The following is a 129,067-nucleotide window of genomic DNA, read 5'->3' on the forward strand; positions in this document are numbered from 1 at the left end:
TATTTTGTTAGGGAAATGAGTCCGTATATCCTCTGTATATGTAGAATATACGGTTCCGTATATCCTCTGTATACGTAGAAAATACGAGTCCGTATATCCTCTGTATATGTAGAAAATACGGTCCGTATATCCTTGGTATATTTATAGTATACTAGAGATAACAACCTTGATATAGTTCGTATACGGGATTTTATTCTCCGTATACTTCAAAAGTACGAACAAATATACGTATATGTATATGGGGCAAATACGGAATTCCGTATATGCCTGATGCATATACGGACTTCCCGTATACCCGGTGTTCCCTATACGGACTCGTATACTTGGTCCGTATATTCGACGAATACATCCCGTACACGCCCGTATATGTCAAAAATACGGGACCGTATATTCCCGTATATCAGTATAATTTTCGCAGTGTTAACAGATGAAACGTCTAAGTTTGGAACAAAATTCATGGGCTATGAGGCTAGTGACTCGGAAGGAAATTTATGGGTACTTGGGCTCAGAGAAATCGAAACAAAGTCTTCTAGTGACACATTGAATGTCTTTAAACAAATTATGGCAGACTTAGATGAATGTAAGGGTGATAACAGTCCATCAAAGGACATCATTAGTCATATATCAGCAACTATGTCCGACCGAGCCGCCACAGAGCTTAAGTTTAATGATCTCCTCCAACAATATCGTAAGGAAGTTTTACCTTTAGCTATACAGAACTATGACAGATTTACTCAAGAAGAGAAGACTGCTGTTGAAAGTCTAAACAACTATTTTTGTGGGTTACATGCCCTCGTTAATTATGCTGAAACAACACAAAAGTCTATTGGGGAACTTGAAAATAAAATTTTTGATGGTAAAGTGCCATTGTATGACAAAACTTTCAAAACAAATGAACCAGGGACATGTAGATTAATCAGAACAGCAGCTAAATGCATGGGGGATGGTAGTGGTGGTGATGAAAAGTCTGGCTGTCAAGGTGCTTTCAGGACATACATACACAACTTATTCAATTTTTGCAACATTTTCAATTTTGCCGTGTTGGGCTTTCTTTAGGGATTCTATATTTATCTATTTTATCATCACATCCGTGTTATTTGTGCCGTGTGGCGGCTGTTAAAAGTCTCCCCGTACATTTAATCAATGATGTTATATTTTCGATCCTTGAAGATCGTTCAGCACGACATTATTGTTGTGCTTGTAGTATTTTTAGTTTCAACGTTTCGGCATTTTCCACTTGGGTGGTTCCAATATTCCTACTTGAATAATGTTGAATCACCCTTAGGATATGTTGCCTGCTTTTTAAATTTGTCTTTTGACGTCTTATCTGTGATACGCAGGCTTCATAACCTCTGATCCCCTTTCAAAATTCCATTTTATTTAGTTCCGCCCATTGTTTTCTCGTTTAGGGCACACGCTTTTTATTACTTGGGGACCATACGCCGCTTTTCATGGAATGGCACGGAAGTGTCACATTGAAGGTTCCATGATAACCGCCGTATGAACACATCTGCGGATGTTTCTAAATTCAAAATTTTACTATATTACGTTTAAATGTTGAATTCTGCTTAAAATAGATTAATACAGAATCCCTAAAGAGCCGGTGCTAGGGGGCGTGGACGGTAACTTGCACTTTCCAGTACCGTCCATGAACAGGCTCAATCAAACCGAGCCTGCAACATTTTCAATTTTGCCGTGTTGGGCTTTCTTAAGGGATTCTATATTTATCTATTTTATTGGTAGAAAAAGGACTAAAGTCAGTTCCTTTGAAATCATATAAAGGGTCACGATTCAACATATTATTCTCTAATGCTAGTTCTGTGTTCTTTTTGCATGAACATATGAAAAGTTTCTTTGAATGTGTAGGCACTAACAATAACCTCCAACGTAGTATTCTCTTTGACCTCAAGGTCCCAGAATTTATCGCAGGAACAAAGGCTCTTAGTTATATCAGCAAGTTTATAACATGTCCTTTGTGGTCAGTTTTAGAAGACAAAACAGTATCCATCACTGATATGAACAGTAAGTACCTACAGGTTGTGACATTCCTAGAGGATGCAATTGAAAATATTGATCAGTTTATGGCTGGTGAACTTTGTCTGTTTGGACAGGTACATGTAGAAAGAGACTACATAGTAGAACATTTGTTACAGCCAAGGGAATATGACAATATTGTACAAAGTCACCTAGAAGTAACACTTCTTGCTATTTGTGGATTAGCACGGCGCTTGTATAAAGACCACTTACCAGGGGGCAAAGTAGTAGGAGTGGATCCTAAGAAAGTTAGAAGTGTACCCAAAACTTCAAGTTTTGCAGAAAGTGTATTCGGCCAACTGGATCAAATCATGAGAACAAAACCGAGCATCAGTACACTTGCAGCAGAATCATGTATTATGTTCTTAAATAACAAAACCTCTGAATGGCTAAAATCTAAGAAAGAGCACGAAAGGAAAGAGTTGATTGAAAATGCTTCAAAAAATGTGAAAAATGTAAAGGCTGCGTATAAGAACAGACTGTGTGAAATAAAGCAAAATAGAAGACTTAAACAGCAGGAACTAATGATGAAGAAACAACACTTGGAGCGTGAAAGGGTTGAAAGACAAACAAAGTATACAGAAAATATGATCAGACATGGCTTATGGCAATCAACAGAAGAAGTTGAAAATATGTTAGCGTCATACCAAAGTGAAATTGAAAAAGTGGAAGCATTGAAAGCTCAGTTAAAGTTTAGAAAGGAGGTTTTGAACCAAGTGGCAGAGACAAAGTCACAATTTAATCTGACAAAAGGTATGAAGGGTAGTAAGAAGAGAAAGAAGTTGACTGTAGATGAGCTGAAGGAAAACCTTATAAACATTGTAAAGCAAGCATTGGTGAAAGATAGGGAGAATGATGAAGAGATACACATACTTGTTGGTAAGAGGGTGAGGCACAGGTTTGAGGAAGTGACTGATGGAAAGAAAATGTACAAATGGTACAACGGTAGGATTATCTCACAGGTAATTTAGATAAATGTCCAACATCATACTTCTTGCTTTCACTTGTGCTTTCCTACCTAACCATATTACTGCATGTTTTTCCTTCATATATGTATACAATGTTGTTTATAACCAATGGTAGTGTATTTATTTATAATCACAAATGTACATATTTTGTAGATCTATGTAGTAGCAGCCTATTTAAACACATACTTTGATAAGCATGTCATGCCACTTTTTCAATTCATCCTATATACAATATAGTTGTCCACATAATAACAGTAACATTTTGTGTAACATGTGTTTTAATTCTTTGATGCATTAGTTATTGTCAAACTGCATCATTTGGCATAAACTTGTATTAAAACTGGTCTATCATTTACAGGTGCCAGGATTCAGGGAATGGTTCAATATCATCTACGACAGTGACGATTCTATATATACATATCATCGTTTGGATAGTGACGTTGAAACAGCTGATCTTCAAATAATTGTTTAAAAGTATGTGTTTTTGCAGTAACATATATTTCACCTAACTTATACTAAAGTCAGGACTAAAACCAGATGTCGTAGTATATTAAAAGACATTGTAGTCAGTGTATAGTCAGTGGTTGGATCATTTCCCTGCCCAATGTACTTTGTTTCAACTTTCAAAGCCAACTTCTCTTGATTCAGTTCAATTGGTTTTGCTGACTTGGTTTACATGGTTCAAAATATTTATTTCATAAGTCAGAATGGGTATTATTATTAACTTGGGCGACATGATAACATAAATTTCATAAAATTATCAAATATTGTCAAAATAAAAAATACACATATATATTTTTGGGTGAAGATAATTATTTAATTATTTTAAACAAAAAGCATTACATCTCTTTCAATTAGATCAATCCATTTAACAACTTAAAATGGTATATAATATATAATCTGCAAAATTACAGGAGTGTCAGAAAGTCGACAAAATTCGTAAACTTTGAACTTTAATAACTTTCTTATTTGGAAAGATAATAATTTGAAACAAAGAGCATTGTATTTCTTACACTTAGACCTTTAAAATGACATATAACAATCCATATTTTGATTAAAATGTAAAAATGGTCCGACCACCCTAAATTATGATCCCGAAGACATTTGTGTAGTTTCAAATGAATACCTTCAGTACTCATGATCATTAATCTTCATTTATATTACATGAGTAAAATTAAGCAAGATTAAAATGGTCCAAAATTCTGTCAAACACAATGCTACAGTTATTGGCTGTGCATCTCCTATTACGGAGGATCTCAAAAGTATTTGTGAAGTTACAAGCAAAATATATTTTAGTGGCTCAACGTTGCCTCCAATTATTTAACAAAAGTGGTTTGCCAACGTGGACACTGACATCAAGATGAGAAGGATAGTACCACTATTCTTCGAATAGTTGAGTCAGGATCCAGTCCTTTTTTCGCACAAGTGATATGAAACCTTGCAATATTCTAAATTTCATTTGTTCCATTTTTGGTCAAACATAAATTATTTTATTTGGAAATAGAGAAAATAAGAATCCCTAAAGAAAGCCCAACACTGCAAAATTGAAAATGTTGCAGGCTCGGTTTGATTGAGCCTGTTCATGGACGGTACTGTCAAGTGCACACTACCGTCCACGCCCTCTAGCACCGGCTAAAGCAGAATTCAACAGTTAACATGAACCTGGTACAATTTTGAATTTTGAAAAATCCGCAGATATGTTCATATGGGGGTTGTCATGGAACCTTCAATGCGACACGTAATTGGCATTCCATGAAAAGAGGCATATGATCCCCAGGTAGAAAAACATGTGTGTGCCCTAAACGAAAAAACAATGGGCGAAACTAAATAAAATGGAATTTCGAATGGGGATCAGCGGTTTTGAAGCCTGCATATCACAGATAAGACGTCAAAAGACAAAGTAAAAAGCAGGTAATATATCCTAAACCACAAGCACAACAAAAATGTCGTGCTGAACGATCTTTAAGGATCGGAAATATAACATCTCTTATTAATGTACGGGGCGACTCCACACGACACAAACAACGCTGATGTGGCGATAAAATAAAGAAAATAAGAATCCTTAAAGAAAGCCCAACACGGCAAAATTGAAAATGTTGCAGGTTCGGTTTGATGAGCCTGTTCAGGGACGGTACTGTCACTTGCAAACTACCGTCCACGCCCCCTAGCACCGGCTTAAGCAGAATTCAACATTTAACATGAACTGGTACAATTTTGAATTTAGAGACATCAGATGATGTGTTCATATTGTGGTTGTCATGGAACCTTCAAAGTGACACGGAAGTGCCATTTCATGAAAAGTGGCATATGGTTCCCAGGTAAAAGTAAAAATATGTGTGTGCCCTAATCGGGCAACAATGGGCGAAACTAAATAAAATGGAATTTTGAATGGGGACCAGAGGTTATGAAGCTTGCATATCACAGATAAGGCGTCAAACGACAAAATTAAAAAGCAGGCAATATATCCTTAGGAAATAGGATATTAGAAAAGTAATATTTTCCTCAACAAACAGGGGCATTTAAAATACATGTGGAGGAACAGTGCACGCATATTGTGCAGACTATAAGATAAGTCAAGATTTGATAAGGGAGGGAATTTCATTCGAATACACTTACAGACTTACTCTGTTATTACATAGCCGAACCATAAAATTTCGTCGGGTGGTTCATTGTGTCGCCTCTACGGAGTAGTAGCGACACATAGGGATTATTTCTCCGCCGTCTGTCTGTCCGTCTGTCTGTCCGGACGTACAAACCAGAGTTACATTATGGAGTTTGGTCTATTGTTCTCATAACAATAGATGTCTTTGATGTCATTCATTCCGTTTCTCTTGTGGGGTTATTTTCTGCATTGTGGGGTTAAAACGAACAAAAGTAATAACAAAAGAAAACCCCATAAAGTAGCTCAAGTAAGAATGTCCGTCTGTCCGTCCGTCACAAAACTTGTCCGGACTACACCTCATAAACTACTGGTGCAATTTTATCCAAAATTAACAGGAATGATCAATACCAAGGCTAGTTGTGCATATTGTCAGAATTTTCCGGTTCAATGATTTTTGTCAGAGTTTTCGCCCTTTTATAATTTTTATTTTTAAAGTTTGTCCGGACTACTTCTCTTATACCACTAATGCAATTTCAATGAAACTTTACAGGATGGATCTGTAGCTCAAGTCCTTGCGCATATTGCACGGGTTGTCTGGTTGAATAAATTTTGGCCGAGTTATAGCCCTTTGATAAAAAGGTTTTTTTCTGTGTGTTGCCCGATACACAAAAGCTTGTCCGGACTACTCCTCATAAACTACTGGTTCAATTTCATCCAAACTTTACAGGAATGATCAGTACCAAGACTTGTTTTGCATATTGTCAGCATTTTTCGGTTCAATGGTTTTTGTCAGAGTTATGGCCCTTTAATATATTTTATTTTTAAAGTTTGTCCGGACTACTTCTCTTATACCACTTATGCAATTTCAATGAAACTTTACAGGATTGATATGTAGCTCAAGTCCTTGCGCATAATGCACCGGTTTTCCGGTTGAATGATTTTTGGCCGAGTTATAGGCTTATAGCCCTATGATAAAAAGGTTTTTTTTTTCTGTGTGTTGCCAGATAAAAGTTTGTCCGGACTTCTCCTCATAAACTACTGGTGCAATTTTATCCAAACTTTACAGGAATGATCAGTACCAAGTCTAGTTGTGCACTGTCCGTCTGTCTGTCCGTCTGTCACAAAACTTGTCCCAAAATGAAACTGGCCATCATTAGACAACACATGTGATCACTGATCGCTCTTGTTGTCACATCCGTGTTATTTGTGCCGTGTGGCGGCTGTATAAAATCTCCCTGTACATTTAATGAATGATATTATATTTTCGATTTTTGGAGATCATTCAGCACAACATAATTGTAGTGTAAACATGTTATGTGGTACTTTGAGTTTTTTCTTTTTGGCCATTTTCAACTTGGGTGGTTCCAGTATTCCTATAATCACCCTTAGGATATGTTGCCTGCTTTTTAAATTTGTATTTTGACGTCTATCTGTGATATGCAGGCTTCATAACCTCAGATCCCCTTTCAAAATTCCATTTTATTTAGTTCCGCCTATTATTTTTCTCGTTTAGGGCAAAATCATTCTTTTACTTGGGGACCATATGCCGCTTTGCATGGAATGGCATTACTGTGTCACATTGAAGGTTCCATGATAACCGCCGTATGAGCACATCTGCGGATGTCTCTAAATTCAAAATTGCACCATTTTCGTGTTAAATGTTGAATTCTGCTTAAGCCGGTGCTAGGGGCGTGGACAGTAACTTGAAATTTCCAGAACCGTCCATGATCAGGCTCAATCAAACCGAGCCTGCAACATTTTCAATTGTGTTGTGTTGTATTTTCTTTAGGGATTCTACTTTTCTCTATTTGATAGGGCTGTGCATTGCCATTTTTTCTGTCATGATACATATCACGATATTTGTTTTTCAAAACGATGCGATTCACGATATGTATTATAAGTATACATCGAGGACAGGGCAGATTGCCATGCATCGATGAATCGTTACACCTCTACTATTTGATTTGTCTGTTCACAAGAGATAATGTAATCTGCAACAACTCTCACTACGGGTAAAGTGGTATTCAATCTTCAACTATAACGTGCTGGAATCAAACACACCGACTCTGATATTTAATATTCATACTTTGAATATTAATCTTATCAATATATACCAATTCTTCAATATATTGTACCAAAGTAGCCATGTATGGAACCAGATAGCCTTATATTGAATGGAATTATCAATATATTAATTCATTTTACAATATATGAAACCATTATTTTATCAATGTATGGATCAATATATAAAATAGATAAATACAGAATCCCTAAAGAAAGCCCAACACGGCAAAATTGAAAATGTTGCAGGCTCGGTTTGATTGAGCCTGTTCATGGACGGTACTGGAAAGTGCAAGTTACCGTCCACGCCCCCTAGCACCGGCTTAAGCAGAATTCAACATTTAAACATGAAATAGTAAAAATTTTGAATTTAGAAACATCCGTAGATGTGTTCATACGGCGGTTATCATGGAACCTTCAATGTGACACTTCCGTGCCATTCCATGAAAAGCGGCGTATGGTCCCCAAGTAATAAAAAGCGTGTACCCTAAACGAGAAAACAATGGGCGGAACTAAATAAAATGGAATTTGGAAAGGGGATCAGAGGTTATGAAGCCTGCGTATCACAGATAAGACGTCAAAAGACAAATTTAAAAAGCAGGCAACATATCCTAAGGGTGATTCAACATTATTCAAGTAGGAATATTGGAACCACCCAACTAGAAAATGCCGAAAAGTTGAAACTAAAAATACTACAAGCACAACAAGAATAATGTTGTGCTTGTAATAATAATAAGTTGATTATCACATTATATGATACCAGATTTTCAATAAATGGTACCAAAATAGCAATGTATGGAACCAGATGTCCTTATATGACACCAATTTATCAATATATTAATTTTTTTTTTACAATATATGAAACCAGTCAATCATTGTATGGAACTTATCAGTTGATAATCACGTTATATGATAGCAATTTTTCACTTTATGGAACCGAAGTAGCCATGTATGGAACCAGGTGTCCTTATATGAAACCGAACTATCAATATATTTATTCATTTTTACAATAAATGATTCCATTTTATCAATGTGTTAAACCAAAGTATCAATATATAAGTTGATTATCACATTATATGATACCAGATCTTCAATATATGGATCCAAGTAAGTCATGTATGGAACCAGATGCACTTATATGAAACCAAATTATCAGTATATTTATACAATTTTACAATATATGAAACCAGTTTGTCAATGTATGGAACTTATCAGTTGATAATCACGTTATATAATAGCAATTTTTTCACTCTATGGTACCAAGTAGCAATATATGGAACCAGATGTTCTTATATGAAACCGATTTATTAATATATTAATTTATTTTTACAATATATGAAACCCGTTTATCAATGTATGTAACCGAAGTAGCAATATATAAGTTGATTATCACATTATATGATACCAGTTCTTCATTATATGATACCAAAGTAGCAATATGGCTGCAGTTTTGATTCAAATATTCTGGAAAGTAGTCAGGAAGGTTGTTTTGATTTCTAGGTCAAGTTCGAAGATAGGTTATCTCCGGTCAAAAACTAGGTCACAGGAGCTAAAAATAGAAAAAGCTTGTAAACACTCTAGTGGCTGCAGTTTTGATTCAAATATTCTGGAAATTTGTCAGGAAGGTTGTTTTGATGATTTCTAGGTCAACTTTGAAGATGGGTCATGTTCGCTCAAAAACTAGGTCACAGGAGCTAAAAATAGAAAAGTTTGTTAACACTCTAGTGGCTTCAGTTTTGATTCAAATATTCTGGAAAGTTGTCAGGAAGGTTGTTTTGATGATATCTAAGTCAAGTTCAAAGATGGGTCATGTCCGGTCAAAAACAAGGTCACAGGAGCTGAAAATAGAAAATGCTTGTTAACACTCTAGTGGCTGCAGTTTTCATCCAAATATTCTGGAAATTTATCAGAAAGGTTATTTTGATGATTTCTTGTTCAAGTTCGAAGATGGGTCATCTCCGGTCAACAACTGCAGTTGATGGGTCAGGGAGCGATCCTGGGCCATCATGGCCCTCTTGTTAACCTAAAGTAAAGGGATCACTTTGTTTTATATTTCACTACAGCAGGTTCAAGTGCTGTGTGGCAGCTGTAAAAAGTTGCCCCGTACTTCACTTCAGTATTGTTATATTTTTCTGGTCCTTCGGGATCATTGATGCCAGCACTTTTAAGTGTTGAGAACTGAGTACCGCTCAAACCGGTGCTTGGGACGTGAGGGATGTTGCACCTATTCATTATCCCTCATGTACAGACTCAATCAAACCGAGTCTGCAATTCTTATGTAATTTTGTTGTGATTAATGCTTCCGAAGGATCACTTTGTTTCAAGATTTTTTTGACACTGGCTCTTATAATGTCGACTGCAAACTATGCGCTTCGCAATGCATTTGAAATAATGAAGAACAGGTTAAGAGGTTAAAAACCGATTATATTGCTTTAAGAGCTTATTGAAATAAGTTTGAAAATTTTGAAATAACACAGTTTTCTCATTATCAGTCTTATACTGAACCATAAAAGAAACTTTCGCAAAGTATGTGCCAGTTGTTCAAGGGTACCACTTAGTTGTACACACTTATATACATGTAGTAGATTGTAAAACTCGTTTTGTTTGCAAAATCGGTCAGCTAATCCCCGTATAAAAGCCCGATATGTTTATTCAACGTAAAAATTGAGTTTCAAAAGGATTGAAAAACTGTACTAACATATCTACATTCAAACTTGGAGAAAGTTTCATTTTTTTTTCAGTATATGTTAAATTGTTCAGTCGGGTATCACAGAGTCCGATTTGCAGCTTGATTTGCTAAATATCTTAAGATTATGTTAAGAATGGAACATAGATTTAAGTATTCAGTGGGGTCCTTGCAAGCACAATCAGGTAGCAGAAAATGTTTGTAAAATACTAAGTTCGGATGAGTTGGAGGTTTTCTACCCAATATTTCACTTTCATTGATCAATTGTGGGTAAGTAGGTTCGACAGTTTCAAAACTTTCATCAATACGTTTAATTCTCTTGGTTTTTTTATACATGTCTGAGACAATCGGAGCTTTTACATAGTCTTGGTCAGATATGGCTTGTACCATCTATATATATATGTTTCAAGAACCCTCTTAAAATCTGCTGGAATGTACAGAGAAAGACATTTTGATGGTATCGCACTATCCCAGTTCCTTATTTTGGACAATTTTGTTTTAAAGGTTTACATCTATACCGTATGAAATATTTTCGTAAAATGTATCAAATGTAACAGTAAAATTATGTTAGTTCCATTATTATATGGTTGATTCCCGAAAAAGTTTTAACATAGAATGTCTCAGTTATTCATTACACATGGATACTGTACATAAACAGAATAAAATATTGCGAAATAAAATATCATTATGCTATTTTTAGTAGGGTTTTATCCGTTTAGCAATGATTTGTGCATGCGCCATTCGTTTTTAAGGTAATCAAGTACTATGTTATTTTATACAAGCATTTTGGAAGTATTTTTTTTTAATTCAAACAATGATTTTTGCTGCAGATATATAGCTTTATACACTTTAAAAAACAAAAGGCGTAAAGCAAGATGATATCATAGATGTCTCTGAGTTCAGTGCTGGTTAAAATACTATTATGAACATGAAGATTTAATAGTAAAGTTGTTTTAATTCTTGGTAAAGTTAGAGCAGAAGGCTTTGTTAGTTGTTAGTCTCTTTGTATATAAAGCTGTATCAAATTAAGTTTAAATGAAGATTTGTTTTAATAAAGTAGAATTACTTATTGATCCGATTAAAAGCATCTCATTTTTTTTGTTTAATTTTCCTTTTCAAGTAGACAAAGTATTAGCTTAAAGTGGAATAAAGCTTTTTTCATTGTCAAAGTAAGCTGAATTGACAACAGGTTGAAAAAAATTGAATGTTTTAATGGCAATTGACCAACATTTGATATTGGAAAACGTTTAGAATAAAATATAAATCTGCCTAAAATGTAAAAAGACTGCCCCACTCTTTTTATTACTTGAATCCCATAGGTATGATTATAAAATTGAAAGGAATTATGGCAAAATGTAAACTTATTTTGACTTTCATCTGTTCACTCACTATATACCCTTGAATGGGCATAATGTCACTTTATTGATCCGAGTTCTGTTGTTGTTTCTGTTTTGTTTTAATGCTGGTGTATCAAGTATCAGTTTAAGTGAATTACAATTCTGCATTGGCATCCGATGCTGACGTACTATTAATCTGGTCGATAAAGATAGTAATTTACGAGGATTGATCAAAAAGTTCTCGGCCCGATGTATTTCAGAGAACCCAACTAATGGTCTTACTTTTCAATATAATTTCCCTCTACATCAATTCACTTTGCCCACCTGTGCCATAACTTGTTCAACCCTTCAAATTAAAACTATATTTTGGTCCTCAAAGAACTCATTGACCGCCTCCATGAAACCATCAATGCTTCACAAACGTCTACCACGAAGCTAGGTTTTCAGTAGTAGGTTCTCCCCGGCAGTATTTATGCTGCTGACCGTTCCAAGGCGGCGCCCGTCTGTGTTCCTCAGATATATGTCTTTGTTGTTTCATACTGTTTTGGTGACACTTTTTTGTCCCTTATTGTTTTCTCGTCTAAGGTAAGTATCTCCCCTTTGCCCCTAGTTTTTATTTCCTTTTTTTACCCCCCCCCCTTCCTCGGGTCGCCTGTGCCCTTTGAATTTAGGGGCCTATTATTCAATCATTTATTTGTTTTCTTTGAGTTCCTTATCAGTTACTTATCATTTTTTCTTATGTACGATTTTAGTAATTAACGTGCCCATGCTCTGCCTTGTGCCATGTCCTGTTTTTGTTTGGGGTCCTCCTCGGCTCCTTGCCACTTGCTATTGATGCTGGATCATGTGGGGGTTATGTTCATTGAACGCTGCCTTTCCTTGTTGATCTTGTTTATCACATTTCACTTTCGGAAAAAGGTAGAAGTCAGAGAGAGCTAAGTCCGGTAAATATGGGAGATGGGGAAGAATTTCAAAGCAGCAGCAATTTGCAGCAGCCATCGCAACTTGCGTTCATTGAACGCCGCCTATCCTTGTTGATCTTGTTTATCAAATTTTTGGTGTGTGTGAGCTGGTGCATTGTCGTGCAGTAGCATTAGGCCTTGAATCAGTTTGCCCTTCCTTATACGCGCGATTTTCGTCTCAATTCGTTTGCATAGTATGTACCGTTTATGGTACGACCTTGCTCAAGATAGTCAATCATGATTATCCGCTGACTATTTCAAAAGATTGATGGGGACCCATCTAGCGGAAACCTTTGACATGCCAATGACATCAGTCAGAATTGCCTGAACTGAATCAAAGCTTTTACTCACTTCCCAAGCAATGCTTCGCAGGTCTCGCCTTCTGTCGCACATGACCAGATCGTGCACACTTTCGGCAGTTTCATCGTTGATGGCCTCTTTTGGCTGCCCAGGCCGCCCATCATCTTCAATGCTCTCTCTGCCCATCTTAAATTCAGCAGCCCATTTTTTAACAGTGTTATAGGAAGGGGACTCCTTCTTAAGTGTATGCATGAAGTCTTCATGAATTTCCTTGGAGGACATCCCTTTGTTACTTAATGACGGCTCTGATTTCAACTTTCTCCATTTGGTCTAAATGACACACACCTCTACTGATCAAAGTGTGTTTTATGTTATGTAATATGTGTAAAAGTTCGAGTTACTCGGTCAGTAATCTTCAATAAGATATCGTTTTCGACGTATTGTTTGTAAATGTCAGTGTAGTGGCTAGAAGTATATCGGGCCGAGAACTTTTTGTTGTCCTGGACAATGTTCAAAGTGTAAAAATAATCAAAGGGTAATAACTCCAAAACCAAGCAAAACAAAGATAAGGTTCTTTTGCACTGCACTTCTATTTAATAAGATCAATCTACCTACAAAGTTTCATGTTGATACCTCTTCTGATTTCAGAGATATGTCCCGGACAAAGTTCAAAGTGTAACAGTGAACAAAGGGCAATAACTCCAAAATTATGTCAAGGCAGGGTTATGGTTTATTTGCATTGCACTTTTTCTCAATGAGATCTATCTACCTACAGTGTTTCATGTTGATATCTCTTATAGTTTAAGAGTTATGCTCCGAACAAAGTTCAAAGTGTAAAAATGAACAAAGGGCAAAAACTCCAAAATCAAGCAAGGCAGAGTTACGGTTCTTTTGCACTGCACTTTTTTCAATGAGATCTATCTACCTACAAAGTTTCATGTTGATATCTTTTATAATTTAACAGTTATGCCCCGGAAAAAGTTCAAAGTGTAAAAATGAAGAAAGGGCAAGAACTTCAAAAGTAGGCAAGACAGAGTTATGGTCCTTTTGCATTGCACTTCTACTGAATGGGATCTATCTATCTACAAAGTTTCATGTTGATATCACTTATTCTTTAAGAGTTATGTCCCGGACAAAGATCTAGGTTTAAAATGAACGGAAGGAAAAACCTCCAAACTTAAGCAAGGCAGAGTTACTGTTGTTTTGCACTGCACTTTAACATAATGAGATCTATCTTTCTACAAAGTTTCATGTTGATATCTCTTATAGTTTTAGAGTAATGCGTCGGACAAAGTTCAAAGTGTAAAAATGAACAAAGGGCAAAAACTCCAAAATCAAACAAGGCAGAGTAACGGCTCTTTTGCACTGCACTTTTTCTCAATGAGATCTATCTATCTACAAAGTTTCATGTTGATATCCTTTATAATTTAACAGTTATACCCCGGACAAAGTTCAAAGTGTAAAAATGAAGAAAGGGCAAGAGCTTCAAAAGAAGGCAAGACATAGTTATGGTCCTTTTGCCTTGCACTTCTACTAAATGAGATTTATCTATCTACAAAGTTTCATGTTGATATCACTTATTCTTTAAGAGTTATGTCCCGGACAAAGATCAAGGTGTAAAATGAACAGAAGGAAAAACCTCCAAACTTAAGCAAAGCAGAGTTACGGTTGTTTTGCACTGCACTTTAACTTAATGAGATATATCTATCTACAAAGTTTCATGTTGATATCTCTTATAGTTTTAGAGTTATGAGCCGGACAAAGTTCAAAGTGTAAAAAAGAACAAAGGGCAAGAAGTTCAAAATTAACCGAGACAGGTTTACGGTTCTTTCGCACTGAACTTCTACTCAATGAGATCTATCTACCTACAATGTTTCATGTTGATACCTCTTGTTGTTTCAAAGTTATGTTCGGACAAGAATTGCGGACGTTCTCACAGGACAGTAATTATGTGGCTACTCTATTGTTCTCTCTATTGTTCTTTTTAGCCACACAAAAGAAAAAAAAGCCACATAAAAGCATTACGGAATGAATGAACTCAAAGAGAAAGAACAGTTACCTATTTTCCCTCTAGCCACATAATTACTGTCCTGTGAGTGCGGACAGACGGGCGGACGGACGGAAAAAGCGGCGACTTTATGCTCATCCTTAGGGGAGCATAAAAAGTTTAACTGTCCAGTAACTGCTTTGGAAAGTTATTTAGCAATGAGAAAAATCAATACAGATGTGTGGGGATACTAATTCATGAAAGTTAGATTTTGCAAGAAAATGGTGAATATGTTAAGAGATGGGATTCTTACGCGTGTAAGGGAAATTCCTTTTTAAGAATACCCCAAAAATCGGGCTACATTCATTTATATCCGGAGGAGCTACATCAGCTAGTAATAAAAGAGTTTGTCACTATATGTCTTGACATATAACCTATATGTGTACTGTAAAAATTGAAATTGCAAAAAAAAAAACGAAATGTCAAAATTGAACCAAAAAGAGGCTGGAATTTTTAAAGTGCATCAAAATGAGAAAATGGCCAGAATATATCAAGGTTGTAATCATTGTATTTTCTGGAAATTCCAAAGTACCAGGAAATAGCAATTTGTCATGACTCTTAAATAGTACTATGTAAATACATAAACGTTTATGCTTGTTTAGTGTAAATTCCTTTAAATTCCAAGGGGGAATATTCATAGAATTATTATGACTGAGTTTTATAGTTTTACTGCTTTTTGTAATATGCTTCGGCTAGTAATCAAGGAGTTGGTTAAAGAATGTAAAAGCCCAGAAATGTTATTTTCTTCTGTATATTGCATTATATCATAAATTAGTCTTATATTTTCTCATATTAATCTTCCCTTTATAAATCCTGTTTGGTCACTGTAAATAAGTTTATCTAAATATACTTGTATTTTAGTTTTATTTGCTATGCATCCAGAACCAATTTTATAAATTGTATTTAGCAATGTTATCAGTCGCAATTTTTTTTTTAAATTGTTTAGTCTTATCACCTTTAGGAATTCATGATATTATACCCTGTATTTGTGTTACAGATAAGTTTCAAGATATCAAAGCATGGTTCAGAGCCCTGCAAACTAGTACGCCAATTCTGTTCCAAAAACATTTATAAAGTTTTGCTGAAAAACCAGATGAGCCTTGACTTTTATTATTATTTTCATATTCTTTAAAACGGTAGATGCTTCTTCTAGTCTGATTTTACCCTCAATCGATTTTGACTCTGTATTTGATAATGTTGGAATGTTTATATCTTAAACAAACTTTAAAATTTAACTTATTATCTTCTATTTCATGTGAGGTACATGTATACGTATATAATGATTCATAAAAATAATAGGTTTCGTTTAAGATTTCTTCTTGTTTTGTTATTAAGTACTATCGTTTTGCATGATTTTGTGATACATTTATTAACATTATTGCCTTTTTCAAGATTACTAAACAATGTACTTTGTTTCTCCTTATCAATTACCCAGTCAAATTTTGATTTAAAATGTAACCTTTAAACTTATTTTCTTGTATAATATTCAATTCGTTAAACAGCTGTTTGAGTTTTTCATTATTTTGAATAGTTTCTGATTTTTCCAGCATTTCAATATCTTTTTTTATCTGCGTTTCCTTTTCATTACTTGCTTTATCTTAAAAGAACCATAGGATACGGAATTATCTCTTTATTATCATAAATAAAGTTTCTAAAAATAACTGATCGTTTATTACAAATTGTATATCCTCGTTCGGAAAACTTTCAAGTGTTTCGAAATATAAACAGGTATGAAATATTGTTTTTAAACGTCTTCAATTGTTTTTATTTATTTCATTAACATATTGAATATCTAAGAGTAGCTCCAGACCCTTAACCTTGCTCAGAATCACTAAATTTTAATTGCAATATAATGATTGAATGGTCACACTGAAAACTGCGTTTTATAAAAATATTTTTACAGTTTTGTAACATAAAAGAAGATAAAAGAAAGAAATCAAGTCTAGCTTGTTGCAGTGGGTTTGCCTTTCGACAAGTATATTGCTTTTCATCAGGTTGGAGCTCCCTAAAAGATCTGTTAAACTTTTTAATTAATGTCTTTCAAAAAAGTTGATCTTGCATTTTTATTATGTTAATTTTTGTAGTTATAATCAAAATCAGGATTTTGCACCAAATTAAAATCACCACAAATGCAATACGAGTCATTTCTTATATTCTCAACGACATTGAAAATGTTCTCATAAAAGGACGGATTGTCTGAGTTCGGTCCATAAAACGATACTAAAGTAAATATTATTTCTCCAACAGATAAGTCCAGTATGACATGATTTCCAAACTAATCAACTTCATCTTTATGTATATTGTAATCTAGTGACTTTGAGAAACATATTGCAACTCCCCTAGAATTTAAAGATGAACAACTTAAAAAAAAACATTCCGCATTCCACTGAGTATGACTGGTCTTAAATTGACTGTGTAGAAAACGTGTGTCTTGAAGACAGTAAATATCTCATTTTGTATCTTCTATGTATTGAAATATATGCAGCTTTTTCTTTATACCTTGTAGGCCACTGCAATTAAGAAATAACATTTTTAATTCACTCATATATTTTCAGTAAGACAAATCGTTTGATTGCAGAACTAAAACAAGGAGGTAATGAATACAAAAAAAAAACATTTTCAAAGGCAAACTAAAACAACAAAAACATTTTAAATGTACATGTACACAAAAATTCAACTTAACACGATTTTCAGAACGAATTAACTAAAACAAACTGTTTTTACATTTAGGATATGGTATACATATTTTCAGTTATTTAGGCGCCTTATCCTAGCTTACATAGCACTAGACAGGATAAAAAAGTTAATTTTAGTAATTTCAGTTCAAGCTCAATATTTTCATTGTCCGAAATTACTTCTCAATGAAAAATAAAAAAGGAGCGAAAAGACTGAGAAACAATTTGTAAGACTTTTTTTTCAACGTTCATGGGAAAAACTGAAATTAAAAAGACATTGAAAATCAAAATGTGACGCCTTGTATTTTACTGAGTTGTCTGCAAAAATTTGCTTCTTGGTGTATTGGAAAACAAAAAGTCTAAGAAGAAAATTATAGGACTTTTAAATCAATATTTGAATTGACACTTGTATTAAATATAAAGCATTACATAGAGCATGTAGAGAGTGATTTCTACATAAAGAATCATATTATGTTGTTTTTTTTTATATTAATTTATGGTATTTCTAATTTCTCATGAAAAAAGCAAAATATTTGTTAATGAGTAAATATTTTTTTTTAGTTTATATATTATAATACCTTGTATACTAAAGGTTTTAGTTTGTGATTATTTTTGCAAGTTTACAATAATATTTCCGAAACAAATACAACTATTAACAAAATCAACGCTGTCAAGTTACAGCTTTTTTAAAAATGTGAAAAAGATAGTATTTACTTACAATAATTCAAACAATAAGATGTCACAATAGCTATCTTTTAAAAATCTATTCGACGATATGTGATTTCCATCCTTTAAAAAGCTACATGTGACACCATGATTATATGTATAAACAATATTGATGGTCGTTTAAAAAGCTACTTGATAGGTGTCACAATGTTTTTATGTATAAACAAAATTGATGGTCGTTTAAAAAGCTTTTCGACTTGTGACACAATGATAATATGTATAAACAACACTGATAGTCAAAGATAATCGACCGCTAGGTGAAAATGTATTGATGTATAGTTTCAATCTATTTACAAGTTACTCAACAGGTGTAAAAAATGGTTATATGTATAAACAACATTGTAGTTATAAATTTGGTAATGAATGACAAGCATTCCTCTGTTTCAATACCCTTTATAATAATGTATTAGTCACAGGTAAAATTCTTGGAAATATGAGCTCTAACTCACCCAGATTAGACCATATATTCATATTTTGTAGTCTAACGTTATACATACATGTACATTGATACATATTGGTCGATGAACAAACAAAAAATTTAGCGTTGTGTTTCAACGATCTATTCTATAATTAAAACGGTCTGTTTCTTAGGCTTACTCTGGGATTTTTTCTAATGACCGTTCTGTCATGATAATATACTAGGATATAAAAAGTAAAGCAAAGAATGCACGTATTTTAAACACCTTAATTTTATAAAATTATTAATCACGTAAAACACGACTTACATAGGGTTTACAAAAAAGTAGTCATGAAGTCTTTCAATAGTTGAATAATTAATATTGTAACTTAATATAAATAAAATAATAATTGTTTATAATATCAATCAAATAAGACAAGTTATGATAAGTTGAATCATAACAAAAACTTTTGGATCATTCCAAACATGTACATGTACTAGTATATCAAACAATGAAATCGAGATTTAGATAATAAAAATCACAAAAAGAACAAAACAAAAAGTCATAAATAATTTACGTAAATAAATGTACTTGAATCATTTCATTGAAAAGCGTTCTTGTATCTGTAACAAAAGTAAAATCTACAGTATTTGTGTCATAGCACATAATTGTATATTGTTATTAGCCTTAACTAATCAGAGTCAACATCCGTAGAATTGCCGTATAAGCACGTGTAAGTTGATAACACAAAGAACTTTCCGAATAACATATTGAAACTATATCAAGAAGTCTATTCGCTTGACATTCACACAAATACGCATTATGTGTAAAGTATAAATTACACACGTAACCAACAAAAAACTTTGTTTGTAGTGGTAGAGGTTCATTATTACTCTTTGTTCAGTTTCACATGTTCAAAAATCGTCCGTAGAATTGCCGTATAAGCACGTGTAAGTTTATAACAAAAAGAACCTTTCCGAATAACATATCATTTAAAATACATCAAGATGTCTATTCGCTTGACATTTGAGACACAAATGCGTATTATGTGTAAAGTATAAATCACACAAGTAACCAACAAAAAAACTTTGTTTGTAGTGGTAGAGGTTCATTATTACTCTTTGTTCAGTTTCACATGTTCAAAAATCGTCCGTAGAATTGCCGTATAAGCACGTGTAAGTTTATAACACAAAGAACCTTTCCGAATAACATATCATTTAAAAAACATTAAGAAGTCTATTCGCTTGACATTTTAGACACACAAATGCGTATTATGTGTAAAGTATAAATCACACAAGTAACCAACAAAAAAACTTTATGTTCAGAGGTTCAGTATTACTCTTTGTTCAATTTCACATGGTTCAATGGACAATAAATGATAATTTGTTTTTACTTTAATCCGGGGCACTTTATTATTTATAGAGCTGGGTTGTTGTTGAAAACGCTTTTTTACTGCTTCACCTTTATTGCATGAAGAACCCGTCCAATATGTTGTTGACTTTATCCCAATCCACTGAGAGTGCCTCACATTCTTTCATTGTATTTATCAAATCGCCCATGGTATTTTGATCAGGGCATTGCATATTCCATTTGTGCAACATGTAAAAAATAGCTGTCTCTGTACAATGCTTATGGTCCATTTTTATTCGTTCAACATCTACTTTGCTGACACCTAACATGGGTCCTAATAGCTCCCAATTCTGACCGATGGTTTGGGCAACTTTCGTCAAGTCCTTTTCCGTGACTATCTTTTGAAGGCCTTTTTCGTTATTAATAATAGTTCCATCTTGAAACCATTCTGCTAATGCATTCTTCGTAATTATTGCATGGTTTGAATTATCTGGGCAGCATACACGATATTTCTTTTTGATGTTCTCTAATCCATAATGAACATTTTTACTTCCTTGACATTTATGAGCGGCATGGTTGCACTTCAGGTAATAAGTAAAAGGAATATCGTTTCTGCTGCAGTTGTGACGCCGGAACTCGTTTGAAACGACAGTTTCTACGAATCTACGGAAACGGTCACAAACCGCACTTTCAACATTTGCTGGAGGGCATTGATTGACTACTGCTAACTCAATTCCCCTTTCAGTAGAATATGCAATGATACCTGCATGTTGAAGATCAAGTAGGTAGAAAGAAGTACTCTGAAATACCAACGATATGCCATCTATCTCTATTGGCGGCCATCTCTCGAGAGCTGCTGCAATAGTTCTTTCAAATACAGTTTTGATAATCGTTGTATCCTCCAATGAAAGACCAAGTATGACTAATGAATAATTTTTCCCTTCTACACATTTCTTCAGAATTGATTGATCACCCTGACTTTTCAAAAGACTTGGTACAATGTATTTCCCCGTGCCTCTTGCATCACAAGTAATCTCATCAATTACCTGCATCTCAGCCAATATTCGATGTCTTTGCAAAAAAGCCAACAGAATATCTCTATGTTCCATAAAACGGTTTTTGTCATCATGCTCCCAAATGCTGTTCAACAGATATTTGTCTAGAACTGCTGTTTCTATCAACTTTTCCCATAACTCATGTATATCTGATCTCCACTTACAAAATCGTTTAGATGTAATGATACATTTAAAAGCATCCACCAAAAATTGCGGATCAATAACGACAAATTCCCGAAGATTTTCCTCATCAAAGTACACAATTGTTCCTTTTGCATGGTGATATTTTAGGAAAAGCTTTAACTGACCCTCATCATTGATAGGCAAATCTGTAGACTTGTCTATGTTTTGAACATCCTCATATTTCAAAATCTTTCTATTTTCTTTGTTTCCTTTTAATGCCTCTTCTAATTGAATCCATTTTGCAGGAACCTTGCTGGCTTTAGCTTTTTCTGATCCTATTTCGAATAGTGCTGTCTTTAATTCAGTAATACCGGGGTCGTTTGGATCTGTGTTTTCGATAGCAAATGGCATCCTGTAGATGTGATTTCTAGCTTTTGATTTTATAAAGAGATCATATACATCGTCAAACTTCTTTTCAATATCACTTTTGCTGATGCAATCAGCCTTGTGTGTCCCTACAAGTATTATTTTTGGTTCCTTGCCGTCCTTTGTTCCGACAAAAGCGTGCACTGACATGATCCAAAATTTCAAGCATGTCTTCATATTAAACTTTCTGTCTGGAAAGTCTTCATCCTCTACTATGCTATCAAGGTCCTTCGTTAGGTCAAAAACTAAAAGATATATTGCGTCTCTTGAATGAAAAATCTGGTGAGTGGCATAATATATGAACTGTCCTCCAAAGTCCCAAATATTGAAGTTAATACTATTGTCGTTTATGTTTGATGCATAATAGTTTTCATCTTTTAGTTTTTCTGTAAATTCTGAAAGCAAATCTACTGCTTTTATGTGTACGTCTGGCTCGTTTGTGATTGCTTTGTCTTCAGATACGTCTGAACCGGATGTGAAACATTCCTCTATTTCACTGTTGTCCTCCGAGGATGTCTCTGAAAAAGATGTTTCAGAAAAGTCTTTGTCTGAACCTGCTTCTAGAATACCGCATTGATTTACTATTTCGTCAAGAGAATTACATGTATCATCATTTTCAAATGATTCAGCATCTTTATCATCAGCATCATTGCATTCTCCTCGTAGCATCATACTGTCTTCCTGTTCATTGACATCGTCCAGTGTTTCAGTATTATTATTTGTTTTTATGCTTTGTATTATAATGTTTGCTAATCGACGTGCACCTTTTATCTCAGCAGCATGGGAGCCAGTGGTTTTCCATGTAACATTGTCTTCACAATTTGCTGCATGAATATCTATACCATCTGTACTCTCAATGTTTTCCATCGGAAGCTCTAAAAGCCTTCTTGTTAGGCTTGTTTTACCCTGGTTAAAATTTCCAACAATCATAACCCTGATGAAGTTATCTGATTCGTTTCCTTCTTTCAATGCATGCATAAAAAGTTGTTTGTCTACGGGATCAAATCCTAATTCAGCAAGTTGTTGGGAGTCCTGTAATGAAAAGGTAAGGATATATATCGTTTCTTTTTTATTTATCGCATTAACCTTTTTTTATGGTTTTACGTCACACCAACACAGCATTGTATATGTCATATGACCTCTTCCTAGCTTCATAGACCTTTCCAGTGGCGATCAATAATCTAGCTAGATAGTTTCATCATATGAAGGAAGTTCCTGTTGGGATTCGAAAAAAGCAGCCATGAGGGAAAGTTGTTTGAAGTCAAACGACTTTTACCTTTTGGCTACATTTACCTCGCAAAATATCTTTAATGGACTTCTCGATCTTATTATCTGGACAAAAGCTTTCATCATTTAAATGGAAAAGATATTGACGTAGAAGCAAACAGTGCAGTCAGTGGTCAGACGATACAGATGTACCAACTAATTTTAGTCTGCACTGGTAGCATGAGCAGATGTTGTTGCCGAAGGCAAGCTAAAAACTATAGCGTTTTCCGTACCTGGTCAATGGTAACATTTATAGATACATTAAAAATTTAAAACTCATTATTTGTGTATTAGCAAAATATTCAGAGTATATCTAAAACAAATATGGAATATTGCATTTGCGTTTTATATTGATGTACCACAAAATCTTTAATGAAATCAGTTTTGTTTATTTTGTTTACGTTCTCATTAAGGCGGATATTCTATTCTGGTTAGTATTTCAAACGTTTCATATTCAGATGGCACAACATGATCATGTGATTAAGGAAAAATTTTCTTGTTGGTTCGATCGACTTTTACTTACTGAAACGTCTTCATCATCCTGTATCTTCAAGTAACATTCTGGAAAAATATATGGATTGATATAGAATTGCGGCATACAAAAAAGAAAGAAAAAAAAGAATAATAAATAAACACCGTCTTATAAGTCAATCAAAATATTACAAATTTAATATAATTTACATGTACGATATGTGTAAGTATACGGAAGTTGATTAGAAAATATGATTTGTTTTCTTTTTACATGGCAATGACACATTATAAGTAAGTTTTCTGTTTTTTATTTCGGAAAAGATTTCTATTTAATGAAAATATGCGCAAACCTTCAAGATGAGTCTTCAAATCCTTGAATGTAGGTCTTTTAGAAGGTTCCTAACAAAAATGACAACAAAAGTTTGGATAGCAAAAATAAATTTAACAAGCAAGATAAATTAATTATCAAATAGAACTCGCATAGAATGCTGAACGCCATATAATTGCATTAAGTCAGTCTGACTAAGGTTTAGATCTACTTATGTTTACACGCAAAACATTATTTATGTGCTGATTATAATCAAATGAAGATAATTCAAAACATAACTTATTTTGATGCTGATTTGCAAATTGAGTAAAAATCTCGAAAACATACAACCAATTTTTCACGATGTTTATCCTTCACATACTCAACGTTAATTAACATGTACGATAGTCAATATTATTAAACATACCGATTCCCAGCACCGCAACATTAACATGTCTATGTCATTAGGACATGAAGTCGGTTTTGGAGGTCGGAAAATCTTTACACTTTTGTACTTTCTGTTAGCATGGTTACATTCATATATGAAAGGCACATCACCACACGCAAATATTTCCCACATTAAAACACCTGAAAAATTGATTTCAAAGACACAAATGTGTATATTTTATTGCCTTATGTAAAACATATACCATTTACAAAAGCCAGTACAGTTAAAATACGTTTATTTCATCTTAAAGGCTCATAGTCCCGAAGATATGATTTTGTTTTTATTTCACAACAGCTTTCAGTTTTTGTGTCCTCGTTTAGTTTCCAAAGTAACTCGGGCAGTTATAGCTTTTACGTATATTGGAAGGAAGTCAAAATACTCTTTTATTTATAGATTGCCACATTGATGACTAACAATTTCAGATTTGACGCTAAGCATCTTACATGCTCTAAAGCCATTATATTTATCTTAATAACTTCATGTTTGCTCTTTCTGAAGATGGAACATATCCATTTCTGAGGAATAATGTGCCTGCCAGTTTTTTTATTGAAATGTATAAAACAAATTTTTGTCTATGTTTAACTTAAATGTCACTTTGCGTAAAGGAAATATTGCCTCATTTTGTTTTTCTATTTTGAAGGGTTCTATTGCTAAGCTCCTGTTGCTTTTGTTTGATTTGTATTCAAACTAGCATTTCAATTCACAAGAACAACATTTATTCACGTTTTCTTAAATCAAGTTTAGCATTTGTAAAGAAAACATATCGAGTAATTATATATGAATTAAAAAAGAAAGAATAAAATATTATAACACAGTCCTGACGGAAACAAAGTATTTAATACAGTCAGGGTGTGTTGTAACAGATAATATGATTTCATCGTATATGATGAGATTAATTATAATATATTCAGACGGACAATAATTTACTGACTGCAAATGTATTATTTATCACTACTTTCTGAAAAACATGTTATTACAACATAGACTAATTACCAAAAGACCAGATATCTGACTTGATATCTCCTTTTCTAGACAGATAAACTTCGGGTGGTGCCCATGGAACCTGTATGGCATTAAAGGTTATAGTTTCTCCTTTTCCTAAAAACCTGGTAAGGCAAATACAAACTTAAATATTTAAATCAAATATAAAGGTACTTTTTTCTTTTAGTTACCGTATATAAATAAATTCACTAAGAAATCTGACAGTGTTCTCATTTCAATTTATTTTATATAATTTTATGAGGTTAGTATGACAATGATTTGCAAGGAAATAGTAATAATGCATGTACTTTTCTTTCCTGTAATGTTACAAGTAAAAAGGTTTACTGCCTTTTTAAGTTAAAGGATGTCAAATTTATAGGTATCATCTTTCTATTTTTTTTCTTACAAGTTCACTTCCTGTATTAAACAGATTCGTCAAATTATCACCCTTTTCACAAAATAAAGGATAAAATCTAAAGCGGGGAATATAATAAGATTTTGTTGAAATCAAGTTTGCTACAATAGCTTGAATTGGATAATATGGACTTTTGGTCATCAACAATTTCAGTTACAAACCTAGAAAATCTATTATTAGCGATCTTACCGCTTGCCCGACGGCCTGTCCATTTCTTTATTTATAAAAGCCATAGTATTTATGCGAAGGTATAATGTAGTGTTAGGAGAGATAGTTAAAATAAATTCCGATAATCAAAATATGTGACATTCTTTTAATTATCCGTTTTATTACATAACATTGTTACATTTTAAAGATAATATCCATGCATTTCGTACTTGCAAACAATGAACCTTCATGCTTGAGTACAAAAACAATTAAAAATACAGTAGACATACTAACCTCGCCCTAGCAAAATCTGAAACTTTTACGATCCCATTCTTGCCTACCGAGCAATTTTTTGCTGATAAGTTACGAAGAATATATCCTTGGTTATGTAAATATTCCATCCCTCGACAAACCTGACGACACATATCTGTTAAGACTTCACAATCAAGTAAAAGACCGAGTCTATTTGCTTTAAGAAAACTGTATAAGTTTCCTGAAGTTATATGATTGGGATGTATTATTTCAAATAATAACATATAGAGATTAAATGAAATTAAAATAATTGAAGAATAATTTAAAATAAAATACTAACAACATATCGATCAGGAAATACAGTCATCAAAACGCAAATACCAGAGCTTTCTTGAGATATTAAAGATTCTTACAGAATAATCTTGTAACATTGACTTTTTTGGACAAGAAAATAACCAAAAAAAAAAGGAAATGAAACACACACAAAAAATGAAATGATTTCTTTTTCATTTGCGTTTATTCATGTGCAATGCACAACTATTTCACAAAAGTACGCACCAAGCTTTTTAGTCTGGGGTTCATATTCCGGTGCAGACAAGAAAATAATAAACACAAATTGTTATTTATGTTAAAGTGACGTTATGCTCAAATTTTTATAGTCAAGTTGAGCTGAATTGACTTTATATTTCAAAAGATTGACTGTCAAAAGGGTGTTTGACCAACAATTGATATTGGAAAATGTTTAGGATAAAATCATAAATCTGCCTTAGATTAAAAAAGACTGCCTCACTCTAATTAGAAACTAAGCGTTGCAGTTGAATTCTAATGGATATTTACAGAAATTTCGTTTGAATCTGTGTGTTATTTATTGTTTATGCAAACTAAATTATTAAATTGAAACAAATTATGGCAAAATGAAAACTTATTTTGATCTTCATCCGTTCACTCACTATATACCCTTGTATGGGCATAATGTTACTTTAAAGGTGTTTTATATTTTTACAGCTTGACAATATTTATCTGTAGATGTTTTATAAGAATGTTATAAGATTTCCTACACATAGTCGATGTTTTAAGTTGCTGGAAAACTTGCTGAACTTGTCAAAGGAAAGTATACGCCCCACGCGCATGCATTTGTTCAAGATGAAAAAAATCTTAAAATCAATGACCACTTTTTACTTTAAGTCATTTTGTAAATTGTAAAGGAACAAAATGAATACAAAACCATAAATAATGTTTGGGACTGCGGCATTAAACATATCTTTTTTATTATATATTTATACTGTATGGTTTAATTGAAATCTTTCTAGTGCTTAAAAAGGAAGAGTCTTTTAAAGGTTTATTTCTAATTTTCGCTGTTGCTGCATTGGCCAAGCGGGAAGTAAAAATTAGAAAAACCAGTGCCAGACACGGGGTGATATGAATGTAAATAGTTCACATTGAGCACTTTGTGTTCTGGTGACTTAAAATAATGAGATATAGATATCAAATACACAATTGATGATACACTATTTTCTTTCTTAAAGCCAACATATGTGATGCAACGACAATTTTATGTTTATCTTGTCCGAGGAAAAATGTAATTTATTGATTACAACAAATTCTATTCAAAAACGATAAAACAAAACTTAAGCACAAACCATTCTGCATGAACTCTGTTATTTTCATAAACGGTAAAGATTTGGAAACTATGCCATATAACTGTACCAAATTTGGATGATTTAAATGACTGAAAAAAAAATCAAGGAAAAACGTAAAACAAGAATATCCAACATCCCACTGTCTATCTATTATCAAAACTTTTTTAAAAATGTTTTAAGAAATGTTTGAAAAGACACATCTGATGCCATGCATTCTAGTACTTGACGATATAAAAATTAATTTTAGATGATAAAGAATGAATTTGTACAAATAATTAAGTTAAGTAACTTACGACATAATCCTGGCCTCCATCAACATATCTTCAGGAAAACTATGAATGTTATCAACAATTTCAACTGCTATTTCTCTCCTTCCAAATTTACATCTATGTATAACCTGAGAATTGAGAAATAACATTTTAACGCATAGAATTTACTTTTTTCTACCTGAATTTCAAATGAATGTAAAATATAACAATATTGTTTTATAGTTTAGAGACCTTTCTATTGAAAATGTGTCAAGGATCAGGGAAAGGGTTTTATTTTGCCTATAATACAAAAGATTTGGCAGTCTGATTTATACTTGACGCTACTCTTCTTACGTACAAATCAGATATCCCCTTGTTTTGATGCTCCTGTTACATAGCCGATTGTGTAATTAAAGATAATTCGTTGATAACGAAATTCAAAGTAACACTCAAGAAAAGTAAATTATCTTCTTTTTTTAATTCAAAAGAAAATTCAATGTATAAATTTAAAAATTATATACAAGAAAAATGTTAATATTTTAAATGCCTTCTAATTGAAATATTAAATTAAATGTAAATTCAACTCACACCAAATCTTCCTGGACCAATTTTTAAAAAAACCTCCAAGTCATTTTGCTCGACCTCCAGTTTATCTGAAACTATTAATATCAAGTGTATCGTTATTGTTACTTAGACAGAACCGTAAACGTACAGTAGTAACATGACTCAGGTTGTTTCAACTATACGCAAGGTAGAAAAAGAACATGGTTAAAACGGTCATTACCTTTTGTCCTACCTTTACATCAGATGAGAACACCTAAGTTTGAAAATGACTATTTCTCATAAACTGTCCTCAGAACCGTTTATATGTAACCATTTCTCTTAACATTGCGTTTAATTTTAAACTCATTTAATAAACACAACGGGTGCCTACGAAAAAAAAAAGATTTTCCGAGTTGTTTTGAGACTGCGTAAATAAAAATTAAACTGCTTATGCATACATTTAAAAAGCATCGGTAACAAGTTTTAATTTTTTTAGCAAAACATGATTATATTTCGACTTTCTCCCTTTTTTTGGTCAACTTGCAACACTGTACGGGGTAAAAGACACGTTGACTCTCCCCAATGAGCCTGTCACTCTGTTACACATCTTCATGTCTATCACAATTAACATATATGTCAGCGAAATATCAGTGCCTTGGAACATATTGATCCCTATTCTTTCCTTTTTAAATATGAAACTGGTCTGTAAGAGGATTTCTGATTACTGTTATGACGTTAACATTGGTGTTTTAGAATAGATTAAATTAAGTAGATTGTGTCTACTTTGAATATTTTAAACTTGTCTAAGTTAAATGACGTCAAAGTTTTACATAAAATAGTAGTAGACATAGCTTTTATGGTATGCGCTATAATCACACCGTAAAATCTTCTATTGCTCGGCCGTGCATAATTTTTAACATAACGTCTTTTGCGCTGTAAAAATATAGTGTAAAAACTGGATAAATAGATATCCCTAAAAAGCATAAATCACTACAAAATAAAATAAAAAATGTAGACTCGGTTAAAACGTGCTAAATGTAAACGTTACACTATATGAGTAATTTATGGGATGATTTAGCGTCACTTACTGCGCATGCACGCCGTTCATTTTGGATTATTAATGCCATTACGTAATAAATTGTCGGTTTGATTTTATGGTATTGAAGTGAATACGTAATCAAGTAGTGTGTATTATATTCTTGATCATATATAACATGCGCATTATGATACATGGGGATGGAATATTATGAAAAAGCTGGACATAGGTGAATTGTTTGTAAGATTATTTATATCGGGCTCGCATTATGACAAATGACAAAAATATTCAAATAAGATTCAAGATTAAGTTTGAAAAAACCAGTGTATCAGTCATAATAATCATAAACCATTGTGACAGTATCGTGTAAAGTATGTAAATCACAATGTGAATAAACATGCTTTTGCTTTGTTAATAAGATTAAGAAATATCTTTTTTTTATTTATTTTGCCTATTTTTTTTTTATTATTTTTTTTTTGCATTTCCGTTTTCAATATTGTCTCATTACCTAATTAAAATCTTTTTCTTAATTCGAAAATATTAATTTACATATAAAATATGATAAACAAAATCGATTAGGAAAGGCGGCGTTCTCATTTTAAGGCGTTCTTCATTTATTCATTCATTCATTCATTCATTCATTATTTATTCATTCATTCATTCAATCGAAACTATTTCTTATATACGCAATCAAAGTCTCCGCTGAATGGCAATTCCTGCTAGAATTTTATTTTGTTTGATCAAATTCATAAATCGAAAGAGTAAATGTATTGTTTATTTTCAAGCGTCAACGCCCTGTAATTTTTTTCTTTTCTTTGTTTCATTAAAGTAAGCGAAATATCCGGTAGGGTCGGAAATAGAACAGCAAAATACGGAATTCCGCAGCAGGGTCAGAAGATGATTTTTTTTCCATTTTCACTTCTAGAGGCCTTGTTTTATGAAACGTCATATTTTACGTTTTGCACAATAACTTATCTTCATCGAGCAAATTGTCATTCAGTGTTCAACATTATTTGCCAACTACAATTGCTCCTATTTTCAAAAAAAATACCTTCTTATGCGTATAAACCCAAATTTTGTTGATTATTTTTCAAGTCGAAAACTTAGTAATAAAAAGTTCAGAGGTAAATTGGATGTTGTATCCCTGTCTTATCAGGACGACGTGCCAATGGTGAAACTATAAGAAGAGAACTATGTCAACATTTCTCCATACAACCAATCAACTACCGCTTTTATGGCGGAGTCATTTTGTTTATAATTTGATGGAGTAAATATTCACTAACCCAAATATTTTGGACATTTTGAACTAACATATATATAATGCACAAATTTAGGTACATTTTTGGAGGCTTATTTCAGTATATTTCACAGGGAAATGTCCTTAAACCCTCAGTGACAAAACTATACAGAGAAGGGCTAATGTTGATATTTCAAAAATCATGCACTTCCAATAATTTACAGAAAATTGCAACATTGAGGAAATTCTACGGTGGTAATATTGAACAATCGTGAATTTTCATTTCGTCCACTCTAGCGTTGAACGATGGTACAAACGAGATAGTACGATGACACGATGATGATGACACGATGGTACGATTGCAACGTGCACGGGATAGATGCTATACATGTAAATATATTTTTTCTTACGTCTTCTTTGCCAGTTGATTGGTCACAAATGATTAGAAAATTATTTGTTTCAATCAAATTTAAATTAATAGTGTTTATAACAGTAACGTGCCTTCACATAATATGTTTTACTTGATACTCTGTATAATTTTCAGGGTTTTGAAAATACAAAAAAACGCTTGGTTAACTAGTTTCATTACATTAGTACTAACAATTACACTTAACGCAATGATAAAGTGATGCTTTTGATCGACTTCGTAAATAGTGCAAGAATCCAAGCAACAAATCTGAAATTTTAATTAATTTCTTATCAGCTGTTTTCACTTGCTGCTGGGCAGAGACTGACTGTCCGCAGCATTGAGCTCTATTTATACCCAAAAAAGTAGTTATATTTAATGATCGTTTACTGAAGTTGATGAAATCAAGCATCCAAGATATATTGGATCGAAATGTTTGTATGAATGACACTGAGTTCGAATGATTTTAAGGACGAATTGTCCTGATATTTTACAAATTGTGAAATATGTTTATTTCATTAAATGATGGTTAAAAACTTGTTAAATTTAAACAATTCTTTATGTTTTGTTCACTAGTTTATAAAATATTAAACTTTTTGTCTAAACACAAAATTACATTTTTGTTACCAATTAATATATTGGCAATATAGGTTTAAAAACACTAAATATCATAATAATATGATGATTTTAGATATAAGCCGAAGAGAACACTCTTCACAGTACCCCTTTCTCTCAAAAATCATAAGTACTGCAGCGTATAAACGCTCATTTTCATTCCAACCATCAAAGTTGCACAAGCGTCAAAGTGTGCTTTGTAGTTTGCCATGTAACAAGTTTTTGTCACATTGAAAATATCTTGAATTTTCAGACATTCGTTAATTTCAGAATGCTGAAGAAATTGTTTAATTTTTTTATATCAAACTATGAGTTTGACCATATATTAAGAATACTTTTCCGAAAAATAAATGCGTCAATGTCTACATTAGTACTGGGTATAAATCGAGGTTGATTTACCGTCGTCTGCAAATTCCGACTGCTGTGTCGGCGATAAACGTTCAGATTCAAGTTCTACCTCAAAATCGACATTTTTTCATTTTAACAATATTAAGGTAGTGTACACCTCTAATGGGCTCTATAAACTTGACAACATTAATATGCCTTAAATGTCACCTTACTTTACCGTGTGGTTTTTGAGTTATGGACATTTTTCTAAACTAAAATTTTGCCATCAGAAGGGATTTTTTAAGAAATGAGGTATTTTTAAATAATCTATAATATCATCATTATGAATAATGTTTTCCTATTGCTCATTGTTAAACAAATAATGGCATTCAGGTAACAAATTAATCGAGCAAAATGGTTGTTTCTAAACGAAATCTTTTAAATATGTATAAAAATGTAACCCTTCCCCACCCACTTTAAACAATTATTTGACCATTTCCCTATGTAAAAAGCTTTATTCAAAATATCCCTAAAATTTACCACAATAAGGGGCTATTTTCAAAAATTGCCTAAATTTTCTTAAATGTATATTGGTTGGTCCTGCAAAATAAAATAATACTTTTACCGTGTAGTTTTTTTTTATTAAATTTTGAAAATATCTGGTATCATATTTTTTATTAAATTTTGGCATTATTTAGCAAATAAAAACCAAATAATATTGTAAAATTAAATCAAAACATTTTTTTTCTTCTATAAGGGATCTCATAGATACATAAAAATCGTAAAAAGAAAGAAAGAAAAAGTTGCCCTTCTTGGGCTTGAACCCACGCCCCTCAGTTTCAATGCACTTGACAGTGATTTTAGCCTATTTGAATACTCTTCAAAGTGGAGATAATACATTAGAGGTGTAGTATCTTAATCAACTTTTTGCAGGACGGTTGCCTCCCTTTCCGTCAATTTGTACGATCGACACATTACACAAGACAGCCATTTTGATTAGTTGACAAACAGCTTAGAAATACATTTCGAGCCTCAAAAGCGGCTTAGGTATATTAATACTATTATATGTGGCTTTGCCCTCAAACAAACAATCGGTCACGTGAAACTTGTAACCAGATAAAATCATGGTTTAATTTGTTACTAGTTTTCGTAACAAGAAAATTATCTTTAATAATAACAAGTATAACAATAATAGAAAGATATAAAGAAAATGATGTTGTCCGGCAAAAAAATCCTTGTACCTGTTTCACAGGTACAATGTATTTAATTGCAAAAAAATGTGAAAGATTAAACATGTACTTACGAGGAAAGTCCTGGGTTACCTTATACTTCAATGATGGTGGACATTTCAAAAATGTACGTAAACAGCCGGCTCGTTTATAATGGTAGCGTATGAGATCAGGAATTGACACAAACAGTGTTTGTGGATTCAAAAAAAAGTATTTATTTTTCAGGTTGATAGGGTACCGATACACTTGTCCACCAGTGCTAGAAAATAAATAGAGGAAAAAACATGTTTCATGGTTGTTAAGAATTCCATTTAAAGATTAAACTTATCATAGTGTGTGTTCGACAAATTTGACTTTTTAACAAGTTATGTTTAAAATCTTTAAATCGCATGATTAAACGTCTTAAACACTACTTAAAGGTACATTTATACCATAGTTCAAATGTGTCAAATAAATTTCTGCAAACTCAATATCTGTATAAAGAATACAGCAATGTTTTTTTTTAAACTGGAGTGTTGCTTAAAAGTCATTAAACATGAACGTTCTATTCTAATTTTGCCTCTGAGCTAAACAACATTATAAAATATAGAGCAAAACATAATAGAGCATTTGAAAACTATTAATACTATTATAAAAGACCATCGATCAATGAAATGTGTTAACTTAAAAGATACATTAGTATATTTCTGACACATTCCACTGTACTTGTACATTTTCAACAAGATTAATCAATGTATTAATACAAATATCGCTGTATTTTCATTAATTAAACCTGCTCACAAAATATATTAACAAGTATGCAATCAAAGGAACCAACACCGTTTTTAATGGTAAAATGATAAAAAAAATGAAATGAAACTTTAAGTCTAATTCAAGTCTAATGTTGTTGAATAAAAAGGAAGAAAGTTGACAAGAATCGTCAGTAAAACGTGTTTTCTTTCAATAAGTTACTTAAGCAGTAGCCGATATAAAATGAAAATATATTTTATTCAACACGATAACGTGTCACAGCAATAGCTGGACGTGATCCGGGATCGTCTTCTAAAGTAATTTAAGGTGTAGGCTGTAGCTTTAACTCAAGTCCTGTCATTTTTTTATATATGATGTAACTACTTAAATTTAAAGCCACAAAAACCAAAAACAAATCAAAACTTTTGCAGTTGACGTTCGTTCCCCAATTACATCTGACACAATCACGGATCGGTCCTTTGTGTCCCGGATCACGGATCTCGATAATGTCTTCTATAATTACGTGATATTATATGACTGTACGAATTACGAAGTTTTGAAAATGAAGTTGAATCCCGGTGGTAGAAAATCTGTTTTTAAATAAAAAATGATGGAAAAATTGAAATTTTATTCAATTTTTATATGTATTTGAGAAGAATTTTTTCAAATATTGGTACAAAGTTATTCTCTGGAGGTATTCTGCATTAATACGACGTTAAAAAATAAGAAATAATCATGAAATAACTACCTATCTTCGCTGAATAACAATAACACGTAAGGTGAATAATCTGCTTTATGTACAATAAAGCATCCATCTATTCCCACCTCGCTGAGAATGTATTCACAATGCTGTGATGTAACATCCTTATAAAACCAACTGTAAATAAAAAAACATATTGTTATATTTAAAGACTGATAATTCCTTGAATTACTGACATAGTACATACTTTTGAGAATCTTAAATATTAGTGGAAATAAAAATGTTTTACGGGTATGACTTACATTTAGATACATCCATATTACAATCGAAGAAAGTAGTTTTTGCTGTTATAATATTAACTGCAGATCAAAATGCGTACCAACTTTTAATTATTACGTAAGTTCGGAATAAATTTGGATGAAAAAGACACTTTTACTACTTATGCCTAAGCCAAATAAATTCACCTATGTTGCACATAAATATTACTTATTGATAAAATATCATTGATATTGTCAATTTCTGATTCTGTCTATACATAAACGGTACGAGTTTTTTATGTATCCCTCGCCCCCTCCCAGATAACGAAGATAGACATCTGAATCATATTCTTCCGAATACTAATGTGGATACATAATTGACATCAAAAATGCAGGCTATATGATTACCATATATTTCTCCAGGGTACAAATCAGAGAGATTTGCAGTGCACAGTAATTCAGATTTGTAAAAAAGAATAATTTGTACAAAAATATTAAAAAATGGTTAACGAATTATACTTACGGATTCATGTCAAGCTCTGGTTTACTACTGACAAACCTCGAAGGAATCTGACCTATTTTTCTTAAATAGAAAATAAAAAAGGTTACATATCATTTTCGACAAAAATGTTAATAAAAAATTAAAACAAAAGCACTGTTTGGAAGAGCAGTATTCGCCCGTACGAAAACTTGTTTGCGTAATCAAAAATAATATTTAAATAAGGCAAGAGTCTCATATACGAAAAAAAATATGTTAAATCTTAATAATCCTTATAAAAATGTTGGACTTTCCTTAGGGGTTCTGTTTTTCTCTATTTTATAATACTTAACGGCCCCTTGATTGGAAAATATTTGACCCTAGAGCAAGATTCATAAAACTCTTATAGAAGTCTACTAAGCAATGCAAAGTGCTAAATATATACGCACGGGGCATTGTAATTAGATGTGACCAAGGTTAACATACTTTTTTAATAAAAACTTCCAATTGATTCTACATGCTGAATTTCTATGTTCTACACTTTTATTGTTTAGGATTACAAACTCAAAACACGCTCTTTATATAAATCTATATAAACAAAGAAAACCGCATGGTTGGACAATTTTTTACTTAGGGTCATGAATACAGGTAAACGAAGCAATACTACATGCAAATTTAAATTTTCTTGGCAATGTAGTTTCACAAAATAGGACATAAAGTGAACACATCTGCAAATGTTCCTAAATTCAAACTGTCAAAATTGTCATGTACAAATGTTGAGGATTGTTTAAGCCAGTTCTTAAGGACATGGGCGATAGCTTGCACTTTCCAATACCGTCCATGAACTGCTTGACTAATCTAAGTTTTTCCATTTTGGACGTTCTGAAGAAATTCTGTTTTACTCTATTTTAAATCAACCTATTGATAGGGGGTGCGAGGTCAATGATGAACGAAAGGGTATGATAAATATCAGTTATTTTGGGGACCACAGGGCTATGCTACATGCCAAATAGCTAAGCTCTTGGCATTGTAGTTTCATATGATATGATTTAAACGTGCTTTTATATTTTAAGTCAAAATTCGAGGGTTGATCAAAAAGTTCTTGGCCCATGTACTTTCGGTAGTCAAAGAACCCGACTAATGGTCTTACTTTTCAATATCGCCCGCTACATCAATGCACTTTGCCCACCTGCGCTCTAACTTGTTGAACCCTTCAAAATCGAACTCTCTATTTTGGTACTGAAAGAAATCATTAACCGCCTCCATGACACCTTCATTGCTTCCAAAACGTCTACCACAAAGCTTGGTTTTCAGTTTCATAAATAGGTAGAAGTAAGAGGGGACCAAGTCAGTTTGCCCCTCCTTTTACGCCCAATTTCTTGACGCAGACGTCATAATTCGTCTGCATAGTACGTACTGTTAATGGTACGACCATGCTCAAGATAGTAAATTATGATTATCTCCTGACTAACCCAAATAATTGAAGCAACATCTTCCCTGCTGATGGCACCCTCTTGCATTTCTTCGGATGGGGGAGCCAGTGTGCTTCGTCTGCATGCTCTGGTTTTTGGATTCTGGATCGGAGTGATTGACCAATGTTTCATCCCGAGTTACGACCCAGTAGATAAAATCAGGTTCATCCTCGTAACGAGACAAAATATATCTTGAAGTGTCAAGCCTGGTCCGTTTCTGGTCGTCAATCAACTGTCTGGGGACCCATCTAGCGGAAACCTCTGGCATGCCATAGACATCAGTCAGAATTGCCTGAACTGAAGCTTATACCCACTACCCTAGCAATGCTTCGCAGGTCTTGCCTTCTGTCGAACATTAACAGATCGTGCACAGCTTCGGCAGTTTCATCGTTGTTGGCTTCTTTTGGACGCACAGGCCGCTCATCATCTCGAATGCTTCCCCTGCCCCTCTTAAATTCAGCAGCCCATTGTTTTCACACTGCTATAGGAAGAGGACTCCTTCCCAAGTGTATCCATGAAGTCTTCATGGATTTCCTTGGGGGACATCCCTTTCTTACAGAGGTACTTAATGACGGCTTTGATTTTAACTTTCTCCTTTTGGTCTAAATGACACACCCCTCTACTAATCGCGTTTTAGTGTGTTTTATTTCTTATGTAACATTTTAGGGATAAGCCTGTCCATGCTCTCCCTTGGCCCTGTCCTGTTTTTGTTTGGGGTCCTCCTTGGATCCTTGCCGCTGGTTCTTGGTGCTGGGTCGTGTGATGTTTGCGTTTATTGAACGCCGCCTTTTCCTTGTTTATCTTGTTTATCATATTTTATGTTACTTTATCTGTGTAAAACCACGTGTGACTCGGTCATTAATCTTCAATGAGATATCGGTATCGACGCATCGTGTGTAAATGTCAGTGAAGTGGCTTGAAGTATATCGGGCCGACGAGAACTTTTTGATTATACCTCGTAAGTCAAGTAACTTTCGGACAGAGCCAATTTGATGTGAGAAACCCCGAACATGCAATTTTTTTACATCGTCTGATTTTAAGTATCATTTCTGCAAAGAAGAGTATGAAATATTACATAGGCTAAAATAACACAATACCTAATGGCTGTTACATTTACTCAATGAAACTCCTATATTGAATTTATTTGTATAATCATTCTTTACCGCTTGTTGACAAAGATGCCATGCTTGATAGAAGCTGTCTAAACATCTGAGAAAAAAATTGATCCATTCCGTGGAAAAAGTGATTCCTCGGAAGCATTAAATTACATGAAAATTGCAGACTCGTTTTGATGGAGTCATGTACAGGAGGGTAAGGAAAAAGTGCAAAATCCCTAACGCTCCCTAAGCACCGGCTTGAGCGGTACTCAATCTTCAACACTCAATCTTCAACACTTGTGCTCTTCAACACTTGTGCTTGAATCAATGATCCAGAAAGGCCAGAAAAATATAACAACACTGAAGTGAAGTATGGGGCAATTTTCACGGCTGCCAAACTCCACTTGACACCTGATTTTTTGATATGTTGAAAAAGTGATCCCTTGGTAGCATTAAAATCAGCAAAATTACATAAAATTACCGACTCGGTTAGCCATTATGCTTTTATCATTATTCGAATTGACAGAATGATAATACACTGTATAACAATTATATCTTAAACATGTTGGGGCTCAACGGTGTCACTCAACATACGATAAAAATAATTAGGATGCGACAACAAAGTATGAAAGATTCAATTAGGCAGTAAGTAATGTTGACGTCACATTTTGATGCAATAGATAGATTTATCAAAAATGGGATGGTAGGTTACAGGATAACCATAATGTCTGTAAAGACTTCATAATGTAATTAATCCTTAACCCTCTGTCCTGTGTTTATATTATTTATTTTTCTCTTGAACCCTTCTCTATATTTTAGCAATTTTACTGCACGTGTACCTGAGTCCCGTTTTTGCACACACTTATATACCCAACGGAGATTCAGTTTAAGAGCGCAACCCTTTTTGTGCACACCTTTTTATCCAAAATAGATTCTATATATAAGAGTGCAAACCGTTGTTGTACACACCTATATAGCCTAAATACATTCAGTTTAAGATGCAACCCGTTTTTGTACACAACTTTATAAAAAAAAAATAGATTCTATATAAGAGTGCAACCCGTTTTTGCACACACCTATATACCTTAAAGAGATTCAATTTATGCTTGAAAAAAATAATTGCGTTCTGATAGTGTATCTATCAAGTGTATGTACATCTGTAAAGAAACAGTTGCACTCTTACATTTAATTTCTAAACGGTATTAAGGTGTGTTCCAAAACGGGTATGCATAACAGGTGTGTGCAAAAACGGGCTGTACTCTTATCTTCTACTTTAGGTATATAGGTGTGTACAAACATGGGTGGAACTCATGGGTGTGTACAAAACGGGACTTTTAAACTGAATCTATTTAGGCTATACGGGTGCTCGCAAAAACGTGTTGCACTCTTCAATTGAATCTCCCCCCGAGGGTATATAGATGTGTACAAAAACAGATTGCACTCTTCAATTAATTTTTGTGGGTAAATAGGTGTGTACAAAAACGAGTTGCACTAATATACTGAAACTATTTAGTGTACATTTATGTGTACAAATACGGTTTGCGCTCTTAAACTAAATCTTTTAGGGTGTATGGGTATGTGCAAAAACGGGTTACCCTAGCTGTTATATAGAATCTTTTTTGGGTATATACGTGTTCACAAAAACGGGCTGCACTCTTAAATTGATTCCATTTAAGGTATATATGTAAACTATGTGCAAATACAACCTCATTGTTGGAAATCCTATTGTTTTACTATTAAAGAACTTTGTATTACCATTAGAGATCTAAATGTTCAAAAATCAAGTTCAATGTAAAACTGAACATAATCTACCAGCGATTTAAGGTATGACCTCCCTGACGGGCACTACAGGGGTCCTTTTTCAGAAATGACGAATCTTTACATAATTAACAATATCAACCTCATGAACAATTTTTTCCAATTAATTATAAATAAGAGCAAATAACATTCAGCTAACAATCCATACAAGAAAAATGAATGTAACTACTCACAATTTATGAAAAATGTATAAACATGTTACCCTACCCCACTAATTTTAAACACGTGTTTGGCCATTTTCCTACTTAGAGAGCCTAATTAAAAAAATCTTTAAAACTAACCAAATGTGAATGAGGGGCTATTTTCAAAGTTTCCTTTTTTCAAATGTATATTGGGTGATCTGGTAGAATATTAAATACCTTTACCGTGTAGTTTTGTTTTTATTAGACTTTAGAAATATGAGATACCATATTTGCTATAAGATTTAGAATTATTTAGCCAATAAATACCTATACATTTTTTGTATTAATTATATAATCAAAGTTAAACACTTTTTTCTTTCGAAGAAAGATATAAGAGAGATACATACATAATGTTTAAAGAAAAAGAAAGTTGACACTTCTAAGGCTTGAACACGGCCCTACGTTTGCAGTTAACTACATAGCGGAGGTAATACACCTTAAATACCAAAGAGATCTTGTCCGAAAATAGTTCGCAAATTTATGGTTTTAAAGAATCCAAAATTGCAAACAAAATTCTAATTTATTTAAATATTTTCAAGTTTCAAGTTTCTAAATTTATAGGACTAATAATTTGCTTTGATTTTTTACACTGTGAGAACAAATTTTATTCTATCATTTTCTTCCGCGCTTCATTGCCGTTTGGGCGGAGCTTGCAAAAACGCTCTACACTGTATCGAGCAAAAACGGGTTGCAAAACGGCTCTTCCAAATTCAATCAGCCCTTATTAAATCAAAGTCGGAACAACTCGGATTGTAAGTAGTTCAACCACGTGACATCAGATGTAAACAAAAACAGAGGTAGTAATCTTTGTATTGTCAGTAACAAATGTATTTAATATATTACATCCAAAGGAAAATACATTCAAATACATAATTAATGTGGACTGAAATAAGATATAATGAATTTTAACTTTCTCAGCAAATACAAGCATTTACATATTATTAATTTACTTGTTTAATATTTTAGCGAAGGTTCAACCCTTGTATGTTGTTATACTATTGTATTGTATTCGAGTGTTTTTTCCTGTTGTCACAATGTGATTTGCAAATAACTAGATTAAATGTCTTCTATATTGGTTGATCACTTCGTGTATTTTGTTCTTGGGTGCTTTATAAATGAGCCACGATAGCCATGACATGATGAAATACTAATACGCTTATACTACACTGCCACTCAACTACATGAAAATATGATATAGACATCATAGCCTTAATACAAGTATGACTAATGTGCCGGCACGAACATTGATTTAACCAGTAGCACACTAGCAGTTTTATTGAGTTATATGTAACAGTCATCAGGCATTATTAAATTTTCACCACAATAACATCCCATCATAGAGCGAACACGTAACGTTGGAGTTCATACATAATGACTATGTAAGTGTGACCTTGACCAGAATAGGTTAAACCTGCCCTCTTCACAACGTCTCATTATGATTATTATTTCAGTCTCATATTTTTTCAATCTGTGCAAAATATACAGACGGCCGGACTACCAGGTGCATACCAATTTATGCCAATCTTTTTGTCGGACATATAAAAACAGACAATAAAATTTGTATTTTGTCCTCAATTTAAATGCTAAATTGCTGAGAAGTACAAGAATGTGAATAAATGCCTACCCATCACCTTTTCTCGCAACCCAAAATTCCTTTTTTCTGTCGTCTAAAATTTCGCAGATTTCACCCTGTGAATATATTGATATGTATTAAGTATTTGTAAATAAAATATTGAGAAATATTGACGACATAAAAAGTGGGCGTTTTTTCCCATATTTTCACTGTAAATTGTATTTTTTTACTGCAGTAAAGTATATATCTGTATTTTCACTGGTGTGTTGTCGGACTACTTTCTTTTAAATTCAGCCAAAACACAAACTAGGGAAAGTCTTTCAAAATGAAATGCTAGGGGAAAAAATGTTAATTATAACAGAAAATACAAGTTTTCTTCCTTAAACACATGATTAATATGTTAAATTATCGTATTTCACTTGTGGGTTTCGCCACTCATGTATTTTTTATTTTCATTACACTCGAAGAAAACATATCTTGTATTTTTACGGAAAAAAAACAACTTTAATTTCTTCTATGTACATTTTTATGAAAAACAAAACTACCTAGATGCACCATAAGCAGTATTTTGTGTATTTTGTACGTCAATCATGAAACAATTATCAAATAAAAAAATATAGAAATGTTACCCGCGTTCTATTAATGTAAGCAATATGAAATATCGGTATCGTTACCTGACTTGCAGTCCAGTCTGTAATCTGTTCTGACACAATTGATCCAAGCACCGGTTTTGAAGGTCCTGGTACACTTTCGTTTTTCTTAGCATCTTCCTGTAAATTGGTGAAGTTTGCTTCATCATCTTTACTATCAGTTTTAAGCTTAAGTGTTGGTTTTGGTGGTACTGATGGGCGTTTTTTAACACTTCCATCTGTTGCTGGTGAGTGTAAACATTTGGAGCCAGTGACGGCAGTTGTTTTATCCAATGTACATTTCAATACTGGTTTTGGAGGTACTTTTGGACGTTTTTTCAGGACATTACTGTCGGCATTTTGTTTTATCAAAGAGTTTTCTTGTATAGACTTTGTAGCCTTGTTTAATATTTCTTTAGGCTTTGGTGGAATTACTGGTTTGGATCTGTCTACACTTGTCGACATGATTTGTGATTTGAAAATATTCTGCAAAGAAATCATAGATCATTGATGGCATTTTTTCATTTGCATTAAAAAACAAGAGGACCATGCGATCACAAAAGCTCACCATACACTTACAAACTTGCTTGCTAAATTTCAGTCGGCCATATTCCCTTGCCATGAAAGATAACTCCCTGTTTCCCTGTCTAAAATTCCACCAAATTATTCCCCTTTCAATTGAACTCGAAGAAGGGACCTTTTAAAAAGACTTTGTATTTATTTATTCGATTTTTTGTTAAGAAGCAGACAATTTTTTCTTTACCTTTGTATAATTTGCTTTCTATCTATATATGGTTCCTATGGTAAACATATGAGTTTTGATGGTAAACAAATGAATTTTCTGAACCGAAAGTAATCTAACACACAGCGTTGCTGTCATCACATGTAAACAATACATTAAATCGGTAAGAATATTGAGATATTTGTTTGTCTATCAAATTCAAATGCAAAATATTAATATGGAAAACAACTATGTGTAGTTTATATGTATTGTTTTAATGTGTTTGTCTGATATTTTAGTTGTAAAAGCCACGTACACTTACTGTCGCTTCATGGCAACCGAGTTTAAAACGTGAGCGGTAACTGAACGAGATATGGCAAAGCGCATGCTCGCGCACTGACTTCCGCTCTATCGAAATACTGCATAAACATATAGCGAAAGTTCGTAAGTGCCATATGACTTTGTGACAGGTGAGCTAAAAACATATGAAAAGTTGTTTTTATCATGTCATATTGTTAAGAAATTCTACTGTCTACAGGTGTTAAATTACAAAATTAAAAAATAAATGTATATGATGTTAAATATGATGTTCCAGAACTTTGGAAAGAATTTACCTTACGAGTACAAATATTGTTTGCGTACTTTATTCTTGTACAATAAAAATTCATGTTTGTTTGTAGGCTTTGTTTGTTTTGCCGGAGACACAGAATATGCCATATGGCCATATTCCTGCTTCGCTGTTTGAGAAATACACACTGTGCCTCTCCATGCATAATTTCAGGCGAGATTATAAAAGTAAGGTAATATTAAGATGCGTTTTACTGATGACTCTTTGCAAGCCTATGTTAAATGTAAGAAAACATGGTAAGTTAATAGAAAATTTTCAAAAGTTTAGTTCAAAATAAGCACATTTTGTTCACACATGTCTTTTTCTCACAAGTCTTTTTAGTGAAGTATTTACGTTAATCAAACCTCTTTATGCAAAAAAAAAAAATATTTTCCATAATATTTTAGGTACAACCTTTATTTGTTAGTTTAATTTTAAATTTTATCCCATTAGATTTGATATTCTAGGTTTTTTTAATGATATAGAGTTTATTTTATTTGAAGTTGAATAGTTTTGTAGTTGAAGATTTTCTTGTATCAGAATGAATATTTTCATTTTAAATTAGATGATATTTTTGCAAAAGACGAGACCAACGCCTTATATCGTCTTGTCAACAACTCGACCTGAATGAAAAATGTTTTATCAATTTTCGAATATTTCCTAAAGTAAAATAACAACAAACACCATTTTAGCATGAGCAGACGGCGTATGTAGATAACTCTAAAAAGAACGGTCCGTATGTCGAAAGAACAACGGTTTGTTTCTTGTGCACATGTCTAGAAAATGTACGTTTACAGTGTCCAACTATGTTTTTCACAAAATGATCCCGAAGGTTTTTTTCGTTCAAATGAACAGTTGAAAATATCACGTGGTTAGAACAACCTTAAATGGACAACTGGGTCAAATATCCATTGCATACATAATAACTGTTCCCTCTTACCCATCCTCCGGTACTCTCAAAACATCCTGTTCTATATTCCAGAGGTAACTTTACCGTGTTAAACAAGAACACTGAAAAGTAACTTATGTCCCCGAAAGGAAGCTTTGACATAAGATCCGAACTGTGAAAAAATTCAAGTGGTAAATAAAGATACTATGCAAACAAGACATTATGACAAACAATCCTGTGAAGTTTCACTAAAATTCTCCAAGCAGTTTTGGAGATGAAGCTTGGACAAGCTTATTTTACTAAAACAATGATCATTAGGGGCCATAACTGTGCCAAAATAATTAAGCGGAAAATCAAGATGCTATGCAAAACTAGGCATGGTGACGAACAACCCTATTAAGTTTCACTGAAATCCCCCAGCGGTTTTAAAGCGCGAACAAGCTTATTTCACTGAAAACAACATTAAGGGACCATAACTGGGCCAATAAATACAAAGCGGAGAATTAAGAAACCATGCACAACTGGGCATGGTGACAAACAATCCTGAAAAGTTTCACTGAAATTCTCATCCCCCATCCCCGTTTAGGTTTTGGAGATGAAACGCTGAATAGCTTATTTAGGTAAAAACAAAATGACCATTAAGGGGCCATAACTGTGCAAAAAAATCCAAGCGGAAAATCATATATTATATATATAATATTATAGGACGGATGGGCGGACGGACGGACGGACGTGCGATCGACTTTGGATATATGGCCATTAATTTTATTATATCCTTTGTTAAATATAGGTCCATTGGACCCTCCCTCTATTGTTTCAGTTCTCTTTTGTTCTGTTTACAGTTAGATGGTCCTCTAACCGTATTCGGTAGTGCGAAAGGATGGACGGAAAGAAGGACGAACAGTGCGATTACTATATGCCGCCCTTTGGGGGCAAAAAAGTTAAAAAAGGCTGGCGATTGCATTTTCTCCGGCTATCAAGAACACAAACTGTTTTGAAGGCCGTCATATCAAATAATCAAGCTACGCCAATTTTCCACAACCTTTCTGACCAATTTCCAGGATATGTGGGCTAAAAATTTAACCTCTAAGGTGATAACAAAGTTTTTCCATGTTTTCTCTGTGTGAACTAGATTTTGACCATGGATGAGCCATTATTAACCCATTAACAGATATATACGCCTTTCTACGCCTTTTTTACCCCCCCCCTTTTTGCTTTCTCAAATGGTGAAAAAATGCCTTATTTAGGCCCCCAAACACTTGTTTTCGTTTGAGAAATGTCGTTTAAAAAATTGACCACTTTTTCTGCGCGGCCCCCCATCCAAAAGATACATCAGGGGGTTGCCAGAAGGGGGATGTGCCCCCTTCTGTTTGGGTGGTTTGAAGGGGGGCGGAGTCCCCCTCATCGCCAAGAAAATTTTGGACTTGTGGGAGGCTAAAAATGGCCCCAGATCGATCATAAGGTAACGTGTAACCAATGCTGAAAAGCCTTTGACTCTATCTCAATCCATTGAGAAGTGGCAGCACTTTGAAATCAATTTTGATGGAAAAAATCAACGCAAAATAGTGATTTTTGGCAATTTTGAGATGTCCCCTAGTTGCCATGGTAACAGGAAATTTCAGACTGAGCATGTTGTTACAAAGGCAATGGTCCAGTCAACAATTGTGCCAAGTTTGATTAGTATTGAAGCAGTTTTTATAGTTTTATAGCAACTTGAACTTGTAACGGAAGACTTTTCAATGAAAACAGCCATTTTTCACAAAATGCTCATGGGGTAATGGGTTAATGAAAAAAATAAAAAAATATACAAAACAGCAATTTTTCTTCAAAATAATATGTTAGGTCATGTTTTAACATGGAAAAACGCGTTTTTAGGTAATTTCAGGTATTTTCATCATTTTCCTTTAACCCATTACCAGATATATACGCCTTTCTACGCCTTTTTTACCCCCCCCCCTTTTTGCTTTCTCAAATGGTGAAAAAATGCCTTATTTAGGCCCCCAAACACTTGTTTTCGTTTGAGAAATGTCGTTTAAAAAATTGACCACTTTTTCGGCGCGGCCCCCCATCCAAAAAATACATCAGGGGGTTGCCAGAAGGGGGATGTGCCCCTTCTGTTTGGGTGGTTTGAAGGGGGCGGAGTCCCCCTCATCGCTAAGAAAATTTTGGACTTGTGGGAGGCTAAAAATGGCCCCAGATCGATCATAAGGTAACGTGTAACCAATGCTGAAAAGCCTTTGACTCTATCTCAATCCATTGAGAAGTGGCAGCACTTTGAAATCAATTTTGATGGAAAAAATCAACGCAAAATAGTGATTTTTGGCAATTTTGAGATGTCCCCTAGTTGCCATGGTAACAGGAAATTTCAGACTGAGCATGTTGTTACAAAGGCAATGGTCCAGTCAACAATTGTGCCAAGTTTGATTAGTATTGAAGCAGTTTTTATAGTTTTATAGCAACTTGAACTTGTAACGGAAGACTTTTCAATGAAAACAGCCATTTTTCACAAAATGCTAATGGGGTAATAGGTTAAAGCTAAGCTAGAAATCATCAAAATAACCTTTCTGACAATTTTCAAGATATTTTGGATGAAAATATTGCCTTTAGAATAAAAAAAATATTTTTCCATAAGTTGGGTCGTGTGACCTAGTATCTTTTATGCCAGCTAACCAATATTCAAACATGACCTAGAAACTTCATGTATCTAAACAAAAGTTTTGACTTCCAAAAAGCATTATTTATAAAGATATTACCGTATTTAACATTTCATGTAAATAAAGGGAGGTTATTAGAAATTTATTTTCTATAAAGTCTTAGTCAAATTTTTCAATAAGAAATGATTGCATATATTTTAATGATTACATATAATGTGCACAAATATTAGCAGTACATAGTTAACACATTCTTCGCTACCAGGCGAAATATATGTTAGTGTTTCATGTTTTTTGTAGTAAAAGGGCGACTAGTAAGTGAGCAGAGATTTATAATTATAATACATGTCAAGTAACACGGGTCATGATTTGATCTTTCTTTGCAAAATGCTTCACAGCGAATGCTTTTTGGTTCGGGAGAAGAATGATTTATATTGCCTTTTTTTTAAATCTGTATTTTTGGTTTTCGTATCCCAGATTGCAACCGAAACCATTTAAACAACTTTTGTAGTAATTCATGTGCATTTCATCAAATCTGGCCAAGTATGTCATTGGACACACATGTGTACGGCAGACGGACGAAAAGTCATCGGACCAATAAGCTTAGATTTAAAAGTCTATAATATCATTTATACATTTTACCTAGTATATAAAGAAAATATCAAGGTCTAAACTGTAACTGCAATCTGGGTATAAACTGTAACAAAATCAGATAAAAATCGCTAGGTCTATGCTGTAAGCCTGCACAATTCACCTCGCTCTTTACTGTTACATTGTTTATTTTTTCAAACGCATTTGACGAACAAGGAAAAAGGTTCAACTGGTCATTTACTTTTATAAACGTTTCTTAACACAAATACTAACGTTTTGTAGGTTTACTTTTTGAAGACATGCTTAAATAATGTCGGAATTGGAGAAAAATGCGTTGGTCTCTCGATTCAAATTTTCAATCTGTCGAATCGGCACATTTATGAGACAATATAGAGATAAAACTGCGTTGCAGGGTCTGAAGAAATATATGACTAGATTCCTGATCCAGTTCCTTATAAGCAAATTACAAAAACATCTTAAAGAAAATGAACTACTTGTAGTATGGACCGGAATAAAATCATCTACCTGTCTTCGCCACAAATAACCCTCCATCTTGAAAATTCTATACTGTAACCGGAAAGCGCGATACTGTACCACGTTTCCTACGGTGGTAACTATGCTCTTTTCATATAATGCTCAAATCAAAAGAATTAAAGTAAAAATGTGATTTGCTTTCGATAAAATACATAAACAATAAGGAAACCCCTCGAAACTCTGCTTCCCCTTTTAAAGAATAAGTACAAAAGTTGAATGTGCATTTTTTTAGAAAGGATTTCTATTGTTCAACAATATATAGTCATGTTAGAAAAGGAAGAGGAGATGAATATGGTTGCCGGTTGTGGCCATTTCAAACCCGCGAGAAATTTTATCTTTTTTTTCATAAAATGTCGCGGGCAACTTACAAATCCGCGAAATCATTTTGACTTCGGTGGCCGGTAGGGTCCATGGTGTGACTCTACATTTTATTCCTCGCTTGTTATAAAAAACGAGGAACAGAAAGAAATCCGCGACAAGTTTTGTAGTAATTCTACAAAAAGTCGAGGGGAAAAATTATAGGCCGCAACTTTTTGTTCCTCAACAACGACTTTTCCATAAAAAGTCGAGGAAAAAAGTCGCGGATTTTTTACCCGCGACTTTTTTGTAAGAAATCCGCGACTCTTTAGCCGCAAGTTTTTGCGCAAATACATTACCAGACTCAAAAATTCGAGGCTGAATGCTCAAAAACGATTTTGTCATAATATAATAGTCGCAATCGGCTACCTAAAGTAAGCTATGGAAGCTTATGTTTGTGTGGCTTAGTCTACTGTGTGGACAGAAAATGTCGCAGTTTCCTTCGTAAAACTTGACTTTTTATGGCAGAAGTGTGACTTGAGAGTTTCTATAAGCCGTGATATTTTATACACGTGACTTCCGTTATGGTGAAAGACGTATATTTTTTGGCTCTCGTTGTTTTTTGGATTTTATGCTAAAATGTGACATATATAGGAGTTAAGTGTTTGTGGGACTATTTGCCAATGTAATTTATGTTCAAAAACATCATGAAACATGGAAATTTATGCAAGAAATTGTACGATATAGTCAGAAAATGAATCGTTCTTTGTTTCTTATATTGGATAAAGTGTAATGTCAACTTTTACGCACAGTACAGGATTTTGAATGTAACGGTAAAGTAGATATTCTTGATAAACGACTGCAAATATAACTGTAAGCTATAACAGCAATACCCTATACAGTTTTGTTACATAAACAGTTATTCCGTTCTGATTAAAGATCACTGTGTTCATGATTTTATCAGTCGGCATTTGAGCTTGTCATCACGTCAATATAATGAGCATAAATACCCCAGTTTCGTCGCAATCCAACAAACGAGAAAAACGAGAACTTAGCTCACCAATTAATGAAATTGATTTAAAGAGGAATAAAACAACATTAATCAAAGAGATGAGTCTTTGTCTTCCCAGTACCACCGAAGAAACTGAATTTTCAAATGAGAAAAATCCTGTCCCTTGTATAACTATACCTCAAGAAGAAATGGAAAAACTTTCAAATCTTCTTGTCAAAACATTTGAATGTCAGATCGAATCTTTAGTTCACAAAATTGTTTCTGGTGTAACTGAAAAGCTGACATCTAGAATTGTAGCTCTAGAAGTTGAAAATAGTGAATTGGTCAAGGACAACAATAATTTGCGTGAACAAGTTCAATCATTCCAACAGTCATTTGAGCTTACTCTTGATGACCATGAACAATACTCGCGTCGCAACAATATCAGAATCTCAGGCGTGAAAGAAGCGTGAAAGAAACAAAAGATGAAAATACTGACGAAATTGTGGCTAAATTTGCTCAGCAACAAACACAAATATTTCAATAAATGAGATCGACCGTTCGCATCGGGTTGGGAAGCCTTTATCTGGTAGACCTCGTGACATTATTGTCAAATTTACATCTTATCGCTTCCGTCAACAATTATATACACATCGCTCCATTTTAAAAGATTGCGGATACGCCGGCACATATCTGAATGAAGATCTCACCAAACGGCGCAATTATTTACTGTTTCGGGCCAGACAACTAGTTCGTTCTAGACATTTGATGGGTGCTTGGTCATCAGATGGAAATATTCTCGTAAAAGACAATAAATTGAAAGTTCACCGTATCCAAGAAGAGCAACAACTTGATCCATTCCTTCTTAACCCACCAAGAAATGAAGGTTCAGCCTAAAAGGTTTAACAATTTGATATGATAAAAATATTCCTCTATGACATTGAATATGCTAAAGTTCAAAGGTAGAACTTGAACATACATTCTGAACTAACTTATATACAACATAAGTGAACCAATGCATATTGTCTAAATTCTGTACTACATATTTTATGTTGTAAACCAGTGTATTTAGCGTCTTATTGGCAATAAGCTATTCATAATTAACTTAATGAACCATGTAGTTAATTGATCTACTCGTTACAATGTTTTGTATGATAAGTGATAGTAGTTCAATTCTTCTTTAAGACATGTATCTTTTGAATCGTATAGTTCTTAATATACACACTAGTGATACATTTGTAATGTCATTTGCAGTCTATGTTGTTTTTTTTGTGTTTCATTATGTGCTGATACCGAATCATTTATGTTTATAATCTGTTATACTATCTTAATGTACACACATAAATTACATGTACATGTACCTAATGTAGATATACATCAGTTTGGACATAATTATTACAATTTATTTTTATTAAGACGTAATGGTCTATTAATGCTGAAAGTCTTTTCATATTATAGCATTTTACACTTATAAATAATGGTCTGATCTAATATTTGCCTTAATTAATGTTTTTTTTTATTTTGAATATGTCCACGTTTTGATTTTTTTGATTGTCATATATACCAAGTTACAACACTATTACAAGTAACATGTCTTATATAAATATAGACGGTTGTTTGTTTCAAACAATGAATATCACTTCTTTCTATAGTGTGTGTTCTAAAGCACTTTTATGAACAGTAATATTTACTAAAATATGTGTATTCAAAGTTAGTTTAAGATTTCAGAGTTGTCTATTTAATATTGATTGCGCTATTTAAATTGCAATTTGTTTTTTCATTTTCAAGATACGTATGGGTGAGAATACGAATGTCGACTTATCTATTTTAGTGTTTATTCTGCGGAAAATGTATTTTATGTGTTTATAAACCGAATAAGCAGTTAAGATCAAAGCAAAAAAAAATCAATAATGTAGAAAGTAAACATGTACAAGTATGTCGTATATCTGCGGCTTCTTTTTGTAATCGGTCATGCATGCAATCTTATATACATGTATAAGTAACAGTTAACAGTGTGATTTACTAATTTGCATTAGTATATGATTGTCCGATAGGTATTTTAGTTTGAATTAGTCATGAAATGATCTTCCATTATAACACCTAACGTGTTAGTATGTTGACATCAAACTGAAGACCAAATGCAGATTAAATAATATCTTATGCCACATTTTTTACTACCGATATTCATCTGGACTATAGCGTAACATTTTTTTCTTTTTTTTCAACATTCCATTTATATTGTTCCCCAAACACATGCTCTATATTTTTTCATTTAAATATTATGTTTCTTTTTTTTCTTCCGTATTTGTTTTCTGTTTGTTTAGTTATACTTTTTCATATTGTACTGTTTTTAAGTTCGATGCTTCTTTTTTTTTCTTGTCTTGTCTATTGTAGACTATTATATTATATATGTTTGTGCTGTTACTTGTAGTCCATGGTCGCATGTTCAAAACCTATGCTTAGTTTTACTACCTAATGGGTAACGATTTAGCTTCATACAGAGCGAGCATTGGACTTTTTAACTGTAGAAATAAGAATTCAAAAGCTTCATAAGAATGAATTATATTTATCTCAATTATTCCCTGATATTTCGACTGAAAATATTTTTGCTTTACTTATTACTCTCAAGTTATATTTCAGTATGTTTTTACGGAAAATTTTAACATGCGTCTTAAATCTAGAATTTGTATTTTTATTAATGATATTATTGATAAATTCAGGAGACGTTGAAACGAATCCGGGTCCTCTAGTTCAAACTTCTGATGAATCAAGCATATCAATTTTACATCTTAACATTAGGTCTATTAGAAACAAACTTGATTTTATAAAGGAAAACTTGTTAGACTACGATATTCTTTGTTTTACTGAAACACACCTTACAGACAGTATAGGAACCAATGAGTTATTACTAGAGAGTTCACACACTTGTGTTTATCGTAGAGATGTAACTGCTCATTCTAGTGGAATTTTGATTTATGTATCTGAAAATTTACTTTCATGTAGAAAAGTAGAGTATGAAATGCATTCTGTGGACGCAATATGTTTAGAAATTAAGTTTCGTGCAATTTCCTTTTTACTTTGTTGTGTATATAGAGCTCCCAGCAAACCCGTAGCTTTCTGGAATGATTTTGGAATAATGATTGACAATGCTTTAGATAAATATGAAAAACATAGCAATTGTAGGTGACATAAATGAGAACCAACTAATAGACAATACCTATCTTAAACAAATCATGCTTTTATACAATCTTACAAATGTTATTTCGTCACCAACTAGAGTAACAAATTCAACATCTACACTTATAGACCCTATACTCATATCTGATGGTTTAATATGTTTACACAGTGACGTGTTACCAGTTCCTTCTAACATTAGCGACCATAAAGCAACAAATATATTTTTAAAATCTCCTTTAAGATGTCATAAAACAATAAAAAGAAAAGTCTGGTTATACAATAAAGCTGATTTTAATAGTTTAAATAACTGTATATCAAATACAAATTGGAATTTTATTAATAATATGAATATTGACGATGGTGCTGTTCTATTTACAGAAAAGTTAATCGAAATTACGGAGAAATCTATTCCACATACAGAAGTAACAATTCGGCCGTATGATAAACCATGGTACGACTCTAAAATTAGATTATATTCAAGAAAAGGGATAGACAAAAATCAATAGCAATTTCTACAAAAAATACTAACCATTGGACAATGTATAAACATTTAAGGAACAAAGTAAACAATCTAAAGAAAAATGCCAAAGAAAAGTTTTATTCTAATTTAGAGAACACTTTAATAGAAACAAATGCAAATAATCCTAAACAATATTGGAAGTTATATGGCAGTTCATAAAAACAGAAAGATGTTCAGAAATTATTCCGCCTTTGAAGACTACAAATAACGATGGAACAGAATCATTATATTTCTCAGACTTAGAGAAGGCCAATTGCTTAAACCAATATTTTGCGTCCATTTCTCATTTAAACGATACGGACAAGACCCTTCCCACTTTAGATGATTACACGCATTCTATTATTTCTGAAATAGCTATAACCGAAAATGAAGTAATGGATATTATAAGGAATTTAGATGTTAATAAGGCAGTCGGTGAAGATCTTATTAGTCATAAATTGCTCAAAAATATATGTAGTACTGTGTGTAAACCCCTATGTTTATTACTAAATAGGTCACTAGCAGAGTGTATATTTCCTTCCATATGGAAATCCGCTATTGTAATGCCTCTTTTTAAGAAAGGTGATACAAATTTAACTTCAAATTATCGTCCGATTTCTTTATTAAGTTGTATAGGAAAGTTAATGGAGAGAATTGTTTATAAACATATATACAATCATTTAATAGCCAATAATTTGATTTATTCAAAACAGTCAGGGTTCCTTCAAGGTCATTCAACGATTTTTCAATTATTAGATATATATCACCAAATAGTTAAATCTTTAGATGATAGAACATTTACTTGTGTAGTGTTTTGTGACATATCTAAAGCGTTTGACAGAGTATGGCACAAGGGTTTACTTCTGAAACTTCAGAAAAATGGTATCAAAGGTAACTTTTTGAAATGGATTGAAAGTTACCTAATTAATAGAAGTCAAAAGGTCTTTGTAGGGTCTTCTTTATCACAACCACTGACTGTAAACGCAGGGGTCCCCCAAGGCTCGGTGCTTGGGCCATTATTCTTCCTTGTGTACGTTAATGATATTGTAGAAAATTTGCTATGTATAACTCGTTTATTTGCAGACGACACCTCTTTGTCTTGTACAACATCATCAATATTCGATCTAGAAGGAATTATTAATCATGATTTAGCTTTGATAAAAAATGTGTTGTAGATTTTAATCCTAACAAAACAGAAGCGATTATTTTTACTTTACAATCCAACGTTAACAATCCAAAATTACAATTTGATGGCATACCGGTAAAATTTGTTGAAAGTCATAAACATTTAGGCTTAACTTTTAGTTCTAATGGAAAATGGCACGATCATATTAAAAGTATAACATTATAGGCTTCTAAATTACTAGGTACAATGAGAAAACTGAAATATTCCCTTAACAGGGAAACCCTAAACCAAATTTACACTTCATTTCTTAGACTTTTTTTAGAATATGCTTCTGTAGTCTGGGATGGGTGTACAAATTACGAAAAGGATACGTTAGATAAAATACAGCATGAGGCAGCCAGAATCGTAAGCGGCCTAACCCGTTCAGTTTCTCTCCAAATTTATATAAAGAAATTAATTGGCTCTCACTATCTGATAGAAGAACGTACCAAAAACTTATTTTAACATATAGAATTCATAATGGAGACGTTCCTGATTATTTAAGTAATATTTTTCCAGAAAGAGTTCATAATACAACACCATACAATCTTAGAAACTCAGATGACTTTGCAACTTTAAACAGACGGACTCATATATTTTCTTCTTCTTTTGTGCCTTCGTCCGTAATGCTATGGAACAACTTGCAACCTGAAACAAGATCTGTAGAAACTCTGTCACATTTTAAATCTCTATTAAAGAAATCAACCTTTCGATCTACAGACACTCCAAAATGGTACCTTACAGGTGAAAGAAAACTCTCAGTTTTACACTGCAGACTGAGAAATGCATGCAGTAACTTAAATTTCCACTTATTCTGCAATCATTTGTTACAGGATGCAAATTGTTCGTGCGGTTATGAGATAGAAGATGTTAACCATTTTTTGTTTACTTGTCCGAAATATCGAAATGAGAGAATTGATCTTTTTAACGAATTAAGGCAATTTCACCCTTTAAATGTCCAATTACTTTTAGTTGGTAACAAAGAGTTGTCTTTAGAAAATAATAATAAAATATTTTTGACTGTTCAGCATTTCATAAAAGTAAGCAAACGCTTTTGATTTTGAAAACAAACCAGCACAATCCGAATAAATATTAATGTATTTTTCTTTCATTTTTGCAAAACAATAGACAAGATTCTTTTCTTTCTTCTTCTATTTTTTTTTTCTTCTATATTTCATTTTCTCAAAATCTATTTTTGATTTTGGTATATTCGGCAAATGTACATGTTTTCTAAGTCATTGTAACGCAAATATATATAAATCAGTTAACATCGTTAAAAACTATTCAAGCTAGAGAACATGTACACCCAATCATTTTTATTGTTCTTTCTTACCTAAAATCATTTTTAAAGCCAAGTACTATATATGTGTGAGTTTTGTTACTTCTATCTAACTGATAGTCATTCTTGTAAAATAAGTTATTGTAATTTATTGCATCAGGGAAGACCCGTTGCTAATGTTGAGAGAACTTGTGGGTCAACCCTTTTGCCAAATATGTCATGTCATTGTATTGTAACTGTCTACATATATGTATATGTCTTATTTTTGGCAATAAAATATGTTTAAATCAAAATATTTTATACAATTTAGACATAAAATCTCGCGGATTTGAAAGTTGCCCTCGACATTTTATAAACCGACAGTAAAATTTCTCGCAGCTTTAAAATGGTCGTTATCGGCCACCATAGGTGTAGATCAGGATTAAACCCAGAATTATTATGTCAAGTATTTGATTCTTATGTAGGCTCAATTATATCGTATACATATGAAGTATGTGATTAAAGCTAATCAAAAGATATTGAACGCATCCGTTTGTAAAGAATTTCAAATGTTAAAAGTAATTCCAGTATATACGGTTAACTCGACCGTTATCCATTGTATATATAAAAAATTATTGGTGCAAATTAATAAATACTTCTGAATCAATATAATTTTTACAGAAAATATATGAATTAAGTTTATGTGATTGCTTTAAAGTAAAAAATAACTGGGTGTCAAATGCTAAAGAAATGCTTGATAAATATGGTTTATCTGAATACTTTTTTGAACACCAGACAGATTGTAATTTATTTCCAAGAGTTTTTAAACAAGGAGTTATAAATGATAATATACAAACGTGTCACTCGTCAGTAGCAAACAGTTCTGTTTTACACCTTTATAAAAATGTAAAGAATTATATTTATACGCGCACTATCTTAAGGCCCTGTCACACTAGACTGTGCTTTTACTGCGTTTGCACGGCGTTGTTAAATTGAATAAAGCGCCGCGAGATCGCAAGAAAAAATCTGATATTTTTGATGACATTGAGTTTTCACGGCGTCCTCACGGCAATAATGGCGTTGCTACGGAGCTTTCACGGCGTTGCAATGCGTTTTTACGGTGTTTAATTCGCGATTGTCTGTGTTCGGACTGCGCTTGACCTGCGTTCTTTGCGCTTCCACAGTGCTCACACGGCGTTCTTGCGGCGCTCACACTGCGCTGAACTTTGTTTCATATTCCAGTGATTACTCATTCTGAATGGTCGTGTACCTGCTGCACCTGCATGCAATCAAGCAATATTCCAGCTTGCTGTCGTTCATCATCCATGGTTAAAAGGATATTTACTTGCAAACACCTTCTATTATATACAGTGAAAACCCTCTTTTTAGACCATCAAAGGGACTTGATTAAAGTGGTCTTAATTGCGGGTGGTCTTAATTGTGGATATAATTATGAAGGCACATATATTTCATAACCATTCTATTTGAATTACCATGTATTAGTATAAATATGTTTATACAATTTTATCTTAACCTTACACTATATCTGTAAACTAATGTTATTATATTTAATCCTAAATGTAATATAAGTCTTAAGATATTCAAAATATTGATTAAACCTTCATTATTCTTGTTTCATGTACATATTTCACCTATTAATTAAGAAATTAATTCTTTACAAAACAAATATGCAGAAAGTACATGTGTAACATTTAACCAATCTGAAGTTTTTCTCGCCTTTATACAATTTTCCAATCACACATTGTTTTATCAAGTGTCATGCTTTAGAATTCAAGTAGATGAATAACAACAAACTTGTTATCATAGTGGGGACTGAATTTGGACTGAAACTGGCAGTCTTAAAAGTAGATAAGTGGGATGGTCTTAATTGTGAATCATGTTACCATTAACATAACGAACAGAAAATTCCGTTTTTTAAAAATTGGTCTAAATGGAGGCTTGTCCTCAATTCCGGGATGGCCTAAAGTAGAGGTAATTTTAGATGGACGCTGTAAAATCGCCTCGGGTGCGCAATGGTCTCCGTGACAGTACCGTAAAATTGCAGTAAGAGCGTTTTAGAAAAATAAAGATCCGTAAAAGCGCCGTATACACGCAGTATAAGCGCGGAAGAGACGCTGCACAATCTCCGTACAAGCGCTGTGGCTAACCACTGCGTTCATTCGGCGCTCCTTCTGCGCTTTCACGGCGCTCCTGTTGCGTTGTAGGAGATGCTCCTGAGTTGCTACGGCATCCTTACTGTGATCTCACTGTGCTCTTATCAGAACGCCGAGTGACGGCGTTTGCTTTGAGCATGCTCAAAATGTGCGCCGTCGGTCGGCGTTCTATGCGATGCCACTGCGATGCTGGGGCAATGCTGCGGCGATGTTTGCGATCCTCCTGCGCTCACTTCGGCGTTCTGAATTTTCTTTGGACGCCGTGAGAACGCCGCCCTAGTGTGACAGGGGTTTTAGTATATTACCTTTTATATTTAACATCACACGATATATGCACACACATCAGTAAAGGGCAGAAAAGGATTGCATCTGCGCAGTCTTATCAGGATCCATGCTGTTCGCGATCAGTTACTCTACTTGTAATATGGTCTGGATCCATGCTGGTCGCAAACCCATTATGTTGGTTTTGTCATGCCGCGGCTCAAATTCTTTTCTGCTGTAATGATATCAAACACGATAAATGAGTTAATTCTTTTTACCATGTTTATAAATTTGATTTGAAGATTTTATTTAACTTTTACGTGTATTGTAAATAGACATGATAGGAAACTGAAATTAATGTGCGTCGATATTAAACCATGTGACTTCAGTCCGAATCTATGCTTTTATATAAAAAAAACATTGCTTATTATGTTACAATAATGCACTGTCTGTAGCTGATATTCAGGGCATGACAACATTAAGATTATTATTTATGCGTGCATATATTTTTATCAAGATATCTATTATGTTACAAAATAATCACAAAAGTTATCAGCCACACAAACATAATTGTATACCATACAGACCATCATGTAAGTATAAAGTTTACCTTCAAATATCAGCACTGAATTCAAAACATGTTGTATATAATAAATAATGCCATACAATTTTACGTAACTGAAAATTAATCCAAGTTAAAGTACAATTACAAGACGAACCGTGTTATTTTTTTTCAAATGTCCATTATTATATAAGTTTTAAACACTTACCATGGATCAGTATACATAATGTCGCCAACATATGTGTGCACAGTTCAGCGTCCAAATATAATTGTTGTATAATGATCTAAGGAAGACTTATATTATTCGCACTTGAGACATACTTGAATGAAGCGTCTCTTTCCTGTTCACCCTGCCACAATTAAAGATCCTGTAACTCAATTTCTTTATGGTTTAATGTCATTAATATGATGCTCAAATGAAGATTTATCACTGTTGTAAATTCCAAAAAGCATTGTTTGTAAAGAAATTACCGAATTTACATTTCATGTAAATAAAGGGAGGTAATTAGAAATTTATACATGCCAATGATAAAGGTGGCCTATAGATGTAAACCACTAGAAATGGTTTCTGTTTGTCAACCATATAGACTCAACATCTTCCAATTCTAAGTCAGGTCTTAATTCACATGGTATTGTAGACTTAACATATAACCTAACTCCACCACCATTTGATATCATATCACGCCGAAACAGTTGTGTTTTTTTAAACATATCTCCGAATCAGAAAAAAACAGCAAACAGAAAAGTTTATCTTAGTCCCAGAATGTCTATATCTTGATACTTGTCTACCATGTGTTTTAACTATTCTATATTTGGATAAAGATAATGAATATTAAAGTGCATAAAGATAATTCCTTTTTTTGTCAAATGTATTTCATCTAAAATGTGACATGTATTTACTTTATCATTGTCTTCTGTCAGAAAAAGGTCATGTGATGATGTTCTATCGGTGACATTTTTCACTGTCTGTTCGGTACGGTATTGGTTATAGCAGAATTATCCAGTTCAGTGTTTTTTACCAGTGTGGCATCATCCAAAGGTGCTGGGCCAGGGATTCCAGGTATCGCGATACGGGTTTCTGCGAAAATGTATCTGCATGCCGTGGACGTTGTGAAAATTTCCTTGCTTTCTGGATATGGGTACTTGATCTATTTCTCTGTAAAATTTCTCGGTTGGTGTTGCCGAGGATATCTCTAATTCTTGCATTTAGCTGGTTTCCCAGCATGACTGAGCCTTCTTTATTTAGATGTACGTTATTGTAGAGGAGACCTTGGTTGAATCTCCAGTATATTCAATGGATCAAAACAGTAGCCACTAGTCTAAGAGTGTCAACAAGATTTCTCTATTTTTTAGCTCGTGTGACCTAGTTTTTTTTATCCCAGATTACCTATATTCGAACTCATTCGAGCAATTACCTCGGCAAGCATCCTGACAATTTAGTGGAAATTATGAACACTAGACTTGTGATCTAGTTTTTCATTCGAGATGACAAATGTTCGATTTCATCCGAGTAATTACTTAGACAAGCATACTGACAAAGTTTGATGATGATTGAGGCAAAAATGTATCCACTAGAGTGTTAACAAACTAATCTGGACGGACGACGGACATTCAACGAATCTTAAAATTGACCCTTCAGATCAAGGTAAATCATAGGTTAAGTTCAAGCATAGTCACGTATACTTGAAAGTTCTGTAAACAGATTCTTGTGCGGCGTATGAAGGCAATCCATTAAGAAATAAATGAAATAAACTGAACTATGTTCAACATTAAAACTTTCGGAATGGCAATATCAACACAAGCATGACTGCTACAATAGCTCCATTTTATGTTTTAACAGTCAAGGTTAAAATCTCCTGTATAAAGGAAGAGAAACTTCTAAGAGAACTTTATTTCAAATAAACACATTGTATCTCTTCTTAATAATGTTTTCCCTTATTTTATTTTTCTTGCCTATTGTCACTGTTTGCCAGAGTAATTGGAAATGACCTGTATTCTGACAGATGGAGTGGAATAAAACAAGACGGCCAAAGATCACAACAAGAATCATTATTATTGTACTACTGTACAATTTAATACTAAAAAGCAAAACAACTTCGTATAAGTCTACAAGTAACACATAAAATGTCTGGTTATAATCAATTTTTGTTTTTTATTTTCGATGTTTTAGCATAGAGCTTATTTTAGAGCATACATAATTGACACATAATTTCTTATACACAGACATTAAGAGTGTTAAATTTCTAAGATGACCTATCGAAATATGAGAACACCTTGATTTATAAACATGTATTATCATAATATTTAAATTAAAAACAGTAACTGGTTTAGGCTAAATTTCCATTTCACATGATCAAATACATTTTGTTTTATGTACATTATCAAGCATGTCATAGAAGTAAACTCAAATTCACTTTGTTATAAAAAAATGGCACATTAGGTTAAACAAGGGCAACATTGTCGAAAAATACGCCCGTTATAAAGGCTTTTGACGGCCATGTGGGCATTATAGATATGCATTGCAATTAGGCCTATGTGTGACCTTGACCTTTGAACTGGATCATGTATGAAGCAATACATTAAATAATGGTGAACATTTCTACAAAATATCTTAAAAGCAAAACATCTAATGGCGGTGAACATTTTTAATAAGTATCATAAAATTGTTTCCATGCATGAAGGAGATATGCTCCAGACTAATCCAGATACTGTATAAGTGGGTATTTATGCGTCACAAAACTTTTGCGAATGTCAGAAAGTGAACCTGTTTGCATGCGGAAATATTTGCGAAAATATGATTTCTTGAATTTAAAAATGGCATATTTTCATGTGACCAGTGTTAAAATGGTCTGAATTGACGTATTTTATTCATACACCTAAACAACAAAGTTTTTGTGCAAAATATTTTAAATTTCTAGATTTTTTACGTAAAACAGAACATTTTACAATCTTCTGCAAAAAGCAACAATAGTCCGTTTAATTTGTGCATACGTCTCAAACAATCATCATTTTCTAAATGTTCTTGTTTGTTGAAAAAATAAATATTGAGTTACAATGTATAGAAACTTTAAATATTTAAAATTATGCAAAATAACATGTAGAAATTTCAACTGAAACATGAAAAAACTGAAATAAAACACCATTACCGCGATTTAAATGATGACATAGCGTTTTCAAAATGGCCGACATATGGTCTACGTCTGGCTCATTTAAACTTATTTTGACTAAATATATTGTTGTTTCCTTGTGTCATACAGCAGAAAATACCTATATGTTACAGCTTATGACAATTACCATAAGTTTCATGTTTTGTTTTCTTTCTTGCTTCAAAGAATTAAGTACCGTGAACTAAGAGGAGCACAGTATATATATTAAAAATATGCCGTTATTGTAATCGTTCTATTCAGTTGTTTAATTCCTTTATCATTTATATAATTGTTTGAAATTACATTGTTAGTTTGATAAAGAACCTAATCACACAATTTTTGTCATATTTTGAAGCATTATTTTGTTATATGAAAAACCTTTTGTGTTTTTATCACATATATTGTTTCATTTAAACATTTGTGATTTGTTAAGACAAAACTTAACAAGCAATGAGACAAAATAATTTCAGGTCCTGAACAGTCAGACTTATTAATGTAAGATGCTGTATGAAAACGTGTTTTCCAATGAAAGAAGAAAGTTTGCCTTAAAAGAAATAATTTGCATATAATTTCAATTCGCCAAAATCACATATATTTCCACGTCGCAAAATTAACCACTTTTACAGTATTTCATCATCTTTAGTGACCTTCACCTTGCGTAAAATTACCTAAAATACAAGTGCCATTGCGAAAGTCGTAAAAAATAACGTTACAATCCCTCAATAAATGATTAACTAAATGGTACCTATACACACTTCTTCATTTTTTATCTGAACTTTGACCCATATGTGTAACCTTGACCTTAGTCGCAATGCCTTTCATTTTGCGCGCGACACTCCACCTCACAATGGTGAACATCTATGCCAAGTTAATTTGAAATCCCTCTTAACATGTAAAAGTTTTGCTTCAGACAAGCATTTGAAATGGCCTCTTAGTGTGACCTTGACCTAGAGACTTGGGTCATGAACTCGACACAGCTTCTGATAGTAGTGAACGTTTCTATGAGGTGTCATAAAAATCCCTCCATGCATGTAGAAATATGCTCTGGACAAAAACTGGTTATTTCATCATCTTCACTAATCATGACCTTGCATATATTGACCTAAATTACATATGTCACAGTTGATGTCATGATAATGACAATTTGTGTTACAATCCCTCAATAAATGATGACTAAATGGTCCCTATACACATCTTCATATCTTTATTTAAACTTTGATTCCTATGTGTGACCTTCACCTTAGCTGCAATTACTTGAATTTTGCTCACGACACCTCACAATGGTGAACATCTGTGCCAAGTTAAATTGTAATCTCTCAATGCATATAGAGAGTTTGCTACAAGGGTTTTAATGACCTCTTAGTGTGAACTTGACGATTGACCTAGATACCTGGTTCATGCCCGCAACACGGCTTCTCATGGTTTTGAACATTTCTATGAAGTTTCATTAACATCCCTCCATGCTTGCAAAAGATATGCTTCGGACAAAAGTGGACACCGCCCGCCAGCATGTCCGCAAGGGGCGTAACGTGACCGCTTTTTAAAAATGTTCATAAAGCAACATTCGATATAATAAATATTCAATAAGAAATTAAGAACTAATAAATTATATCAAACTTAAAGCTGTTCTGATTATTTATTGAAGTCTAAGTAGGATAAAAATGATAAATATCACATTTTCTATAAAAGTGCAAAAAAACAATTAAAAGCAAATGCAACAACAGAACACAATATCAAAGAAAGAGCAATCAACTTTTGGTTCCAAATAACATTAAAATGCACAACATACACACAAAATTAAAATATTTTCAAAAGGATTTCACAACAGAATCACACAGTAGCTGTCTGTAGGTCATTGCGCTCGACTATTCTTAGTGCTTGAAAGTAAAAGAGCCTTGATTATGTGAGATTATTATAAGATCACAAAAGGGCCATTTTTTCAAATCCATGTAACAGTTATAGGCCTCGGAAAGAGCTCTTTCAAAGAGTTCTTTCAAAGCAAGATGTCGATGAAATATGAAAATATCTGAGGTGGTATGAAACTTTAACGTAAATACTGATACGCAAACTTTAACGTAAATTCTACGTCGAAAGAGGCATGAGTCTGTCAAAATGCTTGACAGAGTTACATCCTCCTGTCTACAGGTTAGGGGCATGTTGGTAAACAAGTGTGCAAAGTTTCAAAGCCATATGTCATTTTACTTTTAAAGTATTTGAGGTGGTACAAAAACTGAAACGTAAGTGGTTACGCCGACGCACGGGTGACTTGGATAGCTCTTCTTATTCTTAACGAATAGTCGAGCTAAAATTATTAAAATCTGCCTTGCAATAAAGGAAATACATAACAAGAGCATCACACGCACTGTTAATTCTCGTCTGTTAAGCACAACAACTATCACAAACCATTTTATAAATATTTTAAGTTAAAATTGGACATAACTCTAAATTATGCTTTAAGTCGACAACAGACACTTACCGTGGTACTACCTTTAATGTCATTTAAACCACTTTTTGAGTAACAATTGTTACTTATTTAATGTTTATGCATTAAATGTCTTTGATCTTCATAAAAATAACATATTTGAAAAAAATGCCTTTGTAAATAATTGATTTTGGACAAAGATTTTTAAATCATTTTAAATCGTCATATCAAAGTCATTTTTTTCATCAAACTCTTGGTATATAAACATAATAATAATACCTTGGGAACGGTGTCTTAGACTTTTCTCAAGAAGAGAATTACGTAACGTCATATATTTTATGCAATTTTTTCACCTTACATATTATGTAATTAAAGATAATTCAGTTGCTGATTGGGCAAAAAAAATCACTTACACGTTTCCATCCGAAAATGAATTTCCTTTAATGTGCAATATCTGCATATAAATTGCTCGATTATTAAAAAAGTTATGCCAATTCAAAGTTAGTCGGACCAGCATCAAACGAAATGTCATGAATCGGTTGTGCTTTCTCAGACGCTAAATTATAGCATAACACGCAAATATCACACAAAGGGTCACCTACTCTAACAACTTTTTATGACCTAGTGACATCTGACCAATTAAAACGCTGCTGATTAATTTCATTTTTAGCAGATATTTCTTCATATCTAAACGTGATTTTCTGTCCGTCTGGCATCTGTCGCAGATGTCACGTGACTATTGGTAAAATATGAGGCATTCAGTGGGGGGGAGATCGAATGCATTTAATGTGCGTACTGCTTATGGGGAAATTTAATTGTTTCACTTTTGAAGTTTAATATTATTATTATTATCATCAATATTATTATATTCAGCTCACTCTGCCATTGTATTCGTGTATGAAATTCCGTTAAAATATAAATTGAAATCACGAAAAACTGAGCTCCTGACAGACTTTTTAAGTCCGTGGTACGATGTACAAATAAGAACGGAATATTATAGAATGTGTGTCCGATCAATTCATTTAAATGCTTGGCATATGTTAATAAAAATAAAAGTTAACACTCGATCAATATGATCTGACCTTCCTGACTTCTATTATCATGAATATTCATCTATGCACGTTATAGAGATTCAGTTCCGTCTTGGGCATACAATAATATTCATAATTTGTCCTAGGTTTATTAGTACATTGTACTTTGTTCGTTTTACTGGCAAAAACATATATTTGAAACCTTTCACGGAAATATATTTTCATAATATGTCTTACTTTTTTATTGATTCATAACGAAATAATCTTCTGCAGACTATCGTAAGAATATTGTAGAAATTTCTCCGGGACACCTGACTACTATAGTCTCACAAAAAAGTTGTCTATTTCTTAAATATTGGTTGTCATTCCGTACAAAAGTTTATGTAGTGCGCAATAACCGTAACTCTGCTTTGCCTTATTCTGGAGTTAATGCCCTTTGTAAATTTTTACACTTTGAACTTTGTCCGGGACAATACTCTTAAACTATAAAGGATATCAACATGAAACTTTGTAGGTAGATATATCTCATTGGGTAGATATGTAGTGCACAAGAAACGTGACTTTGTATTACCAAATTTTGGAGTCATTGGCTTTTGTTCATTTTTACACTTTAAACTTTGTTCGGGACGCAACTCTAAAGCTTTATGAGATATCAACCTTAAACTTTGTAAGTAGATAACTCTAATTAGATAGATGTGCAGTGTAATTCTAAATGGCCTAATTTTGGAATTATTGTCCTTTGTTCATTTTAACACTTTGAACTTTGTCCGAGACATAACTCTAATCTAAAAGTATAAGAGATATCAACGGGAAACTTTGTAGGTAGATAGCTCTCATTGGGTAAAAGTTCAGTAAAAAAACATAACTCTGCCTTGCCTAATTTTGGAGTTATTGTCCTTTATTCAATTTAACACTTTGAATTTTGTCTGGAACATTACTGTGAAACTACAAAAAATATCAACAAGAAACTAAGTCTGTAAGACGGTAGATAGAGCTCATTCAGTAGAAGTGCAGTGCAAAGAACAGCATCTCTGCCTTGCCTCAGTTTGGAATTATCGCACTTTGAACTTTGTCCGGGACATAACTCAAAACTACAAACGTATACTTTTCTGTCTTTAAGACCTATTTTGGGAGCATCATTCGGTTCAACCGGCATTTATTTCAATTATACGACAGTTGTACGTAAGCAACCAAAAATTGTTATTGCAATAAATAATAAAGATGTTCACCACAATGATGACGGTTTTCCGCCGTACCAAGATAGAAAAATTTAAGGAAAATATGAGTTGACATATTGTCCTTGCAACTGAAAACGCTTTCAGAGCTTACTTACTTACTTAGAATAATTAAACACTAATTATATGTTTTCTTTAGATTGTTATTTTATTTCCTGTGTCAATATGTTTTTCCAAGTATTTCTCTTTATTGTAACATAGTATGGAGACCTTTATGTTGAAAATATTTCATGTTAAATCGTATTAATATACATGCACAGTGCGTTAACAGGATATCCGCCCATTGATAGGCTCAATTAAGCTGGAACATAAACGCTTACAACATATTTCGACATTATAGTTGTGCTTTATATGATTTAATCTTGTACTATTTGTTAAGCTATTTTTTCAGTTGATTGTAGATGTCGAAATCCCATGTGTTGATGGCATCGCTCTGTACGCGCCTTAGAGCGCGTCCGTCGGGGTATTCAAAAATAATTACTAAATTAATGCTAAAATTACATGTATCATGTTTATAAAGTCAAGTTTAATATGAACGTACATGTTACAAAGTATTCTTAAATACAAAATGACTAAATCCTTCGGTTTGTTTGATGAACAATTAAGAGTTCCGGCAAAGACGCAGGGAAAGACATACGATTTTGGAGAATGTACAAAGTCTTTTTTTGCACATCTAACGCCTCAGTTGGTTTCGAAACACCGTATCCGTATAAACATTGCGTTTTCAGAAATGAATACAAAGACCATTCTTTTTCAAAGTAATTCGGTGGTTTCCTCCGCCTTATCAAGCCTTACAGTATGTTAGAAGTTTATGCTACGTTGATATTTGTACATACATTTCATAATTTGTGGCTAAATCGAGTCTGGTTTGCAAATTTTTAACTTTACTTTATTTCAGGTTTGTAGCATATTGTTGTTTATTATCTTAATACCAGTTTTGACATCAAGGGAATCTAGCGAACCCATCTCTTTAGACTTTTAGAATTTACTGACACTTTGCTTGATATATCCAATTATATATCCTTTTAACGCATAGTGGATATTTTTATAACAGTAGGCTATCATACTTTGGGTACATTAGATTAAAAAAATATTAACAAAACAGAACAATATCATACGCAGCGAAAATTCTTCTTTAAAAATATCATTGTTTTACACTTATTATTTATTGTACTAACATCAAACGCAAAACAATTAAACAACTAGATGAAAAATCTTGAAACAAAGTGATCCTTCGGAAGCGTTAAAACAGTAACACATGTACAACATAAAATTGCAGATTCGGTTTGATCATGTATGTTCATAAGAGATAATTTAATCTGCAACAACTCTCACTCCGGCTTAAATTGTATTCAATTTTCCACTCTAACGTGCTGAAATCAAACAATCCGACTCTGATATTTAATATTCATGCTTCGAATGAGGTATTTGTTATGAAATCTTATTGTAGTTATTAGTCATACATGTAGAATATTTCGATACCTTTTTGGAGATTTAATAACTTCAGCAAAACACGGTACTAGTATTGGACATATCACGACTTTCCAGTTTTACTACAGACATTCCATAAGGTATTTGGATAGCTTCCTCACATGAAAGAATCCGAAGTCCATGGTGGGATTCGTCAACTACCTTCACAATTCGGCCACTTACGCCTCCTGCAAAATAATATATATTGTGTATATTATTTTGCAGGGGGCGTCTGTTACCGCATGTGTTGCATCTTAAGTTTTCATTTGAGTGTACAATAATAAATAAAACAGTGGTTTGATGTTCAGTTACAGGATAAAAGTGATTTTTCTAGACGAGCTAAGTCCCCAGGGATGGGAACAAATTTTGAAGCTTTTAATTTATTGAGGAGCTACTTGACTCCCGTGTATCCAAAACATAGAACGATATATCTTCACAATGTCTGAAGTCTAAGGTTAAGAAAGTAACTTTAGACAAAGATCGAGTCATGTAAAAAATTCAGTACAAATTTAACATTGACATTTTAGAAGGTCTGGAATCAATTTTAAAAGAGCAGTCCAAATCAGATTTGCAGGCTGACGTTTATGGTTTGATAAGAATTTAATTCACACATATAGCAGACATTTCCCTGGGGTTGGAGTACTATCGGAGACTGTCGCTAGCAACAGCGATGATGAACGGACACTCATAAAAGCCGAATCCAGAGCAATGAAAAAGGTAGGACAGGAAAATTAAGTTTGAAGTATGAAGTCTAAGGTTAAGAAAGTAACTTTTAACAAAGTGTCATATCATAAAATTCAGGTTAGAGTATTTTATACAAGATGCATATATGTGTAAAAGCTATCAATAAGACATTTTTTCCAGCTTATCAAACTTAAGAGTTTTAATGTTTTAAGAGTTTCTATAAATCAGTAGCACCCACTTACTTTTTACCTAACGTATTGACACTGGTTCTAATATGGTCGACTGCAAAACATGCGCTCCGCATAGCATTTGGAATAATGAACAACAGGTTAAGAGGTTAAATCCCGATTATCTTACTTTACGAGCTTATGGTAATAAGTTTAAATTTTGAAGTAACATGGTTTTTCTGATTATCAGTCTTATGTTAAATTGTTTAGTCGGGTATAACAGAGTTAGATCTGCAGCTTGAATCGCGAAATATCTATAGATTATGTTAAGAATGGAACATAGATTTAAGTATTCAGTGGGGTCCTCGCAAGCAAAATCAGGTAGCAGACAATATTTGTAAAATACTTAGTACAGATAAGTGGGGAGGTTTTCTACCCAATTTTTCACTTTTATTGAACAATTGTGGGTAAATAGGTTAGCCAGTTTCAAAACTCACATCAATACGTTTAATTCTTTTGTTTCTTTTTATACATGTATGAGATAACCGGTGCTTTTACACAGTCTTGGTCAGATACGGCTTGTTCCATCTATATATATATATTTTGTTTCCAGAACCATATTTAATCTGTACAGAAAAATACATTTTGATAGTATCGCAATATCCCAGGTCGTTATTATGAACTATTGTGATTAAAAAAACAAAGGCGTAAAGCAAGATGATATCAATGATGTCTTACAGTTACTATCATGAACAAAGATTGTAACAATTGTATTTTTGACTTCTGTATATAATATGCACGTCTCGATGCTGACGTAGTAATGATCTGATCGATACTAATTGTAATTTACGAGGATTGATCAAAAAGTTCTCGGTCCGATGTACTTAGGTAATCAGAGAACCCAACTAATGGTCTTACTTTCCAATAAAATCGCCCTCTACATCAATGCACTGTACCCACCTGTGCTCCAACTTGTTTAACCCTTCAAAATTGAACTCTATTTTGTCTTCAAAGAACACATTTACCGCCTTCATTGCTTCCAAAACGTCTATTACGAAGCTAAGTTTTTCAGTTTCGGAAACAGGTTGAAGCCAGAGGGGGGGGGGGGGCAATTCCGGAGAATATGGGGGATGGGGAAGCATTTCAAACCGCAGTCAGTTTCTTTGGAGGGGTGAGCCGGGGTACTTATAATGCATGCTCTGTTTTTTGGACTCACATTCGAAGTGATGGACCCATGTTTCATCCTGAATTACGATCCGGTAGATAAAATCTGGTTCATTCTCATAGCGAAACAAAAGATTTCTTGATAATGTCAAGTTTGGTCCGTTTCTGGTCGTCATTCAACTGTCTGGGGACCAATCTAGAGGAAACTTTTGACATGCCATAGAAATAAGTCAGAATTGCCTGAACTGAACAAAAGCTTATACACACTTCCCAAGAAATACTTTGCAGGTTTCGCCTTCTGTCGCACATAACCAGATCGTGCACAGCTTCGGCATTTTCATCGTTGGTGACCCCTTTTGGCTGCCCAGGCCGCTCATCATCTCCAATGCTCTCCCTGTCCCTCTTAAATTCAGCAGCCCATTTTTTCACAGTGCTATAAGAAGGTGACTCCTTCCCAAGTGTATCCATGAAGTCTTCCTATTTAGATTTTCTTGCGGGGCACTCCTTTCTTACAAAGGTCCTTAATGACGGCTCTGATATCAACTTTCTCCATTTGGTCTAACTGACACCCCTCTACTGATCAAAGTGTGTTTTATGTTACATAATCTGTGTAAACCTGCGTGTAACTCGGTCAGTAATATTCAGTAAGATATGGGTATCGACTTTATGTGTATATGTCAGTGTAGTGGCTAGAAGTATATCGTGCCGAGAACTTCATACCTCGTATGTCCATTTATATATTTGTAAATAAGAGGGTTAAGGTTAAGATTGTTGTCGGGGTTTCATAAACAGATCAATTAAGGAATCGGGCTACGGTAGTAATAGCAAGAACAATCAAGAGCCTGTTGAACCGGGTGATGCTCCCCGAATAGGTTTTGAACACAGGAAAGTATACCTCTTGTAGTGTCAGAGTTATGTCACAGACAAAGTTCAAAGTGTACAAATGAACAAAGGGCAATAACTCCAAAATAAGGCAAGGCAGAGTTACAATGGTTCTTTTGCAATGCACATCTACCTAATAAAATCTATCTACCTACAAAGTGTCTTATACATATCTATTATACTTGAAGAACTATGTCCTGGACAATGTTCAAAGTGTAAAAATAATCAAAGGGAAAATAACTCCTAAATCAAGCAAGGCAGAGTTAAGGTTCTTTTGCCCTGCACTTCTATTTAATGAGATTAATCTACCTACAAAGTTTCATGTTGATAACGCTTATGGTTTATGGCACTGTTATGATTCTTTTTCATCGCACTTCTATTCAATGAGATCTATCTACCTACAAATTTTCATGTTGATATCTCTTATAGTTTTAGAGTTATGCCCCGACAAAGTTCAAAGTGTACCAATGAGGGGATTCTTTTAGTTCTTATACGCGTGTAAGGGAAATTCTTTTTTAAGATTGATCACCTATCTGTGAATACCCCCAAAAATTGGCCTACATTCATTTCTGTCAGGAGGAGCTACATCGGCTAGTAATCAAGAGTTTGTCACTATGTGTCTTGACCGATACCCTCTATGTGTACCTTAAATATTGAAATCGCAAAAAAACGAAATGTCAAAGTTGAACCATTAGAGACTGGAATTTTAAAGTGCATCAAAATGAGAAAAATACTTATCTGACAAGAACATCTTTAGAAAATGTCCAGGTTGTAGCATTGTATTTTCTGGAAATTGAAAAGTAAAAGGAAATAAGAATTTGTCATGTCTCTTTAATAGTACTATGTAAATACATAAACGTTTATGCTTGTTTAGTGTGAGTTCCTTAAAATTCCTCTTGGGATATTTATAGAATTATTATGATTTATTTTTATAGTTTTACTGCTTTTTGTAATATGCTTCGGCTAGTAATCAAGGAGTTTGTAAAAGAATGTAAAAGCCCAAAAATTTTATTCTCCTCTGTATATTGCATTATATCATAAATTAGTCTTACATGTTCTCCTATAAAATTTCCTTTTATAAATCCTGTTTGGTCATTGGTAATAAAAATCTGGAAACAAAGTGATCCCTCGGAAGCATTAATCACAACAAAATTACATAAGAATTGCAGACTCGGTTTGATTGAGTCTGTACATGAGTTATAATGAATAAGTGCAACATCCCTCACGCCCCCTAGCACAGGCTTGAGCGGTACCCAATTCTCAACACTTAATAGTGCTGGCATCAATGATCCCGAAGGACCAGAAAAATAAAACAGTACGGGGCAACTTTTTACAGCTGCCACACAGCACTTGACACCTGCTGTTGTAAAGTATAAAAATCTGGAAACAAAGTGATCCCTCGGAAGCATTAATCACAACAAAACTACATAAGAATTGCAGACTCGGTTTGATTGAGAGTTTATCTAAATATCATTTAATTCAATTTACTACCCATCCAAAACCAATCTTATAAATTGAATTTAGCAATGTTATCGGTCGCCAATTTTTTAAAAATTGTATAGGCTTATCAAATTTAGGGATACATGTTACTATACCCTGTGTTTGTGTTACAGATAAGTTTCCAGATATAAGAGCATAGTTTAGAGCCCTGCAAATTAATACGCCAATTCTGCTCCAAAACCTTTTATCCAGATCTCCTGAAAAAAACAGATGAGCCTGGACTTTTATTATTTTCATATTCTTTGAAACGGTAGATGCTTCTTCACGTCTGATTTTACCCTCAAGCGATTTTGACTCTGTATTTGATAATGTTGGAATGTTTATATCTTTAACAAACTTTAAAAACTAAATATCTTCTAATTCATGGGAGGTATACGTATATAATGATTCATAAAAATGAGAGGTTTCGTTTAAGATTTCTTCTTGTTTTGTTATTGAAGTACCATAGTTTTCCATGATTTTTGTGATACATTTATTAACATAATGGCTTTTTTTTTCAAGATTACTAAATAATTTACTTGGTTTCTCTCTATCGATTACCCAGTCCACTTACAAATGTAACTTTGAAACTTATTTTCTTGTATAATATTCCATTCGTTATAAAGCTGTTTGAGTTTTACATTATTTTGAATAGTTTCTGATTTTCCTAGCATTTCAATATCTTTTTTGATCTGTATTTCCTTTTCATTACTTGCTTTATCTTATAAGGACAGTATGATATGGAATTACCTCTTCTTACCATTAATAAAGTTTCTAAAAATTACTGATCATTTCTTACAAATTGTATATCCTCGTTCGGAACATTTTCAAGTGTTTCGAAATTATAAACAGGTATGACATATTGTTTTTTAACGTTTTCAATTTTTTTTTTATTTATTTCATTAACATATTGAATATCTCTAAGTAGAAAAAAATTTGTGTTTCCAGACCCCTTTATCATACTGAAAATCATTAAATTTTAATTGTATAATACTGATTGAATGGTCACACTGAAAACTGCATTTCATAAAAACGTTTTTAAAGTATGGTAACATAAAAGAAGATAAAAGAAAGAAATCGAGTCTAGCTTGTTGCAGTGGGTTTACCTTTCACCAAGTATATCGATTTTCATCAGTAGGGAGCTCCTTCCATGTGTCTCAAAGAGTTGATCTTGCATTTTTATTATTAATATTTTTTGTAGTTACAATAATCTAGATCAGGATTTTGCACCAAATTAAAATCACCAAAAATCAATACGAGCCATTTCATATATTCCTTACAACTTTGAAAATATTCTCATAAAAAGACGGATTATCGGAGTTCGGTCCATATAAATATACTAAGGTAAATCTTATTTCTCCAACAGATAAGTCCAATATGAAATAAATTCCAAAATCATCAACTACATCTTTATGTATTTTGTAATCTAGTGACATTGATAAAAATATTGCAACTCCCCTAGAATTTGAAGATGAACAACTTATAAAACATTCCGCATTCCACTGAGAATGAATGGTGTTAAAAGTGACTGTGTAAGAAATGTGTGTCTTGAAGACAGTAAATATCACACAACTAATATTGCAACTTAATATAATTAAAATAATAGTTGTTTATAGTTTCAATCAAATAAGACAAGTTATGTAAAGTTGAATCATAACAAAACTCGTGGATCATTTTAAACATGTACATGTATTAGTATATCAAACAATGAAATTGAGATTTAGATAATAAGTTCACAAAAAGAACAAAAAAATAAGTCAAAGACAATTTACGTAAATAAATGTACTTGAATCATTTCATTGAATAACGTTCTTTTAACTGTTACAAAAGTAAAATCTACAGTATTTGTGTCATAGCACATACTTGTATAGTGTTATTAACCTCAACTAATCAGTGTCAACATCCGTAGAATTGCCATATAAGAACGTGTACGTTTATAACACAAAGAACCTTTCCGAATAACATATCATTTAAAATACACCAAGAAGTCTATTCGCTTGACATTTTAGACACACAGCGTATTATGTGTAAAGTATAAATCACAGAAGTAACCAACAAAAAACTTTGTGTGTAGTGGTAGAGTTCATTATAATTACTCTTTGTTCAATTTCACATGGTTCAATGGACAATGAATGATAATTTGTTTTTACTTTAATCCGGGGCAATTAATTATTCATGGAGCTGGGTTGTTGTTGTTGTTGTTGTTGTTGTTGAAAACGCCTTTTTTCTGCTTCACCTTTATTGCACGAAGAACCCGTCCAATAGGTTGTTGACTTTATCCCAATCCACTGAGAGTGCCTCACATTCTTTCATTGTATTTATCAAATCGCCCATGGTATTTTTATCAGGACATTGCATATTCCATTTGTGCAACATGTAAAAAATAGATGTCTCTGTACAATGCTTATGGTCCATTTTTATTCGTTCAACATCTACTTTGCTGACACCTAACATGGGTCCTAATAGCTCCCAATTCTGACCGATAGTTAAGGCAACTTTCGTCAAGTCCTTTTCCGTGACTATCTTTTGAAGGCCTTTTTCGTTATTAATAATAGTTCCATCTTGAAACCATTCTGCTAATGCTTTCTTCGTAATTATTGCATGGTTTGAATTATCTGGGCAGCATACACGATATTTCTTTTTGATGTTCTCTAATCCATAATGAACATTTTTACTTCCTTGACATTTATGAGCGGCATGGTTGCACTTCAGGTAATAAGTAAAAGGAATATCGTTTCTACTGCAGTTGTGACGCCGGAACTCGTTTGAAACGACAGTTTCTACGAATCTACGGAAACGGTCACAAACCGCACTTTCAACATTTGCTGGAGGGCATTGATTGACTACTGCTAACTCAATTCCCCTTTCAGTAGAATATGCAATGATACCTGCATGTTGAAGATCAAGAAGGTAGAAAGAAGTACTCTGAAATACCAACGATATGCCATCTATCTCTATTGGCGGCCATCTCTCGAGAGCTGCTGCAGTAGTTCTTTCAAATACAGTTTTGATAATCGTTGTATCTTCCAATGAAAGACCAAGTATGACTAACGAATAATTCTTTCCTTCTACACATTTCTTTAGAATTGATTGATCACCCTCACTTTTTAAAAGACTTGGTACAATGTATTTCCCCGTGCCTCTTGCATCACTAGTAATCTCATCAATTACCTGCATCTCAGCCAATATTCGATGTCTCTGCAAAAAAGCCAACAGAATATCTCTATGTTCCATAAAATGGTTTTTGTCATCATGCTCCCAAATGCTGTTCAACAAATATTTGTCTAGAACTGCGGTTTCTATCAACTTTTCCCATAACTCATGTATGTCTGATCTCCACTTACAAAATCGTTTAGATGTAATGATACATTTAAAAGCATCCACCAAAAATTGCGGATCAATAACGACAAATTCCCGAAGATTTTCCTCATCAAAGTACACAATTGTTCCTTTTGCATGGTGATATTTTAGGAAAAGCTTTAACTGACCCTCATCATTGATAGGCAAATCTGTAGACTTGTCTATGTTTTGAACATCCTCATATTTTAAAATCTTTCTATTTTCTTTGTTTCCTTTTAATGCCTCTTCTAATTGAATCCATTTTGCTGGAACCTTGCTGGCTTTAGCTTTTTCTGATCCTATTTCAAATATTGCTGTCTTTAATTCAGTAATACCGGTGTCGTTTGGATCTGTGTTTTCGATAGCAAATGGCATCCTGTAGATGTGATTTCTGGCTTTCGATTTTATTAAGAGATCATATACGTCGTCAAACTTCTTTTCAATATCACTTTTGCTGATGCAATCAGCCTTGTGTGTCCCTACAAGTATTATTTTTGGTTCCTTGCCGTCCTTTGTTCCGACAAAAGCATGCACTGACATGATCCAAAATTTCAAGCATGTCCTCATATCAAACTTTCTGTCTGGAAAATCTTCATCCTCTACTATGCTATCAAGGTCCTTCGTTAGGTCAAAAACTAAAAGATATATTGCGTCTCTTGAATGAAAAATCTGGTGAGTGGCATAATAAATGAACTGTCCTCCAAAGTCCCAAATATTGACGTTAATACTATTGTCATTTTTGTTTGATGCATAATAGTTTTCATCTTTCAATTTTTCTGTAAATTCTGAAAGCATATCTACTGCTTTTATGTGTAGGTCTGGCTCGTTTGTGATTGCTTTATCTTCAGATACGTCTGAACCGGATGTGAAACATTCCTCTATTTCACTGTTGTCCTCCGAGGATGTCTCTGAAAATGATGTTTCAGAAAAGTCTTTGTCTGTGACTGCTTCTAGAATATCGCCTTGATTTACTTTTTCGTCAAGAGAATTACATGTATTATCATTTTCAAATGATTCAGCATTTTTATCATCAACATCATTGCATTCTCCCGGTAGCATCATACTGTCTTCCTGTCCATTGTCATCGTCCAGTGTTTCAGTATTATTAATTGTTTTAATGCTTTGTATTATAATGTTTGCTAATCGACGTGCACCTTTTATCTCAGCAGCATGGGAAACAGTTGTTTTCCATATAACATTGTCCTCACAATTTGCTGCATGAATATCTATACCATCTGTACTTTCAATGTTTTCCATCGGAAGCTCTAAAAGCCTTCTTGTTAGACTTGTTTTACCCTGGTTAAAATTTCCAACAACCATAACCCTGATGAAGTTATCTGATTCGTTTCCTTCTTTCAATGCATGCATAAAAAGTTGTTTGTCTACGTTATCAAATCCTAATTCAGCAAGTTGTTGGGAGTCCTGTAATGAAAAGGTAAGGTTATATCGTTTCTTTTTTTATTTATCGCATTAACCTTTTAATGGTTTTATGTCACACTAACACAGCATAGTATATGTCATATGACCTCTTTCTAGCTTTAAAGGCGGAGGAAGACTCCCAGATGCCTTTCCACTGGCGTTCAATAAGCTAGCTGGATAGTTTCATCACATGAAAACAGCAATGAGGGAAAGTTGTTTGAAGTCAAACGACTTTAACCTTTCGGCTACTTTGACCTCACAAAATATCTTTAATGGACTTATCGATCTTATAATCTGGACAAAAGCTTTCATGATTTAAATGGAAAATATAGTGACGTAAAAGCAAACAGTGCAGTCAGTGGTCAGACGACACAGATGTACCAACTTATTTTAGTCTGCACTGGTCGCATGGGTAGATTTTGTTGCCGAAGGCAGGCTAAAAACTATAGCGTTTTCCGTACCTGGTCAATGTTAACATTTATAGATACATTAAAAGTTTAACTTATTTACTGTGTATTAGCGAAAAGTTCAGAGTATATCTAAATCAAATATGGAATATTGCATTTGTGTTTTATACAGCTTTAATTAAATCAGTTTTATTTATTTTGTTTACGATCATCTCAATAAAGGCGGCAGTTCTATTCTGGTAAGTATTTCAAACGTTTCATATTCAGATGGCACAAAATGATCATGTGATTAAGTAAAATATTTTTTGCTGGTTCGATCGTTTTGAATATAGACATTTACTTACTGAATCGTCTTCATCATCCTGTATCTTCAAGTAACATTCTGTAAAAATATATGAATTGATATAGAATTGCAGGATACAAAAACGAAAGAAAAAAGTATAAAATAAAACGTATTATAAGTCAACCAAAAATATTACAAATTTAATATAATATACATGTACGATATGTAAGTATACGGAAGTTGATTAGAAAATATGATTTTTTTTCATTTTACATGGCAATGACAAATTATAAGTAAGTTTTCTGGGTTTTCTTATTTCGGAAAAGATTTCTATTTCATGAAAATATGCGCAAACCTTCAAGATGAGTCTTCAAATCCTTGAATGTAGGTCTTTTAGAAGGTTCCTAACAAAAATTACAACAAAAGTTTGGATAGCAAAAAATAAATTTAACAAGCAAGATAAATTAATTATCAAATACAACTCGAAAAGAATGCTGAACGCCATATAATTGCATTAAGTCAGTCTGACTAAGGTTTACACGCATAGCATTATTTAGGAGCCGATTGTAATCAGATGAAGCTAATTTGAAAACAACTTAATTTGATACTGATTTGCAAATTGAGTAAAAATCTCGAAAACTTATAATAAGTTTCCCGATATTTATCCTACACATGCTCAACATACGATAGTCAATATTATTTAACATACATATTCCCAGCACCGCAACATTAACATGTCTATGTCTTTAGGACATGAAGTCGGTTTTGGAGGTGGGTAAATCTTTATTCTTTTGACATTTCTGTCACGTTCATATATGAAAGGCACATCACCACACGTAAATATTTCCCACATTAAAACACCTGAAAAAAAATGATTTAAAAGACACGATTGTGTATATTTAATTGCCTTATGTTTAAAAAATATACCATTTACAAAAGCCAGTACAGTTATAATACGTTTATTTCATCTTTAATACTCCTTTATTAACAGATTGCCACATTGATGACTTACAATTTCAGATTTGACGCTCAGCATCTTACATGCTCTAAAGCCATTATATTAATCTTATTAACTTCATGTTTGTTCTTTCTGAAGAAGGAACATATTCATCTCTGAGGAATAAGGTGCCTTCAAGTTTCTTTATTGAAATGTGTAAAACAAATATTTGTTTATGTTTAACTTAAATTTCACTTTGCGTAAAGGAAATCTTGCATTATTTTGTCTTTCTATTTTGGAGAGTTCTACTGTTACGCTTCTGTTGCTTTTGTTAGATTTGTATTCAAATTAGCATTTTTATTTACACGAACAACAATTACAGCGTTTTCTTAAATCAAGTTTAGCATTTGTGAAGAAAACATATCGAGTTATTATATATGAATTAAAAAAGTAAGAATAAAATATCATAACACAATCCTGACGGAAAAAAGTGTTTAATACCATCAGGGTGTGTTGTAACAGACAATAATGATATGATTATTTATGATATATTCAGACGGACAATAATTTACTGACTGCAATGAATTCTTTATCACTACTTTCTGAAAAAAATGTTATTACAACATAGACTAATTACCAAAAGACCAGATATCTGACTTGATGTCTCCTTTTCTAGACAGATAAACTTCGGGTGGTGCCCATGGAACCCGTATGGCATTAAAGGTTACAGTTTCTCCTTTTCTTAAATACCTGGTAAGACAAATACAAACTTAAATATTTAAATCAAATATAAAAAGGTACTTCATTTTTTCTTTAAGTTACTGTATATAAATATATTCGCTTAGAAGTCTGACAGTGTTCTTATTTCAATTTATTTTATATAATTTTAAGAGGTTAGTATGACTTTTCAATGACCTGCAAGGAAATAGTAATATTGCATGCACTTTTCTTTCCTGTAATTTACAAGTTAAAAGGTCTACTGCTTTTTTAAAGCTGAAGGATGTCAAATTTAAGGGTATCATCTTTTTATTTTTATTTTTCTACAAAGTTCACTTCCGGTATTAAACAGTTACAATGGAATCATGCCGTCAAATTATCTCCTCTTTTCGCAGAATAAAGGATAACATCTGAAGCGGGGAATATAATAAGATTTTTCTGAAATCAACGTTACTTCAATCACTTGAATTGGATAATATGGAGTTTTGTTTATCAACAATATCAGTATCGAACCTAGAAAATCTTTTTTTAGCGATCTTACCGCTTGACCTACGGCCTGTCCATTTCTTTATTTATAAAAGCCATAGTATTTATGCAAAATTATAATGTAGTGTTGGGGGAGATAATTAAAATAAATTCCGATAATCAAAATTTGTGACATCTTTCAATTATTCTTTTTATTATATAACTATGTTACATTTTAAAGATACTATCCATGCATTTCGTACTTGCAAACAATGAACCTTCATGCTTGAGTACAAGAACAATTAAAGAATACAGTAGACATACAAACCTCGCCCTAGCAAAATCAGAAACTTTTACGATCCCATTATTGCCTACCAAACAATTCTTTGCTGATAAGTTACGTAGAATATATCCTTGATTATGTAAATATTCCATCCCTCGACAAACTTGACGACACATATCTGTTAAGACTTCACAATCAAGTAACAGACCTAGTCTATTTGCTTTAAGAAAACGGTATAAGTTTCCTGAAGTAATATAATTGGGAGGAATTATTTCAAATAATAACAATAAGATGTAGAGATTAAATGAAATTAAAATAATCGAAAAATTATTTAAAATAAAATACAAACAACATATCGATCAGGAAATACAGTCATCAAAAATGCAAATATCAGAGCGTACTTGAGATATTAATGATTCTTACAGAATAATCTTGTCAAATTGGTTATTTTGGACAAGAAAAAAAGGGAATGAAACACTCAGAACAAATGAAATGCGATTTTTTTTCATTTGCATTTATTCATGTGCGATGCACAACTATTTCACAAAGGTGCGCACCAAGCTTTTAAAATGGATAAGTCAGGGGTTCATACCCCGTTGCAGACAAGCAACTTCAAACACAAATTGTTTTTTATGTTAAAAGTGTTTTATAATTTTACAGCTTGATAATATTTATCTGTAGATGTTTTATTAAAATGTTACAAGATAAACACCTAGTCGCTGTTTTACAAAACCATAGATAATTTTTGGACTGCGGCACTAAACATAAAATAGTTTTTATATTATATGTTATATATATTTTCTTATATTCAAAGAGTTAATGTGCCCGTTAGGGAATGTATCCTTAAACCTATTTTATTTTTTTTTAGATTTGTCGGCCATCTTGTATAACAGATCGGAACCATATGCATATATTTATTTTCTTTTGCAAAGGACTTCCCACTGTATGGTTTAATTGAAATCTACCAAGTTCTTAAGAAGGATTGTGTCGTTTAAAGTTTTTGTGCTTAAAGTGGGGGGCATTTAGATTTACCCTTGTACGTCCGTCCGTCCATCCGGGCGAACATACAATGGTCTATGAGCTTCATTCCGTCCATGATTTTAGTTAAAAACAGAAGGAAATCCCATAAACCGACTGGTTTAAGTGTTAATTTTACTGGTTTATGGGGAAAAGTGCCACATAAAGATCAAAGAAAAAGCACATAAACCCCAATAATTCTCATCTTGTGGCGCACATAGCTCAAAAAGTATCCGACCTAGGGCCATGAAACAGGAATGTTGATCAGTATGTGAAGTTGTGCACCTGGGGTTTCGCTTGTGGATTTTTTCTGTTTTGTCAGAGTTATTGCCCTTGACTAAGTAAATATTTGCAATTATCAACTTGTGTCACACGTAGCTCAAAAAGTATTTGAACTAGGGTCATGAAACTTTACAGGAATGTTGATCATCATCTGAAGATGTGCACCTGGGTATTTTCGTGTGGATTTATTTAGTATTTGTAGAGAAATTGCCCTTCACTTAATAAAAATTTGCAATTTTCAACTTGTGTCGCACATAGCTCAAAAGTATTTGACCTAGAGTCATGAAACTTCACAGGAATGTTGCGCAGCATATGAAGTTGTGCACCTGGGATTAAGCTTGTGAATTTATTCTGTTTTGTCAGAGTTATTGCTCTTGACTTAGTAATTATTTGCAATTTTGAACTTGTGTCGCATGTAACTCAAAAACTATTCAACCTTGAGTCATGAAACTTAACAGGAATGTTGGTCAGCATGTGAAGTTGTGCACCTGGGGGGTTTGGATTGTAGATGTTTCCTGTGTTTCTAGAGTTATTTCCCTTGACTTAGTAAAAAGCTGTTCCATTATGTTGTATTATTTGTTCCTTGAGTGTTTGAGTTAGAACCAACCAACTTTACAGGAATAATGGTCAACATCACTGCGAAGCTATGCACATGGATTTTTGCATGTGGATTTTTTTTAAATTTTGTTAGAGTAATTACCCTTGACCTTGTATAGATTTGCAATTTTCAACTTGTTCATTCATAGCTCAAAAAATATTTGATCTGTAGGCATAAAAAAACAAGAATGTTGGTCAGCATGTGAAGTTGTGCACCTGGGGTTTCGCTTGTGGATTTTTTCTGTTTTGTCAGATTTATTGCCCTTGACCTAGTAAAAATTTGCAATTATCAACTTGTGTCGCACGTAGCTCAAAAACCTAGGGTCACGAAACTTTACAGGAATATTGATCAGTGTGTGAAGTTGCGCACTATGGGGTTTGTTTGTGGACTTATTCAGTATTTGTAAAGTTCATGCCCTTTACTTAGTGAAAAAATTTTAGTTTTCAACTTGTGGCACATGTATTCCAGTACATATTTCACCAAGAGTCATAAATTGACGAACAGTGAAGTGTGGGGGCACCCATGTCCTATGGATACATTTCTAGTTTTTTTCTGTTTTCCCTGTTGCTGCATCGGCCAAGCGGGGAGTAAAAATGAAAATGACCGATGCTGGACGCAAGGTGATGTTAATAGTTCACATTGAGCACGTTGTGATTTGGTGAGCTAAATGATGCAAATATATGAGACAAAGATATATAGTACACAATATTGTATCCACTATTTTCTTCCTTAACTCCAACATTTGTAATGCAATGACACATATATGTTAATCTAGTCAAAGGAAAATGTAATTTCATTGATTACAAAAAATTCTATCTTAATACGATAAAACAAAACTTAAGTACAAACCGTTCCGCATAAACTCTGTTATTTTCATCAACGGTAAAGATTTGGAAACTATGCCATATAACTGCACCAAATTTGGATGATTTAAATTACTGAAAAAATCAAGGAAAAAATGTAAAACAAGAATATCCCACATCCTACTGACTATCCATTATCAAGACCTTTTAAATAATTAAAGAAATGTTTAAAAAGACACATCTGGATGCCATGCATTTTAGTACTTGACGATATAAAAATAAATTTTAGATGAAAAAGAATGAATTTGTACAAATAATTAAGTTAAGAAACTTACGACATAATTCTGGCCTCCATCAACATATGTTCATGAAAACTATGAATGTTTTTAATGATTTCAACTGCTATTTCTGTCCTTCCAAATTTACCTCTATGTATAACCTGGTAATTGAAAAAAAAACATTTTAACGCATAGAATTCCATTTTTTCTACCTGAATTTGAAATGAATGTAAAATATACATGGTTTAGAGACCTTTCTATTGAAAATGGGCCAAAGATCAATGAAAGGGTTTTTATTTTATCTATAATATAAAAGATTCGGCAAGAGATATCCTCTTCTTTCGATGCGCTTTCTGTTACATAGCCGATTGTGGAGTGTAAAGTTTATTCGTTGCTATCAAAATTCAAAGTAACACTTAAGAAAAGTAAATTATCTTTCTTTTAATTCAAAATAAAATTTATATCATACCAGAAAAATGTTAATGTTTTAAATGCCTACTAATGGAAATATTGAATAAAATGTAAATTCAACTCACACCAAATCTTCCTGATCCAATTTGCCGAAAATTTTCTATGTCATTTTTCTCGATCTCTAGTTTATCTGAAACTATTGTATCCTGATTGTTATTTCACATTATCTTTAGACAGAACCGTATACGTACAGTAGTAACATGACTCAAGATGTTTTTACAATAGGCAAGGAAGAAAAAGAACAGGGATTAAACTGACATTACTTTTTGTCCTATCTTTACATCAAATCAGAACACCTAAGTTTGAAAATGTCTATTTCGCACAAACTTACCTCAGAACCGTTTACATGTAATCATTTCTCTTTAAGTTGCGTTTCATTTTATAACTTAATTTGATAAACACTCCGGGTGCCTACGAAAAAGGGTTGTTCGAATTATTTTGAGACTGCGTCAATAAAAATCAAACTGCTTATGGATACATTTAAAAACATCGGTAATTTAAATTGTTTAAGCAAAACATAATTATATTTCCTAGTTCTCCCTTTTTATCAACTTGCAACACTGCACGGGGTAAAAGACACGTTGACTCTCCCCAATGAGCCTGCCACTCTGCTATAAAAATCATTCACATCTTCATGTCTATCACAATCAACATATATGTAAGCGAAATATCAGTGCCTTGGAACATATTGATCCCCATTCTTTCCTTTTTATGCCCCTCTTCAAAGAAGAGGGGGTATATTGTTTTGCTAATGTCGGTCTGTCTGTCGGTCTGTCCGTCGGTCTGTCGGTCCGTCGGTCTTTCCGTCGGTAGACCACATGGTTTCCGCTGATTATCTTGAAAACTATTTATCACAAAGTCTTCATATTTCACATAGTGATTGGTCATAACTAGTAGATGACCTCTATTGATTTTGAGGTCACTAGGTCAAGGTCACAGGGGCCTTAAATGTGCAAATGGTTTCCGCTGATTATCTTGAAAAGTATTCATCAAAAAGTTGTCATACTTCACATAGTGATTGGTCATAACTAGTAGATGACCCCTATTGATTTTGAAGTCACAAGGTCAAAGGTCAAGTTCACAGGGGCCTTAAATGTCAAAATGGTTTCTGCTGATTAGCTTGAAAAGAATTGATCACAAAGTCGTCATATTTCCCATAGTGATTGGTCACAACAAGTAGATGACCCCTTTTGATTTTGGGGTCACTAGGTCAAAGGTCAAGGTCACAGGGGCCTTAAATGTCAGAATGGTTTCCACTGATTATCTTGAAAAGTATTCATCACAAAGTCTTCATATTTCACATATTGATTGGTCACATATAGTAGATGACCCCTATTGATTTTGCTGTCACTAGGTCACAGTTCAAGGTCACAGGGGCCTTAAATGTCAAAATGGTTTCTGCTGATTATCTTAAAAAGTATTGATCACAAAGTCGTCATATTTCACATAGTAATTGGTCACAACTAGTAGATGACCCTTATTGATTTTTGGGTCATTAGGTCAAAGGTCACAGGGCCCTTAAATGACAGATTGGTTTCCACTGATTATCTTCAAAAGTATTGATCCCAAAGTCTTCATATTTCACATATTGATTGGTTATAACTAGTAGGTGACCTCTTTTGATTTTGGGGTCACTAGGTCAAAAGTCAAGGTCACAGGGGCTTTAAATGTCAAAATGGTTTCTGCTGATTATCTTGAAAAGTATTGATCACAAAGTCTTCATCTTTCACATATAGATTGGTTATAACCAGGATATGATCCCTTTTGATTTTGGGGTCACTAGGTCAAAGGTCAAGGTGGCATGGGCCTTGAATGGTAATATGATTTCCGCTTATTATCATGATTACTATTTATCACAAAGTCCTTATACTTCACATATAGATTGGTCATAACTATTAAATGACCCCTCTTGATTTTTGGGTCACTAGGTCAAAGGTCAATGTCACAGAGGCCTTAAATGTCTGAATTGATTCCGCTGATTTATCATAAAAAGTATTCATCACAAAGTTTACATATTTCACATATTGATTGGTCATATCTAGCACATGACCCCTTTTGATTTTGGGTCACTAGGTTAAAGGTCAAGGTCACAGGGGCCTTAAATGTTAGAATGGTTTCCGCTCATTATCTTAATCACAATTCATTACAAAGCCTTCATATTTCACATATTGATTGGTCATAACTAGTAGATGACTCTTATTGATTTTGAGGTCACTAGGCCAAAGGTCAATGTCACGGAGGCCTTGAATGTAAATATGATTTCCGCTTATTATCTTGGTTACTATTTCTCATAAAGTCTTCATATTTCACATATTGATTGGTCATATCTAGTAGATGACCCCTTTTGATTTTGGAGTCACTAAGTCAAAGGTCAAGGTCACAGGGGCCTTAAATCTCAGAATGGTTTCCACTGATTATCTTGAGAAGTTATCATCACAAAGTCTTCATATTTCACATATTGATTGGTCACATCTAGTAGATGACCCCTATTGATTTTGGGGTCATTAGGTCAAAGTTCAAGGTCACAGGGGCTTTTAAATGTCAAAATGGTTTCTGCTGATTATCTTAAAAAGTATTGATCACAAAGTCGTCATATTTCACATAGTAAATGGTCACAACTAGTAGATGACTCTTATTGATTTTGGGTCACTAGGTCAAAGGTCACAGGGCCCTTAAATGACAGATTGGTTTCCACTGATTATCTTGAAAAGTATTGAACCCAAAGTCTTCATATTTCACATATTGATTGGTTATAACTAGTAGGTGACCTCTTTTGATTTTAGGGTCACTAGGTCAAAAGTCAAGGTCACAGGGGCCTTAAATGTCAAAATGGTTTCTGCTGATTATCTTGAAAAGTATTGATCACAAAGTCTTCATCTTTCACATATAGATTGGTCATAACTAGGATATGATCTCTTTTGATTTTGGGGTCACTAGGTCAAAGGTCAAGGTGACATGGGCCTTGAATGGTAATATGATTTCCGCTTATTATCATGATTACTATTTATCACAAAGTCCTTATACTTCACATATAGATTGGTCATAACTATTAAATGACCTCTGTTGATTTTTGGGTCACTAGGTCAAAGGTCAATGTCACAGAGGCCTTAAATGTCTGAATTGATTCCGCTGATTTATCATGAAAAGTATTCATCACAAAGTCTACATATTTCACATATTGATTGGTCATATCTAGCACATGACCCCTTTTGATTTTGGGTCACTAGGTTAAAGGTCAAGGTCACAGGGGCCTTAAATGTTAGAATGGTTTCCGCTCATTATCTTAATCACAATTCATCACAAAGCCTTCATATTTCACATATTGATTGGTCATAACTAGTAGATGACTCTTATTGATTTTGGGGTCACTAGGCCAAAGGTCAAGGTCACGGAGGCCTTGAATGTAAATATGATTTCCGCTTATTTTCTTGGTTACTATTTCTCATAAAGTCTTCATATTTCACATATTGATTGGTCATATCTAGTAGATGACCCCTTTTGATTTCGGGGTCTCCAGGTCAAAGGTCAAGATCACAAGGTCCTTGAATGGTATAGGATTTCAACTCGTTATCTTGGAAGATAAATAAACAAAGTCTTCATATTTCACACAGTGATTGGTCATAACCAACAGACGATCCGTATTGCTTTTGGGGTCACTAGATCACAGGGGCCTTAAATTTTAGAATAGTTTCCACTTATTATCTTGAAAACTATTCATCACAAAGTCTTCATATTGCTAATATTGATTGGTCATAACTAGTAAGTGACCCCTATTTATTTTGTGGCCACTAGGTCAAAGGTCAAGGTCATAGGGGCATTAAATGTCTCATTATCTTGAAAAGTATTCATCGCAAAGTCTTCATTATTTTTCTTTTTTCCATTATTGAATACTTCAATGTACCCATTTATTGCAAGTTTCTCTAACAATATTACCAATAATTTGAGTCAAGGGCTAGAAAGGGGGGCATATGTGTCGTTCGACATTTCTTGTTAAATATGAAACTGGTCTGTAAGAAGATTTTCGACCCGAACCCAATGTCTGATAACTATTATGACCTTAACATTGTTGTTTCACAATATATTAAATTAAGTAGGTTGTGTCTTCTTTGAATATTTCAAATTTGTTTTCAGTTAAATGACTTCAAAGTAATACAAAAAATAGAAGTAGACATAGTTATTATTGTATGCGCTATAATCACTACGTAAAATATTGTATTGAACGGCCGTCCATATTTTTTGACATAACGTCTTTTGCGCTATAAAAAGATATAGTGTAAAAACTGGATAATTTGTGATCCTTTAAAAGCATTAATCACAACAAAATAATATGAAAAATGTAGACTCGGTTAAGACGAGCTAAATGTAAGCGTTATACTATATGAGTAGTATATGGGATGATTAAGCGTCACTTACTGCGCATGCACGCCGGCCATTTTGGATGATTAATGCCATTACGTAATTTATTGTTGGTTTGATTTTATAGTATTTAAGTGAATAAGAAACTATTTGAACAAGCGACACATAGATCTTACGGTTATTGGTAGAAGACCATAAATCGAGTACTAAGGAAAAATATCGTTACGGTGTGACATTTCTTAGGTTAACTGTCAAGAAATTATGCTAAGACATCTAATGAATATGGATGAATTTCTGGAGAACCAATTTGCAGGAGGACCCTACTCAGCAACAATGTGTCCAATCAGCAAAAGAATTAAAACATCAACACGACCTGAGTATTACAATGTCTATTCAACAAGCGATTAAACTTATAAAAGACGTTTAAGAATTGATGAATTAAGTGAACATCAGAAATCGGATAAGGAATAAAACAACATATGAAAGACGATGAAACATATCATTTCAAAACACAAAATGGGACCAATAGAAGTCTACGGTCTTAAGCAGCAAAATTGGGTGCCTTATATACCGGACGTAGAGAAATAGTATCAAAATTTAGGAGGCATAAGAGATGGTTACGTAAAACACGATCATAGGAATCATATCCTTGTCGGAAGCGGTCACGCGTGTAAACGACTCGGTATTAAAAAACAAAGCCCACCCAAAGGATCGGAGGAAAAACTCAAAGAAACACAATGCGCACAACGTCCTATGGTCAATATGGTTGGCAACTTAAATTGCAAAGTCGGAGGTTGAAATGAATTCAATAAAATTCCAATACACAGGTCCCGATCCGTAAAATGTGTAAGATTGACTGGAATCACCTGCTATTCTAAATATGAACATTAATTATTTAGAATAAATATTGCAAAAATACCCTGTGACAGTGCACGCTGCAGACTAATTCCGTGTAAAAAGGGTCAATTCGTGATTTCAAACACAGATACGTGTGATAGACATGGAAAACATGTTCCTCTCTTTATTTCATTAAATTTAACAATATATCAAGAAGGCTGGGGGTAAGAAAAGCCAAATACGATATTCGGCAGTAGCTTTGAAATAGCGTTAGTATACTCCCTTGTTTTTGTCTGAAATAATTAAAATAACATTGGTCTGCGCTGTGTTTTAGTCTATCTTACACACGTATCGCTTGCCGCAATTTAAAGTGATGTTATTGATAAACTTCGTAAATAGTGCAAGAATCCAAGCAATAAATCTGGAGTTTTAATTAATTTCTTCTCAGACGTTATCACTTGCTACTGGGCAGAGACTGTCCGCAGCTTTGAGCTTTATTTATACCCAATAAAATAGTTATATTTAATGATCGCTTACAAACATTGATGACATCAAGCATATATATCATATATTGGATCAAAATGTTGGTATGAATGGCACCGAATTCAAATGATTTTGAGGACAGATTGCCTTGATATTTTACAAATGGCAAAAATATGTTTATGTTATCAAATAATATTTTATAAATAATTTGTTAAATTAAATCTATTCTTTATTTATTAATCATTTTTTTTATAAAAGATTAAATTATTTCTTCAAACACAAAATTACATATTTGTTTACAATTAACGGCAATATATGTGTAAAACCAGTAAATATCATTTTAAATCCAGGGCGAAAGGAACAATCGCCACATTATCCCTGTCTCTCAAACAGCATGCGTCCTGCAGCGATAAAAGTCACATTTTCATTTCAGCCATTAAAGTTTTGTAGTTTGCGTCACAGTAAAAAACAATACCTTGAAAGAATGGTCGAGAGTTCAGCAGGAGAAATATTTTGAATTCCTTAATTTCAGAATGCTGAAGAAGTTGTTTTATTTTTTTCATATCAAACAGTCTCTTTGACCATATATTTAGAATATCTTTTCCAAGAATAAATGTGTCAATGTCTACATTGGTACTGGGAATAAATCTGATTTACCGTTTTCTGCAAATGCTCAGTCGCAAATTCCGACTACCGTGTCAGATTCCATTTCTACCTGAAAGTCGAGGTTTTTCATTTTAACAATATTAAATGTTCCGAAGTCACGATGAACTTTTTGCAGGACGGTTGCTTCCATTTTCGTCAATTTGTACGATCGACACATTACACAGGACAGCAATCTTGACAAAAAGCTTAGGAATGCATTTAAAGTCAAGCTGTTCATTAGCAGAATATATACACGGCCTTTTAACACCGAGTCTCAAAAGCGGCATGAGTATGTGATTATATGTGGCCCCGCCCTCATACTAAAAATTGGTCACGTTACACTCGTTACCGGATGAAATTATGGTTTAATTTGTTACTAGTTTTCGTAACAAGAATTTTTTTCAATAAAAACATGTATGACAATGATTTAAAGTTATGAGGAATATGATGATGCATGGCAAAAAAATGCCCTCGTATCTACATCACAAGTACTAGTATTTAATTGCAAAAAAAGTGAAAGAATAAGCATGTACTTACGAGAAAATTCCTGGGTTTCCTTATACTTCAAAGGTGGTGAACACTTCAAAAATGTACGTAAACAGCCGGATCGTTTATAATGGTAGCGTATGAGATCAGGAATTGACACAAACAGTGTTTGTGGATTCAAAAAAAAGTATTTATTTTTCAGGTTGATAGGGTACCGATACACTTGGCCACCAGTGCTAGAGAATAAATAGAAGGAAAAAAACATGTTTCAGGGATGTTAAGAATTCCTTTTAAAGATTAAACTGATCATAGCGTGTGTACAAATATTTGTTTTTGAAATCCTTGAATCGCATGATTCAACGTCTTAAACACTATTTTAAGGTACATTTATACCATAGTTACAATCTATAAAATAAATTTCTGTAAAATCAATATCTGTAAGAATACAGCAATGTTATTTTTTAACTGAACTGTTGTTTTTAAGTAATGAAACATGCATGTACTATTCTGATTTTGCCGTCTGAGCTTAACATATAATAAAATATAGAGCAAAACATTATAGAGCAACTATCAATACTATTATAAAAGATCATCATCGATCAATGAAATGTGTTAACTAAAAAGATGAATTTGTATAGTTCTGAACAGTCCATTGTGCTTGTACATTTTCCACAAGTTTAATCAATGTATTAATACAAATATTGCTGTATTTTCATTAATCAAACCTGCTTGCAAAATATATTAACAAGTACATGTATGCAATCAAAGGAACCAACACCATTCTTGATGGTATTTAATGAAAAACGAAATTAAAATTTTAAGTTCAATTCAAGTCTAATGTTGTTTAATAAAATAAGAAAGAAAGTTGACAAAAATTCGTCAGTAAAACGTATTTTTCTTTGCAAAAGTTACTTTAGCAGAAGCCCATATAAAATGAAAATATATTTTCATCAGCACGATCAGGTGCCATAACAATGGTTGGACGTGATCCTGGATCGTCTTCTAAAATAATGTAAGCTGTAGGGTGTAGCTTTACCTCTAGTCATTTTTCAGGTTGAATTCTATCACTCCACGTGATTTTGTCACTATAGACAAAGAAGGAAAAAACCGGTGTTTAACTGCCAATAAACACTGGTTAGGGACTACTTGTATATGCGGCTTTAATGTTTTCACCCTAGAGTTATATAGTTTAAAAAGCCTTTAAAGCAACAATAAAAAGCATTTTTATTTATATTTTCAGTTCTTAAAATGTTTTCTTTTCATACAATACCGAAATAATATCTCACATACACTAACGCCACATATTTGATCCATATCAGTTAATAAATATTTTGACAAAACGGCGCCAATCCGTAAGCAGCGTAATGACGTCATCGTAAGTAAACAACTCATTCATAAACAGGCTAACGTTATTTCATACATACAAGAATGATAAATGGGGCACTGATGAAAACACAATACGACGTATGTTTTAATTGTTGAAAACTTGATAAAAGAACGTTTTTTTTTTCTAATTGTTTATTTTGTTTAATAATTTCTATATCTTTGCAACAGTAGGGTGCGAAAATCGAGCAGCGTTATACGAAAATCGGCATCGGAAGTTATTTCCGCTTGAAAAAATAACATTAGCGATCTTCCTTAATTTATCGTGATAGAATCGAAATACATCGGCCTGAGAGGTGTATATCGGCTATTTAACACCGGTTTTGTCGTTTTGATGCAAAAAAATTAACCACTCAGGCCTACGGCCTTCGTGGTCAATTCCTACTCATCAAAACTCCAAACCGGTGTTAAATAGCCGATATACACCTCTCAGGCCGATGTTATTTCTTAAGTTTAAATCGATATATATGATGTAACTACTTTAATTTAACTTAAAGCGCCACACAAACGATAAAAATCAAAACTGTTGCAGTTGATGTTCGTTTCCCTTTATATTTGATACAATCACGGATCCGTCCTTTGTGTCCCGGATCACGGATCTCGAGTTAATCATGCAATATTATATATATATTATATTTACGAATTACGTAGTTTTGAAAATGAAGTTGAATCTCGATGGTGGAAAGTGTTTTTAAAGCAAAAATGTTGAAAAAATGTTGACACTTCAAAGCACCATTTTGATTTCATTCAATTTTTATATGTATTTTGGAGAAATATTTTCAAATATTAGTACAATGTTATTCTCTGGAGGTATTCTGCTTAAATACGACGTTTAGATAAAAGAATTAATCATGGAATAGCTACCGATCTTCGCAGAATAACATCAACACGTAAGGTGAAAAATCTGCTTCTTGTACAATAAAGCATCCATCTACTCCAACCTCTCTGAGAATGTATTCACAATGCTGTGATGTAACATCCTTATAAAACCAACTGTAAATAAAATACATATTGTTATATTTAAAGACTGATAATTCCTTGAATTACTGACAGAGAAAATATAATTTACTAAGTTCTTTTAAGAATCTTAAATATTAGAAGAAATATCAATGTTTTACCTTGAGCGGTGAAAATTACCTTTAAATACATCTACATTTCTACCGGAGGTGTTATAGTATGAATTAATTAGTAACTAAAAGGTATGGTCTTCTGACTTGTGACTTTACAAGTACGTAATATATATGAATAATTCAAACATAAAATTACGATGAACATAGAAAATGGGTGTTTTTTATTATGATACAAACGCAGCCTTATATTCCGTAGACAAGTGTAACAACAACAGAAACAATGATAGGATCATCATTTGCAGGAGCTACAGAATTAATATGAATGCATTATCAACGTCGTTTAGTTTATGCGAATTAATTTTAGTGTCCAACTTTTTTGTCATCCAATGAAAACGCTGTATTTCTTAAAAATTCTGTGCGTTAATTTTCATTGAAGGACAGAAGTCGATACTATATCGAATGCCGTTCATAGTCGACTTCTATTTTTCATTGTACTTCACAGAACCGCATAGTGACGTAATAAAGGGAGTGATTATAAGGCCAAAAAAGCTTGACACAAATTTTATGTTAGTATTTCTGTAGTGTTCTGCAAAAATTAAAAAACATTTCTTTTTGTCGCAAAATGCCCCCGTCAAATTTTTCAATTTTATAGAACAGCAGGATGAACACTAAATATACTTAGTTCCTATAATCTTATTGAAACACTTTCGAATCCGTTCCTGACACAAACCAGTACAAAGCAGAGAGTATAAAGTTCCTTGCTCATAGAAACAACGACTTGCCCCTTAACGGTATGAAATCCCTTTTTATATGTAAATATTTTTTTCACATAAACCGCGGCGTAGTAGTGTAATAAAGTTATGTAATAAAAACGATATAATTCTATTGTAATAACAGTTAGGAGTGACGTCATTTGCGCTATATAGAAACATAGCGTTAAAGCGCGCTAATGTTAGCGTTACACTATGGGCGCGTCATTGAAAAAATACTCATTTTAACAGTAAACTGTTCTTATTTTATATATGTGATAAATATAATATTATATTCGTGAAGATTCAATTCTAAAATTATCAAACTCGTTGAATAAAACAATTTTATTCAACTCGTTCAATAAAGTTATTATTAAACTCATTCAATATCCTCTATATAATGTACTGAATGTAGCAAACTTATCATAAAAAATGATGACCTAAGTGTATCTCACGAGGGTAAATGAAAAACCCTATGAGCGTTAGTAATAAGTTGAGTGCCAAAATTGAATTTACGAACCCATATCGTCAGCAGATAACCTTTGTAACTATTAATCAGAATGTGTGCCAACATTTTAATAGTTTAATACTTTTTGCCATTCATGTAAAAGAATAAACGGTATTTCAATATAATCTCTTTACTTATGTATTTCTATCTGCTGTCTATACATCTAAGCATGATATATAAAATGTTGATGATAAAATCATTAAAAAATGAACATTATAGACTCCAGTCGGTAAACACAAACTTACAAATGAATCTTTAGTCAATATAATATGTCTTCAATTGAAATATGTACTTTTAATGTAAAAGGTTTAGCATCGACAAACAAACGTGACCGTGTTCTGTGTTGGCTTAACCAACAAAAAATTTCAATAGCGTTATTGCAAGAAATTCATTATAACTCAAACACTGATGATACAGAAAATTGGTCGGCAAAGTGGAATGAAAAATCTTTCTTAAGCGGAAATAGTACAGACAGTTTAGGCGTCGGTATCTTTATTAATATGTCTTGTAATTGTAAAATTTTAGAATATCAAGAAATTATTGTGGGCAGAATGCAACGAATTAAACTAGAAATCGAGGAAAAGGTGATAAATATATTCAACGTTTATGCTCCAAATAACGACGATATCAATTTTTTCAATATATTAGAAACCAATCTTGATAAATTTAGTGACGAAATACTACTAGTTGGCGGTGATTTTAATACTGTTATTAATCATTCTTTAGACAAACTAAACGGTAAAAGTGATACAAATAAACGAACTTCTAAAAAGGTTAATGAACTAATTGATACATTTGATCTTTGTGATGTTTTTAGACTACTTAATCCAGAACGAAAACTTTTTACTTGGCACTCTCATAATAACCCACCAATTTTCTGCAGACTCGACTATTTTCTTTTTTCCACTTGTGCTCTCAATTCAGTAACAGACTTCCAAATAAAAACTGGTTATAAATCAGATCATTCTATTGTGATTATGCATCTAAAGTTTATTCAATGTAAAAAGGGCCCAGGATACTTTAAACTTAACAATTCGTTACTTTTAGACACTGATTATCAAAATAAAATAAAATCATCAATACAAGAAATAGTGTCATTTAATGACCAAGCCAATCCAAACGTATTATGGGAAATAATTAAGGGCAGAATTAGAGATGAAACTATCAAATATGCTAGCATTAAAAAGAAAAAATGATCTTAGAAATGAGCATGAAATTAATTCTAAAATTAGGGATCTGGAAAAAGAAATTGAGTTAAATACAAGTAATAATATTTTAATAGAAAATCTTAAATCTGAAAAAAGCAAAACTTAATGATCTTATTGACAAAAGAATTAAAGGTATCCTGCTAAGAAGCAAAGCTGAATGGGTGGAAGGGTCAGAGAAAAACACAAAATATTTTGCAAAACCTTGAAAAGAAAAATGCTGAACAAAAAATAATTAGCCAACTAAAAGATAATAGAAATAACATTGAAACGAATCAAAACAAAAATTTTGACTAAGATTAAAGATTTTTATGAACGTTTATATAAAAAAGACTTACAAATAGAAGATTGCGAAGATTCTATCTTTTTCGCAAATGAAATAAATACTTTAGAACAAAATAATGAATATGTAGAAAATGGTCATCTTACAGAATACGAATGCGGAATTGCTCTTAAAGACATGAAAAATAACAAGAGTCCTGGAAGTGACGGTATAACTGCTGATTTTTACAAAATATTTTGGAATGATCTAAAACAATATCTTATTAATTCTCTAAACTACTCTTATGATAACTGAAATCTTACGGAACTTCAAAAACAAAGTATTATTACTCTTCTTCCAAAGAAAGACAAAGACACGTTATCAATAAATAATTGGCGTCCGATCTCTTTACTAAATGTAGGTTACAAAATTGTGACAAAAGCAATTGCAAATAAAATAAAAACCCAACTTCCAAATATTATCAGTCCAGAGCAAACAGGCTTTATCAAAGGTAGATATATTGGGGAAAATGTTAGAATTTTACAAGAGACAATTGACTATATTAATAATTTAAATGAAAAAGGGTTAATATTTTTTTCTGATTTTAATAAAGCTTTTGATAGTCTTGACCATAACTTTATGAAAAAATGCTTATTGAAATTTAAATTTCCTCAACATATTATAAATTGGGTTGGCCTTTTTTATAAAGATGCTAAATCGTGTATACATAATAATGGTCATCTATCCAGTTTCTTTAAAATAGAAAAAGACGTGCGACAAGGGTGCCCTTTATCTCCTTAGCTATTTATTATTTGTATAGAATTACTCTCAAATGAAGTTACCAAAAATGAAGATATTAAAGGCATTAAGATAGGAAACATTGAACTAAAACAAACACTTTTTGCCGATGATGCATGTTTTATAACTGATGGAGAAAAAAGATCGTTTCTAACACTTATTTCAATACTAAAAAAAATTTCAAATATATCAGGCCTTAAATTGAATAAAGATAAATGTACTGTTTTAAAACTTGGAAGTTTAAGAAATACTCATATCAATTTCTGCAATGACAATAATTTTAAATGGACATCTGAAAAAGCTAGCACGCTCGGTATAACTTTCACTAATAACATAGACGAAATGCTTCATACTAATTTAACACCTAAACTGAAAGAGTTCGATCAATGTTTGCATAAATGGAAACGATGGAAACTAAGTCTTTTTGGAAAAATAACCGTTCTTAAAACTTTTGCAATGCCAAAACTTATTTATCCTCTCACAGTTTTACATAACCCAGACCAAGAAATCATACATAAAATAAAAAAGCTCATGTTTAACTTTCTATGGGACAACAAACCAGACAAAATATCAAGAGATAAGATTATTCAAGATTACCAACATGGGGGGCTTAAAATGTTAGACATTGAAAGTTTTATATATTCCTTAAAATGCTCCTGGGTTAAACGCATTAAATTGCAGCAACATTCAAATGGGTTAAAGTATATGAAAATATGTTAAATAGATATGGAAAACAATTCATATTTAAATGTAATCTAAACATAAAAGATATTGAAAATTTAGATATTAGATCTACATTTTTAAAAGACGTACTCAGTGCTTGGTCGTATGCAAACTTTAATAAAGAAATAACTGATGTTGGTAAAGAAATTATATGGAACAAACACGAATATAAAACTAAATAACAAACCATTTGTTTTCTGTGAATGGATAGAAAAAGGCGTAATCTTCATCGAACATATATACGATTATAGGAAAAAACAATTTTATAGCTTTAACGAAATCCAAAACCTTTATGGCATAGCCCAATCAAACTTTTTAAACTATCATCAACTCATAAAATGCATACCAAAAGAATGGAAAATAAAACTAAAATCTGAAGGGATACAATACAAAGCTAATAACTACTTAATTGATAAATTAAAACCTCAAATTAAAACCTGCCGATTTATTTATACTATGCTTATTCAAAAAGAAAAACAACAACAAACAATCATCAAGAAAAACAAATGGGAAGCTGAACTGTCAGGCAACTTTGAATGGAAAAATATATTCATCAAATCATAAACATAACGATTGATACCAAACTTCGAAGTTTTCAGTATAAATATCTTATGCGTATTTTGCCAAAGAATGAAAAACTCTTTAAATATAATATGGTGGAGTCAATGTTATGCGATTTTTTGCAATTCGGCACCAGAATCTTATGTACATCTATATTGGGAATGCTCAAATATTCAACCATTTTTGGTGTCAAATCAGGATTTTTTTACAATCAAAATATTCTACAGACACAACTTTGGTATCATACGAAACTGTCAGTTTGTGTAATGTGAATATTCAAAATAATATGAAATCAAACTGCATTAACTATATTTACTCTTAGGTAAATATTTTATATTTAAAAATAAATACCAGAAAACCATACCAAACTTCAGTGAATTTTAAAATTATCTTAGATATAAAACTTAGTTTAGAAAAGACTCATTGCTGAAATGAAAAATAAGGTCGATGTCCATAACAACAAATGGAGCATATTCACATCATAAACATATGCGACTGGCTGGAGTTAATTAAATATTATTTACACGCTTACTATGAAACGCTTCTTTTTTTATTAATGAAAGCATAACTATAAATAATTAAATTACATATATCATGCTCTAGATTACTTTTCCTTTTTTACAATCATGTTAAATCAGTTTAAATCTACTTAGTCTTTACTAAAGTTTTTTCCTGATGTAACCATTGTTTATTCTTGCAATTAAACAATTTGTAATATGTTTGTAAATTTGTATAATGTATGAAATGTATTGTTTGTACGAACTGGATAATAAAGAAAATTTAATAAAAAAAAAAAAAAAGAAAAACATTTTAATAGTTACACAAGTTTGGAACAAATTAGGATAAAATAAAGTTTCCTTATAAAAGGAAAGGCTTGCTCAGTTGTGCCTTCATCCCAACCCGTTAAAATTGTTTTGCTTTTTTTTTGTTTCAATTTATTATCACATTTTTTTAATTACGGTATTTGTATATCATAAAGGGTTTATTTAGTTTTTTTTGTAAAAACGAATATTTTTTGTCAAAACGATTTGAAATCTATTCTCTATTGTATAAAAATAATAAAGAAAATAATCAATCGTAAAAATACTAACGTGGAGATCTATCTATCATACTGAAGGGAAACAAGTGTGCACATTTCATTTCCACTTTTTTCGCAGAGAAATCATTCGTTTTGGCAGTTGCTAATTTCTTTTATAGCAGCTTTATAGACAAGTAAATGCACTTAAATACTTCGTTACATGGTACCAATTAATAAGCATGTATCAACTATGTTACACGATCACAGATACGATTCGCTATCTGTAGATCAGCACGTGGTAAGGTTAATGATATGCATGGGCTATTTTTAGATTACCTCACCAAGACGTTGAATTGCGTTCAGTAGATCTAAATATAACTCGATCATGCACTAATATTCTGTGTGATTTGGTAAGCAGGACCACCTTTTGGAGACGGAATACTACTACAGTAACAATTCTCTATTGTATAAAACTAATACAGACAAAAACAATTATAAAAGAAACTTACTTTTGCGTCTTGAAAAAGAATTGAAACGGAACAATTTCGTTTATAATTTATTACGGTTTAAACCGATAAATCAAGTAAAATAGAAATCCTACGTCTGATTCCGCAGTTTGACGGAATCGCCCGAATTGTCACGATTGCAATCGGAACTACATCGGCTATTATCATTAATCCGAAGAGTGACGGAAAGGGCCGAAAAGTTGCGATTGGCACGATTGCAGCTGGTTTCCCGTTCAATCATGCACTAACAAATGTAAGCAGGAAACCACCTAACCGGAACAACTTTTCCAAAACAGATGGCTTGCAGCCGAAAAGACTCTTTTAACAACAATGTCTAAGCCAAATGAGTTCACCTTTGTTACACATAAATATTACTTATACATGTAGATAGAATATTACTGACATTGTCAATTTCTGGTTCGTTCTAAACATAAACGGTACGAGTTCTTTTTATGTAACCCCCGCCAACTCACCCATATCGGGGATACACATTTGCAACATATTCTGCATATTACTCACGTGGATACAATATTGAAAAATGTTTCAAATGTTATCAACAAATATACTTTATATGAATGGCATTTTTCTTCATCGTACAAACCTGTTAGATTTGCAGTGAAGAGTTACTCAGATTTGTAAAAAAAGGAATAATGTGTAAAAATAAATAATAAGGAAATTTTATACTCACGGGTTCATGTCAAGCTCCGGTTTAATGCTGACAAATCTCGAAATTATTCGACCTATTTTTCTTCAATAAAAAATATAAAGGCTAAATATTATCTCCGACAATAATATTAATTAGGCAGGTCGATATTCGCCCGAATAAAAAGTTTGTTTGAGTTATCAAAAACAACATTTCTATAAAAGTCCCATATGAAAAAAACTTAATCTTAATTACCCGTATTATACTAAATGGTCCCAGGATGGGAACAATTTTGACCCTATTGAAAGATTAATAAAACGTTTCTTGAGGTCAACTAGTAAATGCGACATTCCAAATATATACGATCGGGGCATTGTAGTTTTCCTCAAAAAGATAGATGTGATCAAGGTTAATATATCTGTCAAGAAATCTCATCTTCTTTCAATCGGTACAAAAGATACAGACGAACAGACTGCCAGGAGAAAAACAAATTATGCCAATCTTTTTTTCCGACATATGAACACATCATTTGTATTGTTGTTCTCGATTTTAAAAACTAAATTGCTTAAAAGTACAAGAATGTGAATAAATGCCTACCCATCCAATTTTCTCGCAACCCAAAATTCCTTGTTGGTGTCGTCTAAAATTTCGCAGATTTCACCCTGTGGATATATTGATATTTACATTTTATCGGTTTTATGAAATACAAAACAACCTTGATGCATCATAAACAGCATTTTTTACTTTAACCATAGAACAATTATCAAATTAGAGAATGTTACCCGCGTTCTAGTAAAATATAAGAAATAGGAAATATCGGTATCGTTGACATGTCTTTTGCAGTCCTGTCTGTATTAACAGTTTTTATGCTTGATATTATTTTATCCATTGGCTATACCTTTACATGCTGTTAGCATTGCTTTGATTAGAAATCACACATCGTTAAAGCCAATAACACACAAATACAAATTTGGTCATCTCAAATAAAATTTACTATGGGTTACATGGTAACCAAGCAAAAGGTGTCTCATAAGTCAGAAATGGCTGGCCCTTTCAGTAGGGATGAAACTGTAATAAAAAGACCTTTACCTATATATTTTAGAGGATATTTGTTTAGTTCAGTGTAAGATCGGAATATATTTCACCGAATAAGCACCAAATGGTATATTTCACGAGTGCCGCAGCCACTCATTGATACAAGCATGAGATCATTGATACATGCACTATTAAGTGTTGAGAACTGATTACCAATCAAGCCGGTGCTAGGGGGCGGCGTGAGGGATGTGTCACTTATTCATTATCCCTCATGTACAGACTCAATCTAACCGAGTCTGCAATTTTCATGTAATTTTGTTGTGATAAATGGATCACTTTGTTTCCAGATTTTGGTGTTCACAAGGTGAAATATATTTCGACCTTACACTGAACTAAACAAATATCCATTATCATAATAAATATATATTTTTTGTATACCAAGATCTACACATTACCCTATATCATTTTTTTATAGTTTATCATTATAAACATAATTCTTATTTAATTGATAGCTTATAGTATCTTATAATATAATCTTATGATTTTGTTGTCCTCTAAGAAACTACATGTCATTCATCATTATGACTTTGTTTGTTTAAATTTATAAAATGTTTTTGCTCTTGTATTTGTATAAAAGCAAATTGAGCCGATATCAATAAAAGAATTGAAACAAATGAAATGAAACATACACGATGCAAATTTAAATATGTACTGGGTGGAATCGGAATGACATCACGTTCTGCCACATAGTAAACCTTTTCAGGTGGTGGTCGTGGGGGTCTTGGTGGAGCGATCAACGACGTCTCATCAGCACTTTGTTTTGTATCTGTTGGCTGTAAATCTTTAATATCTAGTATCTTTTCTTCATTTTGTGTAATACTTGGTCGTAATAAAAATGGGACAAAATACTCTTTATCAGTTTTTTTACGAGCTGCATATGTTTCTGAAAGTTTTTCATTTGATGTGTCCTCAGGCAAAAATGTCTCATTAACATTTTCATCTTCTGATCGACTTGAAATGCGAATATCATCGTGGACAGCTTTAGAATTATTTTCAGTTTTAATGGCTTGTTTAAACACTTCTTCATCAGTGATATCCCTAATCCCGATCTCAGATCGTGCATCATCGTGTGTTTGGATGATATTGACGTAGTCTTTGGTTACCATTTTGTTAATAAGTTCTTCGTTATCTTTACTGCTACTTTCATCGATATTTCTTATACGTGCGTCTTCAAAAGATTCAATTCCCTTCACATTTAAAGGAGAAGGAGGCAAAATAAGTGAACCTTCATACCCATGAGAACACGTTTTCTTTTGTTGTGAATCAGCACTTAGTTCTTTTGAACACGAGGGATTTACATTTAAAAGAATGTCTACATGATCGCTTATAGCTTCTTTTCTTTTCTCAGTCTTATCACCTTTATCGGTTTTATCATTATTTGTGTTCAGATTTGAAAAACTGTTAATACTAAAATCACTGGTCGACGTTAAAATTTGCGTTTCGTGTGTCTGATTTGCGTTGCAATCTCCTTCCATAAGATTTCCAGTTACGTTATGAAATAACGTTCTTTCTGTTGTATTTTGTTTTTGGAATGATGCATTTTGTGAGAGACCGAACTTAGCATGAATTTCCTTTTCATTATGTGATAAATACCCATTTTGCTTATGTTCATTGTTTGGGGTGATTATTTGATAGGCAGTTTGCACTTGCGCATCCTGACTTTTATAATCATTGTCATTAATTAAATCGTGTTGTAAAGGAATGCAATCTTTGATATTATTCTTTTCTGACACAATTGGTCCAAGCACCTGTTTTGAAGGTCTTGGTACACGTTCGTGTTCCTTAGCATCTTCCTGTAAATTGGCGAAGTTTGCTTCATCATTTTTACTATCAGTTTTAGGCTTAAGTGTTGGTTTTGGTGGCACTGATGGGCGTTGTTTCTTAACACTTCCATCTTTTGCTGGTGAGTGTAAACATTTTGAGTCAGTGACGGCAGTCGTTTTGTCCAATGTACATTTCAATACTGGTTTTGGAGGAACTTTTGGACGTTTTTTCAGGACATTACTGTCGACATTTTGTTTCATCAAAGAGTTTCCTTTTATTAACTTTGTAGCCTTGTTTAATATTTCTTTAGGCTTTGGTGGAATTACTGGTTTGGATCTGTCTACACTTGTCGACATGATTTGTGATTTGAAAATATTCTGCAAAAAATCATAGATCATTGATGGCATTTTTCATTTGCATTAAAAAAACAAGCGGGCCATGCGATCACAAAAGCTCACCATGTGACTTTGTGACAGGTTAGCTAAAAACATATGAAAAGTTGTTTTTATCATGTCATATTGTTAAGAAATTCTACTGTCTACAGGTTTTATAATTACAAAATTAAAACATAAATGTATATGATGTTAAATATGATATTCCAGAACTTTGGAAAGAATCTACCTTAGGAGTACAAATATTGGCCATATTCCTGCTTCGCTGTTTGAGAAATACACACTGTGCCTCTCCATGCATAATTTCAGGCGAGATTATAAAAGTAAGGTATTATTAACATGCATTTTACTTATGACTCTTTGCAAGCCTATGTAAAATTTAAGAAAACATGGTAAGTTAATAGAAAATTTTCAAAAGTTTAGTTAAAAATAAACACATTTTGTTCACACATGTCTTTTTCTCACAAGTCTTTTTACGTTAATCAAAGCTCTTTATGTAAAAAAATATTATTTTTTCCATTGAATTGTAAGTACAACCTTTATTTGTTAGTTTTATTTTTAATTTTATCCCTTTGGATTTAAAATTCTAGGTATTTTGATAAAATCGAGTTTATTTTATTTGAAGTTGAATAGTTTTGTAGTTGAAGATTTTCTTGTATCAGAATTGAATACTTTCATTTTAAATTAGATGATATTTTTTGCAAAAGTCGAGACTAACGCCTTATATTGTTTTGTCAACAACTTGACCTGAATGAAAAATGTTTAATCAATTTTCGAATACAGTCGACTCCGGTTATAACGAACTCAATGGGGCATTAAAATATCGTTCGTTATATCCGAAGTTCGCTACAAGCGAAGTAGCAGCAACATGCTGACTTGTTTGGATGGGGGAAATTTGCCGTGAAAAAGCCATACTATTCACTGGTTACCGGTGTAACCGGTATTTTACTGCAGCGGTTATTTAATGCGGGGCATTTTATTGAGCATTATTTTATGTACATGATACATGTATATATTCATGTATTAATTGTCAATAAAGTTCTTACCATTTGTTTTCTTTGTTTATTATCGTTTGGTTAATATTGCAAACACAAAAACAATCGATTTTTTGGCAATTATCGGATATTTACAGCAATCAACTGAGGGTGTGAAATACAAATTTTCCGTAACAAGTAGGAAATTATGTTGTGAGAACATTTTATCAAAATCTTTATTCACTGAAGCCATAACTAAGCTGTGCAATCATTTGAGTGTTTAATTATCGAGTAGCGTTATTCATGTACTGATCCTAATCGAGCGCATCCCGATATTTCAAGTATAACAGTTTGTTATAACCGAGGAAATTTAGATGTTTTCCGTCATTTGGGGCTTGATAAAATGGTTCGTTATAGTCGAAAATTCGTTATAAGCGAGTACGTATTAAGCGATGTGATTTAATATAAAATAAAGAAGGAATCGGCCGGGGATTTCAGATTTAGTTCGCTATTAACGATAATTCGTTATAAGCGAGTTCGTTATAGTGGAGTCGACTGTATTTCCTAAAGTAAAATAACAACAATCACCATATTAGCAAGAGCAGACGGCGTATGAAGATAACTCTTAAAAGAACGACCCGTATATCGAAAGAACAACCTGAATGACATACATTATAAACCAAACCTTCTTGCGATCGTTAACCTTCTATCTCAAGAATAGGCAACAATTCCGTCTTTGTTCGAAAACCGTTTTGATAAAAAAGGCCAAAGTGATCTTTACCTTTGACTTACTGACCTCAAAATAAAGGGTTCATCTACTGGCCATGACTAATCTCTAAACAAGTGCAGACATTCTTATTTATTGATCCGAAATGGTTATGTCAAAGTAGCGATCGACGGACCGACCATCCGACAGACATATGCAAGGCAAGTTTTCCCAACTTCTTCGTAAGGAGGGCATATCTAAAACATAGCTTGTGCTCTTGTATTTACAACACAATTCAATTGAAAGATCTGTTTGTTTCTTGTGCACATGACAAGATAATGTACGTTTAGCGCGTCCAACTAAGTATTTCACAAAATGATCCAGAAGATTGTTTTCGTTCAAATGAACAGTTGAAAATATCAAGTGGTTAGAACAACCTTAAATGGACGACTGGGTCAAATACCCATTGCATAGACTGATCTTATTCATCCTCCGGTACTCTCAAAACATTCTGCTCTATGTCCCAGAGGTAACTTTACCATGTTAAACAAGAACACTGAAAAGTAACTGCTGCCCCCTAAAGGAAGCTTTGACATAAGATCCGAACTGTGAAAAAATACAAGTGGTTAATAAAGATACTATGCAAACTAGACATTATGACAAACAATCCTGTGAAGTTTCCCTAAAATTCTCCAAGCAGTTTTGGAGATGAAGCTCAGACAAGCTTATTTTATTAAAACAACGATCATTAGGGGGCCATAACTGTGCCAAAATAATTAAGCGGAAAATCAAGATACTATGCAAAACAAGGCATGGTGACGAACAATCCTGAAAAGTTTCACTGAAATTCTCAACCCCCCCCCCCCCCTTCCCCGTTTAGGTTTTGGAGATGAAACGCTGAATAGCTTATTTTACTAAAACAAAATGACCATTAAGGGGCCATAACTGTGCAAAAAATTCAAGCGGGAAATCAAGATACTAAACACAACTATGCATGAGGTTTCTCTGAAATTCCCTCCAGCGGTTTTGGAAAAGAAGTGCTGACAATATTATCGGACGGATGGGCGGACGGACGTGCGATCGCATTGGGATATAGGGCCATTTCTTTTGTTGTTTCCTTTGTTAAATATAGGGCCATTGGACCCTTCCTCTATTGTTTCTTGTTCTCTTTTGTTCTGTTAACAGTTAGATGATCCTCTAACCCTATTTGGTAGTGCGGAAGTATGGACGGAAAGAAGGACAAACAGTGCGATTACTATCATTCGCCCTTTGGGGCTAAAAAGTAAAAAAGGCTGGCAATTGCATTTTCTCCGGCTATCAAGAACACTAACTGCATTGAAGGCCGTCATATCAAATAATCAAGCTACGCCAATTTTCTACAACCTTTCTGACCAATTTCAAGGATATGCGGGCTAAATTGTAACCTCTAAGGTGATAACAAAGTGTTTCCATGTTTTCTCTGTGTGAACTAAATTTTGACCATGGATGAGTCATTATTAAAGCTAAGCTAGAAATCATCAAAATAATGTTTCTGACAAATTTCAAGATATTTTGGATGAAAATAATGCCTCTAGAATATAATTTTTTCCATAATTAGGGTCATGTGATCTAGATTTGATGCCATATAACTCAAATTCAAACATTACCTAGAAACTACAGGTATCTAAACAACCTTTTTGACTCATTTTGACATAAAGAAAATCGATGACCAACGCGGCGGGGCAGATTTTGACCCCAGGACTTTAATTTTGACAATTTTGTAGAGTTTAATTAGATGATGCTACACACAAAACTATCTAAGCTTTAGGCCTTGCACTTTTAGAGAAAAAGATATGTTAAATTGTTACTATATGTTCATAAAGAAAATCAATGACCCAGCGGGCGGGGCCAATTTTGACCCAAGGGCTATAATTTTCATTAGATGATGCTACACACAAAATAACTAAGCTCTAGGCCTGGCACTTTCAGAAAAGAAAGATTTTTTTTTAAGTTTTTACTATATGTATATGAAAAGCAATGACGGGCGAGGCCAATTTTGACCCAAGGGCTATAATTTGAACAATCCCGGTAGAGGTCTACTGCAAAATGTTTCATGCCAAATATCTAACTTCATGCCTTTGTCAAAACAGAGAAGATTTTTTAAAGATTTTACTATATGTAAATAACGAAAATCAATGACCCCGGGTCGAGGTCACTTTTGACACCAGGGATATATTTTGGACATTCTTGAACCTCTAGCCTTTGTCAAAACAGAGAAAATGATTTTCAAATTTTAACTGTTCACAAATAAGGAAAATCAATGACCCTTTGGGGCAAGGCCAATTTTAACCAAACGGCTATAATTTGAATAAATTTGATCTAGGTCCACTACACAATGTTTCATACCAAATATCTAACCTCTTGCTTTTATCAAAACAGAGAATGAAGAAAAACTGAATCCCTAAAGAACAATCAAAACGACAAAATTGTAAATGTTGCAGGCTCGATTTGATTGAACCTATTTATGGACGGTACTGTAAAATGCCAGTAACCGTCCACGCATTCTAGCGACTTAAGCAGACTTCAACATTTAACATAAACTGGCAAATTTTTAAACATCCGCACAATATATCTAAGCTCTAGACCTTACTTACAGAGGAGTAGATTTTTAAGTTTTTTACTGTATGTACATAATTAAAATCAATGACCCCCGTTGTGAGGATAATTTTGACCCATTGGCTACAAGATTTTTAAAGATTTCATTATACAAATCTATTTTTAGCCCTTCTGACCCAGATTTTCAATAGAGCAGAAGCATTTGAACAATTTTAGTAGAACTTCATGCTGAAAATATCTTAGGGAATTTCATCAAAATTGGTCCAATGGTTTCTGAAAGAAGTCGTTTATATTAATAAGTTGACGACGGACGCACTGCTGGCAATGGACGCCGGGAATATTGTGATCACAAAAGCTCACCTTGAGCAAGTTGTGCTCAGGTAAGGTAATGATCATTTTCTGCCAATAAAAACCTAAGTAAGTTCGATGTAACTACTCAATTATTATACCGTGATGCAGAAAAAAAACATCGATCATCTTTATGAAAAAGTTGCCTAGAAACAGACTCGTATTCTTATCGACATTGGGATTTAGAGTCAAATAACACATTTTTTATGGTTTTATATCATAAATATGATGCTTAAATTAAGATTTATCAATATTGTAAGTTCCAAAAAGCATTATTTACAAAGATATTACCGAATTTAACATTTCATGTAAATAAAGGGAGGTTATTAGAAATTCATTTTCTATAAAGTCTAAGTCAAATTTTTAAATAAGAAATGATTGCATGTATTTTAATGATTACATAAAATGTGCACAAATATTAGCAGTACATAATTATTTTACACATTCTAAGCTACCAGGCGAAATATATGTTAGTGTTTCATGTTATTTGTAGTAAAGGGGAGAGTAGTAAGTGAGCATAGATTTATAATTATAATACGTGTCAAGTAACTAAAAATCAAACTCAAATCAAAAGAATTAAAGTAAAAATGTGATTAGCCCTAGATAAAAAACATAAACAATAAGGAAACTCCTCGAAACTCTGTTTTCCCTCTTAAAAATACGTGCTAAAGTTGAATGTACAATTTTTTTAAATGGATTTTCTTTTTTTTTAAATATAGACCTGTCACAAAAGGAAGAGGAGGTGTATGGGGGCCGGTTGTGGCCATTTCAAACCCGCGAGAAATTTGATCTCTTTTTTTAAAAAATGTCGCGGACAACTTACAAATCCGCCAGAGTGTTTGCCGAAATCGTACAAAATGTCGTGGGGAACGTATAAACCTCGATATTTGATAACAGTTGTTTGATACAGCAAGTAATATTTTGACTTCGGTGGCCGGTAGCGTCCATGGTGTGACTCTACATTTTATCCCTCGTTTATCTATAATAAATCGAGGAACAGAAAGAAATCCGCGACAATTTTTGAAGTAATTCTACAAGAAGTTGAGGGGAGAAATTAAAAGGCCGCGACTTTTTGTTCCTCAACAACGACTTTTCCATAAAAAGTCGCGGATAAAAAGTTGCGGATTTTTTACCTGCGACTTTTGTAAGAAATTCGCGACTTTTTACCCGCGACTTTTTTCGCAAAGACATTTCCAGGTACAAAAGGGGAGGCTGAATGCTCAAAGTCGATGTTTTACAAGGTATGCATCATAATAAAATATCGCGGATTATAATGGCCGCAATCGGCTACCTGAAGCGTATGTTTGCGTGGCTTATTCTATTGTGTAGACAGAAAATGTAAAACTCGACTTTTTATGACAGAAGTGTAACAGAAAAACTTAAGAATTTCTATAAGCCGCCATATTTTATACAATTTCGACATAACATCTCGCGGATTTAAAAGTTGCCCGCGACATTTAATAATCTGACGGTAAAATTTCTCGCGGCTTTAAAATGGACGCTATAAGCCACCATAGATGAAGACAAGGATTATAATGACAAGTATTTGATTCTTATGTAGGCTCGATTATATCGTATTTATCTGAAATATGTGATTATAGCAAATCAAAAGATATTGAACGCATCCGCTTGTAAAGATTTCAAATATTAAAAGAAATTTCAATATATACGGTTCACTCGACCGTTATCCATTGTATATATAATAATTGTTGGTGCAAATTAATAAATACTTAAATATAATTTAACGTTAAATATATGAATTAGGTTAATGTGACTATTTTAAATGTAAAAAATAACTGGGTGTCAAATGCTAAAGAAACGCTTGATAAATATGGTTTATCTGAATTCTTTTTTGAACACCATATGACAGAAGACTATTTAAACAAGGAATTTTCAATGATTATATACAAACGTGTCACTCGTCCGTAGCAAATAGTTCTGTTTTACATGTTATAAAAATGTAAAGAATTATATTAAAACGCGCACTATCTTAGTATATTACCTTTTATATTTTACATCACAAGAATAAAGATATATGCACACACGCACACACCAAGAGTCCAGACAGGCAGGTAAGGGCAAAAGGATTGCACGTAGTTTAATATATTGTATATGTTGTAGAACCATGGATTTAGAGGACGAATAACATTTTGTTTCTATATACCCATGCTATGTTACCAAAAGAAATAAAAATATGTTTATTAAACGATAATTTATTTATTACAGAGTTTTTATGTGTAAGTTAAATGAAAATATTCATTCCATCAACATAAATCTATTTATGAAATTAGCTGTATCTAGCTAAATATTTGAAAAAAAATCTTTTAAAAACTAAGAATGTGTTAGTAATAACAAATGAATTTTGATATTCTGTCACAAATTGATACTCAAAATTTAAAAGCATTATTGTACAAAATATGTTTATACTCTATCGAAATGCTTTATAATTGTCATTATTTTTCTTAAATCGTTGTTGTTCACTCTCAATCTATTCAATTTATAAATGAAACTCAATGCTTTATGAAATAAGAATGTTACAAAATAATCACAAAAGTTATCAGCCACACAAACATAATTGTTTACCATAAACCATCATGTCAGTATAAAGTTTACCTTCAAATATCAGCACTGAATTCAAAACATCTTGCTATATAATAAATAATGTCATACAATTTTACGTAGTTGAAAATAAATCCAAGTTAAAGTACGTACAATTACAAGACGGACGGTGTTATTTTCTTTAAATGTCCATTATTACATAAGTTACCTTGGATCAGTATACATAATGTCGCCAACATATGTGTACACAGTTCAGCGTCCAAATATAATTGTTGTATAATGGTATAAGGAAGACTTATATTATTCGCACTTGAGACATGAAACATAATCCTAACTTGAATGAAGCACCTCTTTCCTGTTCATCCTATCACAATTAAAGATCCTGTAACTCAATTTCTTTATGGTTTAATATAATTAATATGATGCACAAATGAAGATTTATTACTGTTGTAAGTTCCAAAGGGAGGTAATTAGAATTTTATATTTGCCAATGATTAAGGTGGCCTTAAGCTAATGGTTTCTGCTTGTCAACCATAAAGACTCAACATCTTCCAATTCTAAGTCAGGTCTTAATTCACATGGTATTGTAGACTTAACATATAACCTAACTCCACCACTATTTGATATCCTATCTAGTCGAAACAGTTGTGTTTTTAAACATATCTCCGAATCAGAAAAAACAGCAAAAAGAAAAGTTTCTTTTAGTCCTAGAATGTCTATATCTTGATATTTGTCTACCATGTTTTAACTAATCTATATGTGGATAAAGATAATGGATATTGATATTTAAAGCAGCACGCCTCCAGATTCATGTTTATTTTCATGAACATTTCAAAAATGTTTTAAAAAAGGAAAATATATTGTGAAGTCAACAAAGAAAATATTTTTACATTGCAAACAGCATAAACAGCCCATGTAAATGACCAAAAAGAGGATAAAATATGCAAAAATTAGCCATTACTGAGTTAGTAACGCAGTAGAAATATTGGAGAAAATACTGCAAAATTGGTCATAAATTGCTCATAACATAGAAATTATTACTTTTATCTTGAATCTTTTTACTTTTCTTAAAATCTCAGTACATTGTACTTTTTACTCAAGTTTTATTTTCTTAAAATAGTTTAGGTCTTCTGGAGGCGTGCAGCTTTAAATGCATAAAGATTATTCCTTTTTTATCAAATGTATTTTATCTAAAATGGGACTTGTATGTACTTTATCATTGTCTTCTGTCAGAGAAAGGTTATGTGATGATGTTCTATCAGTGACATTTTACTGTCTGTTTCGGTACAGTATTTTTTTGGCAGAATAATCAAGTTCAGTGTTTATTACCAGTGTGGCATTATCCAAGGTGTGCTGCGCCAGGGATTCTAGGCATCGCGATACGGGTTTCTCCGAAAATGTATCTGCGGGCTGTTGACGTGAAAATTTCCTTGTTTTCTGGATATGGGTACTTGATCTATTTCTGTGTACAATTTCTCGGTTGGTGTTGCCGAGGTTATCTCTAATTCTTGCATTTAGCTGTTTTCCCAGCATGAATGAGCCTTCTTTAATTAGATGTACATTATTATACAATAGACCTTGATTGAATTTCCAGTATATTTAATGGATCAAAACAGTAGTCACTAGAATGTTAACAAGATTTCTCTATTTTCTAGCTCCTGTGACCTAGTTTTTCATCTGAGACTACCTATATTCGAACTCATCCGAGCAATTACCTCGACAAGCGTCCTGACAATTGAGTGGAAATTGTGACCACTAGACTAGTAACCTAGTTTTCATTCGAGATGACCCATGTTCGATTTCATCCGAGTAATTACCTAGACCAGCATACTGACAATTTGATGATGATTGAGGCAAAAAAATGTAACCACTACTAGAGTGTTAACAAACTAATCTGGACGGACGACGGACATTCAACGAATCCTAAAAATTGACCCTTCAGATCAAGGTAATTCATAGGTTAAGTTCAAGCATAGTCACGTCTACTTGAAGGTTCTGTAAACAGATTCTTGTGCGAATGAAGGCAATCCATTAAGAAATAAATGAAATAAACTAAACTATGATCAACATTTAAAATTTAGGAATAACAATATTAACACCAGCATGACTGCTGCAATTGCTTCCTTTTTTAAGAGTCAAGGTCAAAATCTCCTGTATAAAGGATGAGAAACTTCTAAGAGAATTTAATTTCAAATAAACACAATGTATCACATCTTTCGATAATTTCCTAATAATGTTTTCCCTTAACTTATTTTTCTTGCCTATTGTCACTGTTTGCCAGAGTAATTGGAACTGACCTGTTTTCTGACAGATGGAAGTAGGGAGTGGAATAAAACAAGACGGCAAAAGATCACAACAAGCATCATTATTGTACAACTATACGATTTAATACTTAATAGCAAAAGAGGGTGTATTTAAATTTGAATCATGTTCAAACAACAACATAGCAACGCCAAATTTCTTCTCGTTTAGAGCACATGCTTTTTCGTTTACTTGTGGACCATACGCCGTGTCATATTGAAATTTGTCATATTGAAATTTTAATGATAACCGTCGTATGGTTAACATCTGCGGATGTTTATAAAATTCAAAATCTCACGATATTCGTGTTTTGATAGGAGCATGGACGGTAACTTGTTCTTTCCAGTACCATCCATGAACATGTCAATCACACCGAACCTGCAACATGCACAAATTTGCCGTTTTGGGCATTCTTTATAGAATGCTGGATTTTTCTATTTTAACACATTGCACGCGAGCCCTTTTTCGCTCATATCAGCAAATTATGAATTAATCAGGCACAGTTCTTTTTCATTTTCAAGTCACGTTTCCTTATGAGATGCCAATTATACTAACTATTTCACTTGCGGTGTATCTTTTATCGGTATTAATCATTTCTTTCACGTTAGCAACCATCTTGACAGACGGTTTTTTTTTTCAGACCGATGAGCATGGGGTGCATCTTCAGTCAAAATTAACCAACATTTGAATTAATTTAACCAACGAATAACTGGTGAGCAAAAGACATTACATTTTTAAGTGTTTGCAGACCATCATTAGATATAGATACCCTGCTGCTAAATTGTTTGGTAGAACTTGAGCTATTCTTTTCGGGACTTGTGTAAAATTTAATGTAGGTCCACACTAATTTCTTTTGTAAAAAAATTAAGATCATTCCTATGCTTTCCAAAAACAAATAGTTTTATTGTATAAAATAACCCATCACACATTCAACACAAACAGAATTATATTCAAAGTGCTTAAAAGCTGAAAAATTGGCGGAAGCACGCTTTGCAGTTGCTTTGATAAATATAAACAATATCATTTTAATCTTTCAGAAAATATCCCACGGTTCTAAAAGGCAAGAAATATACTTATCAGGGAAAGACACAGCGCCAAGCACCTGAGACAAGGAGGAATTTTAAGGATATATTGCTATTTCCTTTCAAGAAAATGGTATAGGTAGACGTTTTTGCCATTGAAATTTACAACGTTAAATCTGGAAAAGATTCTTATAAATTGAGCAGAACTCTTGTCCCAAATAGTAAGGAGTTCTATAAATGTTTATGCATTCATCAGAAGGTGCAATTTATAGGTTAAGAAGGACTTGTTTGAAATATAGAATAACTTGCAATTATCACAGAAAATATTATTCACTATAATGCGTTATATTATAGAAACTTTTCTAGCATGACCCTAGTCAAAATAAATTATTAAATAAAAATACTGTTTCAGGGCAAGTTTAAAAGTAGGAAAGGTTTTAGTTTGAGTATTACTCGTAATGGATAACCCAAAAAAAGCAAATGATTTTGATCCAAATTTATTTTCGTCAGGAACCCTCTGTTTCAAATCAAGAATGACATTATCTGCTATACGCGTTGTCAACAGGTAAACATTAACATATATATCCTGAAATGGTTCGTACCTACAGAGCTGATCAAATTTAAATGCACTATTTTTTTTCTACCTTCTCTGTGTATGTCAATTGTACATTTTGATAGAAATGTTGCCACGTAATACATGTATCATTTATTCTCGAAAAGCAATAACATGTACCATTTTGTTTCTTTAGGGTCATCATTAGTGATTAGAACGGATGCGATAAAACAAATAATTAATTACTTATTATTAAAATCATCATTAATTTTATTAAAAAATAAAGTATAAGATACAGTGTATAATAGAAATATGTTAGAATAAATGTAATTTACAAATAACTATATTTATTTTAGCTAGGTCATCCCAATAAATATACCTATGTATTCATTATTTTAACATGATCAAAAAGAATGACGGCCCTGAGATGTTTTTTTTAAGATGATGTGTTATGTGTCAATTAATTTCTCTATAAATTGTTAAATGATTATTTTTTCCATTCCTGTTGGCTTTGACCTGTCTCTTGCAGTTCCTGTTTAGTCTTCGAAGATCCATTGGAGGATTTCATGGAAAATATAGTTTGATGGGTTTCTTTACAAGATTTTTTATCATAAGGAAGGTCAAAAGTTTGTTTCACAAGTGCGTACTTTGACAAACTGAAGGGTTTTGTAAATTTATAAGTACAGATATGGAGTTTTAGTTATTTGTTTCATACAGGCATACTACTTTCTTTTGTTTTTAATCGGACGAGTTTTATTATACAGTTATTTCATATGCGATTTGGGAACAGTCAAACTGTTGGCCCGAGGTGGAGGGGATAGTGTTTTGTACTGTTGCCCAAGGACGTAGGCCGATGTCAACAGTTGAAAACACTATCCCCGACATTGAGATACAACTGTTCGACTGTTCCAAAATAACATGAAATAACTATTTTATTACATGATCAATTACTGTTTCAACGGTACTTACAGCAGAAAAATGGAACAAGAAAATAGTTTTCCAAATATGTTAACGCTTCAAGGGGGAATCCTCTATGACGTCAGGGCAACAGTCCAAACTATTGACCGGTCAACAGTTCGTGAACGTTGACGCTTTTAGAATTTCAGAAAACAGTAAAAAATACCAATTACATTTATATAAGGTATAATGAGTCCACGTTCGCGAACTGTTGACCGGTCAATAGTTTCAGTTTCGCCTGTTGCCCTCGCGTGCTCTGACATCATAGAGGATTTCCCTTTAAGCGTTAACATATTTACAAAACTATTTTCTTGTTTCTTTTTTCTTCTGCAAGATCTGTTAAAACAGATATTGATCAGTTAATAAAACAGTTATTTCATATGTGATTTGGGAACAGCCAAACAACTTCCCTCGGTGTCGTGGATAGTGTTTTGAACTGTTGCCTACGGCCTTGGGCATTTATCATGATATAATATAAACTCCTGGCGTAACTTAAGAGACAGAAACGCATTATTTAGAGGATAAAAATTGTGCGACGAATCGCAATTGTTTTGCACGTTGTTTTTTTATATTTATTTATTATTAATTTTAAATATGTGTGACTCAGAGAATTATTTGAAATAGCTAACTGCAATAAAGTTATAAAGTGAATGTCATAATTTATCAAAACAAAACTGTCAAATGGCATCACATTCGCCCGTTATAAGCATTGTAAAACCGGTTAGTTCATACCATAAACAAATAACGAAACGCGATGTCACTGAAACAGACGTATTTTGTATGCAATGAACCCTTTTTCCAGTGCATTAATATCTGTAGAAACTCTCAGACTTAAATCCCGATCTCGTGCCTTAGCTGACGTTTATGCACAAAAGAAGTGTATCAACTCTATACAAAATTGAATGCAATTTTTGCGAAATTCTTGGTTATTCACATTTGTAACTCACCCAGCAAAGGAATATCACTTAAGTTTAGAAGACTGTAATTAAAATATACTTTGCCAATAATGTTACTCTAATCAAGTCGCGTTGGCTTCAATAAGAAACTTCAAATTTACATGTATTAAAGATATTAGAAAATGAAAGACTAAACATGTCATTTTGGAACTCCTTTGATTAGATAAAATTGTCAAATTTTCAACAAGAAATCCGCGAACGTGTTATTGAATTTCTTCGAAACTTAATCTTAACGTATTGTCATTTAGTAATCGAGGAAATAACATTCATTTGAGAATAATGTCCATGGACGTCATTTCTTTTTAAGAAGTTATCAATTCTTAATACGTTAGTCATAAATGCCGGTCACAAGTTTATATAGAGTTCAATAACCATTCTAAGAAGGCAAATCGTACACTCATGCAGTCATCCGAACTGACTTAATCACTTATGTTAATACTTGTCTTTTCTTAATAATGTTTACAATAAAAGCCACATATGCGTATTTATAGTTCTATCTGTGGCAATTTCCAAATCCTAGAAAAAAGATTATAGTAAATAAATAAAACAGCAGCAGCAGCGACAACAACAAAAAGTCTTGCGTAACACTAGCAGCAAAGGTTGTTAACAATATGGCACAGCAAATACAACGCATAACAAAAATAACAAACTCATTATCAACACCATTTTTGTCGTTATCATCACTTTCACTATCAAAATCATCATCATCATCATCATCATCATCATCATTATCATCATCATCAACAACAACAACACAACAAAAACAGCTACAATAAACATATACATTGTATTTTGTCAAAATAGCAAAACAATAACAACAACAACAACACATTCAAAAGCAACACACACACACACGCACGCACGCACACACACACACCTACAACAGTTACAACAATGTTGAAGTACTGCAAAAACAACAGATTACAACAGCAATATAAAAGCATAACATTAACGAGAGAAACCACAACACCACAGAGTTCGAACGTTAACTGTTTTGATAAGTGACTGCCAAATACTTAAATCACTACTTCTGTTTATTAAAGCGCTGAAAAACATCATATTTTGTTGGGTTGACTTTAAAAATGTACCGATATGGAAAAAAGCACAAACGGAATGTTTAAGTACACTGTCTAGAAATATGAAAAAAGTAAACACAATGAAGAACAATAACAATATTCTGTTTCATTTCACTGCAACTTGAAAGTTTTCTTGTTCATCTTCTGCATACTCGTTAGTATCCATTTCTTCAATTCTGAGAGTATGCTTTTTCTTCTTACAGATACAAATTGTTGCAGCAACCACAACTGCAGCTAATGGCAAGCCGACGGCAAATAACATATCCGAAGAATCGGAAATGGTGTCGCCAGATCCTTTCGAGTTATCAAATGTACGGCCATTGTCGTAATTAAGTTTGTTGTTTGAAACAGTCCTTTTATTATTTTTTCGTTTGTTCTTGTTGTTGACAAGGTTGGGAGTCTTGAACTGTTGAATATTCTCCCTGTATTCATCAGTAGTTTGGATACAGGCTTTTTTAAACTTGTAAGTCGATTTTCTGTCAGTGATGTTATTGTTGACGTCATCGATACACACCTTCATCTCGCCAGATTTTGTATACTGTATGGATTCTTCTTGTAACCTGTTTTCGATAAAGATTTTTTTCTCGGATATTGGTACGCTGACCCTGTAGCAGAAATGAGTATTAAAAAACTCTTAGCCATCTTCAAAGATGAGTCTGGTTTCCTTATATCTAACGGATTTGTTTTGGCTTTGGGCTTCAAAGTTAGACATACTGTTTTTAAAAAGAAATTCTTTGGATTTTTCCCGTTGTGAGAAATTGATTACTCTTTATAGCGGCCGAATTTCGTGACCGATTGTTCAACAGTGCAAAATAGTATCCAAAACGAAATTCCCAAGCAAGTTCATCTGCCGTCATCATAATTATTTGATAACTAAGCTGTCAAATTTAAAGGATACCGCAAGAAATGTCGTATATGATTTATCTATTTCCAAGTACCCCATTAAAAAATTAATCAAAAAAATAGCAAAGCAGCATCCTCAATTGCTTCTTTGTAGTTTTTTCTAATTGTGTCTATAGTTTCCTGATTATATATCTTTGGACGTCTGACGTCCAACATCGTTGTAAAGTAGGAACCCCCGGTGGTAAAGAATGCAGAGTGGCAACTACCTTTGTGAGGGTAGTAGTTCAATGGACACAATACACGGGCACATTTAGGCTGCAAAAAAGAAAGAATTTTATGTTGGTATGAAATTATTATTATTATTATTTTTAATAAATATACAGGAATAAAACAGTATGGAAACATTTTCTGAATATGTTGCTGTAAATCAAAGTCGTTATTTTTAACATTTTTCTCTTAGTTGATTTTTGTGTAACAAAAGATATTGGTAACCAACAAATATTGGCGGTTTATAACATTAATATTATATAGCGAAATGAACGTCTTTTATGTCGAAATAATACTTAAAAATACAACACAAAATGGCTATCATTTGAACACAACTTGTAATTGTAAACTGTCACTGTTTATACTTAATTTCTTGACTAACACTTTGCTGTATATGCATTAAAACAAATAGCTCAAATGAATGGATGAAATTTTAAATATGAAAAAAATAGTGTACGGATGTTTGTAATTTATAACGCAGGCCTACGGTGTGCAAGATTGAATAAGTGTGCATCTGGACTGCATACGTGCAATATTTAATTACTTTAAAGATATGCACACGTTTTAACAAGAGCACCACAAAGGCTGGATAATATACACCCAAATGTAAATTTGATTAAGAATGCAAAAATTTCTCTTTCAATAAGAGTAAATATCCAATCGACTAGAAACTTTTATAGAGGTTTACAAGGCAATGCTTTATGCCAACTATCGATACGTAGTATTTATCAACAAAAAGATGTGTTTTCCTATACCTAAGTCTACATAAGTCAAGTGACTCACGGGACAGGACCAATTTTGACCCGAGGGTCATGATTAATATAACTTTGAAGTAATCTACAAATACATGCTACATGCCAAATATCTAAATTCAGGGGGCATAATAAGATTTTTGTGCTTTCCTAAATAAGTTTATATAAATGGGCAGGGCATGATTAACATCAATGTTTAAATATCAGTTTTCGGAGATGCATGCTAAATATCTTAGCTCTTAGCATTGTAGTAATCTTTGAATGTGTTTTAATAAAATTATATATACAATAAATAATTATAATACATGATTAATACAAATTTACGGGGACCAATTACTTAATTCGGGTGGTTTAGAATCTAAATTAAATTCTATAACCTATGAACTTAATACTGGAGACACATTGATAACTTATCATTAAAAGTTTTAATACAAAATAATTTATTAATTGTATTTTATTTAAATTTTCCTATTAAATTATTAATGCGCCCTGAGCAATTACCAAGGGAATGATCAATATTAAACCATCAGAATTTCCACAAAATTATTTTTAAAAATCAATAAATCGGCATCGTTTTAATATTATCTAAATATTGAATCATTCAACTATAAGTATCCGGAGGGTTAATTTTTTCATTGGCTCAAATGTGTCCAAAACGACCCCAAAAGAATGATCTCTGGTCCAAAAGGAAATTTTAATTTTTTCATTTGTTCATTAAAATCGACAGAAATTCGATATGTATTTAACATGTTCCGGTGCCTTGAATGAAGGAGGTTCAACATGCGTTTACTACATTGCTATTAGTGAAACAATAATGGGTAAAAGTTTAATTTACCTCTTATCCAGCAGTTCAAAATTCCCACATACTATTAAGAACATTTGTTAAAATTCATACTGAAGCGAAAGACGAAGGGGAATTCAACAGAAGGTCAAATCATTGAAAAGAAACTAAACAAGCGCACATTAAGATAATACATGGTCATTCCGTCATTTGGAAAAGGCTATGTTTGTTTTAACAAAGGGTTGTTTCAATTTAGATAAAAGCAAAGAAAATATCTCTGATAACGGGACAGATTAAATAAAAGGACATTTTTTTGGCGTATAAAAATGCAATTAAAAATTCTTCTTTTGCGTTAATCAAATAAAATAAAAATAATGAAATATACCTGCCCTTCGCTTGAAATTATTCTAATGAAGCCATCATTACACGTAGAATTTTTTTCTGCTAACTCCTTTATATTAAGCACGGGTTCTTCAGGCTCTTCAATATTCGCAATAAGGCCAGTAACCGGATGCATCATGAACTTTAGTCGCATTCCATACTCTAACGGTTGTGGAATGTTGACTGTACATTCAGAAATGAACGGTTTGTCCGATCGGCAAAGGTAACATGCAACATTTTTGTAACTTTGAACCATTGTTTTATTTAAATAATGTTTAACAGGAAGATGAAAATGTTTACAAAGTTCATCTAACTGTTTATCTGAGTCTTCAGGACACGTTTCGAAGTCAATTACGTCACACTTTTCAAAAAAAGGTTTATCTTTAGCTGAGCCTTCAGGACACGTATTGAAGCCGGGTGCGTCACACCTCGATTTATTTACGCTTCCGTCCGGAGCGAAAACCAAGTGGCAATCGTTATTTTTTGTTTGTGTGTTTATAAATGTGTGTACAAATTCGTTTGGAGTCACAGCAGTAATGTTGACATGATGTGGATCCCGGCAGTACATTGTGACCAAAAACTGTCTTATATATCGATAAGCAGAACGTGATGTGTCTAATTCCTCATAACAAAGGTAGCAGTAGATATTTCTATATGTTTTCCGAGTTTTCAAAGACGTTACTGGGACGAAAAGATCGGATTGAAAATTGCTAATATTCATAGGCTCCTCACACTTCTTAGGTAAATCAATATTACCATCGAAATAAGGAGGACATCTTGCAATCATTTTATATCCTGTCGAACTCCAAATTGATGTAACGTAATTTGGTTTCCTAGTTTCAATACACTTTACATGTTCTTGTGTGTCTAACGTCATGTTAATATTTCTTAAACGCGCGGAAAACTCCGAAGCACTGTAGGAAACGTTCCTATCTATTTCATCGAGTAGATGATAGTCTGGACAGCACGTGCCTAATGCCATGCATTCAGCTTCACACGAGCATTCGCGACAACATGATGTATTTTGTGGTGGCGACTTTCCAGCATGAGGTCTAAATGCGCAGAGAGACGCTGTGTGGCAGTGTTCATCTTGTAGATTCATTATGTCGACTAGCGGGATGTTTTCTTCGTCATCTTCTTTGCAAGAAATCCCCAAAAAGAGGACAATCACACAAAATAGACTTACAGTGTTTGCCTGCATTACGTTCGAGTTAAGTGGAAGATCCTGTGCTAAAAACCCGTCTCTCTCTCAAGTATTTATCAGAAAAAAAAGTTTTAAAAGGCGTGGTTCTCACTATGATCGATGAACCAATGAAAGAATGTACAGGAAAAAGCAAATCTTTATCCCCGTATCACATATTGTTTTACAGATTCATGTTTATTCTTCATTGTTGATTTGTTTGATGGTAAAATGATGATTTTAATATATCTCATGTAAAAGGTAATAATAAGTCTTTGTGCATTTTTTTTTTCTTAAAATGTATTCTGAATAAACCGTTGGGCGAATCCACATGTTAAATAGCGTAGATTAATTGCCATATTTGTGTGTGGTAAATTCGACCTGCCTATGAGTTATTGGATTATTTTTTTTCTAATCTGTATTTTTGAGATATGGGGGCGTGGTTGTGGAGAAAATCAATACGCCACTGAAATAAGATGTGACGTCAAAAGTTTAATCAAATATATTCATTTAACAAGATCCCGAAGTCATGTCAAATTATTGCAACAGTGATTTTTTTTTAAATACCGGAATGTATAGGGCGTTTTGATAAAATTGACGTTTATTTCGTACACATATGTAAAATGCTTACGTAAGCAAAAGTGGCTTAAGAAGGTTTTCGGGAGTAGTAAATTAAAACTGTTCTGTAGATTTTCTTTAAACTTAAAACTCCGGAAAACGTCTTTAATAGATGTTTGGATAGTTTCTAGTAGTTTGTTGATGTTACTTAATTAAGAATGCTTAAATTTAGTAGGTCTAAAATTTCATCACAATTAATTTCTTTTTGTTAATAACTGGTTTATACATGGTAAAAATGATGTAACGTTTTCTGACGATTAATAAAAAATTGTGCGTACCTGCAAATCGTTTTACAAATTTTGTTTATTACAAGCATAATTTAGTTTAAGTTTCCCTATTGCGCTATTAACTCTTCCCGCCAACCCCGTTTTCAGCTGGTGCCTTAGTTTGTATGTTATATTTTTCATTGTTTTGCTTTGTCTTAAATCAAATTATTTTTAGTACATGATGGATTTCTTACAAAATCTACAAGAAGATTTAAATAAAACAACGAAAAAAATTGATATTGCCCATTACCCAGGTCTTACCTTAAAAAAAACACTACAAAAACATGCCAAAACACAAACTATTTTCTGAGAAGGAATATTGTGACTGATAAAATCAAAACGTTTTTGAAATGATTTTCCTTGTTTACATGAATTGTTAATGTTAAAAAAACATGCAAAGATGAGAACTCGTCAAATTATTTAAAAAAAGATTTTTTTTGTGTCAATAGAATATTCTTCTTCTTCTTCTTCTTCTTGTTGTTTTTGTTATTTTATTTTTATGTTTTATCTAATGCCATTTACTCCAGATCTTTAAACTTTCAATGACCTCTGTTCATTATTATCTTCATTTCCTCATTATAGATGAAAGGTGGATTCATTGAATGGTATTCCATTGTCTTCTTTGATAAATAATGAAATGCGTCCAGCGAATTAGAAAATTCACCACATGCGCTCATGTTTCTGGGGTTAACATGGAAACTTTCTTGACAGAAATATCTTTTAAACCAGCGAGGCCTAAGCGCAGCTGGTTGTAGTAAATGCATTTCAGAACAAATGAACATTTCAGAACAAATTAATATTTCAGAACAAGTTATAGTTTAGAACAACTTAACATTTCAGAACAAGTAACAGAAGAAACAGAAAACAAAGAGTACCCTGTACAGACATTTCAATGTCTTAAAAGGATGTTAAAGTACAATAATATATTGTTTATTAATTTCTCATAGGTATTGGAAATTCGTCATACTGTGTTCGTTATCTGTAAAATTCAAATTTAGATAATTGAGCCGCGTCACGACTAAACCAACATAGTGGGTTTGCGACCGGCATGAATCCAGACCAGCCTGCGCATCCGCGCAGTCTGATCAGGACCCATGCTGTTCGCTATCAGTTTATCTACTTGTAATAGGGTTTGTAAGCGAACAACATTGATCCTGATCAGACTGCGCGGATGCGCAGGCTGGTCTGGATCCATGCTGGTCGCAAACGCACTATGTTGTTTTTGTCATGGTGCGGCTCAATTACCTTTTTTCTTTCTTGTTAGTTTTATATCGAAACAAAAGACATTTATTACCTTTAGAATTTTTTTAGAAATCTTGTAGGAGGTAAACTGTTAAAGCAAAAAAAAACTTTTTAATGGAATTACGGGATTTCAAATTAAAGATATAAAAACGAGCGGAAAAATCTTCGTTAAGAATAATTCATTTTGTCGCGCTTCCCGAGCCTGATGGATATCAAATGACGTCAATTCACTGAAAGGCATAATACACTCGTTTTCAAAAGCCAACTTGCATTGAAAATGTCCGTTTCCATTTATAATAATTTCCAGATTGCATGTTTGGAAGGAGCAGCAATGATTTTGAAACGGATATTTCAATTCTCATGGAATGACAAATGCTTTTTAATGAAATACTGTAAAATGCATCTTTAACGTCTGTTTTGACTCATTTACAGAAACTCCCGGAGCATGATTGCCATTTTCAACTCTTAAGGATAACATTTTTCATCACTTATTTTAAATTGACTTGCACCTTCAAATGATTCTATTATCACAAACTAAAATGATAGTAAAAATAGAAAAAGAAAATGTCATTTATAAATAGATTTTCACTTCTACAATATCTTCTTTTTTTTTTTTTTTTTTTTTTTTTTTTTGCATTTCATAAAATTATTTCTATTCAATCGAAGAACAAAGAAGACTTTCCTTTTTTCCTTTCTTGCCTTTAAACTAATTGAATTCTGAATTTAACATAAGGCAAAATTAATTAATTAATTAATTAATTAACCTAAAAGAAAAAACAAAAGAAAATGTGCTAATCTAAAAAGTAATCAATTAATTAATCTAAAAAAGAAAGAAAAGAAAACGTGCTACTCTAAAAGTAATTGTTTCATATTTTAAAATCATCAGTATAAAAAAGAGAGATAGGTTGCGTTGCGTTATCTTTGAAACGTAAGAATTGCGAACCATTCTAACATGGCTCGCATTTTGCCCTTTTAAACATAGATCGGCCGAAAGTGTGTGTAAATATACAATAAAATAACTGTTGACGATCAACAATTACTTTTATTTAGACATATTACGTAATAATTGAAAAGCCATTCCTTTGTTTACAACAAAGATAATATCTAAACCAGACAAACAAATCTGTTCCATAAATATTTGCTGAAAGATGAGATACTAAGTAAAATTGATAAAATTGAAGTGTCAATGTTTGAATAACATCATCCTTAGTTTATAAGCTAATCCCTAGTTTATAAGCTATTTTCCAAATGAAACAATACTTACAGAAATTTACTTATATAGATATCAAACATGAAATTGAATTGTTTGACAAGTTAATTAAACCGATTTTATGTTATGAATGTGAAATATGGGGCATGAATAAAGCTGATAAAATAGAAAATATACGAGTACACACACATTTTTTGAAAATTATTTTAGGGGTAAAATTACAAACCCAGACTAATTTTGTATATGGCGATTTAGGTAGAATGCCTTTAAAACAACAAAGAATAATACAAGTTTTAAATTCTGGTTCAAGATAATTAAATGCGATAACGTGAAACTGATTAAACAAACATACAATTTGATGCTTGAAGATATTGAACGAAACAATGAAACTACTAATTGGGCAACGTCTGGAAGAACAATTCTTGAAAATCTAGGCTTAAATCATGCATGGATATTTCAAGAAGTAGGATTCTAGCAGAAGTCAAACGAAGACTTGAAGATAATTTTATTCAAACCTAGATGTCTGAAGTTGAAGCGTCACCCAGGGCCGACACATATAAAATTTTCGCTACTTTCGGTTTTTCGAAATACATAGAACAAGTCAATATCAGTAAATACTGAGCTGCTTTAACAAGATTTCGTCTGTCGTCACACAGATTGTATATAGAAACCGGCAGATGGCGTAAACCGCATCTGATTCCAAGAAATGAACGCATTTGTATCTTATGTAACACACTAGAAGACGAATTTGATTTTCTTTTCGAATTATATAAAGATTTAAGAATTAGATATATAAAACAATATTTTCGAAAAAGACCGAACATTCCAAAGTTTGTTGAACTTCTTTCCAGCGACCAAAACCAAATAAATACCAATCTTGCGATGTACTTATTTAAAGCCATGGAACGCCGTAGCATAGTTTTATATTAAATGCGAGTCACTTTTCTCCGCAAAATAGTATAGTTTTACAATTTTCTCTCGTTGAAGACTTTATGTTGATATATTAAATGATATTATTGTATGCGTGTGCATGTGGGTGCGTGTGCGCGTGTGTGTGTGCGTGTGCGTGTGCAAGTTGAATACTCGCGTTTACTTTCTGTATTTTTCAAAATCTTATTGACGATGTCTATAATAGGTGTATAACTGTTTGAAAATTTGAGAAGATTTACATAAAAGCATTTATATTTTATTGACTGATACTGTTGTTTCACCAATTGCTTCTTATATAGTTTGCAAAATGATAACGATTGCATGCTGTGATGATTGATATTTTTTACAATTACATACATTTATGATGATTTATATAGAGTTGGACCGCCACTGATTATTTTGTAAAAAAACACCTTGTATAATATGTTTGTATATATGTTTTTGACAGGCATTTGCCTTTTGTTCAATAAAATTATTCTATAAAAGACATATACATAGGCAAACTTAATTCAGTGCTACAACTTAAAATGTAAAAAGAAACTGCTTCAGAACAGATACACTCATAAAATGGGTAAAAAGAACGGTGTTAATTGTTAAAGAACACAGTACAATGTTAGTTTAGACACTAATAATTTGTTAATACTTTTTTACAGAATAATATATAATTTATTCACTCTCCTATGTTAGTCTTACAAGAATCATATAAAAAATTGAAAATAAAGATATTTCCTTGCACATGGTTAGAAGTAGTTATAATACCATACAAACACTTTACACCCAGTTTGTATATGTTGTTCTTGTTTCCGCATCATAGATACAATGTAGCACCTCTTTTCATTTTTCTATTAGTCCTATGACCAGCTGTTAATTTGGGCAGTATTGTCTGAATATTAAACGGCTATAGATTATTTTGTTACCGTAGCTGAACCCATGCGTAATTCTTTACTGTAGTTTTGAATTTGGAGTAGTCCGCTCAAAGTTTAGTTAGATTATTTAGAATTATATGAAAATGCAAAGTTTGAGCCTCAAAAGTAGGTAGTAGAGTTATAGCTGTACACATTTTAAGGACAATTAATCTAAATGATCAGGCATTTAAACGACATACCGAATTGTTAAGAAAGTTTAAAAGTTGCATTTAATTTTTGAGTCTTGTTACGGAGATATAACTAATGCGGACTTAAAAAATGGAATTTACTTCAATTTCTTATATACTTTTATATGAAATATTGAGAAATATTGATGTTATAAAATGTATATTTTTTTCTTTCCGTATTTTCACTGTAATTATTTTTTCACTGCAGTGAACATATTTTCCGTATTTTCACTGGTGACGGTGCCAGACTACTTTATTCGAAATTTAACCAATAAACAAAATTTTCTCGGAAATTGTTCAAATTGTACAATCGCAATTTTCGGCCCTTTCCGTCAGTCTTTGAACCTTAGGAATACATAGAACTGATACGGTACTTCGGTCTAACCTACGCTAAAAAACTTAACATGTAAACAAATAGTAATTAAATCCAACCTGCTAACATTAAGTCGGATTTGTCTATAATTGTAAATCAGGGGGTATATCGAAATAAATATTAATTGGTTGTCAGACATATTTTCAATCATAATTGTACCAAAACATATTTTATTTTTCTTTGGGTGTCAAATATGTACATTTGTTTTACATTATCAACGATAACACTCTTTCTTCTGTATACGTCTGCAATCAAGTGGTAAAACTGCTTTCACTCCGTATTGTTTCCAAGGTTATCATGAATAAAAGCCGAGGATGCTCCGATTGTCAAATTGTAGTGTCAAAAAAAGAGAAAAAATGGATATAATTAACAGGAACTTCTATAAAATAGAGGTTTTGTTTTCATTTTCTGATATGAAAATTATCATATTTCACTCGTGGATACCACCACATCTGAAATATTAATTTTTATAAAAATCGATGAAAAAAAATCCGGTATTTTTTTCCAAAAAACTTTTAAAAATAAATCTAAATTAAAATGTGTTTCTGTTTAAAAAAGAAAAAAAAATTTTGCTCGTGTAATTTTAAAAAGTCATACGTAACTCCCCAAAAAACTTTTTAAAAATTTAAAGGTAAAGCTATTTCCATGGTATTTTCTTTAATATTTAAAATATGCCTGTAAAAATATGCCCCTGTTTTAAATTTTTTGGGAAAAGTTTTAGAATTAATTAAAAAAAATTTAAAACCCAAAAATGAACTGAAAATTTAAAATTTTATTTATCAAAAAAGACTTATTTGTTAAACAACCCGTATTTCAAAACTTTTTTTCCACCAAAATCAAAGTGAGTATTTTAACAGCTGGTTGAGATTTTTTCTTATTTATCTCATGCACGCCATGTGATATGACGCGCAATCATGCACGCCATTGTGCATATGACGCGCCATTTACAACCGATGGAAGAGCCTGCAATGATCTACAAAACGTATCAAAAGCAGATACCTCATTTCCTAGCAAAAACAGTTCAGATGGATTGCAAAGCATGGTGGGTAGTCTATACAGGTGTTGTTTACTATTTCCGACAATGTTTGTATCACATGACTACATTTGTCTTCACATCCTAAATGATGATATGAAAGAAATATCTGAAGGTATGCCAATACGTATTGATCAAAAGCTGTGTAACATTTTCCACCCTTTGTTTTTCCTTATTCCTTATTATTGTTCCAAAATTAAGAACGCATTATCTGGATTACTAAAGAAAACACGAGGCAAACGACTATCATATTCAGTCATATTTGAAAAAAATACCTTCAATTATTGTTATAACATAGGAATAATTCCTGCTGTGTAATTGAAAAAGTCCCAGATACAGGCAGCTTAAAGAACTGGTCTTTGAACTGCTACCTAAATAGTCACTGATTGCATTTCTAAACACGTTCGTACTTATTATGTTTTCGGTTGCTTCGATAAACAAAGCTTTTGCAATAGCTACATTTATACTTTCAGTTAACAGTTTACTACTTTCGCCTAACTCTTTACAAAGTTTCTCTTTGTAATTAATAATCTTATCAGATCTTACTCCTGAACTAATATAAACGATTGAGTTTCCTACATAGTTGTTGGATAGATGGGTACATTTTGTCTCGACAGGAACCATACCCATCTTTGACAATCTTCAATATATTTCCATGTATATTATTTAAACAAGTTATTGTATATTTAGTTTCAGCATTGGTCATCAATCTATTTCTAAACAAGTCATTTTCAGGCAACATATACGGAGGTAAACATTTATTTCTAACATACTGACTTATCTTCTCCAAACATTCAATAACTCGTGCATGCAACAGATGTGCGCTCCATTGTTCTATTGGTGTTTCTTCTATCAGCCAAATCATTGCATTTTTCAAATAATACGTTTTCAATGTGTTGATTGGCAATGCAATTTTGGTCCTTTCTAACAAAATTTTCAGGGTGATAAAGCATTTTAA

At 32.9% G+C, this 129,067-nt stretch overlaps 3 protein-coding genes across 4 annotated transcripts; 1 reads left to right on the plus strand and 2 right to left on the minus strand.

Moving 5' to 3' along the window:
• Positions 1-1,739: 1,739 nt before the first annotated feature.
• On the plus strand, positions 1,740-3,474 carry LOC132717769 (uncharacterized). The gene is made up of 2 exons (XM_060701328.1): positions 1,740-2,996; positions 3,361-3,474. The coding sequence occupies exons 1-2, from the start codon at positions 1,842-1,844 to the stop codon at positions 3,472-3,474; spliced, it is 1,269 nt and encodes a 422-aa protein (XP_060557311.1). The 5' UTR covers positions 1,740-1,841.
• Positions 3,475-16,945: 13,471 nt separating this feature from the next.
• Positions 16,946-58,956, minus strand: LOC132717775 (uncharacterized). 2 transcript variants are annotated; one of them, XM_060701334.1, is made up of 16 exons: positions 58,839-58,956; positions 58,113-58,303; positions 42,299-42,739; positions 41,676-41,740; positions 35,528-35,587; positions 34,796-34,924; positions 33,393-33,577; positions 28,514-28,584; positions 27,971-28,074; positions 27,678-27,766; positions 26,080-26,278; positions 25,236-25,348; positions 24,222-24,382; positions 23,838-23,886; positions 23,540-23,577; positions 16,946-22,782 (listed from the first exon to the last, which is right to left on the minus strand). In XM_060701334.1, the coding sequence occupies exons 3-16, from the start codon at positions 42,716-42,718 to the stop codon at positions 20,260-20,262; spliced, it is 4,206 nt and encodes a 1,401-aa protein (XP_060557317.1). In that variant the 5' UTR covers positions 42,719-42,739; positions 58,113-58,303; positions 58,839-58,956; the 3' UTR covers positions 16,946-20,259. The 2 variants fall into 2 exon arrangements, with proteins under 2 accessions (XP_060557317.1, XP_060557316.1); XM_060701333.1 differs by lacking the exon at positions 58,113-58,303 and having other exon boundaries at positions 58,839-58,905.
• A 15,024-nt stretch (positions 58,957-73,980) lies between these two features.
• On the minus strand, positions 73,981-110,635 carry LOC132717776 (uncharacterized). The gene is made up of 15 exons (XM_060701335.1): positions 110,484-110,635; positions 101,567-103,078; positions 100,440-100,504; positions 99,888-99,947; positions 92,664-92,792; positions 90,468-90,652; positions 83,675-83,745; positions 83,196-83,299; positions 82,907-82,995; positions 80,206-80,404; positions 79,333-79,445; positions 78,468-78,619; positions 78,114-78,162; positions 77,820-77,857; positions 73,981-77,071 (listed from the first exon to the last, which is right to left on the minus strand). Exons 2-15 carry the CDS (start codon positions 103,055-103,057, stop codon positions 74,549-74,551), a joined length of 5,268 nt encoding a protein of 1,755 aa, XP_060557318.1. The 5' UTR covers positions 103,058-103,078; positions 110,484-110,635; the 3' UTR covers positions 73,981-74,548.
• Positions 110,636-129,067: the final 18,432 nt, after the last annotated feature.

The sequence above is a fragment of the Ruditapes philippinarum genome, unplaced genomic scaffold (genome assembly GCF_026571515.1).
Source record: "Ruditapes philippinarum isolate M1 unplaced genomic scaffold, ASM2657151v2 ctg4091_1_1_1_1, whole genome shotgun sequence".
Lineage (NCBI taxonomy): Eukaryota > Metazoa > Mollusca > Bivalvia > Venerida > Veneridae > Ruditapes > Ruditapes philippinarum.

Bases quoted from the DNA above. Each gene is read 5' to 3' on its own strand.
- LOC132717775 (XM_060701333.1), bottom strand. The intron at 41,741-42,298 runs GTAACGATACCG...ATATATTCACAG, and splicing joins CAGACTGGACTGCAAGTCAG to GGTGAAATCTGCGAAATTTT. The intron at 27,767-27,970 runs GTAAGTTACTTA...TTTTTTTTTCAG, and splicing joins ATGGAGGCCAGGATTATGTC to TCATTTAAATCATCCAAATT.
- LOC132717769 (XM_060701328.1), top strand. From the start codon at position 1,842: ATGAAAAGTTTCTTTGAATGTGTAGGCACTAACAATAACCTCCAACGT. The intron at 2,997-3,360 runs GTAATTTAGATA...TATCATTTACAG, and splicing joins ACGGTAGGATTATCTCACAG to GTGCCAGGATTCAGGGAATG.
- LOC132717776 (XM_060701335.1), bottom strand. From the start codon at position 103,057: ATGTCGACAAGTGTAGACAGATCCAAACCAGTAATTCCACCAAAGCCT. The intron at 79,446-80,205 runs GTTTGTATGTCT...TTGTCTTACCAG, and splicing joins TCTGATTTTGCTAGGGCGAG to GTATTTAAGAAAAGGAGAAA. The intron at 78,620-79,332 runs GTAATTAGTCTA...ATTTTTTTTCAG, and splicing joins GTCAGATATCTGGTCTTTTG to GTGTTTTAATGTGGGAAATA.